Genomic DNA, 144,179 nt, shown 5'->3' on the forward strand with positions numbered 1-144,179 from the left:
TCAACTCTTTTAGTTGAACAAACAGAACAGAAAGAAGTTTCACACAATTCTTCTGTGTAGTTTTTATTTGTAGACATTCTTTTTCCCAATATAGGCCTCTTAGCGCTCAGAATGTCCAATTGCAGTTTCTACAGAAAGAGTGTTTCAGAACGGCTCAATCAAAAGTAAGGTTCAACTCCGTTAGTTGAATGCACAGAACAGAAAGAAGTTTCATACAATGCTTCTGTGTAGTTTATATTTGAACATAATCTTTTTTCCACTATTACCCACTTAGCGCTACGAATGTCCAGTTGCATTTTCTACAGACAGAGTGTTTCAAAACAGCTCAATCAAAAGTATGGTTTAACTCTGTTAGCTGAATGCTCAGATCAGAAAGTAGTTTCACAGAATGCTTCTGTGTAGTTTATATTTGAATATATTCCTTTTTCCACTACTACGCTCTTAGCGCTCCAAATGTCCAGTTGCATTTTCTACAGAAAGAGTGTTCAGATCTGCTCAATCAAAAGTATGGTTTAACTCTGTTAGCTGAATGCACAGATCAGAAAGAAGTTTCACCGAATGATTCTGTTTAGTTTATATTTGAAGACATTCCTTTTTCCACTATTACCCTCTTAGCGCTCCGAATCTCCACTTGCATTTTCTACAAAAAGAGTGTTTCATAACTGCTCAATCAAAAATATGTTTTATCTCTGTTAACTGAATTTACAGATCAGAAATAAGTTTCACAGAATGCATCTGTGTAGTTTTTATTTGAAGATATTCTTTTTCAAAATGTAGACCTCTTAGCGCTTAGCATGTCCAATTGCAGTTTCTACAGAAAGAGTGTTTCAGAACGGCTCAATCAAAAGTAAGGTTCAACTCTGTTAGTTGACTGTACAGATCAGGAAGAATTTTCACAGAATGCTACTGTGTAGTTTATATTTGAATATATTCCTTTTTCCACTATTACCCTCTTAGCGCTCCGAATGTCCACTTGCATTATCTACAGAAAGAGTGTTCAGAACTGCGCAATCAAAATATGGTTTAACTCTGTTAGCTTAATGAACATATCAGAAAGAAGTTTCACACAATGCTTCTGTGTAGTTTTTATTTGAAGATATTATTTTTCCCAATATAGGCCTCTTAGCGCTCAGAATGTCCAATTGCAGTTTCTACAGAAAGAGTGTTTCAGAAAGGCTCAATCAAAAGTAAGGTTCAACTCTGTTAGTTGAATGCACAGAACAGAAAGAAGTTTCATACAATGCTTCTCTGTAGTTTATATTTGAACATATTCTTTTTTCCACTATTACCCACTTAGCGCTAAGAATGTCCAGTTGCATTTTCTACAGACAGAGTGTTTCAAAACTGCTCAATCAAAAGTATGGTTTAACTCTGTTAGCTGAATGCTCAGATCAGAAAGAAGTTTCACAGAATGCTTCTGTGTAGTTTATATTTGAATATATTCCTTTTTCCACTACTAATCTCTTAGCGCTATAAATATCAAGTTGCATTTTCTACAGAAAGAGAGTTCAGATCTGCTCAATCAAAAGTATGGTTTAACTCTGTTAGCTGAATGCACAGATCAGAAAGAAGTTTCACCGAATGATTCTGTGTAGTTTATATTTGGAGACATTCCCTTTTCCACTATTACCCTCTTAGCGCTCCGAATCTCCACTTGCATTTTCTACAGAAAGAGTGTTTCAGAACGGCTCAATCAAAACTAAGGTTCAACTCTTTTAGTTGAACAAACAGAACAGAAAGAAGTTTCACACAATTCTTCTGTGTAGTTTTTATTTGTAGACATTCTTTTTCCCAATATAGGCCTCTTAGCGCTCAGAATGTCCAATTGCAGTTTCTACAGAAAGAGTGTTTCAGAACGGCTCAATCAAAAGTAAGGTTCAACTCTGTTAGTTGAATGCACAGAACAGAAAGAAGTTTCATACAATGCTTCTGTGTAGTTTATATTTGAACATATTCTTTTTTCCACTATTACCCACTTAGCGCTACGAATGTCCAGTTGCATTTTCTACAGACAGAGTGTTTCAAAACTGCTCAATCAAAAGTATGGTTTAACTCTGTTAGCTGAATGCTCAGATCAGAAAGAAGTTTCACAGAATGCTTCTGTGTAGTTTATATTTGAATATGTTCCTTTTTCCACTACTATGCTCTTAGCGCTCCAAATGTCCAGTTGCATTTTCTACAGAAAGAGTGTTTAGATCTGCTCAATCAAAAGTATGGTTAAACTCTGTTAGCTGAATGCACAGATCAGAAAGAAGTTTCACCGAATGATTCTGTGTAGTTTATATTTGAAGACATTCCTTTTTCCACTATTACCCTCTTAGCGCTCCGAATCTCCACTTGCATTTTCTACAAAAAGAGTGTTTCATAACTGCTCAATCAAAAATATGTTTTATCTCTGTTAACTGAATTTCCAGATCAGAAATAAGTTTCACAGAATGCATCTGTGTAGTTTTTATTTGAAGATATTCTTTTTCAAAATGTAGGCCTCTTAGCGCTTAGCATGTCCAATTGCAGTTTCTACAGAAAGAGTGTTTCAGAACGGCTCAATCAAAAGTAAGGTTCAACTCTGTTAGTTGAATGCACAGAACAGGAAGAATTTTCACAGAATGCTACTGTGTAGTTTATATTTGAATATATTCCTTTTTCCACAATTACCCTCTTAGCGCTCCGAATGTCCACTTGCATTTTCTACAGAAAGAGTGTTCAGAACTGCGCAATCAAAAGTATGGTATAACTCTGTTAGCTTAATGAACATATCAGAAATAAGTTTCACACAATGCTTCTGTGTAGTTTTTATTTGAAGATATTATTTTTCCCAATAAAGGCCTCTTAGCGCTCAGAATGTCCAATTGCAGTTTCTACAGAAAGAGTGTTTCAGAAAGGCTCAATCAAAAGTAAGGTTCAACTCTGTTAGTTGAATGCACAGAACAGAAAGAAGTTTCATACAATGCTTCTGTGTAGTTTATATTTGAACATATTCTTTTTTCCACTATTACCCACTTAGCGCTACGAATGTCCAGTTGCATTTTCTACAGACAGAGTGTTTCAAAACTGCTCAATCAAAAGTATGGTTTAACTCTGTTAGCTGAATGCTCAGATCAGAAAGAAGTTTCACAGAATGCTTCTGTGTAGTTCATATTTGAATATATTCCTTTTTCCACTACTACTCTCTTAGCGCTCCAAATGTCCAGTTGCATTTTCTACAGAAAGAGAGTTCAGATCTGCTCAATCAAAAGTATGGTTTAACTCTGTTAGCTGAATGCACAGATCAGAAAGAAGTTTCACAGAATGATTCTGTGTAGTTTATATTTGGAGACATTCCTTTTTCCACTATTACCCTCTTAGCGCTCCGAATCTCCACTTGCATTTTCTACAGAAAGAGTGTTTCAGAACGGCTCAATCAAAACTAAGGTTCAACTCTTTTAGTTGAACAAACAGAACAGAAAGAAGTTTCACACAATTCTTCTGTATTTTTTATTTGTAGACATTCTTTTTCCCAATATAGGCCTCTTAGCGCTCAGAATGTCCAATTGCAGTTTCTACAGAAAGAGTGTTTCAGAACGGCTCAATCAAAAGTAAGGTTCAACTCTGTTAGTTGAATGCACAGAACAGAAAGAAGTTTCATACAATGCTTCTGTGTAGTTTATATTTGAACATATTCTTTTTTCCACTATTACCCACTTAGCGCTACGAATGTCCAGTTGCATTTTCTACAGACAGAGTGTTTCAAAACTGCTCAATCAAAAGTATGGTTTAACTCTGTTAGCTGAATGCTCAGATCAGAAAGAAGTTTCACAGAATGCTTCTGTGTAGTTTATATTTGAATATGTTCCTTTTTCCACTACTACGCTCTTAGCGCTCCAAATGTCCAGTTGCATTTTCTACAGAAAGAGTGTTCAGATCTGCTCAATCAAAAGTATGGTTAAACTCTGTTAGCTGAATGCACAGATCAGAAAGAAGTTTCACCGAATGATTCTGTGTAGTTTATATTTGAAGACATTCCTTTTTCCACTATTACCCTCTTAGCGCTCCGAATCTCCACTTGCATTTTCTACAAAAAGAGTGTTTCATAACTGCTCAATCAAAAATATGTTTTTTCTCTGTTAACTAAATTTACAGATCAGAAATAAGTTTCACAGAATGCATCTGTGTAGGTTTTATTTGAAGATATTATTTTTCAAAATGTAGGCCTCTTAGCTCTTAGCATGTCCAATTGCAGTTTCTACAGAAAGAGTGTTTCAGAACGGCTGAATCAAAAGTAAGGTTCAACTCTGTTAGTTGAATGCACAGAACAGAAAGAATTTTCACAGAATGCTACTGTGTAGTTTATATTTGAATATATTCCTTTTTCCACTATTACCCTCTTAGCGCTCCGAATGTCCACTTGCATTTTCTACAGAAAGAGAGTTCAGAACTGCGCAATCAAAAGTATGGTTTAACTCTGTTAGCTTAATGAACATATCAGAAATAAGTTTCACACAATGCTTCTGTGTAGTTTTTATTTGAAGATATTATTTTTCCCAATATAGGCCTCTTAGCGCTCAGAATGTCCAATTGCAGTTTCTACAGAAAGAGTGTTTCAGAAAGGCTCAATCAAAGTAAGGTTCAACTCTGTTAGTTGAATGCACAGAACAGAAAGATGTTTCATACAATGCTTCCGTGTAGTTTATATTTGAACATATTCTTTTTTCCACTAATACCCACTTAGCGCTACGAATGTCCAGTTGCATTTTCTACAGACAGAGTGTTTCAAAACTGCTCAATCAAAAGTATGGTTTATCTCTGTTAGCTGAATGCTCAGATCAGAAAGAAGTTTCACAGAATGCTTCTGTGTAGTTTATATTTGAATATATTCCTTTTTCCACTACTAATCTCTTAGCGCTATAAATGTCAAGTTGCATTTTCTACAGAAAGAGAGTTCAGATCTGCTCAATCAAAAGTATGGTTTAACTCTGTTAGCTGAATGCACAGATCAGAAAGTAGTTTCACCGAATGATTCTGTGTAGTTTATATTTGGAGACATTCCTTTTTCCACTATTACCCTCTTAGCGCTCCGAATCTCCACTTGCATTTTCCACAGAAAGAGTGTTTCAGAACGGCTCAATCAAAACTAAGGTTCAACTCTTTTAGTTGAACAAACAGAACAGAAAGAAGTTTCACACAATTCTTCTGTGTAGTTTTTATTTGTAGACATTCTTTTTCCCAATATAGGCCTCTTAGCGCTCAGAATGTCCAATTGCAGTTTCTACAGAAAGAGTGTTTCAGAATGGCTCAATCAAAAGTAAGGTTCAACTCTGTTAGTTGAATGCACAGAACAGAAAGAAGTTTCATACAATGCTTCTGTGTAGTTTATATTTGAACATATTCTTTTTTCCACTATTACCCACTTAGCGCTACGAATGTCCAGTTGCATTTTCTACAGACAGAGTGTTTCAAAACTGCTCAATCAAAAGTATGGTTTAACTCTGTTAGCTGAATGCTCAGATCAGAAAGAAGTTTCACAGAATGCTTCTGTGTAGTTTATATTTGAATATGTTCCTTTTTCCACTACTACGCTCTTAGCGCTCCAAATGTCCAGTTGCATTTTCTACAGAAAGAGTGTTCAGATCTGCTCAATCAAAAGTATGGTTTAACTCTGTTAGCTGAATGCACAGATCAGAAAGAAGTTTCACCGAATGATTCTGTGTAGTTTATATTTGAAGACATTCCTTTTTCCACTATTACCCTCTTAGCGCTCCGAATCTCCACTTGCATTTTCTACAAAAAGAGTGTTTCATAACTGCTCAATCAAAAATATGTTTTATCTCTGTTAACTGAATTTACAGATCAGAAATATGTTTCACAGAATGCATCTGTGTAGTTTTTATTTGAAGATATTCTTTTTCAAAATGTAGGCCTCTTAGCGCTTAGCATGTCCAATTGCAGTTTCTACAGAAAGAGTGTTTCAGAACGGCTCAATCAAAAGTAAGGTTCAATTCTGTTAGTTGAATGCACAGAACAGGAAGAATTTTCACAGAATGCTACTGTGTAGTTTATATTTGAATATATTCCTTTTTCCACTATTACCCTATTAGCGCTCCGAATGTCCACTTGCATTTTCTACAGAAAGAGTGTTCAGAACTGCGCAATCAAAAGTATGGTATAACTCTGTTAGCTTAATGAATATATCAGAAATAAGTTTCACACAATGCTTCTGTGTAGTTTTTATTTGAAGATATTATTTTTCCCAATAAAGGTCTCTTAGCGCTCAGAATATCCAATTGCAGTTTCTACAGAAAGAGTGTTTCAGAAAGGCTCAATCAAAAGTAAGGTTCAACTCTGTTAGTTGAATGCACAGAACAGAAAGAAGTTTCATACAATGCTTCCGTGTAGTTTATATTTGAACATATTCTTTTTTCCACTATTACCCACTTAGCGCTACGAATGTCCAGTTGCATTTTCTACAGACAGAGTGTTTCAAAACTGCTCAATCAAAAGTATGGTTTAACTCTGTTAGCTGAATGCTCAGATCAGAAAGAAGTTTCACAGAATGCTTCTGTGTAGTTCATATTTGAATATATTCCTTTTTCCACTACTACTCTCTTAGCGCTCCAAATGTCCAGTTGCATTTTCTACAGAAAGAGAGTTCAGATCTGCTGAATCAAAATTATGGTTTAACTCTGTTAGCTGAATGCACAGATCAGAAAGAAGTTTCACCGAATGATTCTGTGTAGTTTATATTTGGAGACATTCCTTTTTCCACTATTACCCTCTTAGCGCTCCGAATCTCCACTTGCATTTTCTACAGAAAGAGTGTTTCAGAACGGCTCAATCAAAACTAAGGTTCAACTCTTTTAGTTGAACAAACAGAACAGAAAGAAGTTTCACACAATTCTTCTGTGTAGTTTTTATTTGTAGACATTCTTTTTCCCAATATAGGCCTCTTAGCGCTCAGAATGTCCAATTGCAGTTTCTACAGAAAGAGTGTTTCAGAACGGCTCAATCAAAAGTAAGGTTCAACTCTGTTAGTTGAATGCACAGAACAGAAAGAAGTTTCATACAATGCTTCTGTGTAGTTTATATTTGAACATATTCTTTTTTCCACTATTACCCACTTAGCGCTACGAATGTCCAGTTGCATTTTCTACAGACAGAGTGTTTCAAAACTGCTCAATCAAAAGTATGGTTTAACTCTGTTAGCTGAATGCTCAGATCAGAAAGAAGTTTCACAGAATGCTTCTGTGTAGTTTATATTTGAATATATTCCTTTTTCCACTACTACGCTCTTAGCGCTCCAAATGTCCAGTTGCATTTTCTACAGAAAGAGTGTTCAGATCTGCTCAATCAAAATTATGGTTTAACTCTGTTAGCTGAATGCACAGATCAGAAAGAAGTTTCACCGAATGATTCTGTGTAGTTTATATTTGAAGACATTCCTTTTTCCACTATTACCCTCTTAGCGCTCTGAATCTCCACTTGCATTTTCTACAAAAAGAGTGTTTCATAACTGCTCAATCAAAAATATGTTTTATCTCTGTTAACTGAATTTACAGATCAGAAATAAGTTTCACAGAATGCATCTGTGTGGTTTTTATTTGAAGTTATTCTTTTTCAAAATGTAGGCCTCTTAGCGCTTAGCATGTCCAATTGCAGTTTCTACAGAAAGAGTGTTTCAGAACGGCTCAATCAAAAGTAAGGTTCAAATCTGTTCGTTGAATGCACAGAACAGGAAGAATTTTCACAGAATGCTACTGTGTAGTTTATATTTGAATATATTCCTTTTTCCACTATTACCCTCTTAGCGCTCCGAATGTCCACTTGCATTTTCTACAGAAAGAGTGTTCAGAACTGCGCAATCAAAAGTATGGTTTAACTCTGTTAGCTTAATGAACATATCAGAAATAAGTTTCACACAATGCTTCTGTGTAGTTTTTATTTGAAGATATTATTTTTCCCAATATAGGCCTCTTAGCGCTCAGAATGTCCAATTGCAGTTTCTACAGAAAGAGAGTTTCAGAAAGGCTCAATCAAAAGTAAGGTTCAACTCTGTTAGTTGAATGCACAGAACAGAAAGAAGTTTCATACAATGCTTCTGTGTAGTTTATATTTGAACATATTCTTTTTTCCACTATTACCCACTTAGCGCTACGAATGTCCAGTTGCATTTTCTACAGACAGAGTGTTTCAAAACTGCTCAATCAAAAGTATGGTTTAACTCTGTTAGCTGAATGCTCAGATCAGAAAGAAGTTTCACAGAATGCTTCTGTGTAGTTTATATTTGAATATATTCCTTTTTCCACTACTACTCTCTTAGCGCTCCAAATGTCCAGTTGCATTTTCTACAGAAAGAGAGTTCAGATCTGCTCAATCAATAGTATGGTTTAACTCTGTTAGCTGAATGCACAGATCAGAAAGAAGTTTCACCGAATGATTCTGTGGAGTTTATATTTGGAGACATTCCTTTTTCCACTATTACCCTCTTAGCGCTCCGAATCTCCACTTGCATTTTCTACAGAAAGAGTGTTTCAGAACGGCTCAATCAAAACTAAGGTTCAACTCTTTTAGTTGAACAAACAGAACAGAAAGAAGTTTCACACAATTCTTCTGTGTAGTTTTTATTTGTAGACATTCTTTTTCCCAATATAGGCCTCTTAGCGCTCAGAATGTCCAATTGCAGTTTCTACAGAAAGAGTGTTTCAGAACGGCTCAATCAAAAGTAAGGTTCAACTCTGTTAGTTGAATGCACAGAACAGAAAGAAGTTTCATACAATGCTTCTGTGTAGTTTATATTTGAACATATTCTTTTTTCCACTATTACCCACTTAGCGCTACGAATGTCCAGTTGCATTTTCTACAGACAGAGTGTTTCAAAACTGCTCAATCAAAAGTATGGTTTAACTCTGTTAGCTGAATGCTCACATCAGAAAGAAGTTTCACAGAATGCTTCTGTGTAGTTTATATTTGAATATATTCCTTTTTCCACTACTACGCTCTTAGCGCTCCAAATGTCCAGTTGCATTTTCTACAGAAAGAGTGTTCAGATCTGCTCAATCAAAAGTATGGTTTAACTCTGTTAGCTGAATGCACAGATCAGAAAGAAGTTTCACTGAATGATTCTGTGTAGTTTATATTTGAAGACATTCCTTTTTCGACTATTACCCTCTTAGCGCTCCGAATCTCCACTTGCATTTTCTACAAAAAGAGTGTTTCATAACTGATCAATCAAAAATATGTTTTATCTCTGTTAACTGAATTTACAGATCAGAAATAAGTTTCACAGAATGCATCTGTGTAGTTTTTATTTGAAGATATTCTTTTTCAAAATGTAGGCCTCTTAGCGCTTAGCATGTCCAATTGCAGTTTCTACAGAAAGAGTGTTTCAGAACGGCTCAATCAAAAGTAAGGTTCATCTCTGTAAGTTGAATGCACAGAACAGGAAGAATTTTCACAGAATGCTACTGTGTAGTTTATATTTGAATATATTCCTTTTTCCACTATTACCCTCTTAGCGCTCCGAATGTCCACTTGCATTTTCTACAGAAAGAGTGTTCAGAACTGCGCAATCAAAAGTATGGTTTAACTCTGTTAGCTTAATGAACATATCAGAAATAAGTTTCACACAATGCTTCTGTGTAGTTTTTATTTGAAGATATTATTTTTCCCAATATAGGCCTCTTAGCGCTCAGAATGTCCAATTGCAGTTTCTACAGAAAGAGTGTTTCAGAAAGGCTCAATCAAAAGTAAGGTTCAACTCTGTTAGTTGAATGCACAGAACAGAAAGAAGTTTCATACAATGCTTCTGTGTAGTTTATATTTGAACATATTCTTTTTTCCACTATTACCCACTTAGCGCTACGAATGTCCAGTTGCATTTTCTACAGACAGAGTGTTTCAAAACTGCTCAATCAAAAGTATGGTTTAACTCTGTTAGCTGAATGCTCAGATCAGAAAGAAGTTTCACAGAATGCTTCTGTGTAGTTTATATTTGAATATATTCCTTTTTCCACTACTACTCTCTTAGCGCTCCAAATGTCCAGTTGCAATTTCTACAGAAAGTGAGTTCAGATCTGCTCAATCAAAAGTATGGTTTAACTCTGTTAGCTGAATGCACAGATCAGAAAGAAGTTTCACCGAATGATTCTGTGTAGTTTATATTTGGAGATATTCCTTTTTCCACTATTACCCTCTTAGCGCTCCGAATCTCCACTTGCATTTTCTACAGAAAGTGTGTTTCAGAACGGCTCAATCAAAACTAAGGTTCAACTCTTTTAGTTGAACAAACAGAACAGAAAGAAGTTTCACACAATTCTTCTGTGTAGTTTTTATTTGTAGACATTCTTTTTCCCAATATAGGCCTCTTAGCGCTCAGAATGTCCAATTGCAGTTTCTACAGAAAGAGTGTTTCAGAACGGCTCAATCAAAAGTAAGGTTCAACTCTGTTAGTTGAATGCACAGAACAGAAAGAAGTTTCATACAATGCTTCTGTGTAGTTTATATTTGAACATATTCTTTTTTCCACTATTACCCACTTAGCGCTACGAATGTCCAGTTGCATTTTCTACAGACAGAGTGTTTCAAAACTGCTCAATCAAAAGTATGGTTTAACTCTGTTAGCTGAATGCTCAGATCAGAAAGAAGTTTCACAGAATGCTTCTGTGTAGTTTATATATGAATATATTCCTTTTTCCACTACTACGCTCTTAGCGCTCCAAATGTCCAGTTGCATTTTCTACAGAAAGAGTGTTCAGATCTGCTCAATCAAAAGTATGGTTTAACTCTGTTAGCTGAATGCACAGATCAGAAAGAAGTTTCACCGAATGATTCTGTGTAGTTTATATTTGAAGACATTCCTTTTTCCACTATTACCCTCTTAGCGCTCCGAATCTCCACTTGCATTTTCTACAAAAAGAGTGTTTCATAACTGCTCAATCAAAAATATGTTTTATCTCTGTTAACTGAATTTACAGATCAGAAATAAGTTTCACAGAATGCATCTGTGTAGTTTTAATTTGAAGATATTCTTTTTCAAAATGTAGGCCTCTTAGCGCTTAGCATGTCCAATTGCAGTTTCTACAGAAAGAGTGTTTCAGAACGGCTCAATCAAAAGTAAGGTTCAACTCTGTTAGTTGAATGCACAGAACAGGAAGAATTTTCACAGAATGCTACTGTGCAGTTTATATTTGAATATATTCCTTTTTCCACTATTACCCTCTTAGCGCTCCGAATGTCCACTTGCATTTTCTACAGAAAGAGTGTTCAGAACTGCGCAATCAAAAGTATGGTTTAACTCTGTTAGCTTAATGAACATATCAGAAATAAGTTTCACACAATGCTTCTGTGTAGTTTTTATTTGAAGATATTATTTTTCCCAATATAGGCCTCTTAGCGCTCAGAATGTCCAATTGCAGTTTCTACAGAAAGAGTGTTTCGGATGTGCTCAATCAAAAGAAAGGTTCAACTCTGTTAGTTGAATGCACAGAACAGAAAGAAGTTTCATACAATGCTTCTGTGTAGTTTATATTTGAACATATTCTTTTTTCCACTATTACCCACTTAGCGCTACGAATGTCCAGTTGCATTTTCTACAGACAGAGTGTTTCAAAACTGCTCAATCAAAAGTATGGTTTAACTCTGTTAGCTGAATGCTCAGATCAGAAAGAAGTTTCACAGAATGCTTCTGTGTAGGTTATATTTGAATATATTCCTTTTTCCACTACTACTCTCTTAGCGCTCCAAATGTCCAGTTGCATTTTCTACAGAAAGAGAGTTCAGATCTGCTCAATCAAAAGTATGTTTTAACTCTGTTAGCTGAATGCACAGATCAGAAAGAAGTTTCACCGAATGATTCTGTGTAGTTTATATTTGGAGACATTCCTTTTTCCACTATTACCCTCTTAGCGCTCCGAATCTCCACTTGCATTTTCTACAGAAAGAGTGTTTCAGAACGGCTCAATCAAAACTAAGGTTCAACTCTTTTAGTTGAACAAAGAGAACAGAAAGAAGTTTCAAACAATTCTTCTGTGTAGTTTTTATTTGTAGACATTCTTTTTCCCAATATAGGCCTCTTAGCGCTCAGAATGTCCAATAGCAGTTTCTACAGAAAGAGTGTTTCAGAACGGCTCAATCAAAAGTAAGGTTCAACTCTGTTAGTTGAATGCACAGAACAGAAAGAAGTTTCATACAATGCTTCTGTGTAGTTTATATTTGAACATATACTTTTTTCCACTATTACCCACTTAGCGCTACGAATGTCCAGTTGCATTTTCTACAGACAGAGTGTTTCAAAACTGCTCAATCAAAAGTATGGTTTAACTCTGTTAGCTGAATGCTCAGATCAGAAAGAAGTTTCACAGAATGCTTCTGTGTAGTTTATATATGAATATATTCCTTTTTCCACTACTACGCTCTTAGCGCTCCAAATGTCCAGTTGCATTTTCTACAGAAAGAGTGTTCAGATCTGCTCAATCAAAAGTATGGTTTAACTCTGTTAGCTGAATGCACAGATCAGAAAGAAGTTTCACCGAATGATTCTGTGTAGTTTATATTTGAAGACATTCCTTTTTCCACTATTACCCTCTTAGCGCTCCGAATCTCCACTTGCATTTTCTACAAAAAGAGTGTTTCATAACTGCTCAATCAAAAATATGTTTTATCTCTGTTAACTGAATTTACAGATCAGAAATAAGTTTCACAGAATGCATCTGTGTAGTTTTAATTTGAAGATATTCTTTTTCAAAATGTAGGCCTCTTAGCGCTTAGCATGTCCAATTGCAGTTTCTACAGAAAGAGTGTTTCAGAACGGCTCAATCAAAAGTAAGGTTCAACTCTGTTAGTTGAATGCACAGAACAGAAAGTAGTTTCATACAATGCTTCTGTGTAGTTTATATTTGAACATATTCTTTTTTCCACTATTACCCACTTAGCGCTAAGAATGTCCAGTTGCATTTTCTACAGACAGAGTGTTTCAAAACTGCTCAATCAAAAGTATGGTATAATTCTGTTAGCTGAATGCTCAGATCAGAAAGAAGTTTCACAGAATGCTTCTGTGTAGTTTATATTTGAATATATTCCTTTTTCCACTACTACGCTCTTAGCGCTCCAAATGTCCAGTTGCATTTTCTACAGAAAGAGAGTTCAGATCTGCTCAATCAAAAGTATGGTTTAACTCTGTTAGCTGAATGCACAGATCAGAAAGAAGTTTCACCGAATGATTCTGTGTAGTTTATATTTGGAGACATTCCTTTTTCCACTACTACCCTCTTAGCGCTCCGAATCTCCACTTGCATTTTCTACAGAAAGAGTGTTTCAGAACGGCTCAATCAAAACTAAGGTTCAACTCTTTTAGTTGAACAAACAGAACAGAAAGAAGTTTCACACAATTCTTCTGTGTAGTTTTTATTTGTAGACATTCTTTTTCCCAATATAGGCCTCTTAGCGCTCAGAATGTCCAATTGCAGTTTCTACAGAAAGAGTGTTTCAGAACGGCTCAATCAAAAGTAAGGTTCAGCTCTGTTAGTTGAATGCACAGAACAGAAAGTTGTTTCATACAATGCTTCTGTGTAGTTTATATTTGAACATATTCTTTTTTCCACTATTACGCACTTAGCGCTACGAATGTCCAGTTGCATTTTCTACAGACAGAGTGTTTCAAAACTGCTCAATCAAAAGTATGGTTTAACTCTGTTAGCTGAATGCTCAGATCAGAAAGACGTTTCACAGAATGCTTCTGTGTAGTTTATATTTGAATATATTCCTTTTTCCACTACTACGCTCTTAGCGCTCCAAATGTCCAGTTGCATTTTCTACAGAAAGAGTGTTCAGATCTGCTCAATCAAAAGTATGGTTTAACTCTGTTAGCTGAATGCACAGATCAGAAAGAAGTTTCACCGAATGATTCTGTGTAGTTTATATTTGAAGACATTCCTTTTTCCACTATTAGCCTCTTAGCGCTCCGAATCTCCACTTGCATTTTCTACAAAGGAGTGTTTCATAACTGCTCAATCAAAATTTGTTTTATCTCTGTTAACTGAATTTACAGATCAGAAATAAGTTTCACAGAATGCATCTGTGTAGTTTTTATTTGAAGATATTCTTTTTCCCAATGTAGGCCTCTTAGCGCTTAGCATGTCCAATTGCTGTTTCTACAGAAAGAGTGTTTCAGAATGGCTCAATCAAAAGTAAGGTTCAACTCTGTTAGTTGAATGCACAGAACAGAAAGAATTTTCACAGAATGCTACTGTGTAGTTTATATTTGAATATATTCCTTTTTCCACTATTACCCTCTTAGCGCTCCGAATGTCCACTTGCATTTTCTACAGAAAGAGTGTTCAGAACTGCGCAATCAAAAGTATGGTTTAACTCTGTTAGCTTAATGAACATATCAGAAATAAGTTTCACACAATGCTTCTGTGTAGTTTTTATTTGAAGATATTATTTTTCCCAATATAGGCCTCTTAGCGCTCAGAATGTCCAATTGCAGTTTCTACAGAAAGAGTGTTTCAGAAAGGCTCAATCAAAAGTAAGGTTCAACTCTGTTAGTTGAATGCACAGAACAGAAAGAAGTTTCATACAATGCTTCTGTGTAGTTTATATTTGAACATATTCTTTTTTCCACTATTACCCACTTAGCGCTACGAATGTCCAGTTGCATTTTCTACAGACAGAGTGTTTCAAAACTGCTCAATCAAAAGTATGGTTTAACTCTGTTAGCTGAATGCTCAGATCAGAAAGAAGTTTCACAGAATGCTTCTGTGTAGTTTATATTTGAATATATTCCTTTTTCCACTACTACTCTCTTAGCGCTCCAAATGTCCAGTTGCATTTTCTACAGAAAGAGAGTTCAGATCTGCTCAATCAAAAGTATGGTTTAACTCTGTTAGCTGAATGCACAGATCAGAAAGAAGTTTCACCGAATGATTCTGTGTAGTTTATATTTGGAGATATTCCTTTTTCCACTATTACCCTCTTAGCGCTCCGAATCTCCACTTGCATTTTCTACAGAAAGAGTGTTTCAGAACGGCTCAATCAAAACTAAGGTTCCACTCTTTTAGTTGAACAAACAGAACAGAAAGAAGTTTCACACAATTCTTCTGTGTAGTTTTTATTTGTAGACATTCTTTTTCCCAATATAGGCCTCTTAGCGCTCAGAATGTCCAATTGCAGTTTCTACAGAAAGAGTGTTTCAGAACGGCTCAATCAAAATTAAGGTTCAACTCTGTTAGTTGAATGCACAGAACAGAAAGAAGTTTCATACAATGCTTCTGTGTAGTTTATATTTGAACATATTCTTTTTTTCACTATTACCCACTTAGCGCTTCGAATGTCCAGTTGCATTTTCTACAGACAGAGTGTTTCAAAACTGCTCAATCAAAAGTATGGTTTAACTCTGTTAGCTGAATGCTCAGATCAGAAAGAAGTTTCACAGAATGCTTCTGTGTAGTTTATATTTGAATATATTCCTTTTTCCACTACTACGCTCTTAGCGCTCCAAATGTCCAGTTGCATTTTCTACAGAAAGAGTGTTCAGATCTGCTCAATCAAAAGTATGGTTTAACTCTGTTAGCTGAATGCACAGATCAGAAAGAAGTTTCACCGAATGATTCTGTGTAGTTTATATATGAAGACATTCCTTTTTCCACTATTACCCTCTTAGCGCTCCGAATCTCCACTTGCATTTTCTACAAAAAGAGTGTTTCATAACTGCTCAATCAAAAATATGTTTTATCTCTGTTAACTGAATTTACAGATCAGAAATAAGTTTCACAGAATGCATCTGTGTAGTTTTTATTTGAAGATATTCTTTTTCAAAATGTAGGCCTCTTAGCGCTTAGCATGTCCAATTGCAGTTTCTACAGAAAGAGTGTTTCAGAACGGCTCAATCAAAAGTAAGGTTCAACTCTGTTAGTTGAATGCACAGAACAGGAAGTATTTTCACAGAATGCTACTGTGTAGTTTATATTAGAATATATTCCTTTTTCCACTATTACCCTCTTAGCGCTCCGAATGTCCACTTGCATTTTCTACAGAAAGAGTGTTCAGAACTGCGCAATCAAAAGTATGGTTTAACTCTGTTAGCTTAATGAACATATCAGAAATAAGTTTCACACAATGCTTCTGTGTAGTTTTTATTTGAAGATATTATTTTTCCCAATATAGGCCTCTTAGCGCTCAGAATGTCCAATTGCAGTTTCTACAGAAAGAGTGTTTCGGAAAGGCTCAATCAAAAGTAAGGTTCAACTCTGTTAGTTGAATGCACAGAACAGAAAGTAGTTTCATACAATGCTTCTGTGTAGTTTATATTTGAACATATTCTTTTTTCCACTATTACCCACTTAGCGCTAAGAATGTCCAGTTGCATTTTCTACAGACAGAGTGTTTCAAAACTGCTCAATCAAAAGTATGGTATAATTCTGTTAGCTGAATGCTCAGATCAGAAAGAAGTTTCACAGAATGCTTCTGTGTAGTTTATATTTGAATATATTCCTTTTTCCACTACTACGCTCTTAGCGCTCCAAATGTCCAGTTTCATTTTCTACAGAAAGAGAGTTCAGATCTGCTCAATCAAAAGTATGGTTTAACTCTGTTAGCTGAATGCACAGATCAGAAAGAAGTTTCACCGAATGATTCTGTGTAGTTTATATTTGGAGACATTCCTTTTTCCACTACTACCCTCTTAGCGCTCCGAATCTCCACTTGCATTTTCTACAGAAAGAGTGTTTCAGAACGGCTCAATCAAAACTAAGGTTCAACTCTTTTAGTTGAACAAACAGAACAGAAAGAAGTTTCACACAATTCTTCTGTGTAGTTTTTATTTGTAGACATTCTTTTTCCCAATATAGGCCTCTTAGCGCTCAGAATGTCCAATTGCAGTTTCTACAGAAAGAGTGTTTCAGAACGGCTCAATCAAAAGTAAGGTTCAGCTCTGTTAGTTGAATGCACAGAACAGAAAGATGTTTCATACAATGCTTCTGTGTAGTTTATATTTGAACATATTCTTTTTTCCACTATTACGCACTTAGCGCTACGAATGTCCAGTTGCATTTTCTACAGACAGAGTGTTTCAAAACTGCTCAATCAAAAGTATGGTTTAACTCTGTTAGCTGAATGCTCAGATCAGAAAGACGTTTCACAGAATGCTTCTGTGTAGTTTATATTTGAATATATTCCTTTTTCCACTACTACGCTCTTAGCGCTCCAAATGTCCAGTTGCATTTTCTACAGAAAGAGTGTTCAGATCTGCTCAATCAAAAGTATGGTTTAACTCTGTTAGCTGAATGCACAGATCAGAAAGAAGTTTCACCGAATGATTCTGTGTAGTTTATATTTGAAGACATTCCTTTTTCCACTATTAGCCTCTTAGCGCTCCGAATCTCCACTTGCATTTTCTACAAAGGAGTGTTTCATAACTGCTCAATCAAAAATATGTTTTATCTCTGTTAACTGAATTTACAGATCAGAAATAAGTTTCACAGAATGCATCTGTGTAGTTTTTATTTGAAGATATTCTTTTTCCCAATGTAGGCCTCTTAGCGCTTAGCATGTCCAATTGCTGTTTCTACAGAAAGAGTGTTTCAGAATGGCTCAATCAAAAGTAAGGTTCAACTCTGTTAGTTGAATGCACAGAACAGAAAGAATTTTCACAGAATGCTACTGTGTAGTTTATATTTGAATATATTCCTTTTTCCACTATTACCCTCTTAGCGCTCCGAATGTCCACTTGCATTTTCTACAGAAAGAGTGTTCAGAACTGCGCAATCAAAAGTATGGTTTAACTCTGTTAGCTTAATGAACATATCAGAAATAAGTTTCACACAATGCTTCTGTGTAGTTTTTATTTGAAGATATTATTTTTCCCAATATAGGCCTCTTAGCGCTCAGAATGTCCAATTGCAGTTTCTACAGAAAGAGTGTTTCAGAAAGGCTCAATCAAAAGTAAGGTTCAACTCTGTTAGTTGAATGCACAGAACAGAAAGAAGTTTCATACAATGCTTCTGTGTAGTTTATATTTGAACATATTCTTTTTTCCACTATTACCCACTTAGCGCTACGAATGTCCAGTTGCATTTTCTACAGACAGAGTGTTTCAAAACTGCTCAATCAAAAGTATGGTTTAACTCTGTTAGCTGAATGCTCAGATCAGAAAGAAGTTTCACAGAATGCTTCTGTGTAGTTTATATTTGAATATATTCCTTTTTCCACTACTACTCTCTTAGCGCTCCAAATGTCCAGTTGCATTTTCTACAGAAAGAGAGTTCAGATCTGCTCAATCAAAAGTATGGTTTAACTCTGTTAGCTGAATGCACAGATCAGAAAGAAGTTTCACCGAATGATTCTGTGTAGTTTATATTTGGAGATATTCCTTTTTCCACTATTACCCTCTTAGCGCTCCGAATCTCCACTTGCATTTTCTACAGAAAGAGTGTTTCAGAACGGCTCAATCAAAACTAAGGTTCCACTCTTTTAGTTGAACAAACAGAACAGAAAGAAGTTTCACACAATTCTTCTGTGTAGTTTTTATTTGTAGACATTCTTTTTCCCAATATAGGCCTCTTAGCGCTCAGAATGTCCAATTGCAGTTTCTACAGAAAGAGTGTTTCAGAACGGCTCAATCAAAAGTAAGGTTCAACTCTGTTAGTTGAATGCACAGAACAGAAAGAAGTTTCATACAATGCTTCTGTGTAGTTTATATTTGAACATATTCTTTTTTCCACTATTAACCACTTAGCGCTACGAATGTCCAGTTGCATTTTCTACAGACAGAGTGTTTCAAAACTGCTCAATCAAAAGTATGGTTTAACTCTGTTAGCTGAATGCTCAGATCAGAAAGAAGTTTCACAGAATGCTTCTGTGTAGTTTATATATGAATATATTACTTTTTCCACTACTACGCTCTTAGCGCTCCAAATGTCCAGTTGTATTTTCTACAGAAAGAGTGTTCAGATCTGCTCAATCAAAAGTATGGTTTAACTCTGTTAGCTGAATGCACAGATCAGAAAGAAGTTTCACCGAAAGATTCTGTGTAGTTCATATTTGAAGTCATTCCTTTTTCCATTATTACCCTCTTAGCGCTCCGAATCTACACTTGCATTTTCTACAAAAAGAGTGTTTCATAACTGCTCAATCAAAAATATGTTTTATCTCTGTTAACTGAATTTACAGATCAGAAATAAGTTTCACAGAATGCATCTGTGTAGTTTTTATTTGAAGATATTTTTTTTCAAAATGTAGGCCTCTTAGCGCTTAGCATGTCCAATTGCAGTTTCTCCAGAAAGAGTGTTTCAGAACGGCTCAATCAAAAGTAAGGTTCAACTCTGTTAGTTGAATGCACAGAACAGGAAGAATTTTCACAGAATGCTACTGTGTAGTTTATATTTGAATATATTCCTTTTTCCACTATTAACCTCTTAGCGCTCCGAATGTCCACTTGCATTTTCTACAGAAAGAGTGTTCAGAACTGCGCAATCAAAAGTATGGTTTAACTCTGTTAGCTTAATGAACATATCAGAAATAAGTTTCACACAATGCTTCTGTGTAGTTTTTATTTGAAGATATTATTTTTCCCAATATAGGCCTCTTAGCGCTCAGAATGTCCAATTGCAGTTTCTACAGAAAGAGTGTTTCGGAAAGGCTCAATCAAAAGTAAGGTTCAAATCTGTTAGTTGAATGCACAGAACAGAAAGAAGTTTCATACAATGCTTCTGTGTAGTTTATATTTGAACATATTTTTTTCCACTATTACCCACTTAGCGCTACGAATGTCCAGTTGCATTTTCTACAGACAGAGTGTTTCAAAACTGCTCAATCAAAAGTATGGTTTAACTCTGTTAGCTGAATGCTCAGATCAGAAAGAAGTTTCACAGAATGCTTCTGTGTAGTTTATATTTGAATATATTCCTTTTTCCACTACTACTCTCTTAGCGCCCCAAATGTCCAGTTGCATTTTCTACAGAAAGAGAGTTCAGATCTCCTCAATCAAAAGTATGGTTTAACTCTGTTAGCTGAATGCACAGATCAGAAAGAAGTTTCACCGAATGATTCTGTGTAGTTTATATTTGGAGACATTCCTTTTTCCACTATTACCCTCTTAGCGCTCCGAATCTCCACTTGCATTTTCTACAGAAAGAGTGTTTCAGAACGGCTCAATCAAAACTAAGGTTCAACTCTTTTAGTTGAACAAACAGAACAGAAAGAAGTTTCACACAATTCTTCTGTGTAGTTTTTATTTGTAGACATTCTTTTTCCCAATATAGGCCTCTTAGCGCTCAGAATGTCCAATTGCAGTTTCTACAGAAAGAGTGTTTCAGAACGGCTCAATCAAAAGTAAGGTTCAACTCTGTTAGTTGAATGCACAGAACAGAAAGAAGTTTCATACAATGCTTCTGTGTAGTTTATATTTGAACATATTCTTTTTTCCACTATTACCCACTTAGCGCTACGAATGTCCAGTTGCATTTTCTACAGACAGAGTGTTTCAAAACTGCTCAATCAAAAGTATGGTTTAACTCTGTTAGCTGAATGCTCAGATCAGAAAGAAGTTTCACAGAATGCTTCTGTGTAGTTTATATTTGAATATATTCCTTTTTCCACTACTACGCTCTTAGCGCTCCAAATGTCCAGTTGCATTTTCTACAGAAAGAGTGTTCAGATCTGCTCAATCAAAAGTATGGTTTAACTCTGTTAGCTGAATGCACAGATCAGAAAGATGTTTCACCGAATGATTCTGTGTAGTTTATATTTGAAGACATTCCTTTTTCCACTATTACCCTCTTAGCGCTCCGAATCTCCACTTGCATTTTCTACAAAAGAGTGTTTCATAACTGCTCATTCAAAAATATGTTTTATCTCTGTTAACTGAATTTACAGATCAGAAATAAGTTTCACAGAATGCATCTGTGTAGTTTTTATTTGAAGATATTCTTTTTCAAAATGTAGGCCTCTTAGCGCTTAGCATGTCCAATTGCAGTTTCTACAGAAACAGTGTTTCAGAATGGCTCAATAAAAAGTAAGGTTCAACTCTGTTAGTTGAATGCACAGAACAGAAAGAATTTTCACAGAATGCTACTGTGTAGTTTATATTTGAATATATTCCTTTTTCCACTATTACCCTCTTAGCGCTCCGAATGTCCACTTGCATTTTCTACAGAAAGAGTGTTCAGAACTGCGCAATCAAAAGTATGGTTTAACTCTGTTAGCTTAATGAACATATCAGAAATAAGTTTCACACAATGCTTCTGTGTAGTTTTTATTTGAAGATATTATTTTTCCCAATATAGGCCTCTTAGCGCTCAGAATGTCCAATTGCAGTTTCTACAGAAAGAGTGTTTCAGAAAGGCTCAATCAAAAGTAAGGTTCAACTCTGTTAGTTGAATGCACAGAACAGAAAGAAGTTTCATACAATGCTTCTGTGTAGTTTATATTTGAACATATTCTTTTTTGCACTATTACCCACTTAGCGCTACGAATGTCCAGTTGCATTTTCTACAGACAGAGTGTTTCAAAACTGCTCAATCAAAAGTATGGTTTAACTCTGTTAGCTGAATGCTCAGATCAGAAAGAAGTTTCACAGAATGCTTCTGTGTAGTTTATATTTGAATATATTCCTTTTTCCACTACTACTCTCTTAGCGCTCCAAATGTCCAGTTGCATTTTCTACAGAAAGAGAGTTCAGATCTGCTCAATCAAAAGTATGGTTTAACTCTGTTAGCTGAATGCACAGATCAGAAAGAAGTTTCACCGAATGATTCTGTGTAGTTTATATTTGGAGATATTCCTTTTTCCACTATTACCCTCTTAGCGCTCCGAATCTCCACTTGCATTTTCTACAGAAAGAGTGTTTCAGAACGGCTCAATCAAAACTAAGGTTCCACTCTTTTAGTTGAACAAACAGAACAGAAAGAAGTTTCACACAATTCTTCTGTGTAGTTTTTATTTGTAGACATTCTTTTTCCCAATATAGGCCTCTTAGCGCTCAGAATGTCCAATTGCAGTTTCTACAGAAAGAGTGTTTCAGAACGGCTCAATCAAAAGTAAGGTTCAACTCTGTTAGTTGAATGCACAGAACAGAAAGAAGTTTCATACAATGCTTCTGTGTAGTTTATATTTGAACATATTCTTTTTTCCACTATTACCCACTTAGCGCTACGAATGTCCAGTTGCATTTTCTACAGACAGAGTGTTTCAAAACTGCTCAATCAAAAGTATGGTTTAACTCTGTTAGCTGAATGCTCAGATCAGAAAGAAGTTTCACAGAATGCTTCTGTGTAGTTTATATATGAATATATTACTTTTTCCACTACTACGCTCTTAGCGCTCCAAATGTCCAGTTGTATTTTCTACAGAAAGAGTGTTCAGATCTGCTCAATCAAAAGTATGGTTTAACTCTGTTAGCTGAATGCACAGATCAGAAAGAAGTTTCACCGAAAGATTCTGTGTAGTTTATATTTGAAGACATTCCTTTTTCCACTATTACCCTCTTAGCGCTCCGAATCTCCACTTGCATTTTCTACAAAAAGAGTGTTTCATAACTGCTCAATCAAAAATATGTTTTATCTCTGTTAACTGAATTTACAGATCAGAAATAAGTTTCACAGAATGCATCTGTGTAGTTTTTATTTGAAGATATTCTTTTTCAAAATGTAGGCCTCTTAGCGCTTAGCATGTCCAATTGCAGTTTCTCCAGAAAGAGTGTATCAGAACGGCTCAATCAAAAGTAAGGTTCAACTCTGTTAGTTGAATGCACAGAACAGGAAGAATTTTCACAGAATGCTACTGTGTAGTTTATATTTGAATATATTCCTTTTTCCACTATTAACCTCTTAGCGCTCCGAATGTCCACTTGCATTTTCTACAGAAAGTGTGTTCAGAACTGCGCAATCAAAAGTATGGTTTAACTCTGTTAGCTTAATGAACATATCAGAAATAAGTTTCACACAATGCTTCTGTGTAGTTTTTATTTGAAGATATTATTTTTCCCAATATAGGCCTCTTAGCGCTCAGAATGTCCAATTGCAGTTTCTACAGAAAGAGTGTTTCGGAAAGGCTCAATCAAAAGTAAGGTTCAAATCTGTTAGTTGAATGCACAGAACAGAAAGAAGTTTCATACAATGCTTCTGTGTAGTTTATATTTGAACATATTTTTTTCCACTATTACCCACTTAGCGCTACGAATGTCCAGTTGCATTTTCTACAGACAGAGTGTTTCAAAACTGCTCAATCAAAAGTATGGTTTAACTCTGTTAGCTGAATGCTCAGATCAGAAAGAAGTTTCACAGAATGCTTCTGTGTAGTTTATATTTGAATATATTCCTTTTTCCACTACTACTCTCTTAGCGCCCCAAATGTCCAGTTGCATTTTCTACAGAAAGAGAGTTCAGATCTGCTCAATCAAAAGTATGGTTTAACTCTGTTAGCTGAATGCACAGATCAGAAAGAAGTTTCACCGAATGATTCTGTGTAGTTTATATTTGGAGACATTCCTTTTTCCACTATTACCCTCTTAGCGCTCCGAATCTCCACTTGCATTTTCTACAGAAAGAGTGTTTCAGAACGGCTCAATCAAAACTAAGGTTCAACTCTTTTAGTTGAACAAACAGAACAGAAAGAAGTTTCACACAATTCTTCTGTGTAGTTTTTATTTGTAGACATTCTTTTTCCCAATATAGGCCTCTTAGCGCTCAGAATGTCCAATTGCAGTTTCTACAGAAAGAGTGTTTCAGAACGGCTCAATCAAAAGTAAGGTTCAACTCTGTTAGTTGAATGCACAGAACAGAAAGAAGTTTCATACAATGCTTCTGTGTAGTTTATATTTGAACATATTCTTTTTTCCACTATTACCCACTTAGCGCTACGAATGTCCAGTTGCATTTTCTACAGACAGAGTGTTTCAAAACTGCTCAATCAAAAGTATGGTTTAACTCTGTTAGCTGAATGCTCAGATCAGAAAGAAGTTTCACAGAATGCTTCTGTGTAGTTTATATATGAATATATTACTTTTTCCACTACTACGCTCTTAGCGCTCCAAATGTCCAGTTGTATTTTCTACAGAAAGAGTGTTCAGATCTGCTCAATCAAAAGTATGGTTTAACTCTGTTAGCTGAATGCACAGATCAGAAAGAAGTTTCACCGAAAGATTCTGTGTAGTTTATATTTGAAGACATTCCTTTTTCCACTATTACCCTCTTAGCGCTCCGAATCTCCACTTGCATTTTCTACAAAAAGAGTGTTTCATAACTGCTCAATCAAAAATATGTTTTATCTCTGTTAACTGAATTTACAGATCAGAAATAGGTTTCACAGAATGCATCTGTGTAGTTTTTATTTGAAGATATTCTTTTTCAAAATGTAGGCCTCTTAGCGCTTAGCATGTCCAATTGCAGTTTCTCCAGAAAGAGTGTTTCAGAACGGCTCAATCAAAAGTAAGGTTCAACTCTGTTAGTTGAATGCACAGAACAGGAAGAATTTTCACAGAATGCTACTGTGTAGTTTATATTTGAATATATTCCTTTTTCCACTATTAACCTCTTAGCGCTCCGAATGTCCACTTGCATTTTCTACAGAAAGAGTGTTCAGAACTGCGCAATCAAAAGTATGGTTTAACTCTGTTAGCTTAATGAACATATCAGAAATAAGTTTCACACATTGCTTCTGTGTAGTTTTTATTTGAAGATATTATTTTTCCCAATATAGGCCTCTTAGCGCTCAGAATGTCCAATTGCAGTTTCTACAGAAAGAGTGTTTCGGAAAGGCTCAATCAAAAGTAAGGTTCAAATCTGTTAGTTGAATGCACAGAACAGAAAGAAGTTTCATACAATGCTTCTGTGTAGTTTATATTTGAACATATTCTTTTTTCCACTATTACCCACTTAGCGCTACGAATGTCCAGTTGCATTTTCTACAGACAGAGTGTTTCAAAACTGCTCAATCAAAAGTATGGTTTAACTCTGTTAGCTGAATGCTCAGATCAGAAAGAAGTTTCACAGAATGCTTCTGTGTAGTTTATATTTGAATATATTCCTTTTTCCACTACTACTCTCTTAGCGCTCCAAATGTCCAGTTGCATTTTCTACAGAAAGAGAGTTCAGATCTGCTCAATCAAAAGTATGGTTTAACTCTGTTAGCTGAATGCACAGATCAGAAAGAAGTTTCACCGAATGATTCTGTGTAGTTTATATTTGGAGACATTCCTTTTTCCACTATTACCCTCTTAGCGCTCCGAATCTCCACTTGCATTTTCTACAGAAAGAGTGTTTCAGAACGGCTCAATCAAAACTAAGGTTCAACTCTTTTAGTTGAACAAACAGAACAGAAAGAAGTTTCACACAATTCTTCTGTGTAGTTTTTATTTGTAGACATTCTTTTTCCCAATATAGGCCTCTTAGCGCTCAGAATGTCCAATTGCAGTTTCTACAGAAAGAGTGTTTCAGAACGGCTCAATCAAAAGTAAGGTTCAACACTGTTAGTTGAATGCACAGAACAGAAAGAAGTTTCATACAATGCTTCTGTGTAGTTTATATTTGAACATATTCTTTTTTCCACTATTACCCACTTAGCGCTACGAATGTCCAGTTGCATTTTCTACAGACAGAGTGTTTCAAAACTGCTCAATCAAAAGTATGGTTTAACTCTGTTAGCTGAATGCTCAGATCAGAAAGAAGTTTCACAGAATGCTTCTGTGTAGTTTATATTTGAATATATTCCTTTTTCCACTACTACGCTCTTAGCGCTCCAAATGTCCAGTTGCATTTTCTACAGAAAGAGTGTTCAGATCTGCTCAATCAAAAGTATGGTTTAACTCTGTTAGCTGAATGCACAGATCAGAAAGATGTTTCACCGAATGATTCTGTGTAGTTTATATTTGAAGACATTCCTTTTTCCACTATTACCCTCTTAGCGCTCCGAATCTCCACTTGCATTTTCTACAAAAGAGTGTTTCATAACTGCTCATTCAAAAATATGTTTTATCTCTGTTAACTGAATTTACAGATCAGAAATAAGTTTCACAGAATGCATCTGTGTAGTTTTTATTTGAAGATATTCTTTTTCAAAATGTAGGCCTCTTAGCGCTTAGCATGTCCAATTGCAGTTTCTACAGAAACAGTGTTTCAGAATGGCTCAATAAAAAGTAAGGTTCAACTCTGTTAGTTGAATGCACAGAACAGAAAGAATTTTCACAGAATGCTACTGTGTAGTTTATATTTGAATATATTCCTTTTTCCACTATTACCCTCTTAGCGCTCCGAATGTCCACTTGCATTTTCTACAGAAAGAGTGTTCAGAACTGCGCAATCAAAAGTATGGTTTAACTCTGTTAGCTTAATGAACATATCAGAAATAAGTTTCACACAATACTTCTGTGTAGTTTTTATTTGAAGATATTATTTTTCCCAATATAGGCCTCTTAGCGCTCAGAATGTCCAATTGCAGTTTCTACAGAAAGAGTGTTTCAGAAAGGCTCAATCAAAAGTAAGGTTCAACTCTGTTAGTTGAATGCACAGAACAGAAAGAAGTTTCATACAATGCTTCTGTGTAGTTTATATTTGAACATATTCTTTTTTCCACTATTACCCACTTAGCGCTACGAATGTCCAGTTGCATTTTCTACAGACAGAGTGTTTCAAAACTGCTCAATCAAAAGTATGGTTTAACTCTGTTAGCTGAATGCTCAGATCAGAAAGAAGTTTCACAGAATGCTTCTGTGTAGTTTATATTTGAATATATTCCTTTTTCCACTACTACTCTCTTAGCGCTCCAAATGTCCAGTTGCATTTTCTACAGAAAGAGAGTTCAGATCTGCTCAATCAAAAGTATGGTTTAACTCTGTTAGCTGAATGCACAGATCAGAAAGAAGTTTCACCGAATGATTCTGTGTAGTTTATATTTGGAGATATTCCTTTTTCCACTATTACCCTCTTAGCGCTCCGAATCTCCACTTGCATTTTCTACAGAAAGAGTGTTTCAGAACGGCTCAATCAAAACTAAGGTTCAACTCTTTTAGTTGAACAAACAGAACAGAAAGAAGTTTCACACAATTCTTCTGTGTAGTTTTTATTTGTAGACATTCTTTTTCCCAATATAGGCCTCTTAGCGCTCAGAATGTCCAATTGCAGTTTCTACAGAAAGAGTGTTTCAGAACGGCTCAATCAAAAGTAAGGTTCAACTCTGTTAGTTGAATGCACAGAACAGAAAGAAGTTTCATACAATGCTTCTGTGTAGTTTATATTTGAACATATTCTTTTTTCCACTATTACCCACTTAGCGCTACGAATGTCCAGTTGCATTTTCTACAGACAGAGTGTTTCAAAACTGCTCAATCAAAAGTATGGTTTAACTCTGTTAGCTGAATGCTCAGATCAGAAAGAAGTTTCACAGAATGCTTCTGTGTAGTTTATATATGAATATATTACTTTTTCCACTACTACGCTCTTAGCGCTCCAAATGTCCAGTTGTATTTTCTACAGAAAGAGGGTTCAGATCTGCTCAATCAAAAGTATGGTTTAACTCTGTTAGCTGAATGCACAGATCAGAAAGAAGTTTCACCGAAAGATTCTGTGTAGTTTATATTTGAAGACATTCCTTTTTCCACTATTACCCTCTTAGCGCTCCGAATCTCCACTTGCATTTTCTACAAAAAGAGTGTTTCATAACTGCTCAATCAAAAATATGTTTTATCTCTGTTAACTGAATTTACAGATCAGAAATAAGTTTCACAGAATGCATCTGTGTAGTTTTTATTTGAAGATATTCTTTTTCAAAATGTAGGCCTCTTAGCGCTTAGCATGTCCAATTGCAGTTTCTACAGAAAGAGTGTTTCAGAACGGCTCAATCAAAAGTAAGGTTCAACTCTGTTAGTTGAATGCACAGAACAGAAAGAATTTTCACAGAATGCTACTGTGTAGTTTATATTTGAATATATTCCTTTTTCCACTATTACCCTCTTAGCGCTCCGAATGTCCACTTGCATTTTCTACAGAAAGAGTGTTCAGAACTGCGCAATCAAAAGTATGGTTTAACTCTGTTAGCTTAATGAACATATCAGAAATAAGATTCACACAATGCTTCTGTGTAGTTTTTATTTGAAGATATTATTTTTCCCAATATAGGCCTCTTAGCGCTCAGAATGTCCAATTGCAGTTTCTACAGAAAGAGTGTTTCGGAAAGGCTCAATCAAAAGTAAGGTTCAACTCTGTTAGTTGAATGCACAGAACAGAAAGTAGTTTCATACAATGCTTCTGTGTAGTTTATATTTGAACATATTCTTTTTTCCACTATTACCCACTTAGCGCTACGAATGTCCAGTTGCATTTTCTACAGACAGAGTGTTTCAAAACTGCTCAATCAAAAGTATGGTTTAATTCTGTTAGCTGAATGCTCAGATCAGAAAGAAGTTTCACAGAATGCTTCTGTGTAGTTTATATTTGAATATATTCCTTTTTCCACTACTACTCTCTTAGCGCTCCAAATGTCCAGTTGCATTTTCTACAGAAAGAGAGTTCAGATCTGCTCAATCAAAAGTATGGTTTAACTCTGTTAGCTGAATGCACAGATCAGAAAGAAGTTTCACCGAATGATTCTGTGTAGTTTATATTTGGAGACATTCCTTTTTCCTCTATTACCCTCTTAGCGCTCCGAATCTCCACTTGCATTTTCTACAGAAAGAGTGTTTCAGAACGGCTCAATCAAAACTAAGGTTCATCTCTTTTACTTGAACAAACAGAACAGAAAGAAGTTTCACACAATTCTTCTGTGTAGTTTTTATTTGTAGACATTCTTTTTCCCAATATAGGCCTTTTAGCGCTCAGAATGTCCAATTGCAGTTTCTACAGAAAGAGTGTTTCAGAACGGCTCAATCAAAAGTAAGGTTCAACACTGTTAGTTGAATGCACAGAACAGAAAGATGTTTCATACAATGCTTCTGTGTAGTTTATATTTGAACATATTCTTTTTTCCACTATTACGCACTTAGCGCTACGAATGTCCAGTTGCATTTTCTACAGACAGAGTGTTTCAAAACTGCTCAATCAAAAGTATGGTTTAACTCTGTTAGCTGAATGCTCAGATCAGAAAGAAGTTTCACAGAATGCTTCTGTGTAGTTTATATATGAATATATTACTTTTTCCACTACTACGCTCTTAGCGCTCCAAATGTCCAGTTGTATTTTCTACAGAAAGAGTGTTCAGATCTGCTCAATCAAAAGTATGGTTTAACTCTGTTAGCTGAATGCACAGATCAGAAAGAAGTTTCACCGAAAGATTCTGTGTAGTTTATATTTGAAGACATTCCTTTTTCCACTATTACCCTCTTAGCGCTCCGAATCTCCACTTGCATTTTCTACAAAAAGAGTGTTTCATAACTGCTCAATCAAAAATATGTTTTATCTCTGTTAACTGAATTTACAGATCAGAAATAAGTTTCACAGAATGCATCTGTGTAGTTTTTATTTGAAGATATTCTTTTTCAAAATGTAGGCCTCTTAGCGCTTAGCATGTCCAATTGCAGTTTCTCCAGAAAGAGTGTTTCAGAACGGCTCAATCAAAAGTAAGGTTCAACTCTGTTAGTTGAATGCACAGAACAGGAAGAATTTTCACAGAATGCTACTGTGTAGTTTATATTTGAATATATTCCTTTTTCCACTATTAACCTCTTAGCGCTCCGAATGTCCACTTGCATTTTCTACAGAAAGAGTGTTCAGAACTGCGCAATCAAAAGTATGGTTTAACTCTGTTAGCTTAATGAACATATCAGAAATAAGTTTCACACAATGCTTCTGTGTAGTTTTTATTTGAAGATATTATTTTTCCCAATATACGCCTCTTAGCGCTCAGAATGTCCAATTGCAGTTTCTACAGAAAGAGTGTTTCGGAAAGGCTCAATCAAAAGTAAGGTTCAAATCTGTTAGTTGAATGCACAGAACAGAAAGAAGTTTCATACAATGCTTCTGTGTAGTTTATATTTGAACATATTCTTTTTTCCACTATTACCCACTTAGCGCTACGAATGTCCAGTTGCATTTTCTACAGACAGAGTGTTTCAAAACTGCTCAATCAAAAGTATGGTTTAACTCTGTTAGCTGAATGCTCAGATCAGAAAGAAGTTTCACAGAATGCTTCTGTGTAGTTTATATTTGAATATATTCCTTTTTCCACTACTACTCTCTTAGCGCTCCAAATGTCCAGTTGCATTTTCTACAGAAAGAGAGTTCAGATCTGCTCAATCAAAAGTATGGTTTAACTCTGTTAGCTGAATGCACAGATCAGAAAGAAGTTTCACCGAATGATTCTGTGTAGTTTATATTTGGAGACATTCCTTTTTCCACTATTACCCTCTTAGCGCTCCGAATCTCCACTTGCATTTTCTACAGAAAGAGTGTTTCAGAACGGCTCAATCAAAACTAAGGTTCAACTCTTTTAGTTGAACAAACAGAACAGAAAGAAGTTTCACACAATTCTTCTGTGTAGTTTTTATTTGTAGACATTCTTTTTCCCAATATAGGCCTCTTAGCGCTCAGAATGTCCAATTGCAGTTTCTACAGAAAGAGTGTTTCAGAACGGCTCAATCAAAAGTAAGGTTCAACTCTGTTAGTTGAATGCACAGAACAGAAAGAAGTTTCATACAATGCTTCTGTGTAGTTTATATTTGAACATATTCTTTTTTCCACTATTACCCACTTAGCGCTACGAATGTCCAGTTGCATTTTCTACAGACAGAGTGTTTCAAAACTGCTCAATCAAAAGTATGGTTTAACTCTGTTAGCTGAATGCTCAGATCAGAAAGAAGTTTCACAGAATGCTTCTGTGTAGTTTATATTTGAATATATTCCTTTTTCCACTACTACGCTCTTAGCGCTCCAAATGTCCAGTTGCATTTTCTACAGAAAGAGTGTTCAGATCTGCTCAATCAAAAGTATGGTTTAACTCTGTTAGCTGAATGCACAGATCAGAAAGATGTTTCACCGAATGATTCTGTGTAGTTTATATTTGAAGACATTCCTTTTTCCACTATTACCCTCTTAGCGCTCCGAATCTCCACTTGCATTTTCTACAAAAGAGTGTTTCATAACTGCTCATTCAAAAATATGTTTTATCTCTGTTAACTGAATTTACAGATCAGAAATAAGTTTCACAGAATGCATCTGTGTAGTTTTTATTTGAAGATATTCTTTTTCAAAATGTAGGCCTCTTAGCGCTTAGCATGTCCAATTGCAGTTTCTACAGAAACAGTGTTTCAGAATGGCTCAATAAAAAGTAAGGTTCAACTCTGTTAGTTGAATGCACAGAACAGAAAGAATTTTCACAGAATGCTACTGTGTAGTTTATATTTGAATATATTCCTTTTTCCACTATTACCCTCTTAGCGCTCCGAATGTCCACTTGCATTTTCTACAGAAAGAGTGTTCAGAACTGCGCAATCAAAAGTATGGTTTAACTCTGTTAGCTTAATGAACATATCAGAAATAAGTTTCACACAATGCTTCTGTGTAGTTTTTATTTGAAGATATTATTTTTCCCAATATAGGCCTCTTAGCGCTCAGAATGTCCAATTGCAGTTTCTACAGAAAGAGTGTTTCAGAAAGGCTCAATCAAAAGTAAGGTTCAACTCTGTTAGTTGAATGCACAGAACAGAAAGAAGTTTCATACAATGCTTCTGTGTAGTTTATATTTGAACATATTCTTTTTTCCACTATTACCCACTTAGCGCTACGAATGTCCAGTTGCATTTTCTACAGACAGAGTGTTTCAAAACTGCTCAATCAAAAGTATGGTTTAACTCTGTTAGCTGAATGCTCAGATCAGAAAGAAGTTTCACAGAATGCTTCTGTGTAGTTTATATTTGAATATATTCCTTTTTCCACTACTACTCTCTTAGCGCTCCAAATGTCCAGTTGCATTTTCTACAGAAAGAGAGTTCAGATCTGCTCAATCAAAAGTATGGTTTAACTCTGTTAGCTGAATGCACAGATCAGAAAGAAGTTTCACCGAATGATTCTGTGTAGTTTATATTTGGAGATATTCCTTTTTCCACTATTACCCTCTTAGCGCTCCGAATCTCCACTTGCATTTTCTACAGAAAGAGTGTTTCAGAACGGCTCAATCAAAACTAAGGTTCAACTCTTTTAGTTGAACAAACAGAACAGAAAGAAGTTTCACACAATTCTTCTGTGTAGTTTTTATTTGTAGACATTCTTTTTCCCAATATAGGCCTCTTAGCGCTCAGAATGTCCAATTGCAGTTTCTACAGAAAGAGTGTTTCAGAACGGCTCAATCAAAAGTAAGGTTCAACTCTGTTAGTTGAATGCACAGAACAGAAAGAAGTTTCATACAATGCTTCTGTGTAGTTTATATTTGAACATATTCTTTTTTCCACTATTACCCACTTAGCGCTACGAATGTCCAGTTGCATTTTCTACAGACAGAGTGTTTCAAAACTGCTCAATCAAAAGTATGGTTTAACTCTGTTAGCTGAATGCTCAGATCAGAAAGAAGTTTCACAGAATGCTTCTGTGTAGTTTATATATGAATATATTACTTTTTCCACTACTACGCTCTTAGCGCTCCAAATGTCCAGTTGTATTTTCTACAGAAAGAGGGTTCAGATCTGCTCAATCAAAAGTATGGTTTAACTCTGTTAGCTGAATGCACAGATCAGAAAGAAGTTTCACCGAAAGATTCTGTGTAGTTTATATTTGAAGACATTCCTTTTTCCACTATTACCCTCTTAGCGCTCCGAATCTCCACTTGCATTTTCTACAAAAAGAGTGTTTCATAACTGCTCAATCAAAAATATGTTTTATCTCTGTTAACTGAATTTACAGATCAGAAATAAGTTTCACAGAATGCATCTGTGTAGTTTTTATTTGAAGATATTCTTTTTCAAAATGTAGGCCTCTTAGCGCTTAGCATGTCCAATTGCAGTTTCTACAGAAAGAGTGTTTCAGAACGGCTCAATCAAAAGTAAGGTTCAACTCTGTTAGTTGAATGCACAGAACACGAAGAATTTTCACAGAATGCTACTGTGTAGTTTATATTTGAATATATTCCTTTTTCCACTATTAACCTCTTAGCGCTCCGAATGTCCACTTGCATTTTCTACAGAAAGAGTGTTCAGAACTGCGCAATCAAAAGTATGGTTTAACTCTGTTAGCTTAATGAACATATCAGAAATAAGTTTCACACAATGCTTCTGTGTAGTTTTTATTTGAAGATATTATTTTTCCCAATATAGGCCTCTTAGCGCTCAGAATGTCCAATTGCAGTTTCTACAGAAAGAGTGTTTCGGAAAGGCTCAATCAAAAGTAAGGTTCAACTCTGTTAGTTGAATGCACAGAACAGAAAGAAGTTTCATACAATGCTTCTGTGTAGTTTATATTTGAACATATTCTTTTTTCCACTATTACCCACTTAGCGCTACGAATGTCCAGTTGCATTTTCTACAGACAGAGTGTTTCAAAACTGCTCAATCAAAAGTATGGTTTAACTCTGTTAGCTGAATGCTCAGATCAGAAAGAAGTTTCACAGAATGCTTCTGTGTAGTTTATATTTGAATATATTCCTTTTTCCACTACTACTCTCTTAGCGCTCCAAATGTCCAGTTGCATTTTCTACAGAAAGAGAGTTCAGATCTGCTCAATCAAAAGTATGGTTTAACTCTGTTAGCTGAATGCACAGATCAGAAAGAAGTTTCACCGAATGATTCTGTGTAGTTTATATTTGGAGACATTCCTTTTTCCACTATTACCCTCTTAGCGCTCCGAATCTCCACTTGCATTTTCTACAGAAAGAGTGTTTCAGAACGGCTCAATCAAAACTAAGGTTCAACTCTTTTAGTTGAACAAACAGAACAGAAAGAAGTTTCACACAATTCTTCTGTGTAGTTTTTATTTGTAGACATTCTTTTTCCCAATATAGGCCTCTTAGCGCTCAGAATGTCCAATTGCAGTTTCTACAGAAAGAGTGTTTCAGAACGGCTCAATCAAAAGTAAGGTTCAACTCTGTTAGTTGAATGCACAGAACAGAAAGAAGTTTCATACAATGCTTCTGTGTAGTTTATATTTGAACATATTCTTTTTTCCACTATTACCCACTTAGCGCTACGAATGTCCAGTTGCATTTTCTACAGACAGAGGGTTTCAAAACTGCTCAATCAAAAGTATGGTTTAACTCTGTTAGCTGAATGCTCAGATCAGAAAGAAGTTTCACAGAATGCTTCTGTGTAGTTTATATTTGAATATATTCCTTTTTCCACTACTACTCTCTTAGCGCTCCAAATGTCCAGTTGCATTTTCTACAGAAAGAGTGTTCAGATCTGCTCAACCAAAAGTATGGTTTAAATCTGTTAGCTGAATGCACAGATCAGAAAGAAGTTTCACCGAATGATTCTGTGTAGTTTATATTTGAAGACATTCCTTTTTCCACTATTACCCTCTTAGCGCTCCGAATCTCCACTTGCATTTTCTACAAAAGAGTGTTTCATAACTGCTCAATCAAAAATATGTTTTATCTCTGTTAACTGAATTTAGAGATCAGAAATAAGTTTCACAGAATGCATCTGTGTAGTTTTTATTTGAAGATATTCTTTTTCAAAATGTAGGCCTCTTAGCGCTTAGCATGTCCAATTGCAGTTTCTACAGAAAGAGTGTTTCAGAACGGCTCAATCAAAAGTAAGGTTCAACTCTGTTAGTTGAATGCACAGAACAGAAAGAATTTTCACAGAATGCTACTGTGTAGTTTATATTTGAATATATTCCTTTTTCCACTATTACCCTCTTAGCGCTCCGAATGTCCACTTGCATTTTCTACAGAAAGAGTGTTCAGAACTGCGCAATCAAAAGTATGGTTTAACTCTGTTAGCTTAATGAACATATCAGAAATAAGTTTCACACAATGCTTCTGTGTAGTTTTTATTTGAAGATATTATTTTTCCCAATATAGGCCTCTTAGCGCTCAGAATGTCCAATTGCAGTTTCTAGAGAAAGAGTGTTTCAGAAAGGCTCAATCAAAAGTAAGGTTCAACTCTGTTAGTTGAATGCACAGAACAGAAAGTAGTTTCATACAATGCTTCTGTGTAGTTTATATTTGAACATATTCTTTTTTCCACTATTACCCACTTAGCGCTACGAATGTCCAGTTGCATTTTCTACAGACAGAGTGTTTCAAAACTGCTCAATCAAAAGTATGGTTTAATTCTGTTAGCTGAATGCTCAGATCAGAAAGAAGTTTCACAGAATGCTTCTGTGTAGTTTATATTTGAATATATTCCTTTTTCCACTACTACTCTCTTAGTGCTCCAAATGTCCAGTTGCATTTTCTACAGAAAGAGAGTTCAGATCTGCTCAATCAAAAGTATGGTTTAACTCTGTTAGCTGAATGCACAGATCAGAAAGAAGTTTCACCGAATGATTCTGTGTAGTTTATATTTGGAGACATTCCTTTTTCCTCTATTACCCTCTTAGCGCTCCGAATCTCCACTTGCATTTTCTACAGAAAGAGTGTTTCAGAACGGCTCAATCAAAACTAAGGTTCATCTCTTTTACTTGAACAAACAGAACAGAAAGAAGTTTCACACAATTCTTCTGTGTAGTTTTTATTTGTAGACATTCTTTTTCCCAATATAGGCCTCTTAGCGCTCAGAATGTCCAATTGCAGTTTCTACAGAAAGAGTGTTTCAGAACGGCTCAATCAAAAGTAAGGTTCAACACTGTTAGTTGAATGCACAGAACAGAAAGATGTTTCATACAATGCTTCTGTGTAGTTTATATTTGAACATATTCTTTTTTCCACTATTACGCACTTAGCGCTACGAATGTCCAGTTGCATTTTCTACAGACAGAGTGTTTCAAAACTGCTCAATCAAAAGTATGGTTTAACTCTGTTAGCTGAATGCTCAGATCAGAAAGAAGTTTCACAGAATGCTTCTGTGTAGTTTATATTTGAATATATTACTTTTTCCACTACTACGCTCTTAGTGCTCCAAATGTCCAGTTGCATTTTCTACAGAAAGAGTGTTCAGGTCTGCTCAATCAAAAGTATGGTTTAACTCTGTTAGCTGAATGCACAGATCAGAAAGAAGTTTCACCGAATGATTCTTTGTAGTTTATATTTGAAGACATTCCTTTTTCCACTATTACTCTCTTAGCGCTCCGAATCTCCACTTGCATTTTCTACAAAGGAGTGTTTCATAACTGCTCAATCAAAAATATGTTTTATCTCTGTTAACTGAATTTACAGATCAGAAATAAGTTTCACAGAATGCATCTGTGTAGTTTTTATTTGAAGATATTCTTTTTCAAAATGTAGGGCTCTTAGCGCTTAGCATGTCCAATTGCAGTTTCTACAGAAAGAGTGTTTCAGAATGGCTCAATCAAAAGTAAGGTTCAACTCTGTTAGTTGAATGCACAGAACAGAAAGAATTTTCACAGAATGCTACTGTGTAGTTTATATTTGAATATATTCCTTTTTCCACTATTACCCTCTTAGCGCTCCGAATGTCCACTTGCATTTTCTACAGAAAGAGTGTTCAGAACTGCGCAATCAAAAGTATGGTTTAACTCTGTTAGCTTAATGAACATATCAGAAATAAGTTTCACACAATGCTTCTGTGTAGTTTTTATTTGAAGATATTATTTTTCCCAATATAGGCCTCTTAGCGCTCAGAATGTCCAATTGCAGTTTCTACAGAAAGAGTGTTTCAGAAAGGCTCAATCAAAAGTAAGGTTCAACTCTGTTAGTTGAATGCACAGAACAGAAAGGAGTTTCATACAATGCTTCTGTGTAGTTTATATTTGAACATATTCTTTTTTCCACTATTACCCACTTAGCGCTACGAATGTCCAGTTGCATTTTCTACAGACAGAGTGTTTCAAAACTGCTCAATCAAAAGTATGGTTTAACTCTGTTAGCTGAATGCTCAGATCAGAAAGAAGTTTCACAGAATGCTTCTGTGTAGTTTATATTTGAATATATTCCTTTTTCCACTACTACTCTCTTAGCGCTCCAAATGTCCAGTTGCATTTTCTACAGAAAGATAGTTCAGATCTGCTCAATCAAAAGTATGGTTTAACTCTGTTAGCTGAATGCACAGATCAGAAAGAAGTTTCACCGAATGATTCTGTGTAGTTTATATTTGGAGATATTCCTTTTTCCACTATTACCCTCTTAGTGCTCCGAATCTCCACTTGCATTTTCTACAGAAAGTGTGTTTCAGAACGGCTCAATCAAAACTAAGGTTCAACTCTTTTAGTTGAACAAACAGAACAGAAAGAAGTTTCACACAATTCTTCTGTGTAGTTTTTATTTGTAGACATTCTTTTTCCCAATATAGGCCTCTTAGCGCTCAGAATGTCCAATTGCAGTTTCTACAGAAAGAGTGTTTCAGAACGGCTCAATCAAAAGTAAGGTTCAACTCTGTTAGTTGAATGCACAGAACAGAAAGAAGTTTCATACAATGCTTCTGTGTAGTTTATATTTGAACATATTCTTTTTTCCACTATTACCCACTTAGCGCTACGAATGTCCAGTTGCATTTTCTACAGACAGAGTGTTTCAAAACTGCTCAATCAAAAGTATGGTTTAACTCTGTTAGCTGAATGCTCAGATCAGAAAGAAGTTTCACAGAATGCTTCTGTGTAGTTTATATATGAATATATTACTTTTTCCACTACTACGCTCTTAGCGCTCCAAATGTCCAGTTGTATTTTCTACAGAAAGAGTGTTCAGATCTGCTCAATCAAAAGTATGGTTTAACTCTGTTAGCTGAATGCACAGATCAGAAAGAAGTTTCACCGAAAGATTCTGTGTAGTTTATATTTGAAGACATTCCTTTTTCCACTATTACCCTCTTAGCGCTCCGAATCTCCACTTGCATTTTCTACAAAAAGAGTGTTTCATAACTGCTCAATCAAAAATATGTTTTATCTCTGTTAACTGAATTTACAGATCAGAAATAAGTTTCACAGAATGCATCTGTGTAGTTTTTATTTGAAGATATTCTTTTTCAAAATGTAGGCCTCTTAGCGCTTAGCATGTCCAATTGCAGTTTCTACAGAAAGAGTGTTTCAGAACGGCTCAATCAAAAGTAAGGTTCAACTCTGTTAGTTGAATGCACAGAACAGGAAGAATTTTCACAGAATGCTACTGTGTAGTTTATATTTGAATATATTCCTTTTTCCACTATTAACCTCTTAGCGCTCCGAATGTCCACTTGCATTTTCTACAGAAAGAGTGTTCAGAACTGCGCAATCAAAAGTATGGTTTAACTCTGTTAGCTTAATGAACATAACAGAAATAAGTTTCACACAATGCTTCTGTGTAGTTTTTATTTGAAGATATTATTTTTCCCAATATAGGCCTCTTAGCGCTCAGAATGTCCAATTGCAGTTTCTACAGAAAGAGTGTTTCGGAAAGGCTCAATCAAAAGTAAGGTTCAACTCTTTTAGTTGAATGCACAGAACAGAAAGAAGTTTCATACAATGCTTCTGTGTAGTTTATATTTGAACATATTCTTTTTTCCACTATTACCCACTTAGCGCTACGAATGTCCAGTTGCATTTTCTACAGACAGAGTGTTTCAAAACTGCTCAATCAAAAGTATGGTTTAACTCTGTTAGCTGAATGCTCAGATCAGAAAGAAGTTTCACAGAATGCTTCTGTGTAGTTTATATTTGAATATATTCCTTTTTCCACTACTACTCTCTTAGCGCTCCAAATGTCCAGTTGCATTTTCTACAGAAAGAGAGTTCAGATCTGCTCAATCAAAAGTATGGTTTAACTCTGTTAGCTGAATGCACAGATCAGAAAGAAGTTTCACCGAATGATTCTGTGTAGTTTATATTTGGAGACATTCCTTTTTCCACTATTACCCTCTTAGCGCTCCGAATCTCCACTTGCATTTTCTACAGAAAGAGTGTTTCAGAACGGCTCAATCAAAACTAAGGTTCAACTCTTTTAGTTGAACAAACAGAACAGAAAGAAGTTTCACACAATTCTTCTGTGTAGTTTTTATTTGTAGACATTCTTTTTCCCAATATAGGCCTCTTAGCGCTCAGAATGTCCAATTGCAGTTTCTACAGAAAGAGTGTTTCAGAACGGCTCAATCAAAAGTAAGGTTCAACTCTGTTAGTTGAATGCACAGAACAGAAAGAAGTTTCATACAATGCTTCTGTGTAGTTTATATTTGAACATATTCTTTTTTCCACTATTACCCACTTAGCGCTACGAATGTCCAGTTGCATTTTCTACAGACAGAGTGTTTCAAAACTGCTCAATCAAAAGTATGGTTTAACTCTGTTAGCTGAATGCTCAGATCAGAAAGAAGTTTCACAGAATGCTTCTGTGTAGTTTATATTTGAATATATTCCTTTTTCCACTACTACGCTCTTAGCGCTCCAAATGTCCAGTTGCATTTTCTACAGAAAGAGTGTTCAGATCTGCTCAACCAAAAGTATGGTTTAACTCTGTTAGCTGAATGCACAGATCAGAAAGAAGTTTCACCGAATGATTCTGTGTAGTTTATATTTGAAGACATTCCTTTTTCCACTATTACCCTCTTAGCGCTCCGAATCTCCACTTGCATTTTCTACAAAAGAGTGTTTCATAACTGCTCAATCAAAAATATGTTTTATCTCTGTTAACTGAATTTACAGATCAGAAATAAGTTTCACAGTATGCATCTGTGTAGTTTTTATTTGAAGATATTCTTTTTCCCAATGTAGGCCTCTTAGCGCTTAGCATGTCCAATTGCAGTTTCTACAGAAAGAGTGTTTCAGAACGGCACAATCAAAAGTAAGGTTCAACTCTGTTAGTTGAATGCACAGAACAGAAAGAATTTTCACAGAATGCTACTGTGTAGTTTATATTTGAATATATTCCTTTTTCCACTATTACCCTCTTAGCGCTCCGAATGTCCACTTGCATTTTCTACAGAAAGAGTGTTCAGAACTGCGCAATCAAATGTATGGTTTAACTCTGTTAGCTTAATGAACATATCAGAAATAAGTTTCACACAATGCTTCTGTGTAGTTTTTATTTGAAGATATTATTTTTCCCAATATAGGCCTCTTAGCGCTCAGAATGTCCAATTGCAGTTTCTACAGAAAGAGTGTTTCAGAAAGGCTCAATCAAAAGTAAGGTTCAACTCTGTTAGTTGAATGCACAGAACAGAAAGAAGTTTCATACAATGCTTCTGTGTAGTTTATATTTGAACATATTCTTTTTTCCACTATTACCCACTTAGCGCTACGAATGTCCAGTTGCATTTTCTACAGACAGAGTGTTTCAAAACTGCTCAATCAAAAGTATGGTTTAATTCTGTTAGCTGAATGCTCAGATCAGAAAGAAGTTTCACAGAATGCTTCTGTGTAGTTTATATTTGAATATATTCCTTTTTCCACTACTACTCTCTTAGCGCTCCAAATGTCCAGTTGCATTTTCTACAGAAAGAGAGTTCAGATCTGCTCAATCAAAAGTATGGTTTAACTCTGTTAGCTGAATGCACAGATCAGAAAGAAGTTTCACCGAATGATTCTGTGTAGTTTATATTTGGAGACATTCCTTTTTCCACTATTACCCTCTTAGCGCTCCGAATCTCCACTTGCATTTTCTACAGAAAGAGTGTTTCAGAACGGCTCAATCAAAACTAAGGTTCATCTCTTTTACTTGAACAAACAGAACAGAAAGAAGTTTCACTCAATTCTTCTGTGTAGTTTTTATTTGTAGACATTCTTTTTCCCAATATAGGCCTCTTAGCGCTCAGAATGTCCAATTGCAGTTTCTACAGAAAGAGTGTTTCAGAACGGCTCAATCAAAAGTAAGGTTCAACTCTGTTAGTTGAATGCACAGAACAGAAAGATGTTTCATACAATGCTTCTGTGTAGTTTATATTTGAACATATTCTTTTTTCCACTATTACGCACTTAGCGCTACGAATGTCCAGTTGCATTTTCTACAGACAGAGTGTTTCAAAACTGCTCAATCAAAAGTATGGTTTAACTCTGTTAGCTGAATGCTCAGATCAGAAAGAAGTTTCACAGAATGCTTCTGTGTAGTTTATATTTGAATATATTCCTTTTTCCACTACTACGCTCTTAGTGCTCCAATTGTCCAGTTGCATTTTCTACAGAAAGAGTGTTCAGATCTGCTCAATCAAAAGTATGGTTTAACTCTGTTAGCTGAATGCACAGATCAGAAAGAAGTTTCACCGAATGATTCTTTGTAGTTTATATTTGAAGACATTCCTTTTTCCACTATTACCCTCTTAGCGCTCCGAATCTCCACTTGCATTTTCTACAAAGGAGTGTTTCATAACTGCTCAATCAAAAATAAGTTTTATCTCTGTTAACTGAATTTACAGATCAGAAATAAGTTTCACAGAATGCATCTGTGTAGTTTTTATTTGAAGATATTCTTTTTCCCAATGTAGGCCTCTTAGCGCTTAGCATGTCCAATTGCAGTTTCTACAGAAAGAGTGTTTCAGAATGGCTCAATCAAAAGTAAGGTTCAACTCTGTTAGTTGAATGCACAGAACAAAAAGTATTTTCACTGAATGCTACTGTGTAGTTTATATTTGAATATATTCCTTTTTCCACTATTACCCTCTTAGCGCTCCGAATGTCCACTTGCATTTTCTACAGAAAGAGTGTTCAGAACTGCGCAATCAAAAGTATGGTTTAACTCTGTTAGCTTAATGAACATATCAGAAATAAGTTTCACACAATGCTTCTGTGTAGTTTTTGTTTGAAGATATTTTTTTCCCAATATAGGCCTCTTAGCGCTCAGAATGTCCAATTGCATTTTCTACAGAAAGAGTGTTTCAGAAAGGCTCAATCAAAAGTAAGGTTCAACTCTGTTAGTTGAATGCACAGAACAGAAAGAAGTTTCATACAATGCTTCTGTGTAGTTTATATTTGAACATATTCTTTTTTCCACTATTACCCACATAGCGCTACGAATGTCCAGTTGCATTTTCTACAGACAGAGTGTTTCAAAACTGCTCAATCAAAAGTATGGTTTAACTCTGTTAGCTGAATGCTCAGATCAGAAAGAAGTTTCACAGAATGCTTCTGTGTAGTTTATATTTGAATATATTCCTTTTTCCACTACTACTCTCTTAGCGCTCCAAATGTCCAGTTGCATTTTCTACAGAAAGAGAGTTCAGATCTGCTCAATCAAAAGTATGGTTTAACTCTGTTAGCTGAATGCACAGATCAGAAAGAAGTTTCACAGAATGATTCTGTGTAGTTTATATTTGGAGACATTCCTTTTTCCACTATTACCCTCTTAGCGCTCCGAATCTCCACTTGCATTTTCTACAGAAAGAGTGTTTCAGAACGGCTCAATCAAAACTAAGGTTCAACTCTTTTAGTTGAACAAACAGAACAGAAAGAAGTTTCACACAATTCTTCTGTGTAGTTTTTATTTGTAGACATTCTTTTTCCCAATATAGGCCTCTTAGCGCTAAGAATGTCCAATTGCAGTTTCTACAGAAAGAGTGTTTCAGAACGGCTCAATCAAAAGTAAGGTTCAACTCTGTTAGTTGAATGCACAGAACAGAAAGAAGTTTCATACAATGCTTCTGTGTAGTTTATATTTGAACATATTCTTTTTTCCACTATTACCCACTTAGCGCTACGAATGTCCAGTTGCATTTTCTACAGACAGAGTGTTTCAAAACTGCTCAATCAAAAGTATGGTTTCACTCTGTTAGCTGAATGCTCAGATCAGAATGAAGTTTCACAGAATGCTTCTGTGTAGTATATATTTGAATATATTTTTTTTCCACTACTACGCTCTTAGCGCTCCAAATGTCCAGTTGCATTTTCTACAGAAAGAGTGTTCAGATCTGCTGAATCAAAAGTATGGTTTAACTCTGTTAGCTGAATGCACAGATCAGAAAGAAGTTTCACCGAATGATTCTGTGTAGTTTATATTTGAAGACATTCCTTTTTCCACTATTACCCTCTTAGCGCTCCGAATCTCCACTTGCATTTTCTACAAAAAGAGTGTTTCATAACTGCTCAATCAAAAATATGTTTTATCTCTGTTAACTGAATTTACAGATCAGAAATAAGTTTCACAGAATGCATCTGTGTAGTTTTTATTTGAAGATATTCTTTTTCCCAATGTAGGCCTCTTAGCGCTTAGCATGTCCAATTGCAGTTTCTACAGAAAGAGTGTTTCAGAACGGCTCAATCAAAAGTAAGGTTCAACTCGGTTAGTTGAATGCACAGAACAGAAAGAATTTTCACAGAATGCTACTGTGTAGTTTATATTTGAATATATTCCTTTTTCCACTATTACCCTCTTAGCGCTCCGAATCTCCATTGCATTTTCTACAGAAAGAGTGTTTCAGAACGGCTCAATCAAAACTAAGGTTCAACTCTTTTAGTTGAACAAACAGAACAGAAAGAAGTTTCACACAATTCTTCTGTGTAGTTTTTATTTGTAGACATTCTTTTTCCCAATATAGGCCTCTTAGCGCTCAGAATGTCCAATTGCAGTTTCTACAGAAAGAGTGTTTCAGAACGGCTCAATCAAAAGTAAGGTTCAACTCTGTTAGTTGAATGCACAGAACAGAAAGAAGTTTCATACAATGCTTCTGTGTAGTTTATATTTGAACATATACTTTTTTCCACTATTACCCACTTAGCGCTACGAATGTCCAGTTGCATTTTCTACAGACAGAGTGTTTCAAAACTGCTCAATCAAAAGTATGGTTTAACTCTGTTAGCTGAATGCTCAGATCAGAATGAAGTTTCACAGAATGCTTCTGTGTAGTTTATATTTGAATATATTCCTTTTTCCACTACTACGCTCTTAGCGCTCCAAATGTCCAGTTGCATTTTCTACAGAAAGAGTGTTCAGATCTGCTCAATCAAAAGTATGGTTTAACTCTGTTAGCTGAATGCACAGATCAGAAAGAAGTTTCACCGAATGATTCTGTGTAGTTTATATTTGAAGACATTCCTTTTTCCACTATTACCCTCTTAGCGCTCCGAATCTCCACTTGCATTTTCTACAAAAAGAGTGTTTCATAACTGCTCAATCAAAAATATATTTTATCTCTGTTAACTGAATTTACAGATCAGAAATAAGTTTCACAGAATGCATCTGTGTAGTTTTTATTTGAAGATATTCTTTTTCCCAATGTAGGCCTCTTAGCGCTTAGCATGTCCAATTGCAGTTTCTACAGAAAGAGTGTTTCAGAACGGCTCAATCAAAAGTAAGGTTCAACACTGTTAGTTGAATGCACAGAACAGAAAGAATTTTCACAGAATGCTACTGTGTAGTTTATATTTGAATATATTCCTTTTTCCACTATTACCCTCTTAGCGCTCCGAATGTCCACTTGCATTTTCTACAGAAAGAGTGTTCAGAACTGCGCAATCAAAAGTATGGTTTAACTCTGTTAGCTTAATGAACATATCAAAAATAAGTTTCACACAATGCTTCTGTGTAGTTTTTATTTGAAGATATTATTTTTCCCATTATAGGCCTCTTAGCGCTCAGAATGTCCAATTGCAGTTTCTACAGAAAGAGTGTTTCAGAAAGGCTCAATCAAAAGTAAGGTTCAACTCTGTTAGTTGAATGCACAGAACAGAAAGAAGTTTCATACAATGCTTCTGTGTAGTTTATATTTGAACATATTCTTTTTTCCACTATTACCCACTTAGCGCTACGAATGTCCAGTTGCATTTTCTACAGACAGAGTGTTTCAAAACTGCTCAATCAAAAGTATGGTTTAACTCTGTTAGATGAATGCTCAGATCAGAAAAAAGTTTCACAGAATGCTTCTGTGTAGTTTATATTTGAATATATTCCTTTTTCCACTACTACGCTCTTAGCGCTCCAAATGTCCAGTTGCATTTTCTACAGAAAGAGTGTTCAGATCTGCTCAATCAAAAGTATGGTTTAAATCTGTTAGCTGAATGCACAGATCAGAAAGAAGTTTCACCGAATGATTCTGTGTAGTTTATATTTGAAGACATTCCTTTTTCCACTATTACCCTCTTAGCGCTCCGAATCTCCAATTGCATTTTCTACAAAAAGAGTGTTTCATAACTGCTCAATCAAAAATATGTTTTATCTCTGTTAACTGAATTTACAGATCAGAAATAAGTTTCACAGAATGCATCTGTGTAGTTTTTATTTGAAGATATTCTTTTTCCCAACGTAGGCCTCTTAGCGCTTAGCATGTCCAATTGCAGTTTCTACAGAAAGAGTGTTTCAGAACGGCTCAATCAAAAGTAAGGTTCAACTCTGTTAGTTGAATGCACAGAACAGAAAGAATTTTCACAGAATGTTACTGTGTAGTTTATATTTGAATATATTCCTTTTTCCACTATTACCCTCTTAGCGCTCTGAATGTCCACTTGCATTTTCTACAGAAAGAGTGTTCAGAGCTGCGCAATCAAAAGTATGGTTTTACTCTGTTAGCTTAACGAACATATCAGAAATAAGTTTCACACAATGCTTCTGTGTAGTTTTTATTTGAAGATATTATTTTTCCCAATATAGGCCTCTTAGCGCTCAGAATGTCCAATTGCACTTTCTACAGGAAGAGTGTTTCAGAACGGCTCAATCAAAAGTAAGGTTCAACTCGGTTAGTTGAATGCACAGAACAGAAAGAATTTTCACAGAATGCTACTGTGTAGTTTATATTTGAATATATTCCTTTTTCCACTATTACCCTCTTAGCGCTCCGAATCTCCATTGCATTTTCTACAGAAAGAGTGTTTCAGAACGGCTCAATCAAAACTAAGGTTCAACTCTTTTAGTTGAACAAACAGAACAGAAAGAAGTTTCACACAATTCTTCTGTGTAGTTTTTATTTGTAGACATTCTTTTTCCCAATATAGGCCTCTTAGCGCTCAGAATGTCCAATTGCAGTTTCTACAGAAAGAGTGTTTCAGAACGGCTCAATCAAAAGTAAGGTTCAACTCTGTTAGTTGAATGCACAGAACAGAAAGAAGTTTCATACAATGCTTCTGTGTAGTTTATATTTGAACATATTCTTTTTTCCACTATTACCCACTTAGCGCTACGAATGTCCAGTTGCATTTTCTACAGACAGAGTGTTTCAAAACTGCTCAATCAAAAGTATGGTTTAATTCTGTTAGCTGAATGCTCAGATCAGAAAGAAGTTTCACAGAATGCTTCTGTGTAGTTTATATTTGAATATATTCCTTTTTCCACTACTACGCTCTTAGCGCTCCAAATGTCCAGTTGCATTTTCTACAGAAAGAGTGTTCAGATCTGCTCAATCAAAAGTATGGTTTAACTCTGTTAGCTGAATGCACAGATCAGAAAGAAGTTTCACCGAATGATTCTGTGTAGTTTATATTTGAAGACATTCCTTTTTCCACTATTACCCTCTTAGCGCTCCGAATCTCCACTTGCATTTTCTACAAAAAGAGTGTTTCATAACTGCTCAATCAAAAATATATTTTATCTCTGTTAACTGAATTTACAGATCAGAAATAAGTTTCACAGAATGCATCTGTGTAGTTTTTATTTGAAGATATTCTTTTTCCCAATGTAGGCCTCTTAGCGCTTAGCATGTCCAATTGCAGTTTCTACAGAAAGGGTGTTTCAGAACGGCTCAATCAAAAGTAAGGTTCAACTCTGTTAGTTGAATGCACAGAACAGAAAGTATTTTCACAGAATGCTACTGTGTAGTTTATATTTGAATATATTCCTTTTTCCACTATTACCCTCTTAGCGCTCCGAATGTCCACTTGCATTTTCTACAGAAAGAGTGTTCAGAACTGCGCAATCAAAAGTATGGTTTAACTCTGTTAGCTTAATGAACATATCAAAAATAAGTTTCACACAATGCTTCTGTGTAGTTTTTATTTGAAGATATTATTTTTCCCATTATAGGCCTCTTAGCGCTCAGAATGTCCAATTGCAGTTTCTACAGAAAGAGTGTTTCAGAAAGGCTCAATCAAAAGTAAGGTTCAACTCTGTTAGTTGAATGCACAGAACAGAAAGAAGTTTCATACAATGCTTCTGTGTAGTTTATATTTGAACATATTCTTTTTTCCACTATTACCCACTTAGCGCTACGAATGTCCAGTTGCATTTTCTACAGACAGAGTGTTTCAAAACTGCTCAATCAAAAGTATGGTTTAACTCTGTTAGATGAATGCTCAGATCAGAAAAAAGTTTCACAGAATGCTTCTGTGTAGTTTATATTTGAATATATTCCTTTTTCCACTACTACGCTCTTAGCGCTCCAAATGTCCAGTTGCATTTTCTACAGAAAGAGTGTTCAGATCTGCTCAATCAAAATTATGGTTTAAATCTCTTAGCTGAATGCACAGATCAGAAAGAAGTTTCACCGAATGATTCTGTGTAGTTTATATTTGAAGACATTCCTTTTTCCACTATTACCCTCTTAGCGCTCCGAATCTCCAATTGCATTTTCTACAAAAAGAGTGTTTCATAACTGCTCAATCAAAAATATGTTTTATCTCTGTTAACTGAATTTACAGATCAGAAATAAGTTTCACAGAATGCATCTGTGTAGTTTTTATTTGAAGATATTCTTTTTCCCAATGTAGGCCTCTTAGCGCTTAGCATGTCCAATTGCAGTTTCTACAGAAAGAGTGTTTCAGAACGGCTCAATCAAAAGTAAGGTTCAACTCTGTTAGTTGAATGCACAGAACAGAAAGAATTTTCACAGAATGTTACTGTGTAGTTTATATTTGAATATATTCCTTTTTCCACTATTACCCTCTTAGCGCTCTGAATGTCCACTTGCATTTTCTACAGAAAGAGTGTTCAGAACTGCGCAATCAAAAGTATGGTTTAACTCTGTTAGCTTAACGAACATATCAGAAATAAGTTTCACACAATGCTTCTGTGTAGTTTTTATTTGAAGATATTATTTTTCCCAATATAGGCCTCTTAGCGCTCAGAATGTCCAATTGCTGTTTCTACAGAAAGAGTGTTTCAGAAAGGCTCAATCAAAAGTAAGTTTCAACTCTGTTAGTTGAATGCACAGAACAGAAAGAAGTTTCATACAATGATTCTGTGTAGTTTATATTTGAACATATTCTTTTTTCCACTATTACCCACTTAGCGCTACGAATGTCCAGTTGCATTTCCTACAGACAGAGTGTTTCAAAACTGCTCAATCAAAAGTATGGTTTAACTCTGTTAGCTGAATGCTCAGATCAGAAAGAAGTTTCACAGAATGCTTCTGTGTAGTTTATATTTGAATATATTCCTTTTTCCACTACTACGCTCTTAGCGCTCCAAATGTCCAGTTGCATTTTCTACAGAAAGAGTGTTCAGATCTGCTCAATCAAAAGTATGGTTTAACTCTGTTAGCTGAATGCACAGATCAGAAAGAAGTTTCACCGAATGATACTGTGTAGTTTATATTTGAAGACATTCCTTTTTCCACTATTACCCTCTTAGCGCTCCGAATCTCCACTTGCATTTTCTACAAAAAGAGTGTTTCATAACTGCTCAATCAAAACTAAGTTTCAACTCTTTTAGTTGAACAAACAGAATAGAAAGAAGTTTCACACAATTCTTCTGTGTAGTTTTTATTTGTAGACATTCTTTTTCCCAATATAGGCCTCTTAGCGCTCAGAATGTCCAATTGCAGTTTCTTCAGAAAGAGTGTTTCAGAAAGGCTCAATCAAAAGTAAGGTTCAACTCTGTTAGTTGAATGCACAGAACAGAAAGAAGTTTCACACAATGCTTCTGTGTAGTTTTTATTTGAAGATATTATTTTTCCCAATAGAGGCCTCTTAGCGCTCAGAATGTCTAATTGCAGTTTCTACAGAAAGAGTGTTTCAGAAAGGCTCAATCAAAAGTAAGGTTCAACTCTGTTAGTTGAATGCACAGATCAGAAAGAAGTTTTATACACTGCTTCTGTGTAGTTTATATTTGAACATATTCTTTTTTCCACAATTTCCCACTTAGCGCTACGAATGTCCAGTGGCATTTTCTACAGACAGAGTGTTTCAAAACTGCTCAATCAAAAGTATGGTTTAACTCTGTTAGCTGAATGCTCAGATCAGAAAGAAGTTTCACAGAATCCTTCGGTGTAGTTTATATTTGAATATATTCCTTTTTCCACTACTACTCTCTTAGCGCTCCAAATGTCCAGTTGCATTTTCTACAGAAAGAGAGTTCAGATCTGCTCAATCAAAAGTATGGTTTAACTCTGTTAGCTGAATGCACAGATCAGAAAGAAGTTTCACAGAATGATTCTGTGTAGTTTATATTTGGAGACATTCCTTTTTCCACTATTACCCTCTTAGCGCTCCGAATCTCCACTTGCATTTTCTACAGAAAGAGTGTTTCAGAACGGCTCAATCAAAACTAAGGTTCAACTCTTTTAGTTGAACAAACAGAACAGAAAGAAGTTTCACAAAATTCTTCTGTGTAGTTTTTATTTGTAGACATTCTTTTTCCCAATATAGGCCTCTTAGCGCTCAGAATGTCCAATTGCAGTTTCTACAGAAAGAGTGTTTCAGAACGGCTCAATCAAAAGTAAGGTTCAACTCTGTTAGTTGAATGCACAGAACAGAAAGAAGTTTCATACAATGCTTCTGTGTAGTTTATATTTGAACATATTCTTTTTTACACTATTACCCACTTAGCGCTACGAATGTCCAGTTGCATTTTCTACAGACAGAGTGTTTCAAACTGCTCAATCAAAAGTATGGTTTCACTCTGTTAGCTGAATGCTCAGATCAGAAAGAAGTTTCACAGAATGATTCTGTGTAGTTTATATTTGAAGACATTCCTTTTTCCACTATTACCCTCTTAGCGCTCCGAATCTCCACTTGCATTTTCTACAAAAAGAGTGTTTCATAACTGCTCAATCAAAAATATGTTTTATCTCTGTTAACTGAATTTACAGATCAGAAATAAGTTTCACAGAATGCATCTGTGTAGTTTTTATTTGAAGATATTCTTTTTCCCAATGTAGGCCTCTTAGCGCTTAGCATGTCCAATTGCAGTTTCTACAGAAAGAGTGTTTCAGAACGGCTCAATCAAAAGTAAGGTTCAACTCGGTTAGTTGAATGCACAGAACAGAAAGAATTTTCACAGAATGCTACTGTGTAGTTTATATTTGAATATATTCCTTTTTCCACTATTACCCTCTTAGCGCTCCGAATCTCCATTGCATTTTCTACAGAAAGAGTGTTTCAGAACGGCTCAATCAAAACTAAGGTTCAACTCTTTTAGTTGAACAAACAGAACAGAAAGAAGTTTCACACAATTCTTCTGTGTAGTTTTTATTTGTAGACATTCTTTTTCCCAATATAGGCCTCTTAGCGCTCAGAATGTCCAATTGCAGTTTCTACAGAAAGAGTGTTTCAGAACGGCTCAATCAAAAGTAAGGTTCAACTCTGTTAGTTGAATGCACAGAACAGAAAGAAGTTTCATACAATGCTTCTGTGTAGTTTATATTTGAACATATTCTTTTTTCCACTATTACCCACTTAGCGCTACGAATGTCCAGTTGCATTTTCTACAGACAGAGTGTTTCAAAACTGCTCCATCAAAAGTATGGTTTAACTCTGTTAGCTGAATGCTCAGATCAGAAAGAAGTTTCACAGAATGCTTCTGTGTAGTTTATATTTGAATATATTCCTTTTTCCACTACTACGCTCTTAGCGCTCCAAATGTCCAGTTGCATTTTCTACAGAAAGAGTGTTCAGATCTGCTCAATCAAAAGTATGGTTTAACTCTGTTAGCTGAATGCACAGATCAGAAAGAAGTTTCACCGAATGATTCTGTGTAGTTTATATTTGAAGACATTCCTTTTTCCACTATTACCCTCTTAGCGCTCCGAATCTCCACTTGCATTTTCTACAAAAAGTGTGTTTCATAACTGCTCAATCAAAAATATATTTTATCTCTGTTAACTGAATTTACAGATCAGAAATAAGTTTCACAGAATGCATCTGTGTAGTTTCTATTTGAAGATATTCTTTTTCCCAATGTAGTCCTCTTAGCGCTTAGCATGTCCAATTGCAGTTTCTACAGAAAGAGTGTTTCAGAACGGCTCAATCAAAAGTAAGGTTCAACTCTGTTAGTTGAATGCACAGAACAGAAAGAATTTTCACAGAATGCTACTGTGTAGTTTATATTTGAATATATTCCTTTTTCCACTATTACCCTCTTAGCGCTCCGAATGTCCACTTGCATTTTCTACAGAAAGAGTGTTCAGAACTGCGCAATCAAAAGTATGGTTTAACTCTGTTAGCTTAATGAACATATCAAAAATAAGTTTCACACAATGCTTCTGTGTAGTTTTTATTTGAAGATATTATTTTTCCCATTATAGGCCTCTTAGCGCTCAGAATGTCCAATTGCAGTTTCTACAGAAAGAGTGTTTCAGAAAGGCTCAATCAAAAGTAAGGTTCAACTCTGTTAGTTGAATGCACAGAACAGAAAGAAGTTTCATACAATGCTTCTGTGTAGTTTATATTTGAACATATTCTTTTTTCCAGTATTACCCACTTAGCGCTACGAATGTCCAGTTGCATTTTCTACAGACAGAGTGTTTCAAAACTGCTCAATCAAAAGTATGGTTTAACTCTGTTAGATGAATGCTCAGATCAGAAAAAAGTTTCACAGAATGCTTCTGTGTAGTTTATATTTGAATATATTCCTTTTTCCACTACTACGCTCTTAGCTCTCCAAATGTCCAGTTGCATTTTCTACAGAAAGAGTGTTCAGATCTGCTCAATCAAAAGTATGGTTTAACTCTGTTAGCTGAATGCACAGATCAGAAAGAAGTTTCACCGAATGATTCTGTGTAGTTTATATTTGAAGACATTCCTTTTTCCACTATTACCCTCTTAGCGCTCCGAATCTCCAATTGCATTTTCTACAAAAAGAGTGTTTCATAACTGCTCAATCAAAAATATGTTTTATCTCTGTTAACTGAATTTACAGATCAGAAATAAGTTTCACAGAATGCATCTGTGTAGTTTTTATTTGAAGATATTCTTTTTCCCAATGTAGGCCTCTTAGCGCTTAGCATGTCCAATTGCAGTTTCTACAGAAAGAGTGTTTCAGAACGGCTCAATCAAAAGTAAGGTTCAACTCTGTTAGTTGAATGCACAGAACAGAAAGAATTTTCACAGAATGTTACTGTGTAGTTTATATTTGAATATATTCCTTTTTCCACTATTACCCTCTAAGCGCTCTGAATGTCCACTTGCATTTTCTACAGAAAGAGTGTTCAGAACTGCGCAATCAAAACTATGGTTTAACTCTGTTAGCTTAATGAACATATCAGAAATAAGTTTCACACAATGCTTCTGTGTAGTTTTTATTTGAAGATATTATTTTTCCCAATATAGGCCTCTTAGCGCTCAGAATGTCCAATTGCTGTTTCTACAGAAAGAGTGTTTCAGAAAGGCTCAATCAAAAGTAAGGTTCAACTCTGTTAGTTGAATGCACAGAACAGAAAGAAGTTTCATACAATGATTCTGTGTAGTTTATATTTGAACATATTCTTTTTTCCACTATTACCCACTTAGCGCTACGAATGTCCAGTTGCATTTTCTACAGACAGAGTGTTTCAAAACTGCTCAATTAAAAGTATGGTTTAACTCTGTTAGCTGAATGCTCAGATCAGAAAGAAGTTTCACAGAATGCTTCTGTGTAGTTTATATTTGAATATATTCCTTTTTCCACTACTACGCTCTTAGCGCTCCAAATGTCCAGTTGCATTTTCTACAGAAAGAGTGTTCAGATCTGCTCAATCAAAAGTATGGTTTAACTCTGTTAGCTGAATGCACAGATCAGAAAGAAGTTTCACAGAATGATTCTGTGTAGTTTATATTTGGAGACATTCCTTTTTCCACTATTACCCTCTTAGCGCTCCGAATCTCCACTTGCATTTTCTACAGAAAGAGTGTTTCAGAACGGCTCAATCAAAACTAAGGTTCAACACTTTTAGTTGAACAAACAGAACAGAAAGAAGTTTCACACAATTCTTCTGTGTGGTTTTTATTTGTAGACATACTTTTTCCCAATATAGGCCTCTTAGCACTCAGAATGTCCAATTGCAGTTTCTACAGAAAGAGTGTTTCAGAACGCCTCAATCAAAAGTAAGGTTCAACTCTGTTAGTTGAATGCACAGAACAGAAAGAAGTTTCATACAATGCTTCTGTGTAGTTTATATTTGAACATATTCTTTTTTCCACTATTACCCACTTAGCGCTACGAATGTCCAGTTGCATTTTCTACAGACAGAGTGTTTCAAAACTGCTCAATCAAAAGTATGGTTTAACTCTGTTAGCTGAATGCTCAGATCAGAAAAAAGTTTCACAGAATGCTTCTGTGTAGTTTATATTTGATTATATTCCTTTTTCCACTACTACGCTCTTAGCGCTCCAAATGTCCAGTTGCATTTTCTACAGAAAGAGTGTTCAGATCTGCTCAATCAAAAGTATGGTTTAAATCTGTTAGCTGAATGCACAGATCAGAAAGAAGTTTCACCGAATGATTCTGTGTAGTTTATATTTGAAGACATTCCTTTTTCCACTATTACCCACTTAGCGCTCCGAATCTCCACTTGCATTTTCTACAAAAAGAGTGTTTCATAACTGCTCAATCAAAAATATGTTTTACCTCTGTTAACTGAATTTACAGATCAGAAATAAGTTTCACAGAATGCATCTGTGTAGTTTTTATTTGAAGATATTCTTTTTCCCAATGTAGGCCTCTTAGCGCTTAGCATGTCCAATTGCAGTTTCTACAGAAAGAGTGTTTCAGAACGGCTCAATCAAAAGTAAGGTTCAACTCTGTTAGTTGAATGCACAGAACAGAAAGAATTTTCACAGAATGCTACTGTGTAGTTTATATTTGAATATATTCCTTTTTCCACTATTACCCTCTTAGCGCTCCAAATGTCCACTTGCATTTTCTACAGAAAGAGTGTTCAGAACTGCGCAATCAAAAGTATGGTTTAACTCTGTTAGCTTAATGAACATATCAGAAATAAGTTTCACACAATGCTTCTGTGTAGTTTTTATTTGAAGATATTATTTTTCCCAATATAGGCCTCTTAGCGCTCAGAATGTCCAATTGCTGTTTCTACAGAAAGAGTGTTTCAGAAAGGCTCAATCAAAAGTAAGGTTCAACTCTGTTAGTTGAATGCACAGAACAGAAAGAAGTTTCATACAATGCTTCTGTGTAGTTTATATTTGAACATATTCTTTTTTCCACTATTACCCACTTAGCGCTACGAATGTCCAGTTGCATTTTCTACAGACAGAGTGTTTCAAAACTGCTCAATCAAAAGTATGGTTTAACTCTGTTAGCTGAATGCTCAGATCAGAAATAAGTTTCACAGAATGCTTCTGTGTAGTTTATATTTGAATATATTCCTTTTTCCACTACTACTCTCTTAGCGCTCCAAATGTCCAGTTGCATTTTCTACAGAAAGAATGTTCAGATCTGCTCAATCAAATGTATGGTTTAACTCTGTTAGCTGAATGCACAGACCAGAAAGAAGTTTCACAGAATGATTCTGTGTAGTTTATATTTGGAGATATTCCTTTTTCCACTATTACCCTCTTAGCGCTCCGAATCTCCACTTGCATTTTCTACAGAAAGTGTGTTTCAGAACGGCTCAATCAAAACTAAGGTTCAACTCTTTTAGTTGAACAAACAGAACAGAAAGAAGTTTCACGCAATTCTTCTGTTTAGTTTTTATTTGTAGACATTCTTTTTCCCAATATAGGCCTCTTAGCGCTCAGAATATCCAATTGCAGTTTCTACAGAAAGAGTGTTTCAGAACGGCTCAATCAAAAGTAAGGTTCAACTCTGTTAGTTGAATGCACAGAACAGAAAGAAGTTTCATACAATGCTTCTGTGTAGTTTATATTTGAACATATTCTTTTTTCCACTATTACCCACTTAGCGCTACGAATGTCCAGTTGCATTTTCTACAGACAGAGTGTTTCAAAACTGCTCAATCAAAAGTATGGTTTAACTCTGTTAGCTGAATGCTCAGATCAGAAAAAAGTTTCACAGAATGCTTCTGTGTAGTTTATATTTGATTATATTCCTTTTTCCACTACTACGCTCTTAGCGCTCCAAATGTCCAGTTGCATTTTCTACAGAAAGAGTGTTCAGATCTGCTCAATCAAAAGTATGGTTTAAGTCTGTTAGCTGAATGCACAGATCAGAAAGAAGTTTCACCGAATGATTCTGTGTAGTTTATATTTGAAGACATTCCTTTTTCCACTATTACCCTCTTAGCGCTCCGAATCTCCACTTGCATTTTCTACAAAAAGAGTGTTTCATAACTGCTCAATCAAAAATATGTTTTATCTCTGTTAACTGAATTTACAGATCAGAAATAAGTTTCACAGAATGCATCTGTGCAGTTTTTATTTGAAGATATTCTTTTTCCCAATGTAGGCCTCTTAGCGCTTAGCATGTCCAATTGCAGTTTCTACAGAAAGAGTGTTTCAGAACGGCTCAATCAAAAGTAAGGTTCAACTCTGTTAGTTGAATGCACAGAACAGAAAGAATTTTCACAGAATGCTACTGTGTAGTTTACATTTGAATATATTCCTTTTTCCACTATTACCCTCTTAGCGCTCCAAATGTCCACTTGCATTTTCTACAGAAAGAGTGTTCAGAACTGCGCAATCAAAAGTATGGTTTAACTCTGTTAGCTTAATGAACATATCAGAAATAAGTTTCACACAATGCTTCTGTGTAGTTTTTATTTGAAGATATTATTTTTCCCAATATAGGCCTCTTAGCGCTCAGAATGTCCAATTGCTGTTTCTACAGAAAGAGTGTTTCAGAAAGGCTCAATCAAAAGTAAGGTTCAACTCTGTTAGTTGAATGCACAGAACAGAAAGAAGTTTCATACAATGCTTCTGTGTAGTTTATATTTGAACATATTCTTTTTTCCACTATTACCCACTTAGCGCTACGAATGTCCAGTTGCATTTTCTACAGACAGAGTGTTTCAAAACTGCTCAATCAAAAGTATGGTTTAACTCTGTTAGCTGAATGCTCAGATCAGAAAGAAGTTTCACAGAATGCTTCTGTGTAGTTTATATTTGAATATATTCCTTTTTCCACTACTGCGCTCTTAGCGCTCCAAATGTCCAGTTGCATTTTCTACAGAAAGAGTGTTCAGATCTGCTCAATCAAAAGTATGGTTTAACTCTGTTAGCTGAATGCACAGACCAGAAAGAAGTTTCACAGAATGATTCTGTGTAGTTTATATTTGGAGACATTCCTTTTTCCACTATTACCCTCTTAGCGCTCCGAATCTCCACTTGCATTTTCTACAGAAAGTGTGTTTCAGAACGGCTCAATCAAAACTAAGGTTCAACTCTTTTAGTTGAACAAACAGAACAGAAAGAAGTTTCACGCAATTCTTCTGTTTAGTTTTTATTTGTAGACATTCTTTTTCCCAATATAGGCCTCTTAGCGCTCAGAATGTCCAATTGCAGTTTCTACAGAAAGAGTGTTTCAGAACGGCTCAATCAAAAGTAAGGTTCAACTCTGTTAGTTGAATGCACAGAACAGAAAGAAGTTTCATACAATCCTTCTGTGTAGTTTATATTTGAACATATTCTTTTTTCCACTATTACCAACTTAGCGCTACGAATGTCCAGTTGCATTTTCTACAGACAGAGTGTTTCAAAACTGCTCAATCAAAAGTATGGTTTAACTCTGTTAGCTGAATGCTCAGATCAGAAAGAAGTTTCACAGAATGCTTCTGTGTAGTTTATATTTGAATATATTCCTTTTTCCACTACTACGCTCTTAGCGCTCCAAATGTCCAGTTGCATTTTCTACAGAAAGACTGTTCAGATCTGCTCAATCAAAAGTATGGTTTAACTCTGTTAGCTGAATGCACAGATCAGAAAGAAGTTTCACCGAATGATTCTGTGTAGTTTATATTTGAAGACATTCCTTTTTCCACTATTACCCTCTTAGCGCTCCGAATCTCCACTTGCATTTTCTACAAAAAGAGTGTTTCATAACTGCTCAATCAAAAATATGTTTTATCTCTGTTAACTGAATTTACAGATCAGAAATAAGTTTCACAGAATGCATCTGTGTAGTTTTTATTTGAAGATATTCTTTTTCCCAATGTAGGCCTCTTAGCGCTTAGCATGTCCAATTGCAGTTTCTACAGAAAGAGTGTTTCAGAACGGCTCAATCAAAAGTCAGGTTCAACTCTGTTAGTTGAATGCACAGAACAGAAAGAATTTTCACAGAATGCTACTGTGTAGTTTATATTTGAATATATTCCTTTTTCCACTATTACCCTCTTAGCGCTCCGAATGTCCACTTGCATTTTCTACAGAAAGAGTGTTCAGAACTGCGCAATCAAAAGTATGGTTTAACTCTGTTAGCTTAATGAACATATCAGAAATAAGTTTCACAAAATGCTTCTGTGTAGTTTTTATTTGAAGATATTATTTTTCCCAATATAGGCCTCTTAGCGCTCAGAATGTCCAATTGCAGTTTCTACAGAAAGAGTGTTTCAGAAAGGCTCAATCAAAAGTAAGGTTCAACTCTGTTAGTTGAATGCACAGAACAGAAAGAAGTTTCATACACTGCTTCTGTGTAGTTTATATTTGAATATATTCTTTTTTCCACAATTACCCACTTAGCGCTACGAATGTCCAGTTGCATATTCTACAGACAGAGTGTTTCAAAACTGCTCAATCAAAAGTATGGTTTAACTCTGTTAGCTGAATGCTCAGATCAGAAAGAAGTTTCACAGAATCCTTCTGTGTAGTTTATATTTGAATATATTCCTTTTTCCACTACTACTCTCTTAGCGCTCCAAATGTCCAGTTGCATTTTCTACAGAAAGAGAGTTCAGATCTGCTCAATCAAAAGTATGGTTTAACACTGTTAGCTGAATGCACAGATCAGAAAGATGTTTCACAGAATGATTCTGTGTAGTTTATATTTGGAGACATTCCTTTTTCCACTATTACCCTCTTAGCGCTCCGAATCTCCACTTGCATTTTCTACAGAAAGAGTGTTTCAGAACGGCTCAATCAAAACTAAGGTTCAACACTTTTAGTTGAACAAACAGAACAGAAAGAAGTTTCACACAATTCTTCTGTGTAGTTTTTATTTGTAGACATACTATTTCCCAATATAGGCCTCTTAGCGCTCAGAATGTCCAATTGCAGTTTCTACAGAAAGAGTGTTTCAGAATGCCTCAATCAAAAGTAAGGTTCAACTCTGTTAGTTGAATGCACAGAACAGAAAGAAGTTTCATACAATGCTTCTGTGTAGTTTATATTTGAACATATTCTTTTTTCCACTATTACCCACTTAGCGCTACGAATGTCCAGTTGCATTTTCTACAGACAGAGTGTTTCAAAACTGCTCAATCAAAAGTATGGTTTAACTCTGTTAGCTGAATGCTCAGATCAGAAAAAAGTTTCACAGAATGCTTCCGTGTAGTTTATATTTGATTATATTCCTTTTTCCACTACTACGCTCTTAGCGCTCCAAATGTCCAGTTGCATTTTCTACAGAAAGACTGTTCAGATCTGCTCAATCAAAAGTATGGTTTAACTCTGTTAGCTGAATGCACAGATCAGAAAGAAGTTTCACCGAATGATTCTGTGTAGTTTATATTTGAAGACATTCCTTTTTCCACTATTACCCTCTTAGCGCTCCGAATCTCCACTTGCATTTTCTACAAAAAGAGTGTTTCATAACTGCTCAATCAAAAATATGTTTTATCTCTGTTAACTGAATTTACAGATAAGAAATAAGTTTCACAGAATGCATCTGTGTAGTTTTCATTTGAAGATATTATTTTTCCCAATGTAGGCCTCTTAGCGCTTAGCATGTCCAATTGCAGTTTCTACAGAAAGAGTGTTTCAGAACGGCTCAATCAAAAGTAAGGTTCAACTCTGTTAGTTGAATGCACAGAACAGAAAGAATTTTCACAGAATGCTACTGTGTAGTTTATATTTGAATATATTCCTTTTTCCACTATTACCCTCTTAGCGCTCCGAATCTCCATTGCATTTTCTACAGAAAGAGTGTTTCAGAACGGCTCAATCAAAACTAAGGTTCAACTCTTTTAGTTGAACAAACAGAACAGAAAGAAGTTTCACACAATTCTTCTGTGTAGTTTTTATTTGTAGACATTCTTTTTCCCAATATAGGCCTCTTAGCGCTCAGAATGTCCAATTGCAGTTTCTACAGAAAGAGTGTTTCAGAAGGGCTCAATCAAAAGTAAGGTTCAACTCTGTTAGTTGAATGCACAGAACAGAAAGAAGTTTCATACAATGCTTCTGTGTAGTTTATATTTGAACATATTCTTTTTTCCACTATTACCCACTTAGCGCTACGAATGTCCAGTTGCATTTTCTACAGACAGAGTGTTTCAAAACTGCTCAATCAAAAGTATGGTTTAACTCTGTTAGCTGAATGCTCAGATCAGAAAGAAGTTTCACAGAATGCTTCTGTGTAGTTTATATTTGAATATATTCCTTTTTCCACTACTACGCTCTTAGCGCTCCAAATGTCCGGTTGCATTTTCTACAGAAAGAGTGTTCAGATCTGCTCAATCAAAAGTATGGTTTAACTCTGTTAGCTGAATGCACAGATCAGAAAGAAGTTTCACCGAATGATTCTGTGTAGTTTATATTTGAAGATATTACTTTTTCCACTATTACCCTCTTAGCGCTCCGAATCTCCACTTGCATTTTCTACAAAAAGAGTGTTTCATAACTGCTCAATCAAAAATATGTTTTATCTCTGTTAACTGAATTTACAGATCAGAAATAAGTTTCACAGAATGCATCTGTGTAGTTTTTATTTGAAGATATTCTTTTTCCCAATGTAGGCCTCTTAGCGCTTAGCATGTCCAATTGCAGTTTCTACAGAAAGAGTGTTTCAGAACGGCTCAATCAAAAGTAAGGTTCAACTCTGTTAGTTGAATGCACAGAACAGAAAGAATTTTCACAGAATGCTACTCTGTAGTTTATATTTGAATATATTCCTTTTTCCACTATTACCCTCTTAGCGCTCCGAATCTCCACTTGCATTTTCTACAGAAAGAGTGTTTCAGAACGGCTCAATCAAAACTAAGGTTCAACTCTTTTAGTTGAACAAACAGAACAGAAAGGAGTTTCACACAATTCTTCTGTGTAGTTTTTATTTGTAGACATTCTTTTTCCCAATATAGGCCTCTTAGCGCTCAGAATGTCCAATTGGAGTTTCTACAGAAAGAGGGTTTCAGAACGGCTCAATCCAAAGTAAGGTTCAACTCTGTTAGTTGAATGCACAGAACAGAAAGAAGTTTCATACAATGCTTCTGTGTAGTTTATATTTGAACATATTCTTTTTTCCACTATTACCCACTTAGCGCTACGAATGTCCAGTTGCATTTTCTACAGACAGAGTGTTTCAAAACTGCTCAATCAAAAGTATGGTTTAACTCTGTTAGCTGAATGCTCAGATCAGAAAGAAGTTTCACAGAATGCTTCTGTGTAGTTTATATTTGAATATATTCCTTTTTCCACTACTAAGCTCTTAGCGCTCCAAATGTCCAGTTGCATTTTCTACAGAAAGAGTGTTCAGATCTGCTCAATCAAAAGTATGGTTTAACTCTGTTAGCTGAATGCACAGATCAGAAAGAAGTTTCACCGAATGATTCTGTGTAGTTTATATTTGAAGACATTCCTTTTTCCACTATTACCCTCTTAGCGCTCCGAATCTCCACTTGCATTTTCTACAAAAAGAGTGTTTCATAACTGCTCAATCAAAAATATGTTTTATCTCTGTTAACTGAATTTACAGATCAGAAATAAGTTTCACAGAATGCATCTGTGTAGTTTTTATTTGAAGATATTCTTTTTCCCAATGTAGGCCTCTTAGCGCTTAGCATGTCCAATTGCAGTTTCTACAGAAAGAGTGTTTCAGAACGGCTCAATCAAAAGTAAGGTTCAACTCTGTTAGTTGAATGCACAGAACAGAAAGAATTTTCACAGAATGCTACTGTGTAGTTTATATTTGAATATATTCCTTTTTCCACTATTACCCTCTTAGCGCTCCGAATGTCCACTTGCATTTTCTACAGAAAGAGTGTTCAGAACTGCGCAATCAAAAGTATGGTTTATCTCTGTTAGCTTAATGAACATATCAGAAATAAGTTTCACACAATGCTTCTGTGTAGTTTTTATTTGAAGATATTATATTTCCCAATATAGGCCTCTTAGCGCTCAGAATATCCAATTGCTGTTTCTACAGAAAGAGTGTTTCAGAAAGGCTCAATCAAAAGTAAGGTTCAACTGTGTTAGTTGAATGCACAGAACAGAAAGTAGTTTCATACAATGCTTCTGTGTAGTTTATATTTGAACATATTCTTTTTTCCACTATTACCCACTTAGCGTTACGAATGTCCAGTTGCATTTTCTACAGACAGAGTTTTTCAAAACTGCTCAATCATAATTATGGTTTAATTCTGTTAGCTGAATGCTCAGATCAGAAAGAAGTTTCACAGAATGCTTCTGTGTAGTTTATATTTGAATATATTCCTTTTTCCACTACTACTCTTTTAGCGCTCCAAAAGTCCAGTTGCATTTTCTACAGAAAGAGAGTTCCGATCTGCTCAATCAAAAGTATGGTTTAACTCTGTTAGCTGAATGCACAGACCAGAAATAAGTTTCACAGAATGATTCTGTGTAGTTTATATTTGGAGACATTCCTTTTTCCACTATTACCCTCTTAGCGCTCCGAATCTCCACTTGCATTTTCTACAGAAAGAGTGTTTCAGAACGGCTCAATCAAAACTAAGGTTCAACTCTTTTAGTTGAACAAACAGAACAGAAAGAAGTTTCACACAATTCTTCTGTGTAGTTTTTATTTGTAGACATTCTTTTTCCCAATATAGGCCTCTTAGCGCTCAGAATGTCCAATTGCAGTTTCTACAGAAAGAGTGTTTCAGAACGGCTCAATCAAAAGTAAGGTTCAACTCTGTTAGTTGAATGCACAGAACAGAAAGAAGTTTCATACAATGCTTCTGTGTAGTTTATATTTGAACATATTCTTTTTTCCACTATTACCCACTTAGCGCTACGAATGTCCAGTTGCATTTTCTACAGACAGAGTGTTTCAAAACTGCTCAATCAAAAGTATGGTTTAACTCTGTTAGCTGAATGCTCAGATCAGAAAGAAGTTTCACAGAATGCTTCTGTGTAGTTTATATTTGAATATATTCCTTTTTCCACTACTACGCTCTTAGCGCTCCAAATGTCCAGTTGCATTTTCTACAGAAAGAGTGTTCAGATCTGCTCAATCAAAAGTATGGTTTAACTCTGTTAGCTGAATGCACAGATCAGAAAGAAGTTTCACCGAATGATTCTGTGCAGTTTATATTTGAAGATATTCCTTTTTCCACTATTACCCTCTTAGCGCTCCGAATCTCCACTTGCATTTTCTACAAAAAGAGTGTTTCATAACTGCTCAATCAAAAATATGTTTTATCTCTGTTAACTGAATTTACAGATCAGAAATAAATTTCACAGAATGCATCTGTGTAGTTTTTATTTGAAGATATTCTTTTTCCCAATGTAGGCCTCTTAGCGCTTAGCATGTCCAATTGCAGTTTCTACAGAAAGAGTGTCTCAGAACGGCTCAATCAAAAGTAAGGTTCAACTCTGTTAGTTGAATGCACAGAACAGAAAGAATTTTCACAGAATGCTACTGTGTAGTTTATATTTGAATATATTCCTTTTTCCACTATTACCCTCTTAGCGCTCCGAATCTCCATTGCATTTTCTACAGAAAGAGTGTTTCAGAACGTCTCAATCAAAACTAAGGTTCAACTCTTTTAGTTGAACAAACAGAACAGAAAGAAGTTTCACACAATTCTTCTGTGTAGTTTTTATTTGTAGACATTCTTTTTCCCAATATAGGCCTCTTAGCGCTCAGAATGTCCAATTGCAGTTTCTACAGAAAGAGGGTTTCAGAACGGCTCAATCAAAAGTAAGGTTCAACTCTGTTAGTTGAATGCACAGAACAGAAAGAAGTTTCATACAATGCTTCTGTGTAGTTTATATTTGAACATATTCTTTTTTCCACTATTACCCACTTAGCGCTACGAATGTCCAGTTGCATTTTCTACAGACAGAGTGTTTCAAAACTGCTCAATCAAAAGTATGGTTTAACTCTGTTAGCTGAATGCTCAGATCAGAAAGAAGTTTCACACAACATGGCACATGGATACATATGTAACAAACCTGCACATTGTGCACATGTACCCTAAAACCCTAAAGTATAATAAAAAATAAAAAAAATAAAAAAAAAAAAAAAAAAAAAAAAAAAAAAAAAAAAAAAAAAAAAAAAAAAAAGAAGTTTCACAGAATGCTTCTGTGTAGTTTATATTTGAATATATTCCTTTTTCCACTACTACGCTCTTAGCGCTCCAAATGTCCAGTTGCATTTTCTACAGAAAGAGTGTTCAGATCTGCTCAATCAAAAGTATGGTTTAACTCTGTTAGCTGAATGCACAGATCAGAAAGAAGTTTCACCGAATGATTCTGTGTAGTTTATATTTGAAGACATTCCTTTTTCCACTATTACCCTCTTAGCGCTACGAATCTCCACTTGCATTTTCTACAAAAAGAGTGTTTCATAACTGCTCAATCAAAAATATGTTTTATCTCTGTTAACTGAATTTACAGATCAGAAATAAGTTTCACAGAATGCATCTGTGTAGTTTTTATTTGAAGATATTCTTTTTCCCAATGTAGGCCTCTTAGCGCTTAGCATGTCCAATTGCAGTTTCTACAGAAAGAGTGTTTCAGAACGGCTCAATCAAAAGTAAGGTTCAACTCTGTTAGTTGAATGCACAGAACAGAAAGAATTTTCACAGAATGCTACTGTGTAGTTTATATTTGAATATATTCCTTTTTCCACTATTACCCTCTTAGCGCTCCGAATGTCCACTTGCATTTTCTACAGAAAGAGTGTTCAGAACTGCGCAATGAAAAGTATGGTTTAACTCTGTTAGCTTAATGAACATATCAGAAATAAGTTTCACACAATGCTTCTGTGTAGTTTTTATTTGAAGATATTATTTTTCCCAATAAAGGCCTCTTAGCGCTCAGAATGTCCAATTGCAGTTTCTACAGAAAGAGTGTTTCAGAAAGGCTCAATCAAAAGTAAGGTTCAACTCTGTTATTTGAATGCACAGAACAGAAAGTAGTTTCATACACTGCTTCTGTGTAGTTTATATTTGAACATATTCTTTTTTCCACTATTACCCACTTAGCGCTACGAATGTCCAGTTGCATTTTCTACAGACAGAGTGTTTCAAAACTGCTCAATCAAAAGTATGGTTTAACTCTGTTAGCTGAATGCTCAGATCAGAAAGTAGTTTCACAGAATCCTTCTGTGTAGTTTATATTTGAATATATTCCTTTTTCCACTACTACTCTCTTAGCGCTCCAAATGTCCAGTTGCATTTTCTACAGAAAGAGATTTCAGATCTGCTCAATCAAAAGTATGGTTTAGCTCTGTTAGCTGAATGCACAGATCAGAAAGAAGTTTCACAGAATGATTCTGTGTAGTTTATATTTGGAGACATTCCTTTTTCCACTATTACCCTCTTAGCGCTCCGAATCTCCACTTGCATTTTCTACAGAAAGAGTGTTTCAGAACGGCTCAATCAAAACTAAGGTTCAACTCTTTTAGTTGAACAAACAGAACAGAAAGAAGTTTCACACAATTCTTCTGTGTAGTTTTTATTTGTAGACATTCATTTTCCCAATATAGGCCTCTTAGCGCTCACAATGTCCAATTGCAGTTTCTACAGAAAGAGTGTTTCAGAACGCCTCAATCAAAAGTAAGGTTCAACTCTGTTAGTTGAATGCACATAACAGAAAGAAGTTTCATACAATGCTTCTGTGTAGTTTATATTTGAACATATTCTTTTTTCCACTATTACCCACTTAGCGCTACGAATGTCCAGTTGCATTTTCTACAGACAGAGTGTTTCAAAACTGCTCAATCAAAAGTATGGTTTAACTCTGTTAGCTGAATGCTCAGATCAGAAAAAAGTTTCACAGAATGCTTCTGTGTAGTTTATATTTGAATATATTCCTTTTTCCACTACTACGCTCTTAGCGCTCCAAATGTCCAGTTGCATTTTCTACAGAAAGAGTGTTCAGATCTGCTCAATCAAAAGTATGGTTTAACTCTGTTAGCTGAATGCACAGATCAGAAAGAAGTTTCACCGAATGATTCTGTGTAGTTTATATTTGAAGATATTCCTTTTTCCACTATTACCCTCTTAGCGCTCCGAATCTCCACTTGCATTTTCTACAAAAAGAGTGTTTCATAACTGCTCAATCAAAAATATGTTTTATCTCTGTTAACTGAATTTACAGATCAGAAATAAATTTCACAGAATGCATCTGTGTAGTTTTTATTTGAAGATATTCTTTTTCCCAATGTAGGCCTCTTAGCGCTTAGCATGTCCAATTGCAGTTTCTACAGAAAGAGTGTCTCAGAACGGCTCAATCAAAAGTAAGGTTCAACTCTGTTAGTTGAATGCACAGAACAGAAAGAATTTTCACAGAATGCTACTGTGTAGTTTATATTTGAATATATTCCTTTTTCCACTATTACCCTCTTAGCGCTCGAAATCTCCATTGCATTTTCTACAGAAAGAGTGTTTCAGAACGTCTCAATCAAAACTAAGGTTCAACTCTTTTAGTTGAACAAACAGAACAGAAAGAAGTTTCACACAATTCTTCTGTGTAGTTTTTATTTGTAGACATTCATTTTCCCAATATAGGCCTCTTAGCGCTCAGAATGTCCAATTGCAGTTTCTACAGAAAGAGGGTTTCAGAACGGCTCAATCAAAAGTAAGGTTCAACTCTGTTAGTTGAATGCACAGAACAGAAAGAAGTTTCATACAATGCTTCTGTGTAGTTTATATTTGAACATATTCTTTTTTCCACTATTACCCACTTAGCGCTACGAATGTCCAGTTGCATTTTCTACAGACAGAGTGTTTCAAAACTGCTCAATCAAAAGTATGGTTTAACTCTGTCAGCTGAATGCTCAGATCAGAAAGAAGTTTCACACAACATGGCACATGGATACATATGTAACAAACCTGCACATTGTGCACATGTACCCTAAAACCCTAAAGTATAATAAAAAATAAAAAAAATAAAAAATAAAAAAAAAAAAAAAAAAAAAAAAAAAAAAAAAAAAAAAAAAAAAAGAAGTTTCACAGAATGCTTCTGTGTAGTTTACATTTGAATATATTCCTTTTTCCACTACTACGCTCTTAGCGCTCCAAATGTCCAGTTGCATTTTCTACAGAAAGAGTGTTCAGATCTGCTCAATCAAAAGTATGGTTTAACTCTGTTAGCTGAATGCACAGATCAGAAAGAAGTTTCACCGAATGATTCTGTGTAGTTTATATTTGAAGACATTCCTTTTTCCACTATTACCCTCTTAGCGCTACGAATCTCCACTTGCATTTTCTACAAAAAGAGTGTTTCATAACTGCTCAATCAAAAATATGTTTTATCTCTGTTAACTGAATTTACAGATCAGAAATAAGTTTCACAGAATGCATCTGTGTAGTTTTTATTTGAAGATATTCTTTTTCCCAATGTAGGCCTCTTAGCGCTTAGCATGTCCAATTGCAGTTTCTACAGAAAGAGTGTTTCAGAACGGCTCAATCAAAAGTAAGGTTCAACTCTGTTAGTTGAATGCACAGAACAGAAAGAATTTTCACAGAATGCTACTGTGTAGTTTATATTTGAATATATTCCTTTTTCCAATATTACCCTCTTAGCGCTCCGAATGTCCACTTGCATTTTCTACAGAAAGAGTGTTCAGAACTGCGCAATCAAAAGTATGGTTTAACTCTGTTAGCTTAATGAACATATCAGAAATAAGTTTCACACAATGCTTCTGTGTAGTTTTTATTTGAAGATATTATTTTTCCCAATAAAGGCCTCTTAGCGCTCAGAATGTCCAATTGCAGTTCCTACAGAAAGAGTGTTTCAGAAAGGCTCAATCAAAAGTAAGGTTCAACTCTGTTATTTGAATGCACAGAACAGAAAGTAGTTTCATACACTGCTTCTGTGTAGTTTATATTTGAACATATTCTTTTTTCCACTATTACCCACTTAGCGCTACGAATGTCCAGTTGCATTTTCTACAGACAGAGTGTTTCAAAACTGCTCAATCAAAAGTATGGTTTAACTCTGTTAGCTGAATGCTCAGATCAGAAAGTAGTTTCACAGAATCCTTCTGTGTAGTTTATATTTGAATATATTCCTTTTTCCACTACTACTCTCTTAGCGCTCAAAATGTCCAGTTGCATTTTCTACAGAAAGAGATTTCAGATCTGCTCAATCAAAAGTATGGTTTAGCTCTGTTAGCTGAATGCACAGATCAGAAAGAAGTTTCACAGAATGATTCTGTGTAGTTTATATTTGGAGACATTCCTTTTTCCACTATTACCCTCTTAGCGCTCCGAATCTCCACTTGCATTTTCTACAGAAAGAGTGTTTCAGAACGGCTCAATCAAAACTAAGGTTCAACTCTTTTAGTTGAACAAACAGAACAGAAAGAAGTTTCACACAATTCTTCTGTGTAGTTTTTATTTGTAGACATTCATTTTCCCAATATAGGCCTCTTAGCGCTCACAATGTCCAATTGCAGTTTCTACAGAAAGAGTGTTTCAGAACGCCTCAATCAAAAGTAAGGTTCAACTCTGTTAGTTGAATGCACATAACAGAAAGAAGTTTCATACAATGCTTCTGTGTAGTTTATATTTGAACATATTCTTTTTTCCACTATTACCCACTTAGCGCTACGAATGTCCAGTTGCATTTTCTACAGACAGAGTGTTTCAAAACTGCTCAATCAAAAGTATGGTTTAACTCTGTTAGCTGAATGCTCAGATCAGAAAAAAGTTTCACAGAATGCTTCTGTGTAGTTTATATTTGAATATATTCCTTTTTCCACTACTACGCTCTTAGCGCTCCAAATGTCCAGTTGCATTTTCTACAGAAAGAGTGTTCAGATCTGCTCAATCAAAAGTATGGTTTAACTCTGTTAGCTGAATGCACAGATCAGAAAGAACTTTCACCGAATGATTCTGTGTAGTTTATATTTGAAGACATTCCTTTTTCCACTATTACCCTCTTAGCGCTCCGAATCTCCACTTGCATTTTCTACAAAAAGAGTGTTTCATAACTGCTCAATCAAAAGTATGGTTTAACTCTGTTAGCTTAATGAACATATCAGAAAGAAGTTTCACACAATGCTTCTGTGTAGTTTTTATTTGAAGATATTATTTTTCCCAGTAGAGGCCTCTTAGCGCTCAGAAGGTCCAATTGCAGTTTCTACAGAAAGAGTGTTTCAGAAAGGATCAATCAAAAGTAAGGTTCAACTCTGTTAGTTGAATGCACAGAACAGAAAGAAGTTTCATACACTGCTTCTGTGTAGTTTATATTTGAACATATTCTTTTTTCCACTATTACCCACTTAGCGCTACGAATGTCCAGTTGCATTTTCTACAGACAGAGTGTTTCAAAACTGCTCAATCAAAAGTATGGTTTAACTCTGTTAGCTGAATGCTCAGATCAGAAAGAAGTTTCACAGAATGCTTCTGTGTAGTTTATATTTGAATATATTCCTTTTTCCACTACTACTCTCTTAGCGCTCCAAATGTCCAGTTGCATTTTCTACAGAAAGAGTGTTCAGATCTGCTCAATCAAAAGTATGGTTTAACTCTGTTAGCTGAATGCACAGACCAGAAAGAAGTTTCACAGAATGATTCTGTGTAGTTTATATTTGGAGACATTCCTTTTTCCACTATTACGCTCTTAGCGCCCCGAATCTCCACTTGCATTTTCTACAGAAAGAGTGTTTCAGAACGGCTCAATCAAAACTAAGGTTCAACTCTTTTAGTTGAACAAACAGAACAGAAAGAAGTTTCACACAATTCTTCTGTGTAGTTTTTATTTGTAGACATTCTTTTTCCCAATATAGGCCTCTTAGCGCTCAGAATGTCCAATTGCAGTTTCTACAGAAAGAGTGTTTCAGAACGCCTCAATCAAAAGTAAGGTTCAACTCTGTTAGTTGAATGCACAGAACAGAAAGAAGTTTCATACAATGCTTCTGTGTAGTTTATATTTGAACATATTCTTTTTTCCACTATTACCCACTTAGCGCTACGAATGTCCAGTTGCATTTTCTACAGACAGAGTGTTTCAAAACTGCTCAATCAAAAGTATGGTTTAACTCTGTTAGCTGAATGCTCAGATCAGAAAGAAGTTTCACAGAATGCTTCTGTGTAGTTTATATTTGAATATATTCCTTTTTCCACTACTACGCTCTTAGCGCTCCAAATGTCCAGTTGCATTTTCTACAGAAAGAGTGTTCAGATCTGCTCAATCAAAAGTATGGTTTAACTCTGTTAGCTGAATGCACAGATCAGAAAGAAGTTTCACCGAATGATTCTGTGTAGTTTATATTTGAAGATATTCCTTTTTCCACTATTACCCTCTTAGCGCTCCGAATCTCCACTTGCATTTTCTACAAAAAGAGTGTTTCATAACTGCTCAATCAAAAATATGTTTTATCTCTGTTAACTGAATTTACAGATCAGAAATAAGTTTCACAGAATGCATCGGTGTAGTTTTTATTTGAAGATATTCTTTTTCCCAATGTAGTCCTCTTAGCGCTTAGCATGTCCAATTGCAGTTTCTACAGAAAGAGTGTTTCAGAACGGCTCAATCAAAAGTAAGGTTCAACTCTGTTAGTTGAATGCACAGATCAGAAAGAATTTTCACAGAATGCTACTGTGTAGTTTATATTTGAATATATTCCTTTTTCCACTATTACCCTCTTAGCGCTCCGAATCTCCATTGCATTTTCTACAGAAAGAGTGTTTCAGAACGGCTCAATCAAAACTAAGGTTCAACTCTTTTAGTTGAACAAACAGAACAGAAAGAAGTTTCACACAATTCTTCTGTGTAGTTTTTATTTGTAGACATACTTTTTCCCAATATAGGCCTCTTAGCGCTCAGAATGTCCAATTGCAGTTTCTACAGAAAGAGGGTTTCAGAAAGGCTCAATCAAAAGTAAGGTTCAACTCTGTTAGTTGAATGCACAGAACAGAAAGAATTTTCACAGAATGCTACTGTGTAGTTTGTATTTGAATATATTCCTTTTTCCACTATTACCCTCTTAGCGCTCCGAATGTCCACTTTCATTTTCTACAGAAAGAGTGTTCAGAACTGCGCAATCAAAAGTATGGTTTAACTCTGTTAGCTTAATGAACATATCAGAAATAAGTTTCACACAATGCATCTGTGTAGTTTTTATTTGAAGATATTCTTTTTCCCAATGTAGGCCTCTTAGCGCTTAGCATGTCCAATTGCAGTTTTTACAGAAAGAGTGTTTCAGAACGGCTCAATCAAAAGTAAGGTTCAACTCTGTTAGTTGAATGCACAGAACAGAAAGAATTTTCACAGAATGCTACTGTGTAGTTTGTATTTGAATATATTCCTTTTTCCACTATTACCCTCTTAGCGCTCCGAAAGTCCACTTGCATTTTCTACAGAAAGAGTGTTCAGAACTGCGCAATCAAAAGTATGGTTTAACTCTGTTAGCTTAATGAACATATCAGAAATAAGTTTCACACAATGCTTCTGTGTAGTTTTTATTTGAAGATATTATTTTTCCCAATAGAGGCCTCTTAGCGCTCAGAATGTCCAATTGCAGTTTCTACAGAAAGAGTGTTTCAGAAAGGCTCAATCAAAAGTAAGGTTCAACTCTGTTAGTTGAATGCACAGAACAGAAAGAAGTTTCATACAATGCTTCTGTGTAGTTTATATTTGAACATATTCTTTTTTCCACTATTACCCACTTAGCGCTACGAATGTCCAGTTGCATTTTCTACAGACAGAGTGTTTCAAAACTGCTCAATAAAATGTATGGTTCAACTCTGTTAGCTGAATGCTCAGATCAGAAAGAAGTTTCACAGAATGCTTCTGTGTAGTTTATATTTCAATATATTCCTTTTTCCACTACTACGCTCTTAGCGCTCCAAATGTCCAGTTGCATTTTCAACAGAAAGAGTGTTCAGATCTGCTCAATCAAAAGTATGGTTTAACTCTGTTAGCTGAATGCACAGATCAGAAAAAGTTTCACCGAATGATTCTGTGTAGTTTATATTTGAAGACATTCCTTTTTCCACTATTACCCTCTTAGCGCTCCGAATCTCCACTTGCATTTTCTACAAAAAGAGTGTTTCATAACTGCTCAATCAAAAATATGTTTTATCTCTGTTAACTGAATTTACAGATCAGAAATAAGTTTCACAGAATGCATCTGTGTAGTTTTTATTTGAAGATATTCTTTTTCCCAATGTAGGCCTCTTAGCGCTTAGCATGTCCAATTGCAGTTTCTACAGAAAGAGTGTTTCAGAACGGCTCAATCAAAAGTAAGGTTCAACTCTGTTAGTTGAATGCACAGAACAGAAAGAATTTTCACAGAATGTTACTGTGTAGTTTATATTTGAATATATTCCTTTTTCCACTATTACCCTCTTAGCGCTCCGAATGTCTACTTGCATTTTCTACAGAAAGAGTGTTCAGAACTGCGCAATCAAAAGTATGGTTTAACTCTGTTAGCTTAATGAACATACCAGAAATAAGTTTCACACAATGCTTCTGTGTGTTTTTTATTTGAAGATATTATTTTTCCCAATAGAGGCCTCTTAGCGCTCAGAATGTCCAATTGCAGTTTCTACAGAAAGAGTGTTTCAGAAAGGCTCAATCAAAAGTAAGGTTCAACTCTGTTAGTTTAATGCACAGAACAGAAAGAAGTTTCATACAATGCTTCTGTGTAGTTTATATTTGAAAATATTCTTTTTTCCACTATTACCCACTTAGCGCTACGAATGTCCAGTTGCATTTTCTACAGACAGAGTGTTTCAAAACTGCTCAATCAAAAGTATGGTTTAACTCTGTTAGCTGAATGCTCAGATCAGAAAGAAGTTTCACAGAATGCTTCTGTGTAGTTTATATTTGAATATATTCCTTTTTCCACTACTACTCTCTTAGCGCTCCAAATGTCCAGTTGCATTTTCTACAGAAAGAGTGTTCAGATCTGCTCAATCAAAAGTATGGTTTAACTCTGTTAGCTGAATGCACAGATCAGAAAGAAGTTTCACAGAATGATTCTGTGTAGTTTATATTTGGAGACATTCCTTTTTCCACTATTACCCTCTTAGCGCTCCGAATCTCCACTTGCATTTTCTACAGAAAGAGTGTTTCAGAACGGCTCAATCAAAACTAAGGTTCAACTCTTTTAGTTGAACAAACAGAACAGAAAGAAGTTTCACACAATTATTCTGCGTAGCTTTTATTTGTAGACATTCTTTATCCCAATATAGGCCTCTTAGCGCTCAGAATGTCCAATTGCAGTTTCTACAGAAAGAGTGTTTCAGAACGGCTCAATCAAAAGTAAGGTTCAACTCTGTTAGTAGAATGCACAGAACAGAAAGAAGTTTCATACAATGCTTCTGTGTAGTTCATATTTGAACATATTCTTTTTTCCACTATTACCCACTTAGCGCTACGAATGTCCAGTTGCATTTTCTACAGACAGAGTGTTTCAAAACTGCTCAATCAAAAGCATGGTTTAACTCTGTTAGCTGAATGCTCAGATAAGGAAGAAGTTTCACAGAATGCTTCTGTGTAGTTTATATTTGAATATATTCCTTTTTCCACTACTACGCTCTTAGCGCTCCAAATGTCCAGTTGCATTTTCTACAGAAAGAGTGTTCAGATCTGCTCAATCAAAAGTATGGTTTAACTCTGTTAGCTGAATGCACAGATCAGAAAGATGTTTCACCGAATGATTCTGTGTAGTTTATATTTGAAGATATTCCTTTTTCCACTATTACCCTCTTAGCGCTCCGAATCTCCACTTGCATTTTCTACAAAAAGAGTGTTTCATAACTGCTCAATCAAAAATATGTTTTATCTCTGTTAACTGAATTTACAGATCAGAAATAAGTTTCACAGAATGCATCGGTGTAGTTTTTATTTGAAGATATTCTTTTTCCCAATGTAGGCCTCTTAGCGCTTAGCATGTCCAATTGCAGTTTCTACAGAAAGAGTGTTTCAGAACGGCTCAATCAAAAGTAAGGTTCAACTCTGTTAGTTGAATGCACAGAACAGAAAGAATTTTCACAGAATGCTACTGTGTAGTTTATATTTGAATATATTCCTTTTTCCACTATTACCCTCTTAGCGCTCCGAATCTCCATTGCATTTTCTACAGAAAGAGTGTTTCAGAACGGCTCAATCAAAACTAAGGTTCAACTCTTTTAGTTGAACAAACAGAACAGAAAGAAGTTTCACACAATTCTTCTGTGTAGTTTTTATTTGTAGACATACTTTTTCCCAATATAGGCCTCTTAGCGCTCAGAATGTCCAATTGCAGTTTCTACAGAAAGAGGGTTTCAGAAAGGCTCAATCAAAAGTAAGGTTCAACTCTGTTAGTTGAATGCACAGAACAGAAAGAATTTTCACAGAATGCTACTGTGTAGTTTGTATTTGAATATATTCCTTTTTCCACTATTACCCTCTTAGCGCTCCGAATGTCCACTTTCATTTTCTACAGAAAGAGTGTTCAGAACTGCGCAATCAAAAGTATGGTTTAACTCTGTTAGCTTAATGAACATATCAGAAATAAGTTTCACACAATGCATCTGTGTAGTTTTTATTTGAAGATATTCTTTTTCCCAATGTAGGCCTCTTAGCGCTTAGCATGTCCAATTGCAGTTTCTACAGAAAGAGTGTTTCAGAACGGCTCAATCAAAAGTAAGGTTCAACTCTGTTAGTTGAATGCACAGAACAGAAAGAATTTTCACAGAATGCTACTGTGTAGTTTGTATTTGAATATATTCCTTTTTCCACTATTACCCTCTTAACGCTCCGAAAGTCCACTTGCATTTTCTACAGAAAGAGTGTTCAGAACTGCGCAATCAAAAGTATGGTTTAACTCTGTTAGCTTAATGAACATATCAGAAATAAGTTTCACACAATGCTTCTGTGTAGTTTTTATTTGAAGATATTATTTTTCCCAATAGAGGCCTCTTAGCGCTCAGAATGTCCAATTGCAGTTTCTACAGAAAGAGTGTTTCAGAAAGGCTCAATCAAAAGTAAGGTTCAACTCTGTTAGTTGAATGCACAGAACAGAAAGAAGTTTCATACAATGCTTCTGTGTAGTTTATATTTGAACATATTCTTTTTTCCACTATTACCCACTTAGCGCTACGAATGTCCAGTTGCATTTTCTACAGACAGAGTGTTTCAAAACTGCTCAATAAAATGTATGGTTTAACTCTGTTAGCTGAATGCTCAGATCAGAAAGAAGTTTCACAGAATGCTTCTGTGTAGTTTATATTTCAATATATTCCTTTTTCCACTACTACGCTCTTAGCGCTCCAAATGTCCAGTTGCATTTTCAACAGAAAGAGTGTTCAGATCTGCTCAATCAAAAGTATGGTTTAACTCTGTTAGCTGAATGCACAGATCAGAAAAAGTTTCACCGAATGATTCTGTGTAGTTTATATTTGAAGACATTCCTTTTTCCACTATTACCCTCTTAGCGCTCCGAATCTCCACTTGCATTTTCTACAAAAAGAGTGTTTCATAACTGCTCAATCAAAAATATGTTTTATCTCTGTTAACTGAATTTACAGATCAGAAATAAGTTTCACAGAATGCATCTGTGTAGTTTTTATTTGAAGATATTCTTTTTCCCAATGTAGGCCTCTTAGCGCTTAGCATGTCCAATTGCAGTTTCTACAGAAAGAGTGTTTCAGAACGGCTCAATCAAAAGTAAGGTTCAACTCTGTTAGTTGAATGCACAGAACAGAAAGAATTTTCACAGAATGTTACTGTGTAGTTTATATTTGAATATATTCCTTTTTCCACTATTACCCTCTTAGCGCTCCGAATGTCCACTTGCATTTTCTACAGAAAGAGTGTTCAGAACTGCGCAATCAAAAGTATGGTTTAACTCTGTTAGCTTAATGAACATATCAGAAATAAGTTTCACACAATGCTTCTGTGTGTTTTTTATTTGAAGATATTATTTTTCCCAATAGAGGCCTCTTAGCGCTCAGAATGTCCAATTGCAGTTTCTACAGAAAGAGTGTTTCAGAAAGGCTCAATCAAAAGTAAGGTTCAACTCTGTTAGTTGAATGCACAGAACAGAAAGAAGTTTCATACAATGCTTCTGTGTAGTTTATATTTGAAAATATTCTTTTTTCCACTATTACCCACTTAGCGCTACGAATGTCCAGTTGCATTTTCTACAGACAGAGTGTTTCAAAACTGCTCAATCAAAAGTATGGTTTAACTCTGTTAGCTGAATGCTCAGATCAGAAAGAAGTTTCACAGAATGCTTCTGTGTAGTTTATATTTGAATATATTCCTTTTTCCACTACTACTCTCTTAGCGCTCCAAATGTCCAGTTGCATTTTCTACAGAAAGAGTGTTCAGATCTGCTCAATCAAAAGTATGGTTTAACTCTGTTAGCTGAATGCACAGATCAGAAAGAAGTTTCACAGAATGATTCTGTGTAGTTTATATTTGGAGACATTCCTTTTTCCACTATTACCCTCTTAGCGCTCCGAATCTCCACTTGCATTTTCTACAGAAAGAGTGTTTCAGAACGGCTCAATCAAAACTAAGGTTCAACTCTTTTAGTTGAACAAACAGAACAGAAATAAGTTTCACACAATTATTCTGCGTAGCTTTTATTTGTAGACATTCTTTATCCCAATATAGGCCTCTTAGCGCTCAGAATGTCCAATTGCAGTTTCTACAGAAAGAGTGTTTCAGAACGGCTCAATCAAAAGTAAGGTTCAACTCTGTTAGTAGAATGCACAGAACAGAAAGAAGTTTCATACAATGCTTCTGTGTAGTTCATATTTGAACATATTCTTTTTTCCACTATTACCCACTTAGCGCTACGAATGTCCAGTTGCATTTTCTACAGACAGAGTGTTTCAAAACTGCTCAATCAAAAGCATGGTTTAACTCTGTTAGCTGAATGCTCAGATAAGGAAGAAGTTTCACAGAATGCTTCTGTGTAGTTTATATTTGAATATATTCCTTTTTCCACTACTACGCTCTTAGCGCTCCAAATGTCCAGTTGCATTTTCTACAGAAAGAGTGTTCAGATCTGCTCAATCAAAAGTATGGTTTAACTCTGTTAGCTGAATGCACAGATCAGAAAGATGTTTCACCGAATGATTCTGTGTAGTTTATATTTGAAGATATTCCTTTTTCCACTATTACCCTCTTAGCGCTCCGAATCTCCACTTGCATTTTCTACAAAAAGAGTGTTTCATAACTGCTCAATCAAAAATATGTTTTATCTCTGTTAACTGAATTTACAGATCAGAAATAAGTTTCACAGAATGCATCGGTGTAGTTTTTATTTGAAGATATTCTTTTTCCCAATGTAGGCCTCTTAGCGCTTAGCATGTCCAATTGCAGTTTCTACAGAAAGAGTGTTTCAGAACGGCTCAATCAAAAGTAAGGTTCAACTCTGTTAGTTGAATGCACAGAACAGAAAGAATTTTCACAGAATGCTACTGTGTAGTTTATATTTGAATATATTCCTTTTTCCACTATTACCCTCTTAGCGCTCCGAATCTCCATTGCATTTTCTACAGAAAGAGTGTTTCAGAACGGCTCAATCAAAACTAAGGTTCAACTCTTTTAGTTGAACAAACAGAACAGAAAGAAGTTTCACACAATTCTTCTGTGTAGTTTTTATTTGTAGACATACTTTTTCCCAATATAGGCCTCTTAGCGCTCAGAATGTCCAATTGCAGTTTCTACAGAAAGAGGGTTTCAGAAAGGCTCAATCAAAAGTAAGGTTCAACTCTGTTAGTTGAATGCACAGAACAGAAAGAATTTTCACAGAATGCTACTGTGTAGTTTGTATTTGAATATATTCCTTTTTCCACTATTACCCTCTTAGCGCTCCGAATGTCCACTTTCATTTTCTACAGAAAGAGTGTTCAGAACTGCGCAATCAAAAGTATGGTTTAACTCTGTTAGCTTAATGAACATATCAGAAATAAGTTTCACACAATGCATCTGTGTAGTTTTTATTTGAAGATATTCTTTTTCCCAATGTAGGCCTCTTAGCGCTTAGCATGTCCAATTGCAGTTTCTACAGAAAGAGTGTTTCAGAACGGCTCAATCAAAAGTAAGGTTCAACTCTGTTAGTTGAATGCACAGAACAGAAAGAATTTTCACAGAATGCTACTGTGTAGTTTGTATTTGAATATATTCCTTTTTCCACTATTACCCTCTTAACGCTCCGAAAGACCACTTGCATTTTCTACAGAAAGAGTGTTCAGAACTGCGCAATCAAAAGTATGGTTTAACTCTGTTAGCTTAATGAACATATCAGAAATAAGTTTCACACAATGCTTCTGTGTAGTTTTTATTTGAAGATATTATTTTTCCCAATAGAGGCCTCTTAGCGCTCAGAATGTCCAATTGCAGTTTCTACAGAAAGAGTGTTTCAGAAAGGCTCAATCAAAAGTAAGGTTCAACTCTGTTAGTTGAATGCACAGAACAGAAAGAAGTTTCATACAATGCTTCTGTGTAGTTTATATTTGAACATATTCTTTTTTCCACTATTACCCACTTAGCGCTACGAATGTCCAGTTGCATTTTCTACAGACAGAGTGTTTCAAAACTGCTCAATAAAATGTATGGTTTAGCTCTGTTAGCTGAATGCTCAGATCAGAAAGAAGTTTCACAGAATGCTTCTGTGTAGTTTATATTTCAATATATTCATTTTTCCACTACTACGCTCTTAGCGCTCCAAATGTCCAGTTGCATTTTCAACAGAAAGAGTGTTCAGATCTGCTCAATCAAAAGTATGGTTTAACTCTGTTAGCTGAATGCACAGATCAGAAAATTTTCACCGAATGATTCTGTGTAGTTTATATTTGAAGACATTCCTTTTTCCACTATTACCCTCTTAGCGCTCCGAATCTCCACTTGCATTTTCTACAAAAGGAGTGTTTCATAACTGCTCAATCAAAAATATGTTTTATCTCTGTTAACTGAATTTACAGATCAGAAATAAGTTTCACAGAATGCATCTGTGTAGTTTTTATTTGAAGATATTCTTTTTCCCAATGTAGGCCTCTTAGCGCTTAGCATGTCCAATTGCAGTTTCTACAGAAAGAGTGTTTCAGAACGGCTCAATCAAAAGTAAGGTTCAACTCTGTTAGTTGAATGCACAGAACAGAAAGAATTTTCACAGAATGTTACTGTGTAGTTTATATTTGAATATATTCCTTTTTCCACTATTACCCTCTTAGCGCTCCGAATGTCCACTTGCATTTTCTACAGAAAGAGTGTTTCAGAACGGCTCAATCAAAACTAAGGTTCAACTCTTTTAGTTGAACAAACAGAACAGAAATAAGTTTCACACAATTATTCTGCGTAGCTTTTATTTGTAGACATTCTTTATCCCAATATAGGCCTCTTAGCGCTCAGAATGTCCAATTGCAGTTTCTACAGAAAGAGTGTTTCAGAACGGCTCAATCAAAAGTAAGGTTCAACTCTGTTAGTAGAATGCACAGAACAGAAAGAAGTTTCATACAATGCTTCTGTGTAGTTCATATTTGAACATATTCTTTTTTCCACTATTACCCACTTAGCGCTACGAATGTCCAGTTGCATTTTCTACAGACAGAGTGTTTCAAAACTGCTCAATCAAAAGCATGGTTTAACTCTGTTAGCTGAATGCTCAGATAAGGAAGAAGTTTCACAGAATGCTTCTGTGTAGTTTATATTTGAATATATTCCTTTTTCCACTACTACGCTCTTAGCGCTCCAAATGTCCAGTTGCATTTTCTACAGAAAGAGTGTTCAGATCTGCTCAATCAAAAGTATGGTTTAACTCTGTTAGCTGAATGCACAGATCAGAAAGAAGTTTCACAGAATGATTCTGTGTAGTTTATATTTGGAGACATTCCTTTTTCCACTATTACCCTCTTAGCCCCCCGAATCTCCACTTGCATTTTCTACAGAAAGAGTGTTTCAGAACGGCTCAAACAAAACTAAGGTTCAACTCTTTTAGTTGAACAAACAGAACAGAAAGAAGTTTCACACAATTCTTCTGTGTAGTTTTTATTTGTAGACATTCTTTTTCCCAATATAGGCCTCTTAGCGCTCAGAATGTCCAATTGCAGTTTCTACAGAAATAGTGTTTCAGAACGGCTCAATCAAAAGTAAGGTTCAACTCTGTTAGTTGAATGCACAGAACAGAAAGAAGTTTCATAAAATGCTTCTGTGTAGTTTATATTTGAACATATTCTTTTTTCCACTTTTACCCACTTAGTGCTACGAATGTCCAGTTGCATTTTCTACAGACAGAGTGTTTCAAAACTGCTCAATCAAAAGTATGGTTTAACTCTGTTAGCTGAATGCTCAGATCAGAAAGAAGTTTCACAGAATGCTTCTGTGTAGTTTATATTTGAATATATTCCTTTTTCCACTACTACCCTCTTAGCGCTCCGAATCTCCACTTCCATTTTCTACAGAAAGAGTGTTTCAGAACGGCTCAATCAAAACTAAGGTTCAACACTTTTAGTTGAACAAACAGAACAGAAAGAAGTTTCACACAATTCTTCTGTGTAGTTTTTATTTGTAGACATTCTTTTTCCCAATATAGGCCTCTTAGCGCTCAGAATGTCCAATTGCAGTTTCTACAGAAAGAGTGTTTCAGAACGGCTGAATCAAAAGTAAGGTTCAACTCTGTTAGTTGAATGCACAGAACAGAAAGAAGTTTCATACAATGCTTCTGTGTAGTTTATATTGGAACATATTCTTTTTTCCACTATTACCCACTTAGCGCTACGAATGTCCAGTTGCATTTTCTACAGACAGAGTGTTTCAAAACTGCTCAATCAAAAGTATGGTTTAACTCTGTTAGCTGAATGCTCAGATCAGAAAGAAGTTTCACAGAATGCTTCTGTGTAGTTTATATTTGAATATATTGCTTTTTCCACTACTACGCTCTTAGCGCTCCAAATGTCCAGTTGCATTTTCTACAGAAAGAGTGTTCAGATCTGCTCAATCAAAAGTATGGTTTAACTCTGTTAGCTGAATGCACAGATCAGGAATAAGTTTCACCGAATGATTCTGTGTAGTTTATATTTGAAGACATTCTTTTTTCCACTGTTACCCTCTTAGCGCTCCGAATCTCCACTTGCATTTTCTACAAAAAGAGTGTTTCATAACTGCTCAATCAAAAATATGTTTTATATCTGTTAACTGAATTTACAGATCAGAAATAAGTTTCACAGAATGCATCTGTGTAGTTTTTATTTGAAGATATTCTTTTTCCCAATGTAGGCCTCTTAGCGCTTAGCATGTCCAATTGCAGTTACTACAGAAAGAGTGTTTCAGAACGGCTCAATCAAAAGTAAGGTTCAACTCTGTTAGTTGAATGCATAGAACAGAAAGAATTTTCACAGAATGCTACTGTGTAGTTTATATTTGAATATATTCCTTTTTCCACTATTACCCTCTTAGCGCTCCGAATGTCCACTTGCATTTTCTACAGAAAGAGTGTTCAGAACTGCGCAATCAAAAGTATGGTTTAACTCTGTTAGCTTAATGAACATATCAGAAATAAGTTTCACACAATGATTCTGTGTAGTTTTTATTTGAAGATATTATTTTTCCCAATAGAGGCCTCTTAGCGCTCAGAATGTCCAATTGCAGTTTCTACAGAAAGAGTGTTTCAGAAAGGCTCAATCAAAAGTAAGGTTCAACTCTGTTAGTTGAATGCACAGAACAGAAAGAAGTTTCATACAATGCTTCTGTGTAGTTTATATTTGAACATATTCATTTTTCCACTATTACCCACTTAGCGCTACGAATGTCTAGTTGCATTTTCTACAGACAGAGTGTTTCAAAACTGCTCAATCAATAGTATGGTTTAACTCTGTTAGCTGAATGCTCAGATCAGAAAGAAGTTTCACAGAATGCTTCTGTGTAGTTTATATTTGAATATATTACTTTTTCCACTACTACTCTCTTAGCGCTCCAAATGTCCAGTTGCATTTTCTACAGAAAGAGTGTTCAGATCTGCTCAATCAAAAGTATGGTTTAACTCTGTTAGCTGAATGCACAGATCAGAAAGAAGTTTCACAGAATGATTCTGTGTAGTTTATATTTGGAGACATTCCTTTTTCCACTATTACCCTCTTAGCGCTCCGAATCTCCACTTGCATTTTCTACAGAAAGACTGTTACAGAACGGCTCAATCAAAACTAAGGTTCAACTCTCTTAGTTGAACAAACCGAACAGAAAGAAGTTTCACACAATTCTTCTGTGTAGTTTTTATTTGTAGACATTCTTTTTCCCAATATAGGCCTCTTAGCGCTCAGAATGTCCAATTGCAGTTTCTACAGAAAGAGTGTTTCAGAACGGCTCAATCAAAAGTAAGGTTCAACTCTGTTAGTTGAATGCACAGAACAGAAAGAAGTTTCATACAATGCTTCTGTGTAGTTTATATTTGAACATATTCTTTTTTCCACTATTACCCACTTAGTGCTACGAATGTCCAGTTGCATTTTCTACAGACAGAGTGTTTCAAAACTGCTCAATCAAAAGTATGGTTTAACTCTGTTAGCTGAATGCTCAGATCAGAAAGAAGTTTCACAGAATGCTTCTGTGTAGTTTATATTTGAATATATTCCTTTTTCCACTACTACCCTCTTAGCGCTCCGAATCTCCACTTCCATTTTCTACAGAAAGAGTGTTTCAGAACGGCTCAATCAAAACTAAGGTTCAACACTTTTAGTTGAACAAACAGAACAGAAAGAAGTTTCACACAATTCTTCTGTGTAGTTTTTATTTGTACACATTCTTTTTCCCAATATAGGCCTCTTAGCGCTCAGAATGTCCAATTGCAGTTTCTACAGAAAGAGTGTTTCAGAACGGCTGAATCAAAAGTAAGGTTCAACTCTGTTAGTTGAATGCACAGAACAGAAAGAAGTTTCATACAATGCTTCTGTGTAGTTTATATTTGAACATATTCTTTTTTCCACTGTTACCCACTTAGCGCTACGAATGTCCAGTTGCATTTTCTACAGACAGAGTGTTTCAAAACTGCTCAATCAAAAGTATGGTTTAACTCTGTTAGCTGAATGCTCAGATCAGAAAGAAGTTTCACAGAATGCTTCTGTGTAGTTTATATTTGAATATATTCCTTTTTCCACTACTACGCTCTTAGCGCTCCAAATGTCCAGTTGCATTTTCTACAGAAAGAGTGTTCAGATCTGCTCAATCAAAAGTATGGTTTAACTCTGCTAGCTGAATGCACAGATCAGGAATAAGTTTCACCGAATGATTCTGTGTAGTTTATATTTGAAGACATTCTTTTTTCCACTGTTACCCTCTTAGCGCTCCGAATCTCCACTTGCATTTTCTACAAAAAGAGTGTTTCATAACTGCTCAATCAAAAATATGTTTTATATCTGTTAACTGAATTTACAGATCAGAAATAAGTTTCACAGAATGCATCTGTGTAGTTTTTATTTGAAGATATTCTTTTTCCCAATGTAGGCCTCTTAGCGCTTAGAATGTCCAATTGCAGTTACTACAGAAAGAGTGTTTCAGAACGGCTCAATCAAAAGTAAGGTTCAACTCTGTTAGTTGAATGCACAGAACAGAAAGAATTTTCACAGAATGCTACTGTGTAGTTTATATTTGAATATATTCCTTTTTCCACTATTACCCTCTTAGCGCTCCGAATGTCCACTTGCATTATCTACAGAAATAGTGTTCAGAACTGCGCAATCAAAAGTATGGTTTAACTCTGTTAGCTTAATGAACATATCAGAAATAAGTTTCACACAATGATTCTGTGTAGTTTTTATTTGAAGATATTATTTTTCCCAATAGAGGCCTCTTAGCGCTCAGAATGTCCAATTGCAGTTTCTACAGAAAGAGTGTTTCAGAAAGGCTCAATCAAAAGTAAGGTTCAACTCTGTTAGTTGAATGCACAGAACAGAAAGAAGTTTCATACAATGCTTCTGTGTAGTTTATATTTGAACATATTCATTTTTCCACTATTACCCACTTAGCGCTACGAATGTCCAGTTGCATTTTCTACAGACAGAGTGTTTCAAAACTGCTCAATCAAAAGTATGGTTTAACTCTGTTAGCTGAATGCTCAGATCAGAAAGAAGTTTCACAGAATGCTTCTGTGTAGTTTATATTTGAATATATTCCTTTTTCCACTACTACTCTCTTAGCGCTCCAAATGTCCAGTTGCATTTTCTACAGAAAGAGTGTTCAGATCTGCTCAATCAAAAGTATGGTTTAACTCTGTTAGCTGAATGCACAGATCAGAAAGAAGTTTCATAGAATGATTCTGTGTAGTTTATATTTGGAGACATTCCTTTTTCCACTATTACCCTCTTAGCGCTCCGAATCTCCACTTGCATTTTCTACAGAAAGACTGTTACAGAACGGCTCAATCAAAACTAAGGTTCAACTCTCTTAGTTGAACAAACCGAACAGAAAGAAGTTTCACACAATTCTTCTGTGTAGTTTTTATTTGTAGACATTCTTTTTCCCAATATAGGCCTCTTAGCGCTCAGAATGTCCAATTGCAGTTTCTACAGAAAGAGTGTTTCAGAACGGCTCAATCAAAAGTAAGGTTCAACTCTGTTAGTTGAATGCACAGAACAGAAAGAAGTTTCATACAATGCTTCTGTGTAGTTTATATTTGAACATATTCTTTTTTCCACTATTACCCACTTAGTGCTACGAATGTCCAGTTGCATTTTCTACAGACAGAGTGTTTCAAAACTGCTCAATCAAAAGTATGGTTTAACTCTGTTAGCTGAATGCTCAGATCAGAAAGAAGTTTCACAGAATGCTTCTGTGTAGTTTATATTTGAATATATTCCTTTTTCCACTACTACCCTCTTAGCGCTCCGAATCTCCACTTGCATTTTCTACAGAAAGAGTGTTTCAGAACGGCTCAATCAAAACTAAGGTTCAACTCTTTTAGTTGAACAAACAGAACAGAAAGAAGTTTCACACAATTCTTCTGTGTAGTTTTTATTTGTAGACATTCTTTTTCCCAATATAGGCCTCTTAGCGCTCAGAATGTCCAATTGCAGTTTCTACAGAAAGAGTGTTTCAGAACGGCTCAATCAAAAGTAAGGTTCAACTCTGTTAGTTGAATGCACAGAACAGAAAGAAGTTTCATACAATGCTTCTGTGTAGTTTATATTTGAACATATTCTTTTTTCCACTATTACCCACTTAGCGCTACGAATGTCCAGTTGCATTTTCTACAGACAGAGTGTTTCAAAACTGCTCAATCAAAAGTATGGTTTAACTCTGTTAGCTGAATGCTCAGATCAGAAAGAAGTTTCACAGAATGCTTCTGTGTAGTTTATATTTGAATATATTTCTTTTTCCACTACTATGCTCTTAGCGCTCCAAATGTCCAGTTGCATTTTCTACAGAAAGAGTGTTCAGATCTGCTCAATCAAAAGTATGGTTTAACTCTGTTAGCTGAATGCACAGATGAGGAATAAGTTTCACCGAATGATTCTGTGTAGTTTATATTTGAAGACATTCATTTTTCCACTGTTACCCTCTTAGCGCTCGGAATCTCCACTTGCATTTTCTACAAAAAGAGTGTTTCATAACTGCTCAATCAAAAATATGTTTTATATCTGTTAACTGAATTTACAGATCAGAAATAAGTTGCACAGAATGCATCTGTGTAGTTTTTATTTGAAGATATTCTTTTTCCCAATGTAGGCCTCTTAGCGCTTAGCATGTCCAATTGCAGTTTCTACAGAAAGAGTGTTTCAGAACGGCTCAATCAAAAGTAAGGTTCAACTCTGTTAGTTGAATGCACAGAACAGAAAGAATTTTCACAGAATGCTACTGTGTAGTTTATATTTGAATATATCCCTTTTTCCACTATTACCCTCTTAGCGCTCCGAATGTCCACTTGCATTTTCTACAGAAAGAGTGTTCAGAACTGCGCAATCAAAAGTATGGTTTAACTCTGTTAGCTTAATGAACATATCAGAAATAAGTTTCACACAATGCTTCTGTGTAGTTTTTATTTGAAGATATTATTTTTCCCAATAGAGGCCTCTTAGCGCTCAGAATGTCCAATTGCAGATTCTACAGAAAGAGTGTTTCAGAAAGGCTCAATCAAAAGTAAGGTTCAACTCTGTTAGTTGAATGCACAGAACAGAAAGAAGTTTCATACAATGCTTCTGTGTAGTTTATATTTGAACATATTCTTTTTTCCACTATTACCCACTTAGCGCTACGAATGTCCAGTTGCATTTTCTACAGACAGAGTGTTTCAAAACTGCTCAATCAAAAGTATGGTTTAACTCTGTTAGCTGAATGCTCAGATCAGAAAGAAGTTTCACAGAATGCTTCTGTGTAGTTTATATTTGAATATATTCCTTTTTCCACTACTACTCTCTTAGCGCTCCAAATGTCCAGTTGCATTTTCTACAGAAAGAGTGTTCAGATCTGCTCAATCAAAAGTATGGTTTAACTCTGTTAGCTGAATGCACAGATCAGAAAGAAGTTTCACAGAATGATTCTGTGTAGTTTATATTTGGAGACATTCCTTTTTCCACTATTACCCTCTTAGCGCTCCGAATCTCCACTTGCAATTTCTACAGAAAGAGTGTTTCAGAACGGCTCAATCAAAACTAAGGTTCAACTCTTTTAGTTGAACAAACAGAACATAAAGAAGTTTCACACAATTCTTCTGTGTAGTTTTTATTTGTAGACATTCTTTTTCCCAATATAGGCCTCTTAGCGCTCAGAATGTCCAATTGCAGTTTCTGCAGAAAGAGTGTTTCAGAACGGCTCAATCAAAAGTAAGGTTCAACTCTGTTAGTTGAATGCACAGAACAGAAAGAAGTTTCATACAATGCTTCTGTGTAGTTTATATTTGAACATATTCTTTTTTCCACTATTACCCACTTAGCGCTACGAATGTCCAGTTGCATTTTCTACAGACAGAGTGTTTCAAAACTGCTCAATCAAAAGTATGGTTTAACTCTGTTAGCTGAATGCTTAGATCAGAAAGAAGTTCCACAGAATGCTTCTGTGTAGTTTATATTTGAATATATTCCTTTTTCCACTAATACGCTCTTAGCGCTCCAAATGTCCAGTTGCATTTTCAACAGAAAGAGTGTTCAGATCTGCTCAATCAAAAGTATGGTTTAACTCTGTTAGCTGAATGCACAGATCAGAAAGAAGTTTCACCGAATGATTCTGTGTAGTTTATATTTGAAGACATTCCTTTTTCCACTATTACCCTCTTAGCGCTCCGAATCTCCACTTGCATTTTCTACATTAAGAGTGTTTCATAACTGCTTAATGAAAAATATGTTTTATCTCTGTTAACTGAATTTACAGATCAGAAATAAGTTTCACAGAATGCATCTGTGTAGTTTTTATTTGAAGATATTCTTTTTCCCAATGTAGGCCTCTTAGCGCTTAGCATGTCCAATTGCAGTTTCTACAGAAAGAGTGTTTCAGAACGGCTCAATCAAAAGTAAGGTTCAACTCTGTTAGTTGAATGCACAGAACAGAAAGAATTTTCACAGAATGCTACTGTGTAGTTTATATTTGAATATATCCCTTTTTCCACTATTACCCTCTTAGCGCTCCGAATGTCCACTTGCATTTTCTACAGAAAGAGTGTTCAGAACTGCGCAATCAAAAGTATGGTTTAACTCTGTTAGCTTAATGAACATATCAGAAATAAGTTTCACACAATGCTTCTGTGTAGTTTTTATTTGAAGATATTATTTTTCCCAATAAAGGCCTCTTAGCGCTCAGAATGTCCAATTGCAGATTCTACAGAAAGAGTGTTTCAGAAAGGCTCAATCAAAAGTAAGGTTCAACTCTGTTAGTTGAATGCACAGAACAGAAAGAAGTTTCATACAATGCTTCTGTGTAGTTTATATTTGAACATATTCTTTTTTCCACTATTACCCACTTAGCGCTACGAATGTCCAGTTGCATTTTCTACAGACAGAGTGTTTCAAAACTGCTCAATCAAAAGTATGGTTTAACTCTGTTAGCTGAATGCTCAGATCAGAAAGAAGTTTCACAGAATGCTTCTGTGTAGTTTATATTTGAATATATTCCTTTTTCCACTACTACGCTCTTAGCGCTCCAAATGTCCAGTTGCATTTTCTACAGAAAGAGTGTTCAGATCTGCTCAATCAAAAGTATGATTTAACTCTGTTAGCTGAATGCACAGATCAGAAAGAAGTTTCACCGAATGATTCTGTGTAGTTTATATTTGAAGACATTCCTTTTTCCACTATTACCCTCTTAGCGCTCCGAATCTCCACTTGCATTTTCTACAAAAAGAGTGTTTCATAACTGCTCAATCAAAAATATGTTTTATCTCTGTTAACTGAAATTACAGATCAGAAATAAATTTCACAGAATGCATCTGTGTAGTTTTTATTTGAAGATATTCTTTTTCCCAATGTAGGCCTCTTAGCGCTTAGCATGTCCAATTGCAGTTTCTACAGAAAGAGTGTTTCAGAACGGCTCAATCAAAAGTAAGGTTCAACTCTGTTATTTGAATGCACAGAACAGAAAGAATTTTCACAGAATGCTACTGTGTAGTTTATATTTGAATATATTCCTTTTTCCACTATTACCCTCTTAGCGCTCCGAATGTCCACTTGCATTTTCTACAGAAAGAGTGTTCAGAACTGCGCAATCAAAAGTATGGTTTAAATCTGTTAGCTTAATGAACATATCAGAAATAAGTTTCACACAATGCTTCTGTGTAGTTTTTATTTGAAGATATTATTTTTCCCAATATAGGCCTCTTAGCGCTCAGAATGTCCAATTGCAGTTTCTACAGAAAGAGTGTTTCAGAAAGGCTCAATCAAAAGTAAGGTTCAACTCTGTTAGTTGAATGCACAGAACAGAAAGAAGTTTCATACAATGCTTCTGTGTAGTTTATATTTGAACATATTCTTTTTTCCACTATTACCCACTTAGCGCTACGAATGTCCAGTTGCATTTTCTACAGACAGAGTTTTTCAAAACTGCTCAATCAAAAGTATGGTTTAACTCTGTTAGCTGAATGCTCAGATCAGAAAGAAGTTTCACAGAATGCTTCTGTGTAGTTTATATTTGAATATATTCCTTTTTCCACTACTACTCTCTTAGCGCTCCAAATGTCCAGTTGCATTTTCTACAGAAAGAGTGTTCAGATCTGCTCAATCAAAAGTATGGTTTAACTCTGTTAGCTGAATGCACAGATCAGAAAGAAGTTTCACAGAATGATTCTGTGTAGTTTATATTTGGAGACATTCCTTTTTCCACTATTACCCTCTTAGCGCTCCGAATCTCCACTTGCATTTTCTACAGAAAGAGTGTTTCAGAACGGCTCAATCAAAACTAAGGTTCAACTCTTTTAGTTGAACAAACAGAACAGAAAGAAGTTTCACACAATTCTTCTGTGTAGTTTTTATTTGTAGACATTCTTTTTCCCAATATAGGCCTCTTAGCGCTCAGAATGTCCAATTGCAGTTTCTACAGAAAGAGTGTTTCAGAACGGCTCAATCAAAAGTAAGGTTCAACTCTGTTAGTTGAATGCACAGAACAGAAAGAAGTTTCATACAATGCTTCTGTGTAGTTTATATTTGAACATATTCTTTTTTCCACTATTACCCACTTAGCGCTACGAATGTCCAGTTGCATTTTCTACAGACAGAGTGTTTCAAAACTGCTCAATCAAAAGTATGGTTTAACTCTGTTAGCTGAATGCTCAGATCAGAAAGAAGTTTCACAGAATGCTTCTGTGTAGTTTATATTTGAATATATTCCTTTTTCCACTAATACGCTCTTAGCGCTCCAAATGTCCAGTTGCATTTTCAACAGAAAGAGTGTTCAGATCTGCTCAATCAAAAGTATGGTTTAACTCTGTTAGCTGAATGCACAGATCAGAAAGAAGTTTCACCGAATGATTCTGTGTAGTTTATATTTGAAGACATTCCTTTTTCCACTATTACCCTCTTAGCGCTCCGAATCTCCACTTGCATTTTCTACAAAAAGAGTGTTTCATAACTGCTCAATGAAAAATATGTTTTATCTCTGTTAACTGAATTTACAGATCAGAAATAAGTTGCACAGAATGCATCTGTGTAGTTTTTATTTGAAGATATACTTTTTCCCAATGTAGGCCTCTTAGCGCTTAGCATGTCCAATTGCAGTTTCTACAGAAAGAGTGTTTCAGAGCGGCTCAATCAAAAGTAAGGTTCAACTCTGTTAGTTGAATGCACAGAACAGGAAGAATTTTCACAGAATGCTACTGTGTAGTTTATATTTGAATATATCCCTTTTTCCACTATTACCCTCTTAGCGCTCCGAATGTCCACTTGCATTTTCTACAGAAAGAGTGTTCAGAACTGCGCAATCAAAAGTATGGTTTAACTCTGTTAGCTTAATGAACATATCAGAAATAAGTTTCACACAATGCTTCTGTGTAGTTTTTATTTGAAGATATTATTTTTCCCAATATAGGCCTCTTAGCGCTCAGAATGTCCAATTGCAAATTCTACAGAAAGAGTGTTTCAGAAAGGCTCAATCAAAAGTAAGGTTCAACTCTGTTAGTTGAATGCACAGAACAGAAAGAAGTTTCATACAATGCTTCTGTGTAGTTTATATTTGAACATATTCTTTTTTCCACTATTACCCACTTAGCGCTACGAATGTCCAGTTGCATTTTCTACAGACAGAGTTTTTCAAAACTGCTCAATCAAAAGTATGGTTTAACTCTGTTAGCTGAATGCTCAGATCAGAAAGAAGTTTCACAGAATGCTTCTGTGTAGTTTATATTTGAATATATTCCTTTTTCCACTACTACTCTCTTAGCGCTCCAAATGTCCAGTTGCATTTTCTACAGAAAGAGTGTTCAGATCTGCTCAATCAAAAGTATGGTTTAACTCTGTTAGCTGAATGCACAGATCAGAAAGAAGTTTCACAGAATGATTCTGTGTAGTTTATATTTGGAGACATTCCTTTTTCCACTATTACCCTCTTAGCGCTCCGAATCTCCACTTGCATTTTCTACAGAAAGAGTGTTTCAGAACGGCTCAATCAAAACTAAGGTTCAACTCTTTTAGTTGAACAAACAGAACAGAAAGAAGTTTCACACAATTCTTCTGTGTAGTTTTTATTTGTAGACATTCTTTTTCCCAATATAGGCCTCTTAACCCTCAGAATGTCCAATTGCAGTTTCTACAGAAAGAGTGTTTCAGAACGGCTCAATCAAAAGTAAGGTTCAACTCTGTTAGTTGAATGCACAGAACAGAAAGAAGTTTCATACAATGCTTCTGTGTAGTTTATATTTGAACATATTCTTTTTTCCACTATTACCCACTTAGCGCTACGAATGTCCAGTTGCATTTTCTACAGACAGAGTGTTTCAAAACTGCTCAATCAAAAGTATGGTTTAACTCTGTTAGCTGAATGCTCAGATCAGAAAGAAGTTTCACAGAATGCTTCTGTGTAGTTTATATTTGAATATATTCCTTTTTCCACTAATACGCTCTTAGCGCTCCAAATGTCCAGTTGCATTTTCAACAGAAAGAGTGTTCAGATCTGCTCAATCAAAATTATGGTTTAACTCTGTTAGCTGAATGCACAGATCAGAAAGAAGTTTCACCGAATGATTCTGTGTAGTTTATATTTGAAGACATTCCTTTTTCCACTATTACCTTCTTAGCGCTCCGAATCTCCACTTGCATTTTCTACAAAAAGAGTGTTTCATAACTGCTTAATGAAAAATATGTTTTATCTCTGTTAACTGAAATTACAGATCAGAAATAAGTTGCACAGAATGCATCTGTGTAGTTTTTATTTGAAGATATTCTTTTTCCCAATGTAGGCCTCTTAGCGCTTAGCATGTCCAATTGCAGTTTCTACAGAAAGAGTGTTTCAGAACGGCTCAATCAAAAGTAAGGTTCAACTCTGTTAGTTGAATGCACAGAACAGAAAGGATTTTCACAGAATGCTACTGTGTAGTTTATATTTGAATATATCCCTTTTTCCACTATTACCCTCTTAGCGCTCCGAATGTCCACTTGCATTTTCTACAGAAAGAGTGTTCAGAACTGCGCAATCAAAAGTATGGTTTAACTCTGTTAGCTTAATGAACATATCAGAAATAAGTTTCACACAATGCTTCTGTGTAGTTTTTATTTGAAGATATTATTTTTCCCAATATAGGTCTCCTAGCGCTCAGAATGTCCAATTGCAGTTTCTACAGAAAGAGTGTTTCAGAAAGGCTCAATCAAAAGTAAGGTTCAACTCTGTTAGTTGAATGCACAGAACAGAAAGAAGTTTCATACAATGCTTCTGTGTTGTTTATATTTGAACATATTCTTTTTTCCACTATTACCCACTTAGCGCTACGAATGTCCAGTTGCATTTTCTACAGACAGAGTGTTTCAAAACTGCTCAATCAAAAGTATGGTTTAACTCTGTTAGCTGAATGCTCAGATCAGAAAGAAGTTTCACAGAATGCTTCTGTGTAGTTTATATTTGAATATATTCCTTTTTCCACTACTACTCTCTTAGCGCTCCAAATGTCCAGTTGCATTTTCTACAGAAAGAGTGTTCAGATCTGCTCAATCAAAAGTATGGTTTAACTCTCTTAGCTGAATGCACAGATCAGAAAGAAGTTTCACAGAATGATTCTGTGTAGTTTATATTTGGAGACATTCCTTTTTCCACTATTACCCTCTTAGCGCTCTGAATCTCCACTTGCATTTTCTACAGAAATAGTGTTTTAGAACGGCTCAATCAAAACTAAGGTTCAACTCTTTTAGTTGAACAAACAGAACAGAAAGAAGTTTCACACAATTCTTCTGTGTAGTTTTTATTTGTAGACATTCTTTTTCCCAATATAGGCCTCTTAGCGCTCAGAATGTCCAATTGCAGTTTCTACAGAAAGAGTGTTTCAGAACGGCTCAATCAAAAGTAAGGTTCAACTCTGTTAGTTGAATGCACAGAACAGAAAGAAGTTTCATACAATGCTTCTGTGTAGTTTATATTTGAACATATTCTTTTTTCCACTATTACCCACTTAGCGCTACGAATGTCCAGTTGCATTTTCTACAGACAGAGTGTTTCAAAACTGCTCAATCAAAAGTATGGTTTAACTCTGTTAGCTGAATGCTCAGATCAGAAAGAAGTTTCACAGAATGCTTCTGTGTAGTTTATATTTGTATATATTCCTTTTTCCACTACTACTCTCTTAGCCCTCCAAATGTCCAGTTGCATTTTCTACAGAAAGAGTGTTCAGATCTGCTCAATCAAAAGTATGGTTTAACTCTGTTAGCTGAATGCACAGATCAGAAAGAAGTTTCAGAGAATGATTCTGTGTAGTTTATATTTGGAGACATTCCATTTTCCACTATTACCCTCTTAGCGCTCCGAATCTGCACTTGCATTTTCTACATAAAGAGTGTTTCAGAACGGCTCAATCAAAACTAAGGTTCAACTCTTTTAGTTGAACAAACAGAACAGAAAGAAGTTTCACACAATTCTTCTGTGTAGTTTTTATTTGTAGACATTCTTTTTCCCAATATAGGCCTCTTAGCGCTCAGAATGTCCAATTGCAGTTTCTACAGAAAGAGTGTTTCAGAACGGCTCAATCAAAAGTAAGGTTCAACTCTGTTAGTTGAATGCACAGAACAGAAAGAAGTTTCATACAATGCTTCTGTGTAGTTTATATTTGAACATATTCTTTTTTCCACTATTACCCACTTAGCGCTACGAATGTCCAGTTGCATTTTCTACAGACAGAGTGTTTCAAAACTGCTCAATCAAAAGTATGGTTTAACTCTGTTAGCTGAATGCTCAGATCAGAAAGAAGTTTCACTGAATGCTTCTGTGTAGTTTATATTTGAATATATTCCTTTTTCCACTAATACGCTCTTAGCGCTCCAAATGTCCAGTTGCATTTTCAACAGAAAGAGTGTTCAGATCTGCTCAATCAAAAGTATGGTTTAACTCTGTTAGCTGAATGCACAGATCAGAAAGAAGTTTCACCGAATGATTCTGTGTAGTTTATATTTGAATATATTCCTTTTTCCACTATTACCTTCTTAGCGCTCCGAATCTCCACTTGCATTTTCTACAAAAAGAGTGTTTCATAACTGCTTAATGAAAAATATGTTTTATCTGTGTTAACTGAATTTACAGATCAGAAATAAGTTGCACAGAATGCATCTGTGTAGTTTTTATTTGAAGATATTCTTTTTCCCAATGTAGGCCTCTTAGCGCTTAGCATGTCCAATTGCAGTTTCTACAGAAAGAGTGTTTCAGAACGGCTCAATCAAAAGTAAGGTTCAACTCTGTTAGTTGAATGCACAGAACAGAAAGGATTTTCACAGAATGCTACTGTGTAGTTTATATTTGAATATATCCCTTTTTCCACTATTACCCTCTTAGCGCTCCGAATGTCCACTTGCATTTTCTACAGAAAGAGTGTTCAGAACTGCGCAATCAAAAGTATGGTTTAACTCTGTTAGCTTAATGAACATATCAGAAATAAGTTTCACACAATGCTTCTGTGTAGTTTTTATTTGAAGATATTATTTTTCCCAATATAGGCCTCTTAGCGCTCAGAATGTCCAATTGCAGATTCTACAGAAAGAGTGTTTCAGAAAGGCTCAATCAAAAGTAAGGTTCAACTCTGTTAGTTGAATGCACAGAACAGAAAGAAGTTTCATACAATGCTTCTGTGTAGTTTATATTTGAACATATTCTTTTTTCCACTATTACCCACTTAGCGCTACGAATGTCCAGTTGCATTTTCTACAGACAGAGTGTTTCAAAACTGCTCAATCAAAAGTATGGTTTAACTCTGTTAGCTGAATGCTCAGATCAGAAAGAAGTTTCACAGAATGCTTCTGTGTAGTTTATATTTGAATATATTCCTTTTTCCACTACTACTCTCTTAGCGCTCCAAATGTCCAGTTGCATTTTCTACAGAAAGAGTGTTCAGATCTGCTCAATCAAAAGTATGGTTTAACTCTGTTAGCTGAATGCACAGATCAGAAAGAAGTTTCACAGAATGATTCTGTGTAGTTTATATTTGGAGACATTCCTTTTTCCACTATTACCCTCTTAGCGCTCCGAATCTCCACTTGCATTTTCTACAGAAAGAGTGTTTCAGAACGGCTCAATCAAAACTAAGGTTCAACTCTTTTAGTTGAACAAACAGAACAGAAAGAAGTTTCACACAATTCTTCTGTGTAGTTTTTATTTGTAGACATTCTTTTTCCCAATATAGGCCTCTTAGCGCTCAGAATGTCCAATTGCAGTTTCTACAGAAAGAGTGTTTCAGAACGGCTCAATCAAAAGTAAGGTTCAACTCTGTTAGTTGAATGCACAGAACAGAAAGAAGTTTCATACAATGCTTCTGTGTAGTTTATATTTGAACATATTCTTTTTTCCACTATTACCCACTTAGCGCTACGAATGTCCAGTTGCATTTTCTACAGACAGAGTGTTTCAAAACTGCTCAATCAAAAGTATGGTTTAACTCTGTTAGCTGAATGCTCAGATCAGAAAGAAGTTTCACAGAATGCTTCTGTGTAGTTTATATATGAATATATTCCTTTTTCCACTAATACGCTCTTAGCGCTCCAAATGTCCAGTTGCATTTTCAACAGAAAGAGTGTTCAGATCTGCTCAATCAAAAGTATGGTTTAACTCTGTTAGCTGAATGCACAGATCAGAAAGAAGTTTCACCGAATGATTCTGTGTAGTTTATATTTGAAGACATTCCTTTTTCCACTATTACCCTCTTAGCGCTCCGAATCTCCACTTGCATTTTCTACAAAAAGAGTGTTTCATAACTGCTCAATGAAAAATATGTTTTATCTCTGTTAACTGAATTTACAGATCAGAAATAAGTTGCACAGAATGCATCTGTGTAGTTTTTATTTGAAGATATACTTTTTCCCAATGTAGGCCTCTTAGCGCTTAGCATGTCCAATTGCAGTTTCTACAGAAAGAGTGTTTCAGAGCGGCTCAATCAAAAGTAAGGTTCAACTCTGTTAGTTGAATGCACAGAACAGAAAGAATTTTCACAGAATGCTACTGTGTAGTTTATATTTGAATATATCCCTTTTTCCACTATTACCCTCTTAGCGCTCCGAATGTCCACTTGCATTTTCTACAGAAAGAGTGTTCAGAACTGCGCAATCAAAAGTATGGTTTAACTCTGTTAGCTTAATGAACATATCAGAAATAAGTTTCACACAATGCTTCTGTGTAGTTTTTATTTGAAGATATTATTTTTCCCAATATAGGCCTCTTAGCGCTCAGAATGTCCAATTGCAAATTCTACAGAAAGAGTGTTTCAGAAAGGCTCAATCAAAAGTAAGGTTCAACTCTGTTAGTTGAATGCACAGAACAGAAAGAAGTTTCATACAATGCTTCTGTGTAGTTTATATTTGAACATATTCTTTTTTCCACTATTACCCACTTAGCGCTACGAATGTCCAGTTGCATTTTCTACAGACAGAGTGTTTCAAAACTGCTCAATCAAAAGTATGGTTTAACTCTGTTAGCTGAATGCTCAGATCAGAAAGAAGTTTCACAGAATGCTTCTGTGTAGTTTATATTTGAATATATTCCTTTTTCCACTACTACTCTCTTAGCGCTCCAAATGTCCAGTTGCATTTTCTACAGAAAGAGTGTTCAGATCTGCTCAATCAAAAGTATGGTTTAACTCTGTTAGCTGAATGCACAGATCAGAAAGAAGTTTCACAGAATGATTCTGTGTAGTTTATATTTGGAGACATTCCTTTTTCCACTATTACCCTCTTAGCGCTCCGAATCTGCACTTGCATTTTCTACATAAAGAGTGTTTCAGAACGGCTCAATCAAAACTAAGGTTCAACTCTTTTAGTTGAACAAACAGAACAGAAAGAAGTTTCACACAATTCTTCTGTGTAGTTTTTATTTGTAGACATTCTTTTTCCCAATATAGGCCTCTTAGCGCTCAGAATGTCCAATTGCAGTTTCTACAGAAAGAGTGTTTCAGAACGGCTCAATCAAAAGTAAGGTTCAACTCTGTTAGTTGAATGCACAGAACAGAAAGAAGTTTCATACAATGCTTCTGTGTAGTTTATATTTGAACATATTCTTTTTTCCACTATTACCCACTTAGCGCTACGAATGTCCAGTTGCATTTTCTACAGACAGAGTGTTTCAAAACTGCTCAATCAAAAGTATGGTTTAACTCTGTTAGCTGAATGCTCAGATCAGAAAGAAGTTTCACAGAATGCTTCTGTGTAGTTTATATTTGAATATATTCCTTTTTCCACTAATACGCTCTTAGCGCTCCAAATGTCCAGTTGCATTTTCAACAGAAAGAGTGTTCAGATCTGCTCAATCAAAATTATGGTTTAACTCTGTTAGCTGAATGCACAGATCAGAAAGAAGTTTCACCGAATGATTCTGTGTAGTTTATATTTGAAGACATTCCTTTTTCCACTATTACCTTCTTAGCGCTCCGAATCTCCACTTGCATTTTCTACAAAAAGAGTGTTTCATAACTGCTTAATGAAAAATATGTTTTATCTGTGTTAACTGAATTTACAGATCAGAAATAAGTTGCACAGAATGCATCTGTGTAGTTTTTATTTGAAGATATTCTTTTTCCCAATGTAGGCCTCTTAGCGCTTAGCATGTCCAATTGCAGTTTCTACAGAAAGAGTGTTTCAGAACGGCTCAATCAAAAGTAAGGTTCAACTCTGTTAGTTGAATGCACAGAACAGAAAGGATTTTCACAGAATGCTACTGTGTAGTTTATATTTGAATATATCTCTTTTTCCACTATTACCCTCTTAGCGCTCCGAATGTCCACTTGCATTTTCTACAGAAAGAGTGTTCAGAACTGCGCAATCAAAAGTATGGTTTAACTCTGTTAGCTTAATGAACATATCAGAAATAAGTTTCACACAATGCTTCTGTGTAGTTTTTATTTGAAGATATTATTTTTCCCAATATAGGCCTCTTAGCGCTCAGAATGTCCAATTGCAGATTCTACAGAAAGAGTGTTTCAGAAAGGCTCAATCAAAAGTAAGGTTCAACTCTGTTAGTTGAATGCACAGAACAGAAAGAAGTTTCATACAATGCTTCTGTGTAGTTTATATATGAACATATTCTTTTTTCCACTATTACCCACTTAGCGCTACGAATGTCCAGTTGCATTTTCTACAGACAGAGTGTTTCAAAACTGCTCAATCAAAAGTATGGTTTAACTCTGTTAGCTGAATGCTCAGATCAGAAAGAAGTTTCACAGAATGCTTCTGTGTAGTTTATATTTGAATATATTCCTTTTTCCACTACTACTCTCTTAGCGCTCCAAATGTCCAGTTGCATTTTCTACAGAAAGAGTGTTCAGATCTGCTCAATCAAAAGTATGGTTTAACTCTGTTAGCTGAATGCACAGATCAGAAAGAAGTTTCACAGAATGATTCTGTGTAGTTTATCTTTGGAGACATTCCTTTTTCCACTATTACCCTCTTAGCGCTCTGAATCTCCACTTGCATTTTCTACAGAAAGAGTGTTTTAGAACGGCTCAATCAAAACTAAGGTTCAACTCTTTTAGTTGAACAAACAGAACAGAAAGAAGTTTCACACAATTCTTCTGTGTAGTTTTTATTTGTAGACATTCTTTTTCCCAATATAGGCCTCTTAGCGCTCAGAATGTCCAATTGCAGTTTCTACAGAAAGAGTGTTTCAGAACGGCTCAATCAAAAGTAAGGTTCAAATCTGTTAGTTGAATGCACAGAACAGAAAGAAGTTTCATACAATGCTTCTGTGTAGTTTATATTTGAACATATTCTTTTTTCCACTATTACCCACTTAGAGCTACGAATGTCCAGTTGCATTTTCTACAGACAGAGTGTTTCAAAACTGCTCAATCAAAAGTATGGTTTAACTCTGTTAGCTGAATGCTCAGATCAGAAAGAAGTTTCACAGAATGCTTCTGTGTAGTTTATATTTGAATATAATCCTTTTTCCACTAATACGCTCTTAGCGCTCCAAATGTCCAGTTGCATTTTCAACAGAAAGAGTGTTCAGATCTGCTCAATCAAAAGTATGGTTTAACTCTGTTAGCTGAATGCACAGATCAGAAAGAAGTTTCACCGAATGATTCTGTGTAGTTTATATTTGAAGACATTCCTTTTTCCACTATTACCTTCTTAGCGCTCCGAATCTCCACTTGCATTTTCTACAAAAAGAGTGTTTCATAACTACTTAATGAAAAATATGTTTTATCTCTGTTAACTGAATTTACAGATCAGAAATAAGTTGCACAGAATGCATCTGTGTAGTTTTTATTTGAAGATATTCTTTTTCCCAATGTAGGCCTCTTAGCGGTTAGCATGTCCAATTGCAGTTTCTACAGAAAGAGTGTTTCAGAACGGCTCAATCAAAAGTAAGGTTCAACTCTGTTAGTTGAATGCACAGAACAGAAAGGATTTTCACAGAATGCTACTGTGTAGTTTATATTTGAATATATCCCTTTTTCCACTATTTCGCTCTTAGCGCTCCGAATGTCCACTTGCATTTTCTACAGAAAGAGTGTTCAGAACTGCGCAATCAAAAGTATGGTTTAACTCTGTTAGCTTAATGAACATATCAGAAATAAGTTTCACACAATGCTTCTGTGTAGTTTTTATTTGAAGATATTATTTTTCCCAATATAGGCCTCTTAACGCTCAGAATGTCCAATTGCAGATTCTACAGAAAGAGTGTTTCAGAAAGGCTCAATCAAAAGTAAGGTTCAACTCTGTTAGTTGAATGCACAGAACAGAAAGAAGTTTCATACAATGCTTCTGTGTAGTTTATATTTGAACATATTCTTTTTTCCACTATTACCCACTTAGCGCTACGAATGTCCAGTTGCATTTTCTACAGACAGAGTGTTTCAAAACTGCTCAATCAAAAGTATGGTTTAACTCTGTTAGCTGAATGCTCAGATCAGAAAGAAGTTTCACAGAATGCTTCTGTTTAGTTTATATTTGAATATATTCCTTTTTCCACTACTACGCTCTTAGCGCTCCAAATGTCCAGTTGCATTTTCTACAGAAAGAGTGTTCAGATCTGCTCAATCAAAAGTATGATTTAACTCTGTTAGCTGAATGCACAGATCAGAAAGAAGTTTCACCGAATGATTCTGTGTAGTTTATATTTGAAGACATTCCTTTTTCCACTATTACCCTCTTAGCGCTCCTAATCTCCACTTGCATTTTCTACAAAAAGAGTGTTTCATAACTGCTCAATCAAAAATATGTTTTATCTCTGTTAACTGAAATTACAGATCAGAAATAAATTTCACAGAATGCATCTGTGTAGTTTTTATTTGAAGATATTTTTTTTCCCAATGTAGGCCTCTTAGCGCTTAGCATGTCCAATTGCAGTTTCTACAGAAAGATTGTTTCAGAACGGCTCAATCAAAAGTAAGGTTCAACTCTGTTAGTTGAATGCACATAACAGAAAGAATTTTCACAGAATGCTACTGTGTAGTTTATATTTGAATATATTCCTTTTTCCACTATTACCCTCTTAGCGCTCCGAATGTCCACTTGCATTTTCTACAGAAAGAGTGTTCAGAACTGCGCAATCAAAAGTATGGTTTAACTCTGTTAGCTTAATGAACATATCAGAAATAAGTTTCACACAATGCTTCTGTGTAGTTTTTATTTGAAGATATTATTTTTCCCAATATAGGCCTCTTAGCGCTCAGAATGTCCAATTGCAGTTTCTACAGAAAGAGTGTTTCAGAAAGGCTCAATCAAAAGTAAGGTTCAACTCTGTTAGTTGAATGCACAGAACAGAAAGTAGTTTCATACAATGCTTCTGTGTAGTTTATATTTGAACATATTCTTTTTTCCACTATTACCCACTTAGCGCTACGAATGTTCAGTTGCATTTTCTACAGACAGAGTGTTTCAAAACTGCTCAATCAAAAGTATGGTTTAACTCTGTTAGCTGAATGCTCAGATCAGAAAGAAGTTTCACAGAATGCTTCTGTGTAGTTTATATTTGAATATATTCCTTTTTCAACTACTACTCTCTTAGCGCTCCAAATGTCCAGTTGCATTTTCTACAGAAAGAGTGTTCAGATCTGCTCAATCAAAAGTATGGTTTAACTCTGTTAGCTGAATGCACAGATCAGAAAGAAGTTTCACAGAATGATTCTGTGTAGTTTATATTTGGAGACATTCCTTTTTCCACTATTACCCTCTTAGCGCTCCGAATCTCCACTTGCATTTTCTACAGAAAGAGTGTTTCAGAACGGCTCAATCAAAACTAAGGTTCAACTCTTTTAGTTGAACAAACAGAACAGAAAGAAGTTTCACACAATTCTTCTGTGTAGTTTTTATTTGTAGACATTCTTTTTCCCATTATAGGCCTCTTAGCGCTCAGAATGTCCAATTGCAGTTTCTACAGAAAGAGTGTTTCAGAAGGGCTCAATCAAAAGTAAGGTTCAACTCTGTTAGTTGAATGCACAGAACAGAAAGAAGTTTCATACAATGCTTCTGTGTAGTTTATATTTGAACATATTCTTTTTTCCACTATTACCCACTTAGCGCTACGAATGTCCAGTTGCATTTTCTACAGACAGAGTGTTTCAAAACTGCTCAATCAAAAGTATGGTTTAACTCTGTTAGCGGAATGCTCAGATCAGAAAGAAGTTTCACAGAATGCTTCTGTGTAGTTTATATTTGAATATATTCCTTTTTCCACTAATACGCTCTTAGCGCTCCAAATGTCCAGTTGCATTTTCAAAAGAAAGAGTGTTCAGATCTGCTCAATCAAAAGTATGGTTTAACTCTGTTAGTTGAATGCACAGATCAGAAAGAAGTTTCACCGAATGATTCTGTGTAGTTTATATTTGAAGACATTCCTTTTTCCACTATTACCCTCTTAGCGCTCCGAATCTCCACTTGCATTTTCTACAAAAAGAGTGTTTCATAACTGCTCAATGAAAAATATGATTTATCTCTGTTAACTGAATTTACAGATCAGAAATAAGTTGCACAGAATGCATCTGTGTAGTTTTTATTTGAAGATATTCTTTTTCCCAATGTAGGCCTCTTAGCGCTTAGCATGTCCAATTGCAGTTTCTACAGAAAGAGTGTTTCAGAACGGCTCAATCAAAAGTAAGGTTCAACTCTGTTAGTTGAATGCACAGATCAGAAAGAAGTTTCACAGAATGATTCTGTGTAGTTTATATTTGGCGACATTCCTTTTTCCACTATTACCCTCTTAGCGCTCCGAATCTCCACTTGCATTTTCTACAGAAAGAGTGTTTCAGAACGGCTCAATCAAAACTAAGGTTCAACTCTTTTAGTTGAACAAACAGAACAGAAAGAAGTTTCACACAATTCTTCTGTGTAGTTTTTATTTGTAGACATTCATTTTCCCCATATAGGCCTCTTAGCGCTCAGAATGTCCAATTGCAGTTTCTACAGAAAGAGTGTTTCAGAACGGCTCAATCCAAAGTAAGGTTCAACTCTGTTAGTTGAATGCACAGAACAGAAAGAAGTTTCATTCAATGCTTCTGTGTAGTTTATATTTGAACATATTCTTTTTTCCACTATTACCCACTTAGCGCTACGAATGTCCAGTTGCATTTTCTACAGACAGAGTGTTTCAAAACTGCTCAATCAAAGTATGGTTTAACTCTGTTAGCTGAATGCTCAGATCAGAAAAAAGTTTCACAGAATGCTTCTGTGTAGTTTATATTTGAATATATTACTTTTTCCACTACTACGCTCTTAGCGCTCCAAATGTCCAGTTGCATTTTCTACAGAAAGAGTGTTCAGATCTGCTCAATCAAAAGTATGGTTTAACTCTGTTAGCTGAATGCACAGATCAGAAAGAAGTTTCACCGAATGATTCTGTGTAGTTTATATTTGAAGACATTCCTTTTTCCACTATTACCCTCTTAGCGCTCCGAATCTCCACTTGCATTTTCTACAGAAAGAGTGTTTCAGAACGGCTCAATCAAAACTAAAGTTCAACTCTTTTAGTTGAACAAATAGAACAGAAAGAAGTTTCACACAATTCTTCTGTGTAGTTTTTATTTGTAGACATTCTTTTTCCCAATATAGGCCTCTTAACCCTCAGAATGTCCAATTGCAGTTTCTACAGAAAGAGTGTTTCAGAACGGCTCAATCAAAAGTAAGGTTCAACTCTGTTAGTTGAATGCACAGAACAGAAAGAAGTTTCATACAATGCTTCTGTGTAGTTTATATTTGAACATATTCTTTTTTCCACTATTACCCACTTAGCGCTACGAATGTCCAGTTGAATTTTCTACAGACAGAATGTTTCAAAACTGCTCAATCAAAAGTATGGTTTAACTCTGTTAGCTGAATGCTCAGATCAGAAAGAAGTTTCACAGAATGCTTCTGTGTAGTTTATATTTGAATATATTCCTTTTTCCACTAATACGCTCTTAGCGCTCCAAATGTCCAGTTGCATTTTCAACAGAAAGAGTGTTCAGATCTGCTCAATCAAAAGTATGGTTTAACTCTGTTAGCTGAATGCACAGATCAGAAAGAAGTTTCACCGAATGATTCTGTGTAGTTTATGTTTGAAGACATTCCTTTTTCCACTATTACCCTCTTAGCGCTCCGAATCTCCACTTGCATTTTCTACAAAAAGAGTGTTTCATAACTGCTCAATTAAAAATATGTTTTATCTCTGTTAACTGAATTTACAGATCAGAAATAAGTTGCACAGAATGCATCTGTGTAGTTTTTATTTGAAGATATTCTTTTTCCCAATGTAGGCCTCTTAGCGCTCAGAATGTCCAATTGCAGTTTCTACAGAAAGAGTGTTTCAGAACGGCTCAATCAAAAGTAAGGTTCAACTCTGTTAGTTGAATGAACAGAACAGAAAGAATTTTCACAGAATGCTACTGTGTGGTTTATATTTGAATATATCCCTTTTTCCACTATTACCCTCTTAGCGCTCCGAATGTCCACTTGCATTTTCTACAGAAAGAGTGTTCAGAACTGCGCAATCAAAAGTACGGTTTAACTCTGTTAGCTTAATGAACATATCAGAAATAAGTTTCACACAATGCTTCTGTGTAGTTTTTATTTGAAGATATTTTTTTTCCCAATATAGGCCTCTTAGCGCTCAGAATGTCCAATTGCAGATTCTACAGAAAGAGTGTTTCAGAAAGGCTCAATCAAAAGTAAGGTTCAACTCTGTTAGTTGAATGCACAGAACAGAAAGAAGTTTCATACAATGCTTCTGTGTAGTTTATATTTGAACATATTCTTTTTTCCACTATTACCCACTTAGCGCTACGAATGTCCAGTTGCATTTTCTACAGACAGAGTGTTTCAAAACTGCTCAATCAAAAGTATGGTTTAACTCTGTTAGCTGAATGCTCAGATCAGAAAGAAGTTTCACAGAATGCTTCTGTGTAGTTTATATTTGAATATATTCCTTTTTCCACTACTACTCTCTTAGCGCTCCAAATGTCCAGTTGCATTTTCTACAGAAAGTGTGTTCAGATCTGCTCAATCAAAAGTAATGTTTAACTCTGTTAGCTGAATGCACAGATCAGAAAGAAGTTTCACAGAATGATTCTGTGTAGTTTATATTGGGAGACATTCCTTTTTCCACTATTACCCTCTTAGCGCTCCGAATCTCCACTTGCATTTTCTACATAAAGAGTGTTTCAGAACGGCTCAATCAAAACTAAGGTTCAATTCTTTTAGTTGAACAAACAGAACAGAAAGAAGATTCACACAATTCTTCTGTGTAGTTTTTATTTGTAGACATTCTTTTTCCCAATATAGGCCTCTTAGCTCTCAGAATGTCCAATTGCAGTTTCTACAGAAAGAGTGTTTCAGAACGGCTCAATCAAAAGTAAGGTTCAACTCTGTTAGTTGAATGCACAGAACAGAAAGAAGTTTCATAAAATGATTCTGTGTAGTTTATATTTGAACATATTCTTTTTTCCACTATTACCCACTTAGCGCTACGAATGTCCAGTTGCATTTTCTACAGACAGAGTGTTTCAAAACTGCTCAATCAAAAGTATATTTTAACTCTGTTAGCTGAATGCTCAGATCAGAAAGAAGTTTCACAGAATGCTTCTGTGTAGTTTATATTTGAATATGTTCCTTTTTCCACTACTACGCTCTTAGCGCTCCAAATGTCCAGTTGCATTTTCTGCAGAAAGAGTGTTCATATCTGCTCAATCAAAAGTATGGTTTAACTCTGTTAGCTGAATGCACAGATCAGAAAGAAGTTTCACCGAATGATTCTGTGTAGTTTATATTTGAAGACATTCCTTTTTCCACTATTACCCTCTTAGCGCTCCGAATCTCCACTTGCATTTTCTACAAAAAGAGTGTTTCATAACTGCTCAATCAAAAATATGTTTTATCTCTGTTAACTGAAATTACAGATCAGAAATAAGTTTCACAGAATGCATCTGTGTAGTTTTTATTTGAAGATATTATTTTTCCCAATGTAGGCCTCTTAGCGCTTAGCATGTCCAATTGCAGTTTCTACAGAAAGAGTGTTTCAGAACCGCTCAATCAAAAGTAAGGTTCAACTCTGTTAGTTGAATGCACAGAACAGAAAGAATTTTCACAGAATGCTACTGTGTAGTTTATATTTGTATATATTCCTTTTTCCACTATTACCCTCTTAGCGCTCCGAATGTCCACTTGCATTTTCTACAGAAAGAGTGTTCAGAACTGCGCAATCAAAAGTATGGTTTAACTCTGTTAGCTTAATGAACATATCAGAAATAAGTTTCACACAGTGCTTCTGTGTAGTTTTTATTTGAAGATATTATTTTTCCCAATAGAGGCCTCTTAGCGCTCAGAATGTCCAATTGCAGTTTCTACAGAAAGAGTGTTTCAGAAAGGCTCAATCAAAAGTAAGGTTCAACTCTGTTAGTTGAATGCACAGAACAGAAAGAAGTTTCATACAATGCTTCTGTGTAGTTTATATTTGAACATATTCTTTTTTCCACTATTACCCACTTAGCGCTACGAATGTCCGGTTGCATTTTCTACAGACAGAGTGTTTCAAAACTGCTCAATCAAAAGTATGGTTTAACTCTGTTAGCTGAATGCTCAGATCAGAAAGAAGTTTCACAGAATGCTTCTGTGTAGTTTATATTTGAATATATTCCTTTTTCCACTACTACTCTCTTAGCGCTCCAAATGTCCAGTTGCATTTTCTACAGAAAGAGTGTTCAGATCTGCTCAATCAAAAGTAATGTTTAACTCTGTTAGCTGAATGCACAGATCAGAAAGAAGTTTCACAGAATGATTCTGTGTAGTTTATATTTGGAGACATTCCTTTTTCCACTATTACCCTCTTAGCGCTCCGAAAATCCACTTGCATTTTCTACAGAAAGAGTGTTTCAGAACGGCTCAATCAAAACTAAGGTTCAACTCTTTTAGTTGAACAAACAGAACAGAAAGAAGTTTCACACAATTCTTCTGTGTAGTTTTTATTTATAGACATTCTTTTTCCCAATATAGGCCTCTTAGCTCTCAGAATGTCCAATTGCAGTTTCTACAGAAAGAGTGTTTCAGAACGGCTCAATCAAAAGTAAGGTTCAACTCTGTTAGTTGAATGCACAGAACAGAAAGAAGTTTCATACAATGCTTCTGTGTAGTTTATATTTGAACATATTCTTTTTTCCACTATTACCCACTTAGCGCTACGAATGTCCAGTTGCATTTTCTACAGACAGAGTGTTTCAAAACTGCTCAATCAAAAGTATGGTTTAACTCTGTTAGCTGAATGCTCAGATCAGAAAGAAGTTTCACAGAATGCTTCTGTGTAGTTTATATTTGAATATATTCCTTTTTCCACTACTACGCTCTTAGCGCTCCAAATGTCCAGTTGCATTTTCTACAGAAAGAGTGTTCAGATCTGCTCAATCAAAAGTATGGTTTAACTCTGTTAGCTGAATGCACAGATCAGAAAGAAGTTTCACCGAATGAATCTGTGTAGTTTATATTTGAAGACATTCCTTTTTCCACTATTACCCTCTTAGCGCTCCGAATCTCCACTTGCATTTTCTACAGAAAGAGTGTTTCAGAACGGCTCAATCAAAACTAAGGTTCAACTCTTTTAGATGAACAAACAGAACAGAAAGAAGTTTCACACAATTCTTCTGTGTAGTTTTTATTTGTAGACATTATTTTTCCCAATATTGGCCTCTTAACGCTCAGAATGTCCAATTGCAGTTTCTACAGAAAGAGTGTTTCAGAACGGCTCAATCAAAAGTAAGGTTCAACTCTGTTAGTTGAATGCACAGAACAGAAAGAATTTTCACAGAATGCTACTGTGTAGTTTATATTTGAATATATTCCTTTTTCCACTACTACTCTCTTAGCGCTCCAAATGTCCAGTTGCATTTTCTACAGAAAGAGTGTTCAGATCTGCTCAATCAAAAGTATGGTTTAACTCTTTTAGCTGAATGCACAGATCAGAAAGAAGTTTCACAGAATGATTCTGTGTAGTTTATATTTGGAGACATTCCTTTTTCCACTATTACCCTCTTAGCGCTCCGAATCTCCACTTGCATTTTCTACATAAAGAGTGTTTCAGAACGGCTCAATCAAAACTAAGGTTCAACTCTTTTAGTTGAGCAAACAGAACAGAAAGAAGTTTCACACAATTCTTCTGTGTAGTTTTTATTTGTAGACATTCTTTTTCCCAATATAGGCCTCTTAGCTCTCAGAATGTCCAATTGCAGTTTCTACAGAAAGAGTGTTTCAGAACGGCTCAATCAAAAGTAAGGTTCAACTCTGTTAGTTGAATGCACAGAACAGAAAGAAGTTTCATACAATGCTTCTGTGTAGTTTATATTTGAACATATTCTTTTTTCCACTATTACCCACTTAGCGCTACGAATGTCCAGTTGCATTTTCTACAGACAGAGTGTTTCAAAACTGCTCAATCAAAAGTATGGTTTAACTCTGTTAGCTGAATGCTCAGATCAGAAAGAAGTTTCACAGAATGCTTCTGTGTAGTTTATATTTGAATATATTCCTTTTTCCACTAATACGCTCTTAGCGCTCCAAATGTCCAGTTGCATTTTCAACAGAAAGAGTGTTCAGATCTGCTCAATCAAAAGTATGGTTTAACTCTGTTAGCTGAATGCACAGATCAGAAAGAAGTTTCACCGAATGATTCTGTGTAGTTTATGTTTGAAGACATTCCTTTTTCCACTATTACCCTCTTAGTGCTCCGAATCTCCACTTGCATTTTCTACAAAAAGAGTGTTTCATAACTGCTCAATGAAAAATATGTTTTATCTCTGTTAACTGAATTTACAGATCAGAAATAAGTTGCACAGAATGCATCTGTGTAGTTTTTATTTGAAGATATTCTTTTTCCCAATGTAGGCCTCTTAGCGCTCAGAATGTCCAATTGCAGTTTCTACAGAAAGAGTGTTTCAGAACGGCTCAATCAAAAGTAAGGTTCAACCCTGTTAGTTGAATGAACAGAACAGAAAGAATTTTCACAGAATGCTACTGTGTGGTTTATATTTGAATATATCCCTTTTTCCACTATTACCCTCTTAGAGCTCCGAATGTCCACTTGCATTTTCTACAGAAAGAGTGTTCAGAACTGCGCAATCAAAAGTATGGTTTAACTCTGTTAGCTTAATGAACATATCAGAAATAAGTTTCACACAATGCTTCTGTGTAGTTTTTATTTGAAGTTATTTTTTTTCCCAATATAGGCCTCTTAGCGCTCAGTATGTCCAATTGCAGATTCTACAGAAAGAGTGTTTCAGAAAGGCTCAATCAAATTAAGGTTCAACTCTGTTAGTTGAATGCACAGAACAGAAAGAAGTTTCATACAATGCTTCTGTGTAGTTTATATTTGAACATAATCTTTTTTCCACTATTACCCACTTAGCGCTACGAATGTCCAGTTGCATTTTCTACAGACAGAGTGTTTCAAAACTGCTCAATCAAAAGTATGGTTTAACTCTGTTAGCTGAATGCTCAGATCAGAAAGAAGTTTCACAGAATGCTTCTGTGTAGTTTATATTTGAATATATTCCTTTTTCCACTACTACTCTCTTAGCGCTCCAAATGTCCAGTTGCATTTTCTACAGAAAGAGTGTTCAGATCTGCTCAATCAAAAGTAATGTTTAACTCTGTTAGCTGAATGCACAGATCAGAAAGAAGTTTCACAGAATGATTCTGTGTAGTTTATATTTGGAGACATTCCTTTTTCCACTATTACCCTCTTAGCGCTCCGAATCTCCACTCGCATTTTCTACAGAAAGAGTGTTTCAGAACGGCTCAATCAAAACTAAAGTTCAATTCTTTTAGTTGAACAAACAGAACAGAAAGAAGTTTCACACAATTCTTCTGTGTAGTTTTTATTTGTAGACATTCCTTTTCCCAATATAGGCCTCTTAGCTCTCAGAATGTCCAATTGCAGTTTCTACAGAAAGAGTGTTTCAGAACGGCTCAATCAAAAGTAAGGTTCAACTCTGTTAGTTGAATGCACAGAACAGAAAGAATTTTCACAGAATGCTACTGTGTAGTTTATATTTGAATATATTCCTTTTTCCACTATTACCCTCTTAGCGCTCCGAATGTCCACTTGCATTTTCTACAGAAAGAGTGTTCAGAACTGCGCAATCTAAAGTATGGTTTAACTCTGTTAGCTTAATGAACATATCAGAAATAAGTTTCACACAATGCTTCTGTGTAGTTTTTATTTGAAGATATTATTTTTCCCAATAGAGGCCTCTTAGCGCTCAGAATGTCCAATTGCAGTTTCTACAGAAAGAGTGTTTCAGAAAGGCTCAATCAAAAGTAAGGTTCAACTCTGTTAGTTGAATGCACAGAACAGAAAGAAGTTTCATACAATGCTTCTGTGTAGTTTATATTTGAACATATTCTTTTTTCCACTATTACCCACTTAGCGCTACGAATGTCCAGTTGCATTTTCTACAGACAGAGTGTTTCAAAACTGCTCAATCAAAAGTATGGTTTAACTCTGTTAGCTGAATGCTCAGATCAGAAAGAAGTTTCACAGAATGCTTCAGTGTAGTTTATATTTGAATATATTCCTTTTTCCACTACTACTCTCTTAGCGCTCCAAATGTCCAGTTGCATTTTCTACAGAAAGAGTGTTCAGACCTGCTCAATCAAAAGTATGGTTTAAGTCTGTTAGCTGAATGCACAGATCAGAAAGAAGTTTCACAGAATGATTCTGTGTAGTTTATATTTGGAGACATTCCTTTTTCCACTATTACCCTCTTAGCGCTCCGAATCTCCACTTGCATTTTCTACATAAAGAGTGTTTCAGAACGGCTCAATCAAAACTAAGGTTCAACTCTTTTAGTTGAACAAACAGAACAGAAAGAAGTTTCACACAATTCTTCTGTGTAGTTTTTATTTGTAGACATTCTTTTTCCCAATATAGGCCTCTTAGCTCTCAGAATGTCCAATTGCAGTTTCTACAGAAAGAGTGTTTCAGAACGGCTCAATCAAAAGTAAGGTTCAACTCTGTTAGTTGAATGCACAGAACAGAAAGAAGTTTCATACAATGCTTCTGTGTAGTTTATATTTGAACATATTCTTTTTTCCACTATTACCCACTTAGCGCTACGAATGTCCAGTTGCATTTTCTACAGACAGAGTGTTTCAAAACTGCTCAATCAAAAGTATGGTTTATCTCTGTTAGCTGAATGCTCAGATCAGAAAGAAGTTTCACAGAATGCTTCTGTGTAGTTTATATTTGAATATATTCCTTTTTCCACTACTACTCTCTTAGCGCTCCAAATGTCCAGTTGCATTTTCTACAGAAAGAGTGTTCAGATCTGCTCAATCAAAAGTATGGTTTAAATCTGTTAGCTGAATGCACAGATCAGAAAGAAGTTTCACAGAATGATTCTGTGTAGTTTATATTTGGAGACATTCCTTTTTCCACTATTACCCACTTAGCGCTCCGAATCTCCACTTGCATTTTCTACAGAAAGAGTGTTTCAGAACGGCTCAATCAAAACTAAGGTTCAACTCTTTTAGTTGAACAAACAGAACAGAAAGAAGTTTCACACAATTCTTCTGTGTAGTTTTTATTTGTAGACATTCTTTTTCCCAATATAGGCCTCTTAGCGCTCAGAATGTCCAATTGCAGTTTCTACAGAAAGAGTGTTTCAGAACGGCTCAATCAAAAGTAAGGTTCAACTCTGTTAGTTGAATGCACAGAACAGAAAGAATTTTCGCAGAATGCTACTGTGTAGTTTATATTTGAATATATTCCTTTTTCCACTATTACCCTCTTAGCGCTCCGAATGTCCACTTGCATTTTCTACAGAAAGAGTGTTCAGAACTGCGCAATCAAAAGTATGGTTTAACTCTGTTAGCTTAATGAACATATCAGAAATAAGTTTCACACAATGCTTCTGTGTAGTTTTTATTTGAAGATATTATTTTTCCCAATATAGGCCTCTTAGCGCTCAGAATGTCCAATTGCAGTTTCTACAGAAAGAGTGTTTCAGAAAGGCTAAATCAAAAGTAAGTTTCAACTCTGTTAGTTGAATGCACAGAACAGAAAGAAGTTTCATACAATGCTTCTGTGTAGTTTATATTTGAACATATTCTTTTTTCCACTATTACCCACTTAGCGCTACGAATGTCCAGTTGCATTTTCTACAGACAGAGTGTTTCAAAACTGCTCAATCAAAAGTATGGTTTAACTCTGTTAGCTGAATGCTCAGATCAGAAAGAAGTTTCACAGAATGCTTCTGTGTAGTTTATATTTGAATATATTCCTTTTTCCACTACTACTCTCTTAGCGCTCCAAATGTCCAGTTGCATTTTCTACAGAAAGAGTGTTCAGATCTGCTCAATCAAAAGTATGGTTTAACTCTGTTAGCTGAATGCACAGATCAGAAATAAGTTTCACAGAATTATTCTGTGTAGTTTATATTTGGAGACATTCCTTTTTCCACTATTACCCTCTTAGCGCTCCGAATCTCCACTTGCATTTTCTACAGAAAGATTGTTTCAGAACGGCTCAATCAAAACTAAGGTTCAACTCTTTTAGTTGAACAAACAGAACAGAAAGAAGTTTCACACAATTCTTCTGTGTAGTTTTTATTTGTAGACATTCTTTTTCCCCATATAGGCCTCTTAGCGCTCAGAATGTCCAATTGCAGTTTCTACAGAAAGAGTGTTTCAGAACGGCTCAATCAAAAGTAAGGTTCAACTCTGTTAGTTGAATGCACAGAACAGAAAGAAGTTTCATACAATGCTTCTGTGTAGTTTATATTTGAACATATTCTTTTTTCCACTATTACCCACTTAGCGCTACGAATGTCCAGTTGCATTTTATACAGACAGAGTGTTTCAAAACTGCTCAATCAAAAGTATGGTTTAACTCTGTTAGCTGAATTCTCAGATCAGAAAGAAGTTTCACAGAATGCTTCTGTGTAGTTTATATTTGAATATATTCCTTTTTCCACTACTACGCTCTTAGCGCTCCAAATGTCCAGTTGCATTTTCTACAGAAAGAGTGTTCAGATCTGCTCAATCAAAAGTATGTTTTAACTCTGTTAGCTGAATGCACAGATCAGAAAGAAGTTTCACCGAATGATTCTGTGTAGTTTATATTTGAAGACATTCCTTTTTCCACTATTACCCTCTTAGCGCTCCGAATCTCCACTTGCATTTTCTACAGAAAGAGTGTTTCAGAACGGCTCAATCAAAACTAAGGTTCAAATCTTTTAGTTGAACAAACAGAACAGAAAGTAGTTTCACACAATTCTTCTGTGTAGTTTTTATTTGTAGACATTCTTTTTCCCAATATAGGCCTCTTAACGCTCAGAATGTCCAATTGAAGTTTCTACAGAAAGAGTGTTTCAGAACGGCTCAATCAAAAGTAAGGTTCAACTCTGTTAGTTGAATGCACAGAACAGAAAGAATTTTCGCAGAATGCTACTGTGTAGTTTATATTTGAATATATTCCTTTTTCCACTATTACCCTCTTAGCGCTCCGAATGTCCACTTGCATTTTCTACAGAAAGAGTGTTCAGAACTGCGCAATCAAAAGTATGGTTTAACTCTGTTAGCTTAATGAACATATCAGAAATATGTTTCACACAATGCTTCTGTGTAGTTTTTATTTGAAGATATTATTTTTCCCAATATAGGCCTCTTAGCGCTCAGAATGTCCAATTGCAGTTTCTACAGAAAGAGTGTTTCAGAAAGGCTAAATCAAAAGTAAGTTTCAACTCTGTTAGTTGAATGCACAGAACAGAAAGAAGTTTCATACAATGCTTCTGTGTAGTTTATATTTGAACATATTCTTTTTTCCACTATTACCCACTTAGCGCTACGAATGTCCAGTTGCATTTTCTACAGACAGAGTGTTTCAAAACTGCTCAATCAAAAGTATGGTTTAACTCTGTTAGCTGAATGCTCAGGTCAGAAAGAAGTTTCACAGAATGCTTCTGTGTAGTTTATATTTGAATATATTCCTTTTTCCACTACTACTCTCTTAGCGCTCCAAATGTCCAGTTGCATTTTCTACAGAAAGAGTGTTCAGATCTGCTCAATCAAAAGTATGGTTTAACTCTGTTAGCTGAATGCACAGATCAGAAAGAAGTTTCACAGAATGATTCTGTGTAGTTTATATTTGGAGACATTCCTTTTTCCACTATTACCCTCTTAGCGCTCCGAATCTCCACTTGCATTTTCTACAGAAAGATTGTTTCAGAACGGCTCAATCAAAACTAAGGTTCAACTCTTTTAGTTGAACAAACAGAACAGAAAGAAGTTTCACACAATTCTTCTGTGTAGTTTTTATTTGTAGACATTCTTTTTCCCCATATAGGCCTCTTAGCGCTCAGAATGTCCAATTGCAGTTTCTACAGAAAGAGTGTTTCAGAACGGCTCAATCAAAAGTAAGGTTCAACTCTGTTAGTTGAATGCACAGAACAGAAAGAAGTTTCATACAATGCTTCTGTGTAGTTTATATTTGAACATATTCTTTTTTCCACTATTACCCACTTAGCGCTACGAATGTCCAGTTGCATTTTATACAGACAGAGTGTTTCAAAACTGCTCAATCAAAAGTATGGTTTAACTCTGTTAGCTGAATGCTCAGATCAGAAAGAAGTTTCACAGAATGCTTCTGTGTAGTTTATATTTGAATATATTCCTTTTTCCACTACTACGCTCTTAGCGCTCCAAATGTCCAGTTGCATTTTCTACAGAAAGAGTGTTCAGATCTGCTCAATCAAAAGTATGTTTTAACTCTGTTAGCTGAATGCACAGATCAGAAAGAAGTTTCACCGAATGATTCTGTGTAGTTTATATTTGAAGACATTCCTTTTTCCACTATTACCCTCTTAGCGCTCCGAATCTCCACTTGCATTTTCTACAGAAAGAGTGTTTCAGAACGGCTCAATCAAAACTAAGGTTCAACTCTTTTAGTTGAACAAACAGAACAGAAAGAAGTTTCACACAATTCTTCTGTGTAGTTTTTATTTGTAGACATTCTTTTTCCCAATATAGGCCTCTTAACGCTCAGAATGTCCAATTGAAGTTTCTACAGAAAGAGTGTTTCAGAACGGCTCAATCAAAAGTAAGGTTCAACTCTGTTAGTTGAATGCACAGAACAGAAAGAATTTTCACAGAATGCTACTGTGTAGTTTATATTTGAATATATTCCTTTTTCCACTATTACCCTCTTAGCGCTCCGAATGTCCACTTGCATTTTCTACAGAAAGAGTGTTCAGAACTGCGCAATCTAAAGTATGGTTTAAATCTGTTAGCTTAATGAACATATCAGAAATAAGTTTCACACAATGCTTCTGTGTAGTTTTTATTTGAAGATATTATTTTTCCCAATAGAGGCCTCTTAGCGCTCAGAATGTCCAATTGCAGTTTCTACAGAAAGAGTGTTTCAGAAAGGCTCAATCAAAAGTAAGGTTCAACTCTGTTAGTTGAATGCACAGAACAGAAAGAAGTTTCATACAATGCTTCTGTGTAGTTTATATTTGAACATATTCTTTTTTCCACTATTACCCACTTAGCGCTACGAATGTCCAGTTGCATTTTCTACAGACAGAGTGTTTCAAAACTGCTCAATCAAAAGTATGGTTTAACTCTGTTAGCTGAATGCTCAGATCAGAAAGAAGTTTCACAGAATGCTTCAGTGTAGTTTATATTTGAATATATTCCTTTTTCCACTACTACTCTCTTAGCGCTCCAAATGTCCAGTTGCATTTTCTACAGAAAGAGTGTTCAGACCTGCTCAATCAAAAGTATGGTTTAAGTCTGTTAGCTGAATGCACAGATCAGAAAGAAGTTTCACAGAATGATTCTGTGTAGTTTATATTTGGAGACATTCCTTTTTCCACTATTACCCTCTTAGCGCTCCGAATCTCCACTTGCATTTTCTACATAAAGAGTGTTTCAGAACGGCTCAATCAAAACTAAGGTTCAACTCTTTTAGTTGAACAAACAGAACAGAAAGAAGTTTCACACAATTCTTCTGTGTAGTTTTTATTTGTAGACATTCTTTTTCCCAATATAGGCCTCTTAGCTCTCAGAATGTCCAATTGCAGTTTCTACAGAAAGAGTGTTTCAGAACGGCTCAATCAAAAGTAAGGTTCAACTCTGTTAGTTGAATGCACAGAACAGAAAGAAGTTTCATACAATGCTTCTGTGTAGTTTATATTTGAACATATTCTTTTTTCCACTATTACCCACTTAGCGCTACGAATGTCCAGTTGCATTTTCTACAGACAGAGTGTTTCAAAACTGCTCAATCAAAAGTATGGTTTAACTCTGTTAGCTGAATGCTCAGATCAGAAAGAAGTTTCACAGAATGCTTCTGTGTAGTTTATATTTGAATATATTCCTTTTTCCACTACTACTCTCTTAGCGCTCCAAATGTCCAGTTGCATTTTCTACAGAAAGAGTGTTCAGATCTGCTCAATCAAAAGTATGGTTTAAATCTGTTAGCTGAATGCACAGATCAGAAAGAAGTTTCACAGAATGATTCTGTGTAGTTTATATTTGGAGACATTCCTTTTTCCACTATTACCCACTTAGCGCTCCGAATCTCCACTTGCATTTTCTACAGAAAGAGTGTTTCAGAACGGCTCAATCAAAACTAAGGTTCAACTCTTTTAGTTGAACAAACAGAACAGAAAGAAGTTTCACACAATTCTTCTGTGTAGTTTTTATTTGTAGACATTCTTTTTCCCAATATAGGCCTCTTAGCGCTCAGAATGTCCAATTGCAGTTTCTACAGAAAGAGTGTTTCAGAACGGCTCAATCAAAAGTAAGGTTCAACTCTGTTAGTTGAATGCACAGAACAGAAAGAATTTTCGCAGAATGCTACTGTGTAGTTTATATTTGAATATATTCCTTTTTCCACTATTACCCTCTTAGCGCTCCGAATGTCCACTTGCATTTTCTACAGAAAGAGTGTTCAGAACTGCGCAATCAAAAGTATGGTTTAACTCTGTTAGCTTAATGAACATATCAGAAATAAGTTTCACACAATGCTTCTGTGTAGTTTTTATTTGAAGATATTATTTTTCCCAATATAGGCCTCTTAGCGCTCAGAATGTCCAATTGCAGTTTCTACAGAAAGAGTGTTTCAGAAAGGCTAAATCAAAAGTAAGTTTCAACTCTGTTAGTTGAATGCACAGAACAGAAAGAAGTTTCATACAATGCTTCTGTGTAGTTTATATTTGAACATATTCTTTTTTCCACTATTACCCACTTAGCGCTACGAATGTCCAGTTGCATTTTCTACAGACAGAGTGTTTCAAAACTGCTCAATCAAAAGTATGGTTTAACTCTGTTAGCTGAATGCTCAGATCAGAAAGAAGTTTCACAGAATGCTTCTGTGTAGTTTATATTTGAATATATTCCTTTTTCCACTACTACTCTCTTAGCGCTCCAAATGTCCAGTTGCATTTTCTACAGAAAGAGTGTTCAGATCTGCTCAATCAAAAGTATGGTTTAACTCTGTTAGCTGAATGCACAGATCAGAAATAAGTTTCACAGAATGATTCTGTGTAGTTTATATTTGGAGACATTCCTTTTTCCACTATTACCCTCTTAGCGCTCTGAATCTCCACTTGCATTTTCTACAGAAAGATTGTTTCAGAACGGCTCAATCAAAACTAAGGTTCAACTCTTTTAGTTGAACAAACGGAACAGAAAGAAGTTTCACACAATTCTTCTGTGTAGTTTTTATTTGTAGACATTCTTTTTCCCCTTATAGGCCTCTTAGCGCTCAGAATGTCCAATTGCAGTTTCTACAGAAAGAGTGTTTCAGAACGGCTCAATCAAAAGTAAGGTTCAACTCTGTTAGTTGAATGCACAGAACAGAAAGAAGTTTCATACAATGCTTCTGTGTAGTTTATATTTGAACATATTCTTTTTTCCACTATTACCCACTTAGCGCTACGAATGTCCAGTTGCATTTTATACAGACAGAGTGTTTCAAAACTGCTCAATCAAAAGTATGGTTTAACTCTGTTAGCTGAATTCTCAGATCAGAAAGAAGTTTCACAGAATGCTTCTGTGTAGTTTATATTTGAATATATTCCTTTTTCCACTACTACGCTCTTAGCGCTCCAAATGTCCAGTTGCATTTTCTACAGAAAGAGTGTTCAGATCTGCTCAATCAAAAGTATGTTTTAACTCTGTTAGCTGAATGCACAGATCAGAAAGAAGTTTCACCGAATGATTCTGTGTAGTTTATATTTGAAGACATTCCTTTTTCCACTATTACCCTCTTAGCGCTCCGAATCTCCACTTGCATTTTCTACAGAAAGAGTGTTTCAGAACGGCTCAATCAAAACTAAGGTTCAACTCTTTTAGTTGAACAAACAGAACAGAAAGAAGTTTCACACAATTCTTCTGTGTAGTTTTTATTTGTAGACATTCTTTTTCCCAATATAGGCCTCTTAACGCTCAGAATGTCCAATTGAAGTTTCTACAGAAAGAGTGTTTCAGAACGGCTCAATCAAAAGTAAGGTTCAACTCTGTTAGTTGAATGCACAGAACAGAAAGAATTTTCGCAGAATGCTACTGTGTAGTTTATATTTGAATATATTCCTTTTTCCACTATTACCCTCTTAGCGCTCCGAATGTCCACTTGCATTTTCTACAGAAAGAGTGTTCAGAACTGCGCAATCAAAAGTATGGTTTAACTCTGTTAGCTTAATGAACATATCAGAAATAAGTTTCACACAATGCTTCTGTGTAGTTTTTATTTGAAGATATTATTTTTCCCAATATAGGCCTCTTAGCGCTCAGAATGTCCAATTGCAGTTTCTACAGAAAGAGTGTTTCAGAAAGGCTAAATCAAAAGTAAGTTTCAACTCTGTTAGTTGAATGCACAGAACAGAAAGAAGTTTCATACAATGCTTCTGTGTAGTTTATATTTGAACATATTCTTTTTTCCACTATTACCCACTTAGCGCTACGAATGTCCAGTTGCATTTTCTACAGACAGAGTGTTTCAAAACTGCTCAATCAAAAGTATGGTTTAACTCTGTTAGCTGAATGCTCAGATCAGAAAGAAGTTTCACAGAATGCTTCTGTGTAGTTTATATTTGAATATATTCCTTTTTCCACTACTACTCTCTTAGCGCTCCAAATGTCCAGTTGCATTTTCTACAGAAAGAGTGTTCAGATCTGCTCAATCAAAAGTATGGTTTAACTCTGTTAGCTGAATGCACAGATCAGAAATAAGTTTCACAGAATGATTCTGTGTAGTTTATATTTGGAGACATTCCTTTTTCCACTATTACCCTCTTAGCGCTCCGAATCTCCACTTGCATTTTCTACAGAAAGATTGTTTCAGAACGGCTCAATCAAAACTAAGGTTCAACTCTTTTAGTTGAACAAACAGAACAGAAAGAAGTTTCACACAATTCTTCTGTGTAGTTTTTATTTGTAGACATTCTTTTTCCCCATATAGGCCTCTTAGCGCTCAGAATGTCCAATTGCAGTTTCTACAGAAAGAGTGTTTCAGAACGGCTCAATCAAAAGTAAGGTTCAACTCTGTTAGTTGAATGCACAGAACAGAAAGAAGTTTCATACAATGCTTCTGTGTAGTTTATATTTGAACATATTCTTTTTTCCACTATTACCCACTTAGCGCTACGAATGTCCAGTTGCATTTTATACAGACAGAGTGTTTCAAAACTGCTCAATCAAAAGTATGGTTTAACTCTGTTAGCTGAATGCTCAGATCAGAAAGAAGTTTCACAGAATGCTTCTGTGTAGTTTATATTTGAATATATTCCTTTTTCCACTACTACTCTCTTAGCGCTCCAAATGTCCAGTTGCATTTTCTACAGAAAGAGTGTTCAGATCTGCTCAATCAAAAGTATGGTTTAAATCTGTTAGCTGAATGCACAGATCAGAAAGAAGTTTCACAGAATGATTCTGTGTAGTTTATATTTGGAGACATTCCTTTTTCCACTATTACCCACTTAGCGCTCCGAATCTCCACTTGCATTTTCTACAGAAAGAGTGTTTCAGAACGGCTCAATCAAAACTAAGGTTCAACTCTTTTAGTTGAACAAACAGAACAGAAAGAAGTTTCACACAATTCTTCTGTGTAGTTTTTATTTGTAGACATTCTTTTTCCCAATATAGGCCTCTTAGCGCTCAGAATGTCCAATTGCAGTTTCTACAGAAAGAGTGTTTCAGAACGGCTCAATCAAAAGTAAGGTTCAACTCTGTTAGTTGAATGCACAGAACAGAAAGAATTTTCGCAGAATGCTACTGTGTAGTTTATATTTGAATATATTCCTTTTTCCACTATTACCCTCTTAGCGCTCCGAATGTCCACTTGCATTTTCTACAGAAAGAGTGTTCAGAACTGCGCAATCAAAAGTATGGTTTAACTCTGTTAGCTTAATGAACATATCAGAAATAAGTTTCACACAATGCTTCTGTGTAGTTTTTATTTGAAGATATTATTTTTCCCAATATAGGCCTCTTAGCGCTCAGAATGTCCAATTGCAGTTTCTACAGAAAGAGTGTTTCAGAAAGGCTAAATCAAAAGTAAGTTTCAACTCTGTTAGTTGAATGCACAGAACAGAAAGAAGTTTCATACAATGCTTCTGTGTAGTTTATATTTGAACATATTCTTTTTTCCACTATTACCCACTTAGCGCTACGAATGTCCAGTTGCATTTTCTACAGACAGAGTGTTTCAAAACTGCTCAATCAAAAGTATGGTTTAACTCTGTTAGCTGAATGCTCAGATCAGAAAGAAGTTTCACAGAATGCTTCTGTGTAGTTTATATTTGAATATATTCCTTTTTCCACTACTACTCTCTTAGCGCTCCAAATGTCCAGTTGCATTTTCTACAGAAAGAGTGTTCAGATCTGCTCAATCAAAAGTATGGTTTAACTCTGTTAGCTGAATGCACAGATCAGAAATAAGTTTCACAGAATGATTCTGTGTAGTTTATATTTGGAGACATTCCTTTTTCCACTATTACCCTCTTAGCGCTCCGAATCTCCACTTGCATTTTCTACAGAAAGATTGTTTCAGAACGGCTCAATCAAAACTAAGGTTCAACTCTTTTAGTTGAACAAACGGAACAGAAAGAAGTTTCACACAATTCTTCTGTGTAGTTTTTATTTGTAGACATTCTTTTTCCCCTTATAGGCCTCTTAGCGCTCAGAATGTCCAATTGCAGTTTCTACAGAAAGAGTGTTTCAGAACGGCTCAATCAAAAGTAAGGTTCAACTCTGTTAGTTGAATGCACAGAACAGAAAGAAGTTTCATACAATGCTTCTGTGTAGTTTATATTTGAACATATTCTTTTTTCCACTATTACCCACTTAGCGCTACGAATGTCCAGTTGCATTTTATACAGACAGAGTGTTTCAAAACTGCTCAATCAAAAGTATGGTTTAACTCTGTTAGCTGAATTCTCAGATCAGAAAGAAGTTTCACAGAATGCTTCTGTGTAGTTTATATTTGAATATATTCCTTTTTCCACTACTACGCTCTTAGCGCTCCAAATGTCCAGTTGCATTTTCTACAGAAAGAGTGTTCAGATCTGCTCAATCAAAAGTATGTTTTAACTCTGTTAGCTGAATGCACAGATCAGAAAGAAGTTTCACCGAATGATTCTGTGTAGTTTATATTTGAAGACATTCCTTTTTCCACTATTACCCTCTTAGCGCTCCGAATCTCCACTTGCATTTTCTACAGAAAGAGTGTTTCAGAACGGCTCAATCAAAACTAAGGTTCAACTCTTTTAGTTGAACAAACAGAACAGAAAGAAGTTTCACACAATTCTTCTGTGTAGTTTTTATTTGTAGACATTCTTTTTCCCAATATAGGCCTCTTAACGCTCAGAATGTCCAATTGAAGTTTCTACAGAAAGAGTGTTTCAGAACGGCTCAATCAAAAGTAAGGTTCAACTCTGTTAGTTGAATGCACAGAACAGAAAGAATTTTCGCAGAATGCTACTGTGTAGTTTATATTTGAATATATTCCTTTTTCCACTATTACCCTCTTAGCGCTCCGAATGTCCACTTGCATTTTCTACAGAAAGAGTGTTCAGAACTGCGCAATCAAAAGTATGGTTTAACTCTGTTAGCTTAATGAACATATCAGAAATAAGTTTCACACAATGCTTCTGTGTAGTTTTTATTTGAAGATATTATTTTTCCCAATATAGGCCTCTTAGCGCTCAGAATGTCCAATTGCAGTTTCTACAGAAAGAGTGTTTCAGAAAGGCTAAATCAAAAGTAAGTTTCAACTCTGTTAGTTGAATGCACAGAACAGAAAGAAGTTTCATACAATGCTTCTGTGTAGTTTATATTTGAACATATTCTTTTTTCCACTATTACCCACTTAGCGCTACGAATGTCCAGTTGCATTTTCTACAGACAGAGTGTTTCAAAACTGCTCAATCAAAAGTATGGTTTAACTCTGTTAGCTGAATGCTCAGATCAGAAAGAAGTTTCACAGAATGCTTCTGTGTAGTTTATATTTGAATATATTCCTTTTTCCACTACTACTCTCTTAGCGCTCCAAATGTCCAGTTGCATTTTCTACAGAAAGAGTGTTCAGATCTGCTCAATCAAAAGTATGGTTTAACTCTGTTAGCTGAATGCACAGATCAGAAATAAGTTTCACAGAATGATTCTGTGTAGTTTATATTTGGAGACATTCCTTTTTCCACTATTACCCTCTTAGCGCTCCGAATCTCCACTTGCATTTTCTACAGAAAGATTGTTTCAGAACGGCTCAATCAAAACTAAGGTTCAACTCTTTTAGTTGAACAAACAGAACAGAAAGAAGTTTCACACAATTCTTCTGTGTAGTTTTTATTTGTAGACATTCTTTTTCCCCATATAGGCCTCTTAGCGCTCAGAATGTCCAATTGCAGTTTCTACAGAAAGAGTGTTTCAGAACGGCTCAATCAAAAGTAAGGTTCAACTCTGTTAGTTGAATGCACAGAACAGAAAGAAGTTTCATACAATGCTTCTGTGTAGTTTATATTTGAACATATTCTTTTTTCCACTATTACCCACTTAGCGCTACGAATGTCCAGTTGCATTTTATACAGACAGAGTGTTTCAAAACTGCTCAATCAAAAGTATGGTTTAACTCTGTTAGCTGAATGCTCAGATCAGAAAGAAGTTTCACAGAATGCTTCTGTGTAGTTTATATTTGAATATATTCCTTTTTCCACTACTACGCTCTTAGCGCTCCAAATGTCCAGTTGCATTTTCTACAGAAAGAGTGTTCAGATCTGCTCAATCAAAAGTATGTTTTAACTCTGTTAGCTGAATGCACAGATCAGAAAGAAGTTTCACCGAATGATTCTGTGTAGTTTATATTTGAAGACATTCCTTTTTCCACTATTACCCTCTTAGCGCTCCGAATCTCCACTTGCATTTTCTACAGAAAGAGTGTTTCAGAACGGCTCAATCAAAACTAAGGTTCAACTCTTTTAGTTGAACAAACAGAACAGAAAGAAGTTTCACACAATTCTTCTGTGTAGTTTTTATTTGTAGACATTCTTTTTCCCAATATAGGCCTCTTAACGCTCAGAATGTCCAATTGAAGTTTCTACAGAAAGAGTGTTTCAGAACGGCTCAATCAAAAGTAAGGTTCAACTCTGTTAGTTGAATGCACAGAACAGAAAGAATTTTCGCAGAATGCTACTGTGTAGTTTATATTTGAATATATTCCTTTTTCCACTATTACCCTCTTAGCGCTCCGAATGTCCACTTGCATTTTCTACAGAAAGAGTGTTCAGAACTGCGCAATCAAAAGTATGGTTTAACTCTGTTAGCTTAATGAACATATCAGAAATAAGTTTCACACAATGCTTCTGTGTAGTTTTTATTTGAAGATATTATTTTTCCCAATAGAGGCCTCTTAGCGCTCAGAATGTCCAATTGCAGTTTCTACAGAAAGAGTGTTTCAGAAAGGCTCAATCAAAAGTAAGGTTCAACTCTGTTAGTTGAATGCACAGAACAGAAAGAAGTTTCATACAATGCTTCTGTGTAGTTTATATTTGAACATATTCTTTTTTCCACTATTACCCACTTAGCGCTACGAATGCCCAGTTGCATTTTCTACAGACAGAGTGTTTCAAAACTGCTCAATCAAAAGTATGGTTTAACTCTGTTAGCTGAATGCTCAGATCAGAAAGAAGTTTCACAGAATGCTTCTGTGTAGTTTATATTTGAATATATTACTTTTTCCACTACTACGCTCTTAGCGCTCCAAATGTCCAGTTGCATTTTCTACAGAAAGAGTGTTCAGATCTGCTCAATCAAAAGTATGGTTTAACTCTGTTAGCTGAATGCACAGATCAGAAAGAAGTTTCACCGAATGATTCTGTGTAGTTTATATTTGAAGACATTCCTTTTTCCACTATTACCCTCTTGGCGCTCCGAATCTCCACTTGCATTTTCTACAAAAAGAGTGTTTCATAACTGCTCAATCAAAAATATGTTTTTTCTCTGTTAACTGAAATTACAGATCAGAAATAAGTTTCACAGAATGCATCTGTGTAGTTTTTATTTGAAGATATTCTTTTTCCCAATGTAGGCCTCTTAGCGCTTAGCATGTCCAATTGCAGTTTCTACAGAAAGAGTGTTTCAGAACGGCTCAATCAAAAGTAAGGTTCAACTCTGTTAGTTGAATGCACAGAACAGAAAGAATTTTCACAGAATGCTACTGTGTAGTTTATATTTGAATATATTCCTTTTTCCACTATTACCCTCTTAGCGCTCCGAATGTCCACTTGCATTTTCTACAGAAAGAGTGTTCAGAACTGCGCAATCAAAAGTATGGTTTAACTCTGTTAGCTTAATGAACATATCAGAAATAAGTTTCACACAATGCTTCTGTGTAGTTTTTATTTGAAGATATTATTTTTCCCAATATAGGCCTCTTAGCGCTCAGAATGTCCAATTGCAGTTTCTACAGAAAGAGTGTTTCAGAAAGGCTAAATCAAAAGTAAGTTTCAACTCTGTTAGTTGAATGCACAGAACAGAAAGAAGTTTCATACAATGCTTCTGTGTAGTTTATATTTGAACATATTCTTTTTTCCACTATTACCCACTTAGCGCTACGAATGTCCAGTTGCATTTTCTACAGACAGAGTGTTTCAAAACTGCTCAATCAAAAGTATGGTTTAACTCTGTTAGCTGAATGCTCAGATCAGAAAGAAGTTTCACAGAATGCTTCTGTGTAGTTTATATTTGAATATATTCCTTTTTCCACTACTACTCTCTTAGCGCTCCAAATGTCCAGTTGCATTTTCTACAGAAAGAGTGTTCAGATCTGCTCAATCAAAAGTATGGTTTAACTCTGTTAGCTGAATGCACAGATCAGAAATAAGTTTCACAGAATGATTCTGTGTAGTTTATATTTGGAGACATTCCTTTTTCCACTATTACCCTCTTAGCGCTCCGAATCTCCACTTGCATTTTCTACAGAAAGATTGTTTCAGAACGGCTCAATCATAACTAAGGTTCAACTCTTTTAGTTGAACAAACAGAACAGAAAGAAGTTTCACACAATTCTTCTGTGTAGTTTTTATTTGTAGACATTCTTTTTCCCCATATAGGCCTCTTAGCGCTCAGAATGTCCAATTGCAGTTTCTACAGAAAGAGTGTTTCAGAACGGCTCAATCAAAAGTAAGGTTCAACTCTGTTAGTTGAATGCACAGAACAGAAAGAAGTTTCATACAATGCTTCTGTGTAGTTTATATTTGAACATATTCTTTTTTCCACTATTACCCACTTAGCGCTACGAATGTCCAGTTGCATTTTATACAGACAGAGTGTTTCAAAACTGCTCAATCAAAAGTATGGTTTAACTCTGTTAGCTGAATGCTCAGATCAGAAAGAAGTTTCACAGAATGCTTCTGTGTAGTTTATATTTGAATATATTCCTTTTTCCACTACTACGCTCTTAGCGCTCCAAATGTCCAGTTGCATTTTCTACAGAAAGAGTGTTCAGATCTGCTCAATCAAAAGTATGTTTTAACTCTGTTAGCTGAATGCACAGATCAGAAAGAAGTTTCACCGAATGATTCTGTGTAGTTTATATTTGAAGACATTCCTTTTTCCACTATTACACTCTTAGCGCTCCGAATCTCCACTTGCATTTTCTACAGAAAGAGTGTTTCAGAACGGCTCAATCAAAACTAAGGTTCAACTCTTTTAGTTGAACAAACAGAACAGAAAGAAGTTTCACACAATTCTTCTGTGTAGTTTTTATTTGTAGACATTCTTTTTCCCAATATAGGCCTCTTAACGCTCAGAATGTCCAATTGAAGTTTCTACAGAAAGAGTGTTTCAGAACGGCTCAATCAAAAGTAAGGTTCAACTCTGTTAGTTGAATGCACAGAACAGAAAGAATTTTCGCAGAATGCTACTGTGTAGTTTATATTTGAATATATTCCTTTTTCCACTATTACCCTCTTAGCGCTCCGAATGTCCACTTGCATTTTCTACAGAAAGAGTGTTCAGAACTGCGCAATCAAAAGTATGGTTTAACTCTGTTAGCTTAATGAACATATCAGAAATAAGTTTCACACAATGCTTCTGTGTAGTTTTTATTTGAAGATATTATTTTTCCCAATAGAGGCCTCTTAGCGCTCAGAATGTCCAATTGCAGTTTCTACAGAAAGAGTGTTTCAGAAAGGCTCAATCAAAAGTAAGGTTCAACTCTGTTAGTTGAATGCACAGAACAGAAAGAAGTTTCATACAATGCTTCTGTGTAGTTTATATTTGAACATATTCTTTTTTCCACTATTACCCACTTAGCGCTACGAATGCCCAGTTGCATTTTCTACAGACAGAGTGTTTCAAAACTGCTCAATCAAAAGTATGGTTTAACTCTGTTAGCTGAATGCTCAGATCAGAAAGAAGTTTCACAGAATGCTTCTGTGTAGTTTATATTTGAATATATTACTTTTTCCACTACTACGCTCTTAGCGCTCCAAATGTCCAGTTGCATTTTCTACAGAAAGAGTGTTCAGATCTGCTCAATCAAAAGTATGGTTTAACTCTGTTAGCTGAATGCACAGATCAGAAAGAAGTTTCACCGAATGATTCTGTGTAGTTTATATTTGAAGACATTCCTTTTTCCACTATTACCCTCTTAGCGCTCCGAATCTCCACTTGCATTTTCTACAAAAAGAGTGTTTCATAACTGCTCAATCAAAAATATGTTTTTTCTCTGTTAACTGAAATTACAGATCAGAAATAAGTTTCACAGAATGCATCTGTGTAGTTTTTATTTGAAGATATTCTTTTTCCCAATGTAGGCCTCTTAGCGCTTAGCATGTCCAATTGCAGTTTCTACAGAAAGAGTGTTTCAGAACGGCTCAATCAAAAGTAAGGTTCAACTCTGTTAGTTGAATGCACAGAACAGAAAGAATTTTCACAGAATGCTACTGTGTAGTTTATATTTGAATATATTCCTTTTTCCACTATTACCCTCTTAGCGCTCAGAATGTCCACTTGCATTTTCTACAGAAAGAGTGTTCAGAACTGCGCAATCAAAAGTATGGTTTAACTCTGTTAGCTTAATGAACATATCAGAAATAAGTTTCACACAATGCTTCTGTGTAGTTTTTATTTGAAGATATTATTTTTCCCAATAGAGGCCTCTTAGCGCTCAGAATGTCCAATTGCAGTTTCTACAGAAAGAGTGTTTCAGAAAGGCTCAATCAAAAGTAAGGTTCAACTCTGTTAGTTGAATGCACAGAACAGAAAGAAGTTTCATACAATGCTTCTGTGTAGTTTATATTTGAACATATTCTTTTTTCCACTATTACCCACTTAGCGCTACGAATGTCCAGTTGCATTTTCTACAGACAGAGTGTTTCAAAACTGCTCAATCAAAAGTATGGTTTAACTCTGTTAGCTGAATGCTCAGATCAGAAAGAAGTTTCACAGAATGCTTCTGTGTAGTTTATATTTGAATATATTCCTTTTTCCATTACTACTCTCTTAGCGCTCCAAATGTCCAGTTGCATTTTCTACAGAAAGAGTGTTCAGATCTGCTCAATCAAAAGTATGGTTTAAGTCTGTTAGCTGAATGCACAGATCAGAAAGAAGTTTCACAGAATGATTCTGTGTAGTTTATATTTGGAGACATTCCTTTTTCCACTATTAACCTCTTAGCGCTCCGAATCTCCACTTGCATTTTCTACATAAAGAGTGTTTCAGAACGGCTCAATCAAAACTAAGGTTCAACTCTTTTAGTTGAACAAACAGAACAGAAAGAAGTTTCACACAATTCTTCTGTGTAGTTTTTATTTGTAGACATTCTTTTTCCCAATATAGGCCTCTTAGCTCTCAGAATGTCCAATTGCAGTTTCTACAGAAAGAGTGTTTCAGAACGGCTCAATCAAAAGTAAGGTTCAACTCTGTTAGTTGAATGCACAGAACAGAAAGAAGTTTCATACAATGCTTCTGTGTAGTTTATATTTGAACATATTTTTTTTCCACTATTACCCACTTAGCGCTACGAATGTCCAGTTGCATTTTCTACAGACAGAGTGTTTCAAAACTGCTCAATCAAAAGTATGGTTTAACTCTGTTAGCTGAATGCTCAGATCAGAAAGAAGTTTCACAGAATGCTTCTGTGTAGTTTATATTTGAATATATTCCTTTTTCCACTACTACTCTCTTAGCGCTCCAAATGTCCAGTTGCATTTTCTACAGAAAGAGTGTTCAGATCTGCTCAATCAAAAGTATGGTTTAACTCTGTTAGCTGAATGCACAGATCAGAAAGAAGTTTCACAGAATGATTCTGTGTAGTTTATATTTGGAGACATTCCTTTTTCCACTATTACCCACTTAGCGCTCCGAATCTCCACTTGCATTTTCTACAGAAAGAGTGTTTCAGAACGGCTCAATCAAAACTAAGGTTCAACTCTTTTAGTTGAACAAACAGAACAGAAAGAAGTTTCACACAATTCTTCTGTGTAGTTTTTATTTGTAGACATTCTTTGCCCAATATAGGCCTCTTAGCGCTCAGAATGTCCAATTGCAGTTTCTACAGAAAGAGTGTTTCAGAACGGCTCAATCAAAAGTAAGGTTCAACTCTGTTAGTTGAATGCACAGAACAGAAAGAAGTTTCATACAATGCTTCTGTGTAGTTTATATTTGAACATATTCTTTTTTCCACTATTACCCACTTAGCGCTACGAATGTCCAGTTGCATTTTCTACAGACAGAGTGTTTCAAAACTGCTCAATCAAAAGTATGGTTTAACTCTGTTAGCTGAATGCTCAGATCAGAAAGAAGTTTCACAGAATGCTTCTGTGTAGTTTATATTTGAATATATTACTTTTTCCACTACTACGCTCTTAGCGCTCCAAATGTCCAGTTGCATTTTCTACAGAAAGAGTGTTCAGATCTGCTCAATCAAAAGTATGGTTTAACTCTGTTAGCTGAATGCACAGATCAGAAAGAAGTTTCACCGAATGATTCTGTGTAGTTTATATTTGAAGACATTCCTTTTTCCACTATTACCCTCTTAGCGCTCCGAATCTCCACTTGCATTTTCTACAAAAAGAGTGTTTCATAACTGCTCAATCAAAAATATGTTTTTTCTCTGTTAACTGAAATTACAGATCAGAAATAAGTTTCACAGAATGCATCTGTGTAGTTTTTATTTGAAGATATTCTTTTTCCCAATGTAGGCCTCTTAGCGCTTAGCATGTCCAATTGCAGTTTCTACAGAAAGAGTGTTTCAGAACGGCTCAATCAAAAGTAAGGTTCAACTCTGTTAGTTGAATGCACAGAACAGAAAGAATTTTCACAGAATGCTACTGTGTAGTTTATATTTGAATATATTCCTTTTTCCACTATTACCCTCTTAGCGCTCCGAATGTCCACTTGCATTTTCTACAGAAAGAGTGTTCAGAACTGCGCAATCAAAAGTATGGTTTAACTCTGTTAGCTTAATGAACATATCAGAAATAAGTTTCACACAATGCTTCTGTGTAGTTTTTATTTGAAGATATTATTTTTCCCAATATAGGCCTCTTAGCGCTCAGAATGTCCAATTGCAGTTTCTACAGAAAGAGTGTTTCAGAAAGGCTAAATCAAAAGTAAGTTTCAACTCTGTTAGTTGAATGCACAGAACAGAAAGAAGTTTCATACAATGCTTCTGTGTAGTTTATATTTGAACATATTCTTTTTTCCACTATTACCCACTTAGCGCTACGAATGTCCAGTTGCATTTTCTACAGACAGAGTGTTTCAAAACTGCTCAATCAAAAGTATGGTTTAACTCTGTTAGCTGAATGCTCAGATCAGAAAGAAGTTTCACAGAATGCTTCTGTGTAGTTTATATTTGAATATATTCCTTTTTCCACTACTACTCTCTTAGCGCTCCAAATGTCCAGTTGCATTTTCTACAGAAAGAGTGTTCAGATCTGCTCAATCAAAAGTATGGTTTAACTCTGTTAGCTGAATGCACAGATCAGAAATAAGTTTCACAGAATGATTCTGTGTAGTTTATATTTGGAGACATTCCTTTTTCCACTATTACCCTCTTAGCGCTCCGAATCTCCACTTGCATTTTCTACAGAAAGATTGTTTCAGAACGGCTCAATCAAAACTAAGGTTCAACTCTTTTAGTTGAACAAACAGAACAGAAAGAAGTTTCACACAATTCTTCTGTGTAGTTTTTATTTGTAGACATTCTTTTTCCCCATATAGGCCTCTTAGCGCTCAGAATGTCCAATTGCAGTTTCTACAGAAAGAGTGTTTCAGAACGGCTCAATCAAAAGTAAGGTTCAACTCTGTTAGTTGAATGCACAGAACAGAAAGAAGTTTCATACAATGCTTCTGTGTAGTTTATATTTGAACATATTCTTTTTTCCACTATTACCCACTTAGCGCTACGAATGTCCAGTTGCATTTTATACAGACAGAGTGTTTCAAAACTGCTCAATCAAAAGTATGGTTTAACTCTGTTAGCTGAATGCTCAGATCAGAAAGAAGTTTCACAGAATGCTTCTGTGTAGTTTATATTTGAATATATTCCTTTTTCCACTACTACGCTCTTAGCGCTCCAAATGTCCAGTTGCATTTTCTACAGAAAGAGTGTTCAGATCTGCTCAATCAAAAGTATGTTTTAACTCTGTTAGCTGAATGCACAGATCAGAAAGAAGTTTCACCGAATGATTCTGTGTAGTTTATATTTGAAGACATTCCTTTTTCCACTATTACACTCTTAGCGCTCCGAATCTCCACTTGCATTTTCTACAGAAAGAGTGTTTCAGAACGGCTCAATCAAAACTAAGGTTCAACTCTTTTAGTTGAACAAACAGAACAGAAAGAAGTTTCACACAATTCTTCTGTGTAGTTTTTATTTGTAGACATTCTTTTTCCCAATATAGGCCTCTTAGCTCTCAGAATGTCCAATTGCAGTTTCTACAGAAAGAGTGTTTCAGAACGGCTCAATCAAAAGTAAGGTTCAACTCTGTTAGTTGAATGCACAGAACAGAAAGAAGTTTCATACAATGCTTCTGTGTAGTTTATATTTGAACATATTTTTTTTCCACTATTACCCACTTAGCGCTACGAATGTCCAGTTGCATTTTCTACAGACAGAGTGTTTCAAAACTGCTCAATCAAAAGTATGGTTTAACTCTGTTAGCTGAATGCTCAGATCAGAAAGAAGTTTCACAGAATGCTTCTGTGTAGTTTATATTTGAATATATTCCTTTTTCCACTACTACTCTCTTAGCGCTCCAAATGTCCAGTTGCATTTTCTACAGAAAGAGTGTTCAGATCTGCTCAATCAAAAGTATGGTTTAACTCTGTTAGCTGAATGCACAGATCAGAAAGAAGTTTCACAGAATGATTCTGTGTAGTTTATATTTGGAGACATTCCTTTTTCCACTATTACCCACTTAGCGCTCCGAATCTCCACTTGCATTTTCTACAGAAAGAGTGTTTCAGAACGGCTCAATCAAAACTAAGGTTCAACTCTTTTAGTTGAACAAACAGAACAGAAAGAAGTTTCACACAATTCTTCTGTGTAGTTTTTATTTGTAGACATTCTTTGCCCAATATAGGCCTCTTAGCGCTCAGAATGTCCAATTGCAGTTTCTACAGAAAGAGTGTTTCAGAACGGCTCAATCAAAAGTAAGGTTCAACTCTGTTAGTTGAATGCACAGAACAGAAAGAAGTTTCATACAATGCTTCTGTGTAGTTTATATTTGAACATATTCTTTTTTCCACTATTACCCACTTAGCGCTACGAATGTCCAGTTGCATTTTCTACAGACAGAGTGTTTCAAAACTGCTCAATCAAAAGTATGGTTTAACTCTGTTAGCTGAATGCTCAGATCAGAAAGAAGTTTCACAGAATGCTTCTGTGTAGTTTATATTTGAATATATTACTTTTTCCACTACTACGCTCTTAGCGCTCCAAATGTCCAGTTGCATTTTCTACAGAAAGAGTGTTCAGATCTGCTCAATCAAAAGTATGGTTTAACTCTGTTAGCTGAATGCACAGATCAGAAAGAAGTTTCACCGAATGATTCTGTGTAGTTTATATTTGAAGACATTCCTTTTTCCACTATTACCCTCTTAGCGCTCCGAATCTCCACTTGCATTTTCTACAAAAAGAGTGTTTCATAACTGCTCAATCAAAAATATGTTTTTTCTCTGTTAACTGAAATTACAGATCAGAAATATGTTTCACAGAATGCATCTGTGTAGTTTTTATTTGAAGATATTCTTTTTCCCAATGTAGGCCTCTTAGCGCTTAGCATGTCCAATTGCAGTTTCTACAGAAAGAGTGTTTCAGAACGGCTCAATCAAAAGTAAGGTTCAACTCTGTTAGTTGAATGCACAGAACAGAAAGAATTTTCACAGAATGCTACTGTGTAGTTTATATTTGAATATATTCCTTTTTCCACTATTACCCTCTTAGCGCTCCGAATGTCCACTTGCATTTTCTACAGAAAGAGTGTTCAGAACTGCGCAATCAAAAGTATGGTTTAACTCTGTTAGCTTAATGAACATATCAGAAATAAGTTTCACACAATGCTTCTGTGTAGTTTTTATTTGAAGATATTATTTTTCCCAATATAGGCCTCTTAGCGCTCAGAATGTCCAATTGCAGTTTCTACAGAAAGAGTGTTTCAGAAAGGCTAAATCAAAAGTAAGTTTCAACTCTGTTAGTTGAATGCACAGAACAGAAAGAAGTTTCATACAATGCTTCTGTGTAGTTTATATTTGAACATATTCTTTTTTCCACTATTACCCACTTAGCGCTACGAATGTCCAGTTGCATTTTCTACAGACAGAGTGTTTCAAAACTGCTCAATCAAAAGTATGGTTTAACTCTGTTAGCTGAATGCTCAGATCAGAAAGAAGTTTCACAGAATGCTTCTGTGTAGTTTATATTTGAATATATTCCTTTTTCCACTACTACTCTCTTAGCGCTCCAAATGTCCAGTTGCATTTTCTACAGAAAGAGTGTTCAGATCTGCTCAATCAAAAGTATGGTTTAACTCTGTTAGCTGAATGCACAGATCAGAAATAAGTTTCACAGAATGATTCTGTGTAGTTTATATTTGGAGACATTCCTTTTTCCACTATTACCCTCTTAGCGCTCCGAATCTCCACTTGCATTTTCTACAGAAAGATTGTTTCAGAACGGCTCAATCAAAACTAAGGTTCAACTCTTTTAGTTGAACAAACAGAACAGAAAGAAGTTTCACACAATTCTTCTGTGTAGTTTTTATTTGTAGACATTCTTTTTCCCCATATAGGCCTCTTAGCGCTCAGAATGTCCAATTGCAGTTTCTACAGAAAGAGTGTTTCAGAACGGCTCAATCAAAAGTAAGGTTCAACTCTGTTAGTTGAATGCACAGAACAGAAAGAAGTTTCATACAATGCTTCTGTGTAGTTTATATTTGAACATATTCTTTTTTCCACTATTACCCACTTAGCGCTACGAATGTCCAGTTGCATTTTATACAGACAGAGTGTTTCAAAACTGCTCAATCAAAAGTATGGTTTAACTCTGTTAGCTGAATGCTCAGATCAGAAAGAAGTTTCACAGAATGCTTCTGTGTAGTTTATATTTGAATATATTCCTTTTTCCACTACTACGCTCTTAGCGCTCCAAATGTCCAGTTGCATTTTCTACAGAAAGAGTGTTCAGATCTGCTCAATCAAAAGTATGTTTTAACTCTGTTAGCTGAATGCACAGATCAGAAAGAAGTTTCACCGAATGATTCTGTGTAGTTTATATTTGAAGACATTCCTTTTTCCACTATTACACTCTTAGCGCTCCGAATCTCCACTTGCATTTTCTACAGAAAGAGTGTTTCAGAACGGCTCAATCAAAACTAAGGTTCAACTCTTTTAGTTGAACAAACAGAACAGAAAGAAGTTTCACACAATTCTTCTGTGTAGTTTTTATTTGTAGACATTCTTTTTCCCAATATAGGCCTCTTAACGCTCAGAATGTCCAATTGAAGTTTCTACAGAAAGAGTGTTTCAGAACGGCTCAATCAAAAGTAAGGTTCAACTCTGTTAGTTGAATGCACAGAACAGAAAGAATTTTCGCAGAATGCTACTGTGTAGTTTATATTTGAATATATTCCTTTTTCCACTATTACCCTCTTAGCGCTCCGAATGTCCACTTGCATTTTCTACAGAAAGAGTGTTCAGAACTGCGCAATCAAAAGTATGGTTTAACTCTGTTAGCTTAATGAACATATCAGAAATAAGTTTCACACAATGCTTCTGTGTAGTTTTTATTTGAAGATATTATTTTTCCCAATAGAGGCCTCTTAGCGCTCAGAATGTCCAATTGCAGTTTCTACAGAAAGAGTGTTTCAGAAAGGCTCAATCAAAAGTAAGGTTCAACTCTGTTAGTTGAATGCACAGAACAGAAAGAAGTTTCATACAATGCTTCTGTGTAGTTTATATTTGAACATATTCTTTTTTCCACTATTACCCACTTAGCGCTACGAATGCCCAGTTGCATTTTCTACAGACAGAGTTTTTCAAAACTGCTCAATCAAAAGTATGGTTTAACTCTGTTAGCTGAATGCTCAGATCAGAAAGAAGTTTCACAGAATGCTTCTGTGTAGTTTATATTTGAATATATTACTTTTTCCACTACTACGCTCTTAGCGCTCCAAATGTCCAGTTGCATTTTCTACAGAAAGAGTGTTCAGATCTGCTCAATCAAAAGTATGGTTTAACTCTGTTAGCTGAATGCACAGATCAGAAAGAAGTTTCACCGAATGATTCTGTGTAGTTTATATTTGAAGACATTCCTTTTTCCACTATTACCCTCTTAGCGCTCCGAATCTCCACTTGCATTTTCTACAAAAAGAGTGTTTCATAACTGCTCAATCAAAAATATGTTTTTTCTCTGTTAACTGAAATTACAGATCAGAAATAAGTTTCACAGAATGCATCTGTGTAGTTTTTATTTGAAGATATTCTTTTTCCCAATGTAGGCCTCTTAGCGCTTAGCATGTCCAACTGCAGTTTCTACAGAAAGAGTGTTTCAGAACGGCTCAATCAAAAGTAAGGTTCAACTCTGTTAGTTGAATGCACAGAACAGAAAGAATTTTCACAGAATGCTACTGTGTAGTTTATATTTGAATATATTCCTTTTTCCACTATTACCCTCTTAGCGCTCCGAATGTCCACTTGCATTTTCTACAGAAAGAGTGTTCAGAACTGCGCAATCAAAAGTATGGTTTAACTCTGTTAGCTTAATGAACATATCAGAAATAAGTTTCACACAATGCTTCTGTGTAGTTTTTATTTGAAGATATTATTTTTCCCAATAGAGGCCTCTTAGCGCTCAGAATGTCCAATTGCAGTTTCTACAGAAAGAGTGTTTCAGAAAGGCTCAATCAAAAGTAAGGTTCAACTCTGTTAGTTGAATGCACAGAACAGAAAGAAGTTTCATACAATGCTTCTGTGTAGTTTATATTTGAACATATTCTTTTTTCCACTATTACCCACTTAGCGCTACGAATGTCCAGTTGCATTTTCTACAGACAGAGTGTTTCAAAACTGCTCAATCAAAAGTATGGTTTAACTCTGTTAGCTGAATGCTCAGATCAGAAAGAAGTTTCACAGAATGCTTCTGTGTAGTTTATATTTGAATATATTCCTTTTTCCATTACTACTCTCTTAGCGCTCCAAATGTCCAGTTGCATTTTCTACAGAAAGAGTGTTCAGATCTGCTCAATCAAAAGTATGGTTTAAGTCTGTTAGCTGAATGCACAGATCAGAAAGAAGTTTCACAGAATGATTCTGTGTAGTTTATATTTGGAGACATTCCTTTTTCCACTATTAACCTCTTAGCGCTCCGAATCTCCACTTGCATTTTCTACATAAAGAGTGTTTCAGAACGGCTCAATCAAAACTAAGGTTCAACTCTTTTAGTTGAACAAACAGAACAGAAAGAAGTTTCACACAATTCTTCTGTGTAGTTTTTATTTGTAGACATTCTTTTTCCCAATATAGGCCTCTTAGCTCTCAGAATGTCCAATTGCAGTTTCTACAGAAAGAGTGTTTCAGAACGGCTCAATCAAAAGTAAGGTTCAACTCTGTTAGTTGAATGCACAGAACAGAAAGAAGTTTCATACAATGCTTCTGTGTAGTTTATATTTGAACATATTTTTTTTCCACTATTACCCACTTAGCGCTACGAATGTCCAGTTGCATTTTCTACAGACAGAGTGTTTCAAAACTGCTCAATCAAAAGTATGGTTTAACTCTGTTAGCTGAATGCTCAGATCAGAAAGAAGTTTCACAGAATGCTTCTGTGTAGTTTATATTTGAATATATTCCTTTTTCCACTACTACTCTCTTAGCGCTCCAAATGTCCAGTTGCATTTTCTACAGAAAGAGTGTTCAGATCTGCTCAATCAAAAGTATGGTTTAACACTGTTAGCTGAATGCACAGATCAGAAAGAAGTTTCACAGAATGATTCTGTGTAGTTTATATTTGAAGACATTCCTTTTTCCACTATTACCCTCTTAGCGCTCCGAATCTCCACTTGCATTTTCTACAGAAAGAGTGTTTCAGAACGGCTCAATCAAAACTAAGGTTCAACTCTTTTAGTTGAACAAACAGAACAGAAAGAAGTTTCACACAATTCTTCTGTGTAGTTTTTATTTGTAGACATTCTTTTTCCCAATATAGGCCTCTTAACGCTCAGAATGTCCAATTGAAGTTTCTACAGAAAGAGTGTTTCAGAACGGCTCAATCAAAAGTAAGGTTCAACTCTGTTAGTTGAATGCACAGAACAGAAAGAATTTTCGCAGAATGCTACTGTGTAGTTTATATTTGAATATATTCCTTTTTCCACTATTACCCTCTTAGCGCTCCGAATGTCCACTTGCATTTTCTACAGAAAGAGTGTTCAGAACTGCGCAATCAAAAGTATGGTTTAACTCTGTTAGCTTAATGAACATATCAGAAATAAGTTTCACACAATGCTTCTGTGTAGTTTTTATTTGAAGATATTATTTTTCCCAATAGAGGCCTCTTAGCGCTCAGAATGTCCAATTGCAGTTTCTACAGAAAGAGTGTTTCAGAAAGGCTCAATCAAAAGTAAGGTTCAACTCTGTTAGTTGAATGCACAGAACAGAAAGAAGTTTCATACAATGCTTCTGTGTAGTTTATATTTGAACATATTCTTTTTTCCACTATTACCCACTTAGCGCTACGAATGCCCAGTTGCATTTTCTACAGACAGAGTGTTTCAAAACTGCTCAATCAAAAGTATGGTTTAACTCTGTTAGCTGAATGCTCAGATCAGAAAGAAGTTTCACAGAATGCTTCTGTGTAGTTTATATTTGAATATATTACTTTTTCCACTACTACGCTCTTAGCGCTCCAAATGTCCAGTTGCATTTTCTACAGAAAGAGTGTTCAGATCTGCTCAATCAAAAGTATGGTTTAACTCTGTTAGCTGAATGCACAGATCAGAAAGAAGTTTCACCGAATGATTCTGTGTAGTTTATATTTGAAGACATTCCTTTTTCCACTATTACCCTCTTAGCGCTCCGAATCTCCACTTGCATTTTCTACAAAAAGAGTGTTTCATAACTGCTCAATCAAAAATATGTTTTTTCTCTGTTAACTGAAATTACAGATCAGAAATAAGTTTCACAGAATGCATCTGTGTAGTTTTTATTTGAAGATATTCTTTTTCCCAATGTAGGCCTCTTAGCGCTTAGCATGTCCAACTGCAGTTTCTACAGAAAGAGTGTTTCAGAACGGCTCAATCAAAAGTAAGGTTCAACTCTGTTAGTTGAATGCACAGAACAGAAAGAATTTTCACAGAATGCTACTGTGTAGTTTATATTTGAATATATTCCTTTTTCCACTATTACCCTCTTAGCGCTCCGAATGTCCACTTGCATTTTCTACAGAAAGAGTGTTCAGAACTGCGCAATCAAAAGTATGGTTTAACTCTGTTAGCTTAATGAACATATCAGAAATAAGTTTCACACAATGCTTCTGTGTAGTTTTTATTTGAAGATATTATTTTTCCCAATAGAGGCCTCTTAGCGCTCAGAATGTCCAATTGCAGTTTCTACAGAAAGAGTGTTTCAGAAAGGCTCAATCAAAAGTAAGGTTCAACTCTGTTAGTTGAATGCACAGAACAGAAAGAAGTTTCATACAATGCTTCTGTGTAGTTTATATTTGAACATATTCTTTTTTCCACTATTACCCACTTAGCGCTACGAATGTCCAGTTGCATTTTCTACAGACAGAGTGTTTCAAAACTGCTCAATCAAAAGTATGGTTTAACTCTGTTAGCTGAATGCTCAGATCAGAAAGAAGTTTCACAGAATGCTTCTGTGTAGTTTATATTTGAATATATTCCTTTTTCCATTACTACTCTCTTAGCGCTCCAAATGTCCAGTTGCATTTTCTACAGAAAGAGTGTTCAGATCTGCTCAATCAAAAGTATGGTTTAAGTCTGTTAGCTGAATGCACAGATCAGAAAGAAGTTTCACAGAATGATTCTGTGTAGTTTATATTTGGAGACATTCCTTTTTCCACTATTAACCTCTTAGCGCTCCGAATCTCCACTTGCATTTTCTACATAAAGAGTGTTTCAGAACGGCTCAATCAAAACTAAGGTTCAACTCTTTTAGTTGAACAAACAGAACAGAAAGAAGTTTCACACAATTCTTCTGTGTAGTTTTTATTTGTAGACATTCTTTTTCCCAATATAGGCCTCTTAGCTCTCAGAATGTCCAATTGCAGTTTCTACAGAAAGAGTGTTTCAGAACGGCTCAATCAAAAGTAAGGTTCAACTCTGTTAGTTGAATGCACAGAACAGAAAGAAGTTTCATACAATGCTTCTGTGTAGTTTATATTTGAACATATTTTTTTTCCACTATTACCCACTTAGCGCTACGAATGTCCAGTTGCATTTTCTACAGACAGAGTGTTTCAAAACTGCTCAATCAAAAGTATGGTTTAACTCTGTTAGCTGAATGCTCAGATCAGAAAGAAGTTTCACAGAATGCTTCTGTGTAGTTTATATTTGAATATATTCCTTTTTCCACTACTACTCTCTTAGCGCTCCAAATGTCCAGTTGCATTTTCTACAGAAAGAGTGTTCAGATCTGCTCAATCAAAAGTATGGTTTAACACTGTTAGCTGAATGCACAGATCAGAAAGAAGTTTCACAGAATGATTCTGTGTAGTTTATATTTGGAGACATTCCTTTTTCCACTATTACCCACTTAGCGCTCCGAATCTCCACTTGCATTTTCTACAGAAAGAGTGTTTCAGAACGGCTCAATCAAAACTAAGGTTCAACTCTTTTAGTTGAACAAACAGAACAGAAAGAAGTTTCACACAATTCTTCTGTGTAGTTTTTATTTGTAGACATTCTTTGCCCAATATAGGCCTCTTAGCGCTCAGAATGTCCAATTGCAGTTTCTACAGAAAGAGTGTTTCAGAACGGCTCAATCAAAAGTAAGGTTCAACTCTGTTAGTTGAATGCACAGAACAGAAAGAAGTTTCATACAATGCTTCTGTGTAGTTTATATTTGAACATATTCTTTTTTCCACTATTACCCACTTAGCGCTACGAATGTCCAGTTGCATTTTATACAGACAGAGTGTTTCAAAACTGCTCAATCAAAAGTATGGTTTAACTCTGTTAGCTGAATGCTCAGATCAGAAAGAAGTTTCACAGAATGCTTCTGTGTAGTTTATATTTGAATATATTCCTTTTTCCACTACTACGCTCTTAGCGCTCCAAATGTCCAGTTGCATTTTCTACAGAAAGAGTGTTCAGATCTGCTCAATCAAAAGTATGTTTTAACTCTGTTAGCTGAATGCACAGATCAGAAAGAAGTTTCACCGAATGATTCTGTGTAGTTTATATTTGAAGACATTCCTTTTTCCACTATTACCCTCTTAGCGCTCCGAATCTCCACTTGCATTTTCTACAGAAAGAGTGTTTCAGAACGGCTCAATCAAAACTAAGGTTCAACTCTTTTAGTTGAACAAACAGAACAGAAAGAAGTTTCACACAATTCTTCTGTGTAGTTTTTATTTGTAGACATTCTTTTTCCCAATATAGGCCTCTTAACGCTCAGAATGTCCAATTGAAGTTTCTACAGAAAGAGTGTTTCAGAACGGCTCAATCAAAAGTAAGGTTCAACTCTGTTAGTTGAATGCACAGAACAGAAAGAATTTTCGCAGAATGCTACTGTGTAGTTTATATTTGAATATATTCCTTTTTCCACTATTACCCTCTTAGCGCTCCGAATGTCCACTTGCATTTTCTACAGAAAGAGTGTTCAGAACTGCGCAATCAAAAGTATGGTTTAACTCTGTTAGCTTAATGAACATATCAGAAATAAGTTTCACACAATGCTTCTGTGTAGTTTTTATTTGAAGATATTATTTTTCCCAATAGAGGCCTCTTAGCGCTCAGAATGTCCAATTGCAGTTTCTACAGAAAGAGTGTTTCAGAAAGGCTCAATCAAAAGTAAGGTTCAACTCTGTTAGTTGAATGCACAGAACAGAAAGAAGTTTCATACAATGCTTCTGTGTAGTTTATATTTGAACATATTCTTTTTTCCACTATTACCCACTTAGCGCTACGAATGCCCAGTTGCATTTTCTACAGACAGAGTGTTTCAAAACTGCTCAATCAAAAGTATGGTTTAACTCTGTTAGCTGAATGCTCAGATCAGAAAGAAGTTTCACAGAATGCTTCTGTGTAGTTTATATTTGAATATATTACTTTTTCCACTACTACGCTCTTAGCGCTCCAAATGTCCAGTTGCATTTTCTACAGAAAGAGTGTTCAGATCTGCTCAATCAAAAGTATGGTTTAACTCTGTTAGCTGAATGCACAGATCAGAAAGAAGTTTCACCGAATGATTCTGTGTAGTTTATATTTGAAGACATTCCTTTTTCCACTATTACCCTCTTAGCGCTCCGAATCTCCACTTGCATTTTCTACAAAAAGAGTGTTTCATAACTGCTCAATCAAAAATATGTTTTTTCTCTGTTAACTGAAATTACAGATCAGAAATAAGTTTCACAGAATGCATCTGTGTAGTTTTTATTTGAAGATATTCTTTTTCCCAATGTAGGCCTCTTAGCGCTTAGCATGTCCAATTGCAGTTTCTACAGAAAGAGTGTTTCAGAACGGCTCAATCAAAAGTAAGGTTCAACTCTGTTAGTTGAATGCACAGAACAGAAAGAATTTTCACAGAATGCTACTGTGTAGTTTATATTTGAATATATTCCTTTTTCCACTATTACCCTCTTAGCGCTCCGAATGTCCACTTGCATTTTCTACAGAAAGAGTGTTCAGAACTGCGCAATCAAAAGTATGGTTTAACTCTGTTAGCTTAATGAACATATCAGAAATAAGTTTCACACAATGCTTCTGTGTAGTTTTTATTTGAAGATATTATTTTTCCCAATAGAGGCCTCTTAGCGCTCAGAATGTCCAATTGCAGTTTCTACAGAAAGAGTGTTTCAGAAAGGCTCAATCAAAAGTAAGGTTCAACTCTGTTAGTTGAATGCACAGAACAGAAAGAAGTTTCATACAATGCTTCTGTGTAGTTTATATTTGAACATATTCTTTTTTCCACTATTACCCACTTAGCGCTACGAATGTCCAGTTGCATTTTCTACAGACAGAGTGTTTCAAAACTGCTCAATCAAAAGTATGGTTTAACTCTGTTAGCTGAATGCTCAGATCAGAAAGAAGTTTCACAGAATGCTTCTGTGTAGTTTATATTTGAATATATTCCTTTTTCCACTACTACTCTCTTAGCGCTCCAAATGTCCAGTTGCATTTTCTACAGAAAGAGTGTTCAGATCTGCTCAATCAAAAGTATGGTTTAAGTCTGTTAGCTGAATGCACAGATCAGAAAGAAGTTTCACAGAATGATTCTGTGTAGTTTATATTTGGAGACATTCCTTTTTCCACTATTAACCTCTTAGCGCTCCGAATCTCCACTTGCATTTTCTACATAAAGAGTGTTTCAGAACGGCTCAATCAAAACTAAGGTTCAACTCTTTTAGTTGAACAAACAGAACAGAAAGAAGTTTCACACAATTCTTCTGTGTAGTTTTTATTTGTAGACATTCTTTTTCCCAATATAGGCCTCTTAGCTCTCAGAATGTCCAATTGCAGTTTCTACAGAAAGAGTGTTTCAGAACGGCTCAATCAAAAGTAAGGTTCAACTCTGTTAGTTGAATGCACAGAACAGAAAGAAGTTTCATACAATGCTTCTGTGTAGTTTATATTTGAACATATTCTTTTTTCCACTATTACCCACTTAGCGCTACGAATGTCCAGTTGCATATTATACAGACAGAGTGTTTCAAAACTGCTCAATCAAAAGTATGGTTTAACTCTGTTAGCTGAATGCTCAGATCAGAAAGAAGTTTCACAGAATGCTTCTGTGTAGTTTATATTTGAATATATTCCTTTTTCCACTACTACGCTCTTAGCGCTCCAAATGTCCAGTTGCATTTTCTACAGAAAGAGTGTTCAGATCTGCTCAATCAAAAGTATGTTTTAACTCTGTTAGCTGAATGCACAGATCAGAAAGAAGTTTCACCGAATGATTCTGTGTAGTTTATATTTGAAGACATTCCTTTTTCCACTATTACCCTCTTAGCGCTCCGAATCTCCACTTGCATTTTCTACAGAAAGAGTGTTTCAGAACGGCTCAATCAAAACTAAGGTTCAACTCTTTTAGTTGAACAAACAGAACAGAAAGAAGTTTCACACAATTCTTCTGTGTAGTTTTTATTTGTAGACATTCTTTTTCCCAATATAGGCCTCTTAACGCTCAGAATGTCCAATTGAAGTTTCTACAGAAAGAGTGTTTCAGAACGGCTCAATCAAAAGTAAGGTTCAACTCTGTTAGTTGAATGCACAGAACAGAAAGAATTTTCGCAGAATGCTACTGTGTAGTTTATATTTGAATATATTCCTTTTTCCACTATTACCCTCTTAGCGCTCCGAATGTCCACTTGCATTTTCTACAGAAAGAGTGTTCAGAACTGCGCAATCAAAAGTATGGTTTAACTCTGTTAGCTTAATGAACATATCAGAAATAAGTTTCACACAATGCTTCTGTGTAGTTTTTATTTGAAGATATTATTTTTCCCAATAGAGGCCTCTTAGCGCTCAGAATGTCCAATTGCAGTTTCTACAGAAAGAGTGTTTCAGAAAGGCTCAATCAAAAGTAAGGTTCAACTCTGTTAGTTGAATGCACAGAACAGAAAGAAGTTTCATACAATGCTTCTGTGTAGTTTATATTTGAACATATTCTTTTTTCCACTATTACCCACTTAGCGCTACGAATGCCCAGTTGCATTTTCTACAGACAGAGTGTTTCAAAACTGCTCAATCAAAAGTATGGTTTAACTCTGTTAGCTGAATGCTCAGATCAGAAAGAAGTTTCACAGAATGCTTCTGTGTAGTTTATATTTGAATATATTACTTTTTCCACTACTACGCTCTTAGCGCTCCAAATGTCCAGTTGCATTTTCTACAGAAAGAGTGTTCAGATCTGCTCAATCAAAAGTATGGTTTAACTCTGTTAGCTGAATGCACAGATCAGAAAGAAGTTTCACCGAATGATTCTGTGTAGTTTATATTTGAAGACATTCCTTTTTCCACTATTACCCTCTTAGCGCTCCGAATCTCCACTTGCATTTTCTACAAAAAGAGTGTTTCATAACTGCTCAATCAAAAATATGTTTTTTCTCTGTTAACTGAAATTACAGATCAGAAATAAGTTTCACAGAATGCATCTGTGTAGTTTTTATTTGAAGATATTCTTTTTCCCAATGTAGGCCTCTTAGCGCTTAGCATGTCCAATTGCAGTTTCTACAGAAAGAGTGTTTCAGAACGGCTCAATCAAAAGTAAGGTTCAACTCTGTTAGTTGAATGCACAGAACAGAAAGAATTTTCACAGAATGCTACTGTGTAGTTTATATTTGAATATATTCCTTTTTCCACTATTACCCTCTTAGCACTCCGAATGTACACTTGCATTTTCTACAGAAAGAGTGTTCAGAACTGCGCAATCAAAAGTATGGTTTAACTCTGTTAGCTTAATGAACATATCAGAAATAAGTTTCACACAATGCTTCTGTGTAGTTTTTATTTGAAGATATTATTTTTCCCAATAGAGGCCTCTTAGCGCTCAGAATGTCCAATTGCAGTTTCTACAGAAAGAGTGTTTCAGAAAGGCTCAATCAAAAGTAAGGTTCAACTCTGTTAGTTGAATGCACAGAACAGAAAGAAGTTTCATACAATGCTTCTGTGTAGTTTATATTTGAACATATTCTTTTTTCCACTATTACCCACTTAGCGCTACGAATGTCCAGTTGCATTTTCTACAGACAGAGTGTTTCAAAACTGCTCAATCAAAAGTATGGTTTAACTCTGTTAGCTGAATGCTCAGATCAGAAAGAAGTTTCACAGAATGCTTCTGTGTAGTTTATATTTGAATATATTCCTTTTTCCACTACTACTCTCTTAGCGCTCCAAATGTCCAGTTGCATTTTCTACAGAAAGAGTGTTCAGATCTGCTCAATCAAAAGTATGGTTTAAGTCTGTTAGCTGAATGCACAGATCAGAAAGAAGTTTCACAGAATGATTCTGTGTAGTTTATATTTGGAGACATTCCTTTTTCCACTATTAACCTCTTAGCGCTCCGAATCTCCACTTGCATTTTCTACATAAAGAGTGTTTCAGAACGGCTCAATCAAAACTAAGGTTCAACTCTTTTAGTTGAACAAACAGAACAGAAAGAAGTTTCACACAATTCTTCTGTGTAGTTTTTATTTGTAGACATTCTTTTTCCCAATATAGGCCTCTTAGCTCTCAGAATGTCCAATTGCAGTTTCTACAGAAAGAGTGTTTCAGAACGGCTCAATCAAAAGTAAGGTTCA

This window comes from Symphalangus syndactylus, chromosome 23, assembly GCF_028878055.3.
Source record: "Symphalangus syndactylus isolate Jambi chromosome 23, NHGRI_mSymSyn1-v2.1_pri, whole genome shotgun sequence".
Classification (NCBI taxonomy): Eukaryota; Metazoa; Chordata; class Mammalia; order Primates; family Hylobatidae; genus Symphalangus; species Symphalangus syndactylus.